This window comes from Mytilus galloprovincialis, chromosome 12 (genome assembly GCF_965363235.1).
Source record: "Mytilus galloprovincialis chromosome 12, xbMytGall1.hap1.1, whole genome shotgun sequence".
Lineage (NCBI taxonomy): Eukaryota > Metazoa > Mollusca > Bivalvia > Mytilida > Mytilidae > Mytilus > Mytilus galloprovincialis.
Window position 1 is genome coordinate 33,994,511 of NC_134849.1, and position 144,179 is coordinate 34,138,689.

Here is a 144,179-nt window from a genome sequence, read left to right on the forward strand (position 1 = left end):
CAACAAGTGATTTAATAAAAAAAAAGTTAGAGTGTGTGTTTCATTGCAGTAAGTTAACAATGATATAAAATAAGAAAAAAGTTCTTCTTTCGTGCAAAAAAAATAAATGTAAATACTTAAAAGCAGCAGTGTATTCTAAAGAGCATTGAAGACTCGTGATAATCGTGTAAACCTTGGCTGTATGTGCACTCGTAAGTGTCCTTTAAGTGGTCACATTGTAATGTTTAAGCTGTATACCGAATAAAGCTTAAGGATAGTTTAACGAAATGTAATTGCTAAAATGGGAATTTCTGCTGAGAACGGTATAATTGAGAATCAAAGTTTATGACATGATGATTTATTTTCCGGTATTAACTGTTTTACTTGTGGTGTAGACAAATAAATACATACGGAAACAAATAATATCTTGAATTTGTCACAAGAGCTATACCCGTTTAACCATCCGTCTATCTTACAACCATCCTGTGAAAGCTGACCATTGTAATCAACACTGTGTTTCCCTTCGTTTCGCTTACTGAACTGAATTTCTCTGATAGAAACGTCCCATGCACCATTGATAGTAAATTGACCATGCTTATCGATTCCTTCACCTGTTACATTTCTTTTTGAAAAATCCATGTAGAGGTCAAATTTATGTGGGATGCTGAACTGACTATTAACATCCCATCCAGCGACCATTTCTTGCATTACATTTCGATTTTAAACTAAGACGAACATAGTATTTTTCCCAATTTGTTGTTGACACACGAATATTACCAATCGATTTAACAGCAGTGATAATTTGAGATACCGTTTCATTTGGTTCAAATGTTAACATTATTGAAGTTATCTTACTGTTCATTTCTGTTTCGAATTTGTGGGTGCTAACGTCTAAAACTTTAATTGTTTGAGCATATTGTATTTGATTTGTACATACTTGTAATGCTTTTAAATCGTCTTCTCTACCAATAATCTCTCCTCCTGTTTCTTTAAGATGTCTTTCTGTTTAATCAAAAGCTGTCGGCATGCATTGTATTGTTTCTGTATTTTATCTGTCATATCTTTCTCCAGTTCGTTAAGACGTTTTTCAATATCTAGTCTAAAAGACGATACGATTTGCAGAATATCATTCTTCTCCTTAGTGAGTGAGTTAAGATTTATTTCAACTTCTTTAAGCGATGTCATCAAAAATGGTCTGAGGTCTTTTAAACGGTTTTGCAAAACGTCTGCTGCCATAGTTCCTTTCCACACTATCGTGGCTAGCTCATTCGGCACAACGGTTAACAGTTCGGTAAATATTTCGAAAGACACTGGTTAAGTATAGATTGATTTGCGTTCAATAAGACGGCACAGTTTGTTTTATCACGTATAGAGTCTGCAATATCTGAAATTTCGATAAGAGAAATATTGCTCTCACTTAAATATGTTCAATCATTTAAGAACTATTTCATGCGAAGGATCACATCGCCTGTTTTTCTTAAGCATATTCCTCACACTCTATATATGAACCAGCACTACATTACGTTTTGCGATATTTTAATCCTCCTCTCATAAACGTCCAGTCATAACTTTACATCAGACACACTGAAATATTGTTGTTGTTATTGGTTTTGGTAGGCGGCTTACTTCAAACTGAAATGTAAAAAGTAAGAAACTTATCTATTTTTTAATTTTTTTTCTTAATATATCCCAATATCAGTTGTTTTCATTTATTGTTTAATTGATAAATGATTGTGAACAGCTTAGACAACTTGGCCATCGAGACCTCTCGACTACTTTGTGTAATGCAGCTATCAAACCATTTTTGCAAACCTTTTCTTCCGTCTTAGATTAGATCTCAGTGTTGTGTTCCTTGTTGTTACAGATCACATATCTTTTCAGGAACATAAATGAAGGCAACAGTAGTATACCGGTGTTCAAAATTTAGAAATAAATTGAGAAAAAAACAACGATGGGTTATAAACCAAAACTGAGAGAAGCTCATAAAATATAAAAGGAAAGAAAAGGAACAACATGTACACTAAAGTGCAACAAAATCAAACACAAACACACATAGAAACGAATTATTTGATAGCAACTGCATATTATTCCTGCCTTGGTACAGAACATTTATAAAAATAACATGTTCCTGTCAAAAATACCTATTTTGACAATTAAATCTCTTTAGTGTTATTAAATTTTAAAAAATTTACCTGTAAATGTCTCAACAAAAATGTCCTGCTGCATTTTTAAATATACATATGTCGCACACTTATACTATTTTTATCCATAATAGGAAAATTTATCGTTATCCAACAATCTATACTCCGAAAAGAACAATCCTCTATTTTTGTTATTCAACAAGGCAAACTATTATAAAGTAAGACTTAAAATAAGATTTACGATTAGGTAATACATACTATGCGATATGAATATTTTTGATAACACGAGATATTACACAAATATGATAAATAATGTGTATCGTATGATGAGGGGAGCATTACAGAAAAAAAGCACATTTTTCTCATATTGAATTTAATATTTCCTGACCATGTACTTTCGTTTGAACTCACTTGTGCAATTGTAAATGTTACGGTTGTCTCCATCGTGTTCTCCTGTATCAGAAAATTATAATAATGAGACATAAGGCCAAAGTCATCAGCAGCAGTCTAGATGAGATTTATGTTGTTTTTTTTTTTAGAGTTTTGTGTGTCTTTTATGTCGTGCAGACGCTGGATGTAAAGTTTTATTCATTATTCCAGGAAGCAATTCCCCGCATATTTTCCATATGAAAAGTGACCTAAGTGTGACCCATCTTGTAAAAATCTGTTGATTGCAATACGCATTGGTGCCCTTAAAATAAACTATTATCTGATTGTTCATGTTAAACACGTGCTCAATATCCATGCTTTTTTTTTTATTGATGACATACAGGTGACAATCGTTAAACTTCGGCTTCAAAACACGAACTTTAATTACCTGCCGTATTTTCACAACAACACTGACCGATTGAAAAAACTAGAGGCTCTAAAGAGCCTGTGTCGCTCACCTTGGTATATGTGAATATTAAACAAAAGAAGCAGATAGATTCATGACAAAATTGTGTTTTGGTGATGGTGATGTGTTTGTACATCTTACTTTACTGAACATTCTTGCTGCTTACAATTATCTCTATCTATAATGAACTCGGCCCAGTAGTTTCAGTGGAAAATGTTAGTAAAAATTTACAAATTTTATGAAAATTGTTAAAAATTGACTATAAAGGACAATAACTCCTTAGGGGGTCAATTGACCATTTCAGTCATGTTGACTTATTTGTAAATCTTACTTTTCTGAACATTATTGCTGTTTACAGGTTATCTCTATCTGTAATATTTTTCAAGATAATAACCAAAACAGCAAAATATCCTTAAACTTACCAATTTAGGGGCAGCAACCCAACAACGGGTTGCCCGATTCATCTGAAAATTTAAGGGCAGATAGATCTTGACCTGATATCAATTTTACCCCGTAAGATTTGCTCTAAATGCTTTGGTTTTTGAGTTATAAGCCAAAAACTGCATTTTATCCCTATGTTCTATTTGTAGCCATGGCGGCCATCTTGGTTGGTTGACCGGGTCAGAGACACATTTTTTAAACTAGATACCCCAATGATGATTGTGGCCAAGTTTGGATTAATTTGGCCCAGTAGTTTCAGAGGAGAAGATTTTTGTAAAAGATTACTAAGATTTACGAACTAGAGGCTCTAAAGAGCTTGTGTCGCTCACCTTGGTATATGTGAATATCAAACAAAAGAAGCAGATAGATTCATGACAAAATTGTGTTTTGGTGATGGTGATGTGTTTGTACATCTTACTTTACTGAACATCCTTGCTGCTTACAATTATCTCTATCTATAATGAACTTGGCCCAGTAGTTTCAGTGGAAAATGTTAGTAAAAATTTACAAATTTTATGAAAATTGTTAAAAATTGACTATAAAGGACAATAACTCCTTAGGGGGTCAATTGACCATTTCAGTCATGTTGACTTATTTGTAAATCTTACTTTTCTGAACATTACTGCTGTTTCATCTGAAAATTGAAGGGCAGATAGATCTTGACCTGATAAACAATTTTACCCTCAGTCAGATTTGCTCTAAATGCTTTGGTTTTTGAGTTATAAGCCAAAAACTGCATTTTACTCCTATGTTCTATTTTTAGCAGTGGCGGCCATCTTGGTTGGATGGCTGGGTCACCGGACACATTTTTAAAACTAAATACCCCAAAAATGATTGTGGCTAAGTTTGGATTAATTTAACCCAGTAGTTTCAGAGGAGAAGATTTTTTGTAAAAGATTACTAAGATTTACGAACTAGAGGCTCTAAAGAGCCTGTGTCGCTCACCTTGGTCTAAGTGAATATTAAACAATGGACACAGATGGATTCATGACAAAATTGTGTTTTGGTGATGGTGATGTGTTTGTAGATCTTACTTTACTACACATTCTTGCTGCTTACAATTATCTCTATCTATAACTGTTACAGTACTTTCTGTGGAAAATGTTATTGAAAATCTACAAATTTTAAGAAAATTGTTAAAAATTGACTATGAAGGGCAATAACTCCTTAGGGGGTCAACTGACCATTTTGGTCATGTTAACTTATTTTTAGATCTTACTTTGCTGAACATTATTGCTGTTTACAGTTTATCTCTATCTATAATAATATTCAAGATAATAACCAAAAACAGCAAAATTTCCTTAAAATTACCATTTCAGGGGCAGCAACCCAACAACCGATTATCCGATTCATCTGAAAATTCCAGGGCAGATAGATCGTGACCTGATCAACAATTTTACTTCCTGTTAGATTTGCTCTAAATGCTTTGGTTTTTGAGTTATAAGCCAAAAACTGCATTTTACCCCTATGTTCTATTTTTAGCCATGGCGGCCATCTTGAATGGTTGGCCGGGTCACCGGACACAGTTTTTAAACTAGATACCCCAATGATGATTATGGCCAGTTTGGTTAAATTTTGCCCAGTAGTTTCAGAGGAGAAGATTTTTCTAAAAGATTACTAAGATTTACGAAAAATGGTTAAAAATTGACTATAAAGGGCAATAACTCCTAAAGTGGTCAACTGACCATTTTTGTCATGTTGACTTATTTGTAGATCTTACTTTGCTGAACATTATTGCTGTTGACAGTTTATCTCTATCTATAACAATATTCAAGATAATAACCAAAAACAGCAAAATTTCCTTAAAATTACCATTTCAGGGGCAGCAACCCAACAACGAAATGTCCGATTCATCTGAAAATTTCAGGGCACATAGATCTGGACCTGATGAACAATATTACCTCGTGTCAGATTTGCTCTAAATGCTTTGGTTTTTGAGTTATAAGCCAAAAACTGCATTTACCCCTATGTTCTATTTTTAGCCATGGCGGCCATCTTGGTTAGTTGGGCGGGGCACCGGACACATTTTTTAAACTAGATACCCCAATGATGATTGTGGCTAAGTTTGGTTAAAATTGGCCAAGTAGTTTCAGAGGAGAAGATTTTTGTAAAAGTTAACGCAGGACGACGACGGACGACGGACGACGACGGACGCCGGACGCCAAGTGATGAGAAAAGCTCACTTGGCCTTTCGGCCAGGTGAGCTAAAAATGGTTAAAAATTTACTATATAGGGCAATAACTCCTAAAGGGGTCAACTGACCATTTTGGTCATGTTGACTTATTTGTAAATCTTACTTTGCTGAACATTAATTTATTGCTGTTTACAGTTTATCTCTATCTATAATAATATTCAAGATAATAACCATATAACGGCAAAATTTCCTTAAAAATTGCCAATTCAGGGGCAGCAACCCAACAACCGGTTGTCCGATTCGTCTGAAAATTTCAGGGCAGATAGATCTTGACTTAATAAACAATTTAACTCCCGTCAGATTTGCTCTAAATGCTTCGGTTTCAGAGTTATAAGCCAAAAACTGCATTTGACCCCTATTTTCTATTTTTAGCCATGGCGGCCATCTTGGTTGGTTGGCTGGGTAACCGAACACATTTTTTTAAACTAGATACCCCAATGATGATTGTGACCAAGTTTGGTTAAATTTGGCTCAGTAGTTTCAGAGGAGAAGATTTTTGTAAAAGTTAACGACGACGGACGACGCCGGACGCCGGACGCCAATTGATGAGAAAAGCTCACTTGGCCCTTTGGGCCAGGTGAGCTAAAAATTAACGATTATACGAAATTTATGCTAAAAAAATGATACAATCGTGAACAGAAGAGTAAGTTTATGATGTATAAAATTGAGAATGGAAATGGGGAATGTGCCAAAGAGACAACAACCCGACCATAGAAAAAAACAACAGCAGAAGGTCACCAACAGGTCTTCAATGTAGCGAGAAATTCCCGCACCCGGAGGCGTTCTTCAACTGGCCCCTAAACAAATATATACTAGTTCAGTGATATGTATGCATTGGTTCAAGAATTGGAATAACTTTATTTTTCACCGGTCACTCGTTTTATATGACATTGAAGAAACAATTCAATTAGGCAAATTTTACTCTTATAATTATAGTTATATCTTAAAATCTTAATCCAAATGATACAATAGTAAATTATGACAACAGGATTACGTAAAAATAAAAATGTTGTCAGATTTTTAGTGTACTCTGTGGAATAACCCCGTACTAAAGGGATTGTACAAAAAAAAAATAAACAAGTGATAAATAAAGGCATGTTTGATAATAATTAGGGTACTCCTCAACCTAAGGTCTCAAAATTAAACATAAGGGGAAAATAGTCATGAATTTTATAAAACTTCGATACATACCCGTACGTGTGATCTTTTATTATGTCGTTGCTTTATTTATTATACAATCTTCTTTTTATTTTCTACGTCAAAGCTGCAATAATTCTTTTATTTTATATTCTGATTACATAACTGATACCTCGAATATTGTTTAAATTTAACTGTACTTAAAAATATATCTTAAGGGTTATGGAATTTACTTGATAGTTCATTGTCAAACAGCGATTGATTAACCAAAAGGCACATCAGGATGAAAGCTTTAAGTCACCAGTGACTTGAAATTATATAATTATACGTATAACAACAGTTCAACTTATATATGCTCCTAAACACAAAGACGTAAATACAATGTAAGTTTAAATAGAAGCAAGTGCAGACACGTGCTTAGTTGAATCTTACAACATCAGTGTTAACGGGCTATTCATATATTCATACTGAAGTTTGATTACAATGTTCTTAGACCGACCAGTCATCGCTATACCGAATTTCCAAAAAATGTATTACTCCTAGTAGTAGTATCACCAGTCTTTGTTCATTTATAAAAAATCAAATCAAAATAATACATTCTATGCGATCAAAGTTTTAGTCTGGATTAACCTTTACAAGGAACTTTCAAATCCGGCTTTTAATTGAAAGCCAGTGATTTAAGAGTACCTAAACATTTAAAGATTTATAAGACCAAAATTGTCAAACAATAATTGCAAATCCATATATAGTCAGGTATGCCGAAGGTGCACCTATTCTAATTTCTTAGTGATTCATATATAATTGAAATAAAAGTTTAAGAATTGTTGGTCATTAATTAATGTCAGTTCCGAAGTACTAAAGAAATGAAGATATCCATGGAAACTGACATTCCACCAATAGCGATATGGACTCAGTGCTATATAAAACACTAAATAGAATATAAAACTAGCTCTGACACCATTGTACAAAATCATTTGATATATAACAATAACAAATACATTGTGTATGTATCACAATACATAATTATCATGCTCAAGATTTCTTCAGATGTACATGTAATTTTTAATTCTTTCTTTTTAATCACGCTCTTTCGTTTTTATTTTTTTCCTAAGGTTTATTCAACGATATAACAATAAGTCATGTTATTATACTTCAAGTTAAAATGCCATATTTTGATTGGTTAATACGAGGGTGTTAATTTACTCTATCACATGGCTGAGCGGATTACAATTTTTTTAAATGTCACCCTCTCGTCCAGACCAATCAAAATTCGATATTTTAAAGGACAATGAATTGAATTACATCAAACTATTAACGAAATGCTTGAGTTCTACGTTTTGGCTCAGATAAAAATATAAAACATCTTATTTCGATTCTGTTGATTTTTGACGTCATAGAAAATACTTTTTAATTAAATTCATCTATAGAATACAATACTGATAGGACATTCTGTGTAATAAATTAAATAACACTTAGGTGAGTGGGTGATAGAGCAGATTGGTACCCCTCGAAAAAGCATTGTCAACCTTGGCTTCGCCGCAGTCAACAATGTTTTCTCGGGGTAACAATCTGCTCTATCATCCTCTGAGCTATGTGTTACTTATAAAATAAAAGCCTGACGTCATAAAGGTTATAGTGCAAGCAGAACATCTAACCAAATGTTAAGCAAAAGCAAAACATGCTAAAAGTAAAAGCTTATATAACTTTAGGGTACTTTTGGACACGGGGTTCTTACAATCTAATATCAAAGAATAAACGTAATTGATTTTGTAGAAATTAATCTATATTTGTTTGCTCAGGATTGCCAAAAATGTGATACTCGCAATCGATTTTTCATCGTTGATTTTATTTCTTTTATAACTGCTTATAATTCGTGTTCATTGACGTCGGTAGTAAATAATTTTGTTATATCATTATTACATAACTTCTGTTGGGAATATTTATTGAATTTCGTTGATCTCCATGTAAATAAAGGATTAGGATGTAATTAACTAAATTGTATCTCTATTATAAAACATGATTGGTTAACCAACAACCTTACATAAATTACAGCAACTTTGATCTATTAAAACACAAGCATTTTGAAATTATGCAAATCTACGTGTAACAATACAGTTTAAATATAATTCAGTACGAAAACAATTTAAACAGTGTAATAAGCTTCGTAAAATGCAGGCAAACTATATTGACCGAACAATAGCACAAACCATGATTCGACGAAAAACACAAACAACACAATGTAAAAAAAGACACAGAAACATAGCAGTCTACAAAACACTACACATACACTTAAAATCAGGCAACATGGTTACATTAGGAAAAAAAACATGAATTACATCGTGTGTGCTAGACAGCAAAGTAGACCCTCTTCTGCTGGTTGCTTATTGAACCTATGATCAGGGTTTGTATAAGTTAATTATATTAGATGAAATCAAAAGGAAAACAATCTTGAAATGTAGATTTCAAAAATTAAAAGTAAACAAATCAATGTAGATTTGTGTTAGGCTGATTGCTTTTTTCAATATTCAACACTCAAGATGCAATCTATAACATTATTGTCAGTCATGGTCATTTCAAGTATAATTATGGTTCCATTTCTAAAAAGTGTAATTAGTTTTTTTTATATGAATTTGTTAAAAAAAAATGAAGATCTGGTCTATCAATCATCAGCAAAATGTATCCCTTTCAAGCAATTTACTCTTATCATTTTTTTTCATCGCGTTCTTTTAACAAATATTTCAAATACTTGCTGCGTCAAGGGAGATAATATTGCATGACTTTCTTTCATTTTCTTTATTTTCTATCGTATCACAGTAATGCCCAAAACAAGATATTTTACAAACATAGTACATATTACAGACATATATATCGAACTGTTGCTGAAGCAACTACTTTGTTTCTCTTGAGACTGTTGATGATATTAACAGAAAATCTAATACCTCTTACGTACGTAGTGGGCTAGTTGATATAGCTCATGGGTGTCTTCTTGTGTAGTGTAATCTGACACTAGACTTTTTTAAGGATAAAATCATCTATTAACAATTGTCAAGACTCTTATTTCGACTTAAAAGAGGGACGAAAGATACCAAAGGGTCAATCAAACTCTTAAATCAAACATAAACTGACAACTCCATGGTCAAAAACGAAAAAGACAAACAGACAAACAATAGTACACACGACACAACACAGAAAACTAGAAAAATAAGCAACAAGAACCCAACCAAAAACTAGGGGTAATCTCAGGTTCTCCGAAAGGAAAAAGCTGTCGCGGCCATAATAACAAACAATTGGTGTACACAATTATGACTATATGTTTTTGTTTTTTTTAATTTAAAAAAGAAATAACTCCCGAATACATATGAAAATAGAATTTTATAATGACTTTCGGATAAGAAATCCAAGTACGAGTAAGAATACACATAATACAGATAATATACAGGGCTGATGTCAGAATAAGCTGCTCGCGTATTAGTTGTTGCGTACTCAATACTTCTCCATTTCTCGAACAAAATAAAATTTGATTAATTCATCAATCGTACATATGACGACAGATAAACGAAAAAAAAAGACAAACCGAGAAAGCGGTATCATTACAAAATACACTGTTCTTTGAACATATAATTGGCGAGTCGAAGAGGGGTGTATTGTAAAAACTGTTTTTTTGTTGTTCAATGAATACTTTTTTATTTTTTTTAAAATTACAATGTTTTCAATATTCATAATTTTGAGATCGTCTCGTCATAAAACATGTCTTATTCAGACTCTTATTCAGAATCGAGTCGGGGACATTCACTTTTGTAAACATGTATTAGTCAACGTCTACGGCGGCAAGACAACCTTCTTCGTTGACCTTAGAAATATATATATAATACATAATACATCTCATATATATATACTACTGATACGATCAAAATCTGTCATTGCCCTACTGTATTCCCAAAATCGTGTGTGTATTCAACTTTCTTAAGGATAAAATAATTTATAACATTGGTTGCAATGAATTGCATCGATTTGACAGTTAAATAAAAACCGATAATTTCACATGTGAAATAAACGTGGTTATTCCACTCTCTGACGTCATACAACAATAGGCGATGTCAAGACGTCGATAACGGCGGATCAAAACAAATTACGAATGCTTAGAATAAAGATATAGTTCCTTACATGTTTTACATTAATCTCTTTTAAAAAAGCCATTTGCCAATGTAATAAAAAGAAAACTAACAAGATAATTTAAATATCGAAAAATATTCAACGCGTGACCGTGAACTTATGTGTTGTTCGGTCACTCGTTGAATATTTTTCTCTATTTGAATTCTTCGATTAGTTATTCTATAAATACTAGCAATTGTCAAGACACTTATTTCGATTTAAAATTTACAGAATACAAAATTCTTTGAAGTTTGGAGATGTTTGTCAAACATTTGTTTATTTCGATGAATACTATTATTATGATTAAAATACAATATTTCGTGAATCGGAGTTATACACTTATTATATGTATTTATCAAAGTTGTACAAAATGTTGTTTGTTTATAATTGACACGTGTTTGGTTATTTATAGTAAGGTCGGTTCGATTCATGCACGGGTGAACTCAGGTGGTTTAAAGTCATCCGAGCCATTGCAGTCAAAGTATACAGTAAAATTTTGCAAAATAAATAATATTATTATTTATATTATTTATTTTCAGATTTGTGGACCACAAGTATGGGGAAAACAGTACAAGCTGCTTAATACCTGTGTATTTATACGAACTTTCCACAATATTACCCTCATATTTATGATAAAATGTGCACTTGTCTCTGCAAGTGGCGTCTCCTACGTAAGAGTTTGTGGTTATTTGATAAATATCTTATGTTCATTTGAGTGTACGAATTATAATTTAAAATCATTTATTCGTCAAATACCACGACGGCACGACTACATTTTCTGTTTGACCTTAGATAAAATGTAGATATTACATCTCATGTGAGTACTAATGATAATATCGAAGTCCATAATTGTCCTTGTTTATCCCCAAGATTTTGTTGATAACAAATCAACGAGGATAAGTATGTAATGCAATAATTTAGACCTGTATTTTGTCTATATTGTTTTCCACGTTCTTCATTCCAGAGATCCAGTTTGTTCTACATATCCTGACATGATAATACTTAATTCGCATTGTAATTTATTCTGATAAGTTTATATAACATACAGATTACTTGCATTTTTTGTTTTTGTTTTCATTTTCATCCTCATTTTATTTCTAACAATTTGTGAAACTTATGTTTATACCATTCACATCGTTGACAGATAAAGGCAACAACTGATATACGGATATCAGCAACCCACAATGCATATTAAATATGTTGAATATAAGAACCAAAAACCAAAAGCTAAATAATCGTAAATAAAGACCGAGCTAGACAGTGAAGATGCAATTAGTTTCAGCTAAGTATTACCAACACTTTCAACAATGACTCGTACGAGAATGCTTCATTTAACACTCACTATACATGTTATAGATAGCAATTGTTGATCTGCTTGTAATGATGTATTATATTTCCTCTAACGAATGTTACGGATGTTGATTCTTTATCAAAGCAACCAAGAACATTTTTTTTTTCAAAACACGAACATTACAGCAATTGAGTATAGAACATATTTAACTATCAATTTATACAATTTGATATTGCACAGCCATTTACATAACGAATTAAATACAACATGTCTTCTCCATTTAAAACTATGATAAACTGACAATTAGTTTGACATGTTGATTACAATAGGAAATGACATTAATGCTTTGCCGACATGCAATCCCTACAAATATCATGTTGTTTCGTTAAAAGTTTAACATAAATTGCTTCCTCAATAAGTAATGTGTTGTGCAAAATTATCTTATATTGCTACATGCAACGATTCATTTAAATCAGTTTGCAATCTTGAAACGTGACGTTTTAAAAAAACAAATCAGAATAAGATACCCATAAATATAATAATATATTTCTTTGACACTCAGGTTAATTATGTCTTTTGTTCGTTGTATGAAAATAAGAGGTGGAAAATAAAAAGAAATATCTAAACTCATAAGTCATAGATAAAGAAAAATGTCATGACAGTAGACAACAGTCTAAGCAAGAAGAAATGAAACATAGTGCGTTACACAAAACCATGTAAAACCTTGCGCGGGGGTAGTTAGAGCTGACAGTGATCTACATTCTCTGCGTTTTCACCTCTACGACTTTTAACAATGGACGGTATAAATATCTCATTATTACTACGAGATTTTTAAAGAGATTATTCTCATTTGGTATGTGTTTTGAATAAATCAGCTACCTTGAATGTCAGATCTTTTATTTTTAAACCACGAAGATTATTAGTCATTCTCTTTTAAAACTTTTCCTTTTTAACTTAGATAAAGATTGATGTCATGTTTCAAAAATTAGTTACCGCAAAGCAGTTAAACGTACGTACACACTCCGTTACAACCCATGTGTGTATGTTATGAGACCTGCAAAATATCTATTAAAATTTTGTTTTAACTGAACTGCAATTTGTTTCCAATACCCTTCTAGAAAGATTAATAAACTTATGATTCTGACTCAGAATTGAAATCATGTGAAAAAGATTATAATTCGTTTCTGATTACCATTTGAAAATTTTGATTAATTGACCTATAATATAGACATGCAAGGAATTGTATTGTTTACACTTTTTTTCATCATTTTGATAAAAATACTTCGATAAGTAGTTAAAACGACTGATGTTTGTCGTCAGTAGAGTGAATATTTTCAGAACTTTTCCAAATAACAAACATTGACCTATAAAGACGAGATCAGACTAAACATGTGATATAGACAAATGGCTGTTGATGAACACTGCATCTTTCCCTCTAGCATATCTCGATGTAGTTCGTCTCATTTTGATGCAATCTCATTTGCGAGTACTACACAGTTTATTGTCTTCCTTACTATTTGACTGTGAAATAATGGTATATAATTCATCCAATGCAAAATTGAAATTTATTCAATTGTGTCAACATAGTATGTTTGACTGTAATTTCAGTATTTAAACAATGACGCAGTAGATGTGATTTTTTTTAAAACCAATATGTAAAAAAAACAGGCAATATTATGATTAAAAAAAAGAGAAAAACGACAAAATTACAACAAATAGTTTATAAAACACGACATTTAATTTGTTATACGAAAGACTGAGCAAAACGAACCCAAGTATTTTACATTGCAATATATTTTCATTATTATTCTACACAATCTGTCCAGTTTCACGTTATAGATTACTATATAATTTTCGCTGGTATAGCTTTCCATGATCATGATTTCTTAGTTTTGAATATCTCGGTATATGAAGCGTAACAAAAAAGGTTAAAAAGAAATAGACAAACATTATTTAAAACATTTACAATGTTACAAAAATAACTTAATAGTTACCATTTCATTAAATATAATACTTTGAATAGAAATTAAATGAAGGATATGTAAATAAAAAAAGAATCAATAGGAAACTTAGTTAAACGGAATCCATTTTATATTACAATAAACGAATGAAGGATTAATCGGGTTGTTGTCTCTTTGACACATTCCCCATTTCCATTCTCAATTTTATTTAATTCATAATAAACCATCTAAGTTAAGATTATACCGCAGGTCATGACGTTCATTTTTTGTCAAGCTTTGTACAAATACTCAAACAACATTGATTATATTTGAGTGAAATAATTCAGAAGAATAAATGGCTTAAATAGAGTTAAACAAACTATAAATTTAAAGCTGTGCATGCAAGGGCTGGTCTAGTTCTTTAGAAAGATGTCAGTTCAAAGAACATTGGGAATACAGTTTCACTTGTATATAAGCATTGTACAATAATTTTGTCACCATTTTTACGTCTACATCACCAGTACGTGAAAAGGTACATTACAAAACTGACTTTTACCCCTCCAAATGACTGTAAACCAAACAAATGTTCACGGCTTCCGTGATAAAATAAAAGAAAGATATTAATAGTCATGAAACCAAAATAAATGTTTAACAAATCGTGACAGTAAATCGCCTCCAAGTTTTAAAAAAAAAGTATAAGTGTCCCTATAAAGAATTCCTGAAATACTACAGTATTATAGAAACAAAGATTAATAACAGAAAACTTCTACGGATGCCGTTTACTTTTTAAAGAAATATTCTGTATAACCTTTTAGTTGTTACTGACAAATTAATTATGTTTGGAACAAATAGATACCTTACAAGTTTTTAATTATCTGTAATTGATCACGTTCATTTCTTCTTTATATGTGATGTTCCAATTACACACAGTGATGTAAATGAAACCAACTAATCGTTACAATTCGGTTAAAAGTTGTGATAACAAGTTTATATCCACGAAAATTCAATGCTAACTTAATCCACGAATATCGATACCCACGAAAATAAATAAATCAGCAATACAGTTTGTTTTTGGTTTGATAAGATTTTCAATGTTTGAGTTAGTTATGGATTTTCGAAGGATATGTACCAAGTCGCATGTTCTCGTTAGATACTTATTCAATTGCACCAATCTCTACTTTATCCTTCATTTTCTTTGGAGGATAAAAAAAATTAAATGTAATACAAAAATGTTTCAGTATTTTTTTCGCTGTTTTTAATGCAAAAAAAAAAAAAAAAACAGCAAATATTTTGTTAATTGAATTTGTACTATCCAAAATTAAGTAAATTACACTTGAAATTATTTTTCAAGCAAAAATATTTTTGAATTTAGCTTAGCTTTATCAAGAGTGGTCCAAAAAGCATTTACATTGGGAATGCTATAGTTTCATTGGCAATATGTGTACAAAAGAAATGTGGAATGATCAAGTCTTGATCAAAGAAAAGCAACTGCAATTCAGTTTTTGTCATCTGTGAGTTGTATAGAATTATTTTTACTGACTTTAAAATACACCTGTTGAATTGAATTATATATATACATGTATGTTAAATGGTTTTTCTAACGATAACCAACCGTTACAGTCTAATGTTGCACAATGAATATATATAAGTTTTACACAAACGTCACTACAATAATCAGAAACAGTTTCTATATTTTAACAAATTGCATCCTTTAATTTTCTGAGTGCCCATATGACTGAAAGAACTGTATTATCACATAAATCATATAGCGCTGGCACATTTGATATGTATTCTAATATGACGTGTTTTGTTCGCTTTGTGAATTAACTAACCCATGCTCAAAATGCAATAAAATGTGTTTGCACATGCGTATATTGACTACTACAGAATAATGAATTTTATTGAATTGGCATGCATTTAATATATTTGATTAACTTAAAACTTCCAACCTCTTAAATGATGCACATGTTGTTACTAATTCATTTATTATGACTGTAACATGTAGCAATTCGAAATTGACATATTTGACTTAGATACAACAACCGTTCATGCTGGCTGTTCAAAACTCCTACCTCTGAAAAATCACATTGCCAGTCATTTGCTTATTTACAAAAAAAAAAAGGGGGGGTTCATAGAAGAGCCTACACAAACGCTTAACACTTATACACATCGGACATAGAAATTAACATCATTGTCCTAATTAGAATCGAAATAATTGATGACAGCTATACTTTATTGTAGTTTTTACATGCATGGTAGTCATTGTATTCTTGTTTTTTTTTAGCCCTCACTATCGCTCTGCCAAATTTAATCCTGAATATAATGCCTACCCATGTTAAAACTACAATAAAGTATAGCTTGCATCAAGTATTTCTCAATCAAATTTAGCGAATTAATGTCACTCTTTATTTTTATTTTTCTACTTTACATCATGCGGCAAAAAGTTCATGCATATTTAAGCCGTTATGTCAGAACATCAAATCGTAAAGCCCTTGATATGTGTTAAGCCTACTTAAACACCAAGTCTTGCCGGTTTTGGTATTTTCTTATAATAAATAGCGAAAAGAAAAGAATGCACCTGAAACGGACACACGCACGTATACTTGCTTCATTTCTGGAACACATCTACTAATTCATAGCCCCGTTGATTTCTATGTTAATAATGCACTTTTAAGATTTTATATCTTTTCTTTTTTTAGTTCAAATAAAGTGGCAATCATTTCATAATAACACCACATGTTATCCTGACTTGTGCCGACACATTTAACATAGTTATTTGCGTATGAGAGCACATTGGTTCCCTGAAGTGTGGTAATATAAACAAGAGTGCACATGCTAGAATGTCTCGTCTCCTTTACTAACTATTGATATTATGTTGATAGTCCTAAATATAAAGCTTTACTAAAACTATCATAAACTTATCATGATCCAAGAAAATTAGGTTAAGATCATATAAATCAAACCAGAAATACATGTACTCCCTACAATCATTCAATACACTAAATATGGTTGCCCTATTGCTAATAGTTTTTAAGTAACAGACTAAACCAAGAAAACTAAACATTGACTAATGAACCATGAAAATGAGGTCAAGGTCAGATGAACCATGCCAGACATACATGTACAGCTTACAATTCTTCCATTCAACAAATATATGTGACCTATTGTTATATGGTTATTAGGTTAAGAAAAATAGACCAAAACACAAAAACTTAACTTTGACCACTGAACCGAGAGAATGAGGTCAAGGTAAGATGGCACCTGCCAGTTGGAAATGAACATCTTGCCATCATCAATACACCAAATATAGTTGACCTATTGCATACAGTATAAGAATAACAGACAAAAACACAAAAAATGACTATAACCACTGAACCATGAAAATGAGGTCACAGTCAGATGACACGTGCCAGTATGACATGTACACCTTACAATCCTTATATACACTAAGTATACTAGACCTATTGCTTTTAGTATCTGAGATATGGACTCTACCACCAAAACTTAACCTTGTTCACTGATCAATGATATGAGGTCGAGGTCAAATGAAAACTATCTGAGGGGGATGAGGACCTTGCATGGTACGCACATACCAAATAAAGTTATACTAATACTCATAATAAAAGAGAAATTAATATTTCCAAAAATCTTAATTTTTTTTTCAAGTAGTTGCTGAACAATGAAAATTTGGTCAAGGACATTGACCATGTGACACACGGACACTTCGTAACATAAGGCATCTGTATACAATGTATAAAGCATCCAGGTCTTCCACCTTCTAAAATATAAAGCTTTTAAGAAGTAAGAAAACGCTGCCGCCGCCTGATCACTATCCCTATGTCGAGCTTTCTGCGACTTGACAAAAGCAAATCTACTGATCTGAGCAACAGGGCAAATGTGCCCACTATTATAATTTCATATATGTATTTTGTTATTCATAGGAAACAAATATCAAGCATTCTACATTAATCCCAATATCTTGACCTTTCATTTGATACCAAAATAACCATTTTGTTGTACTTTTTGAAAAAATATAGCAGTTATGCATAGGAAATATTTTGTTTAACATATGTACATGTAGTACTAGTTCATTAAAATAAAATCTGATTTGTCAGTCTATTACAAAATTGGGTAGGTATTCATATATCATGTATATTATTCATATGTTCTTGTCCTGAATATAAATATTACTGTTATGACATTGATCACAGAATTTCTATACATAATCAGATATTCTGATATGAAACCTAATGCATTATGACTTTCATTGACTTTAATTCTTTCCAAATACACTACAGCTTGGGTGGATTTTGCTTTTTCCACCGGCCCACCATGGGAGTGAGCACCGGGTGGGCAAAATTTCTACCTTGTCCACTCTGCCCACCTGTAGGAGTGGGCATTCAATTTCTTTTGTACCATCTAAAGACTTGCAAGTACAATCACTTGAAAAAAGCAGATAAGCATTTTTAATAAATATTTTTACAAAAAAGAGATTATAGCTAGAGTGGGCACGGGTGGACTGCCCACGGTGGGCAGGTGGAAAAAGCAAAATCCACACGGGCTGTTGTGTAAGCTTTTTATTTTGCATAAAATCCACAATTTTGGTAATTTTCATCTTGTTTTCAGATAAACTATGCTTCTGTACCATTACATTTGTGTACTTCTAATCAACTTAATTTGAAACCAAAATGATAACATGCATTGATCCCATCTTTGGGCTGCAAACAAAAGTTGTTCTCAAACAGTAAAGTAGAAATGTATCGACAGAAAAACAGTTATGTTGTTATAATGTAATTCACCTCCATGAAACCTTAACTGCTCTGGTTCCCATTGTTTCTATTTTAATTGCAGAACAATCTCATGTCTCAACAGTGTTTGTCATTCTGACTAATGCCTCAAGCAACAAATCTCGATCTTTTTTTTTTAAAATGTCCATTGGTTCTGAGTAGTATATAAAACTTCTTTCTCCTTCAACACTTCCAGATTTTATTTCCTTGTGATGATCATAACTGTATTCCAACAGAGTGAATGTAACCTACAAATAAATAACATACAGTAAAATGAACATTTATATACATTTTATAGATACATGTAAGACTTTTGGTTTTCCTATTTGCAATATATACACTACCATACAGAATTCTATGACATCGGTGTCCATTTAAAAAAATTCATGTTTACCAGTAGACTTCCTGTTTGCCGATTTAAGAACTGTAACTTTTCCGAAAATGTCAATGAGTATTATAAGAACAATAAACTTTTTCTCTCTCGTTTCTTTGGCCACAAAAGGGGAGCGCACTATACACCCAAAAAGACGGAAGTCATTTTCGGCCCTTTATCCCTTTTAAGCTTGCTGTTCAGTGTGAGCCAACGCTCCATGTTGAAGACTGCATTTGACCTTTAATGGTTTACTTCTACAAAAAAATTCTTGGATGGAAAGTTGTCTCATTGGCACTCATATCACGTCTTCTTATATTTATTTTTTTGGGGGGTTGTAGCCATCTGATTAGCTAAGGCCTGATTATTATAGTTTTCTTATGTTGTGTTGTTACATTTATGTACATCGAGTCAGAAGCTTGTAATTCAGTGGTTGTTATTTGCTGCTGTTTAGTATGTTTGTTTTTCGGTAATTGTTTTCTTTTCTACATAAATCAGGCTATTTTCTACACTTGTGATTTTGTGGCCTTGTATGCACAGCTTGCTTTGTGATTTTGCTCTTTGTTTAAGGTTGTACATTGACAGAAAGTTGCTAACTTCTACCTTATGTGTTCTCTGGTAGAGAGTTATTTCATTGGCAATGATACCACATCTTTTATATAATCATGATAACTGTGTATAACCATGTTTTAATGAATGACGAAAAGTCTAGAAAGGCCACACGGAAGATTTAACTGATTTCCCTATACCATGTATTAAGTGCCAGTACAAAGTTATGGAAAATTATCTAGTCCAGCCCTGGCCTCAGTGACTCTTTTTGTCACTGACAACATAACAAAACCAGATGCTCCCCAGGGTGCAGCTTTATACGACCGCAGAGGTTGAACCCTGAACGGTTGGGGCAACTATGGACACAACATTCAAGCTGGATTCAGCTGTGATTAAATAGTTGACACAGCATAGGTTTCGGACACAGAATGAATGTGGTCTAATACTTTTTTTGCCTTTGAGCAATTCACTATGCTGTTGAATATTAATCCTCTCAAAAAAATGTTTGAAGAAATTTTCTTTTTATTTATGAAATCTGAAATGAGAAAAATTTAACCCCCCCCTATTTTTTTTCACATCCCCCTTTCCCTTTTTCCAAAACTGATCTCAATTCAAATTTCTAATGGAGTTTGCAACAATAACTACTCATTTAAATACATCATAAAATATTAAAATGTAACAAAAGGTGCTTGTTATCACTGAATGGTAAAGATTGTTTTAATTTATCAGTTGGTAGTAAAAGTGAATATACATTGTATATTGTATAAAACAATGATTTAAGTTGATTCAACTACTATTCTGGACAAAGAAAGATAACTCCAATCAATTGCAAATTTCTTGCTATTGCACAATATTGTGCAATTAGATATTTCTTGCTATTGCGCAATACTGTGCAATTGAAAATATTTGCTATTGCACAATATTGTGCAATTGAAGATTTCTTGCTATTGCGCAATACTGTGCAATTGAAAATATTTGCTATTACACAATACTGTGCAATTGAAGATTTCTTGCTATTGCGCAATACTGTGCAATTGAAGATTTCTTGCTATTGCTGAATACTGTGCAATTGAAAATTTCTTGCTATTGCACAATACTTAACATAATAATTTTGGATCCTGATTTGAACCAACTTGAAAACTGGGCCCATAATAAAAAATCTAAGTACATGTTTAGATTCAGCATATCAAAAAAGCCAAAGAATTCAATTTTTGTTAAAATCAAACTTAGTTTAATTTTGGACCCTTTGGACTTTAATGTAGACCAATTTGAAAACGGGACTAAAAATTAAGAATCTACATACAGTACACACAGAGAGGATGTAATCTCATACTCCCAACACTGATTCTGGTGTAACACAGTGTCACACTGTGAAATACAGATTTCTCTCCCAAAAAACACCAAGTAATTACTCCCATCTGGGAGGGTTTTATGACCTGCTGATTGCAGGTAAAAGTAATAAAAATCAACAAAGCATGACAGCATGATCTGACAGCACTTGACATATAATTACAGGTCAACTATTTTCTCACTTCTTCCTATTTCAATCATTTCCTGTTTAGTTTTATTTTCTGAAAGCTATAAAAAAGGTTAATGAAATGATTTTTAAAATTATTATACAAACAAGAGGCTCTCAAGAGCCTGAATCGCTCACCTTAATTCTTTTGGTTAAATCTCTCATCAATGATTATTTTGGCTTTTCAATTTATTTAAATGTTTTTTGGATCGTCCTATTTTCTTCAAAAGCCAAAAAAAATAATCATTTTCTCCTATGTTCTATTTTAGCCATAGGAGCTATGTTTCTTGACATACAAGGAAATAAAATATAAAATTTATACAAGATACTCTGAAACTCATTTAGCCTAAGTTTGGCTGAAATTGATACAGCAGTTTCAAAGGAGAAGATTTTTTAAAGTAAGTCAACATGATGAACAAATTGTGAAAAAAAAGTCTTTAAAGGGCAATAACTCCTTAAGTGGTCAATTGACAATTTTGGTCAATTTGACTTAATTGAAGATCTTACTTTGCTGAACATTATTGCTGTTTACAGTTTATTTCTATCTATAATTATATTCAAGATAATAAACAAAAACAGCAAAATTTCCTTAAAATTATCAATTCAGGGGCATCAACCCAACAACAGGTTGTCTGATTCATCTGAAAATTTCAGGGCAGATAGATCTTGACCTGATAAACAATATTACCAAACGTCAGATTTGCTCTAAATGCTTTGGTTTTTGAGTTATAAGCCAAAAACTGCATTTGACCCCTATGTTCTATTTTTAGCAATGGCGACCATGTTTGTTGATAGATCATAACTTCGGATACAATTTACTAACTAGATACCCTAAGGAACATTCAGTTAAAGTTTGAAAGTATTTGGCCCAGTAGTTTCAGAGGAGAAGATTTTTGTAAAAGATTACAAAGATTTACGAAAAATGGTTAAAAATTGACTATAAAGGGCAATAACTCCTAAAGGGGTCAACTGACCATTTCCGTCATGTTGACTTATTTGTAAATCTTACTTTGCTGAACATTATTCCTGTTTACAGTTTATCTCTATCTATAATAATATTCAAGATAATAACCAAAAACAGCAAAATTTCTTTAAAATTACCAATTCAGGGGCAGTAACCCAACAACAGGTTGTCTGATTCATCTGAAAATTTCAGGGCAGATAGATCTTGACCTGATAAACAATATTATCCCATGTCAGATTTGCTCTAAATGCTTTGGTTTTTGAGTTATAAGCCAACCAGATGCTCCGCAGGGCGTAGCTTTATACGACCGCAGAGGTTGAACCCTGAACGGTTAGGGCAAGTATGGACACAACATTCAAGCTGGATTCAGCTCTAAATTTGGATTGTGATTAAATAGTTGACACAGCATAGGTTTCTGACACAGAATGAATGTGTTCTAATGAACTTAAAATTTTTGTTTCTCTTAGAGCAATTCACTATGCTGTTGAATATTAATCCTCTCAAAAAAATGTTTGAAGATATTTTCTTTTTTATTTATGAAATTTCAAATGAGAAAAATTGAACCCAATTTTTTTAATCACATCCCCCTTTCCCTTATTCCAAAACTAATCTCAATTAAAATTTCTAATGGAGTTTGCAACAATAACTACTCATTTAAATACATCATAAAATATTAAGATGTAAAAAAACTGCTTGTTATCACTGAATGGTAAAGATTATTTTAATTTATCAGTTGGTAGTAAAAAGTGAATATACATTGTATATTGTATATAACAAAGATTTAAGTTGATTCTGGACAAAGAAAGATAACTCTAATTAAAATTTTTTTTGATATTTCACAATATTGTGCAATTAGATATTTCTTGCCATTGCGCAATACTGTGCAATTGAAAAGACTTGCTATTGCACAATACTTAATATAATAATTTTAGATCCTGATTTGGACCAACTTGAAAACTGGGCCCATAATAAAAAATCTAAGTACATTTTTGGATTCAGCATATCAAAGAACTTCAAGATTTCAATTTTTGTTAAAATCAGACTAAGTTTAATTTTGGACCCTTTGGACTTTAGTGTAGACCAATTTGAAAACAGGACCAAAAATGAAGAATCTACATACACAGTTAGATTTGGTATATCAAAGAACCCCATTTATTCAATTTTTGATGAAATCAAACAAAGTTTAATTTTGGACCCCGATTTGGACCAAATTGAAAACTGGGCCAATAATCAAGAATCTAAGTACATTTTTAGATTCAGCATATCAAAGAACCTAACTGATTCATTTTTTGTCAAAATCAAACTAAGTTTAATTTTGGACACTTTGGACCTTAATGTAGACCAATTTGAAAACGGGACCAAAAGTTAAGAATCTACATACACAGTCATGACAGTTAGATTCAGCATATCAAAGAACCCCAATTATTCAATTTTGATGAAATCAAATAAAAGTTTAATTTTGGACCCTTTGGGCCCCTTATTATGTTGGGACCAAAACTCCCAAAATCAAACCCAACCTTTCTTTTATGGTCATAAACCTTGTGTTTAAATTTCATAGATTTCTATTTACTTATACTAACGTTATGGTGCGAAAACCAAGAAAAATGCTTATTTGGGTCCCTTTTTGGCCCCTAATTCCTAAACTGTTGGGACCTAAACTCCCAAAATCAATACCAACCTTCCTTTTGTAGTCATTAACATTGTGTTTAAATTTCATTGATTTCTATTTACTTAAACTAATGTTATTGTGCGAAAACCAAGAATAATGCTTATTTGGGCCCTTTTTTGGCCCCTAATTCCTAAACTGTTGAGACCAAAACTCCCAAAATCAATCCCAACCGTTCTTTTGTGGTCATAAACCTTGTGTCAAAATTTCATAGATTTCTATTAACTTAAACTAAAGTTATAGTGCGAAAACCAAGAAAATGCTTATTTGGGCCCTTTTTGGCCCCTAATTCCTAAAATGTTGGGACCAAAAATCCCAAAATCAATACCAACCTTCCTTTTGTGGTCATAAACCTTGTGTTAAAATTTCATAGATTTCCATTCACTTTTACTAAAGTTAGAGTGCGAAAACTAAAAGTATTCGGACGCCGGACGACGACGACGACGCCGACGACGACGACGACGACGACGACGACGACGACGACGACGACGACGCCAACGTGATAGCAATATACAACGAAAATTTTTTCAAAATTTGCGGTCGTATAAAAACTGCATTTGACCCCTATGTTCTATTTTTAGCAATGGCGACCATGTTTGTTGATAGATCACAACTTCGGATACAATTTACAAACTAGATACCCTAAGGAACACTCAGTTAAAGTTTGGAAGTATTTGGCCCAGTAGTTTCAGAGGAGAAGATTTTTGTAAAAGATTACTAAGATTTACGAAAAATGGTTAAAAATTGACTATAAAGGGCAATAACTCCTAAAGGGGTCAACTGACCATTTCCGTCATGTTGACTTATTTGTAAATCTTACTTTGCTGAACATTATTCCTGTTTACAGTTTATCTCTATCTATAATAATATTCAAGATAATAACCAAAAACAGCAAAATTTCCTTAAAATTATCAATTCAGGGGCATCAACCCAACAACGGGTTGTCTGATTCATCTGAAAATTTCAGGGCAGATAGATCTTGACCTGATAAACAATATTACCCCCATGTCAGATTTGCTCTAAATGCTTTGGTTTTTGAGTTATAAGCCAAAAACTGCATTTGACCCCTATGTTCTATTTTTAGCAATGGCGACCATGTTTGTTGATAGATCAAAACTTCAGATACAATTTATAAATTAGATACCCTAAGGAACATTCAGTTAAAGTTTGAAAGTATTTGGCCCAGTAGTTTCAGAGGAGAAGATTCTTGAAATAGTTTACGACGACAGACGACGACGACAGACGACGGACGACGACGGACGCGAAGTGATGGCATAAGCTCACTTGTCCCTTCGGGACAGGTGAGCTAAAAATGTATTTTGAGATGGGGAAATTATTTACATTCTTTCATAATCTCATTATCAAGAATGGCAACTTGATATTTACTATAAGTTGTATTTATAGTTTAAAAAATAATAGTAATGATATAAAAAAAAAAATGAATAAAACAATAGTAATGATACAAAAAGAAATAGTGAATAAAGTAATAGTAATGATACAAAAAAATAATAATGAATGAAATAAAAGTAATGATACAAAAGAATAATAATGAATGAAATAATAGTAATGATACCAAAAAAAATAATAATGAATAAAATAAAATAATGTAGATAAATTACATATATTATATTTACATAACCTTCCTTTATCTCTTATTATTTAATTTAAATTTAGAAGAAAAATATTGAATAAATTTAATTAAAATATATATGTCTTTATTTTCTATTAATTATACTCTACTTACAGGTGATGTTTTATTTGTTTTAATTATGTTTCTTAGGTATCAAAAACCAACACTGTCAGAACAAATGCTGAATAGAATTTTAAGAAATAAAGTTGTGCAGGATTCTTTAATAAAATCACATTATATTTAACAAATCTCACACTTTTCATCATTATTGTGACTGTCATTTAATGACAGGAAACACAAGAAATGTTTATTGTAGTCATCAACTACTGGCACACTTCAAAGGTAAACATAGCAATAAAAATCATGGTGTTGGGAGAAACCACACCAAGGTAATAAACAATTAAGGAGTTTTAGGGAGGAATTACTCCTAGTTGCTCCCAATTTCCTCCCAAAATTTGGAGAGAGTTGCTGGAGTTTCTTGGTGTAACACCAAGTTTTTACACAGTGTAGGGAGTATGAGATTACATCCTCTCTGTGTGTACTGTACACAGTAAGATTTGGCATATCAAAGAACACCAATTATTCAATTTTTTATGAAATCAAACAAAGTTTAATTTTGGGCCCCGATTTGGACCAACTTGAAAACTGGGCCAATAATCAAAAATCTAAGTACATTTTTAGATTCAGCATATCAAAGAACCCCAAGGATACAATTTTTGTTAAAATCAAACTAAGTTTAATTTTGGACCCTTTGGACCTTAATGTAGACCAATTTGAAAACGGGACCAAAATTTAAGAATCTACATACACAGTTAGATTCGGCATATCAAAGAACCCCAATTATTCAATTTTTGATGAAATCAAACAAAGTTCAATTTTGGACCCTTTGGGCCCCTTATTCCTAAACTGTTGGGACCAAAACTCCCAAAATCAAACCCAACCTTCCTTTAGTGGTCATAAAACTTTTGTTTCAATTTCATAGATTTCTATTTACTTATACTTAAGTTATGGTGTGAAAACCAAGAATAATGCTTACTTGGGCCCCTTTTTGGCCCCTAATTTCTAAACTGTTCAGACTTCAACTCCCAAAATCAATCCCAGCCTTCCTTTTGAGGTCATAAACCTTGTGTTTAAATTTCATTGATTTCTATTTACTTATACTAAAGTTATTGTGCAATAACCAAGAATAATGCTTATTTGGGCCCTTTTTTGGCCCCTAATTCCTTAACTGTTTGAACTAGAACGCCCAAAATCAATCCCAACCTTCCTTTTGTGGTCATAAGCCTTGTGTCAAAATTTCATAGATTAAAGTTATAGTGCAAAAACAAAGAAAATGCTTATTTGGGCCCTTTTTGGCCCTTAAATCTTAAATGTTGGGACCAAAACTCCCAAAATCAATCCCAACCTTCCTTTTGTGGTCATAAACCTTGTGTTTAAATTTCATTGATTTCTTTTCACTTATACTAAAGTTATTGTGCAATAACCAAGAATAATGCTGATTTCAGCCCTTTTTTGGCCCCTAATTCCTAAACTGTTTGAACTAAAACGCCCAAAATCAATCCCAACCTTCCTTTTGTGGTCATAAGCCTTGTGTCAAAATTTCATAGATTTCTATTAACTTAAACTAAAGTTATAGTGCAAAAACAAAGAAAATGCTTATTTGGGCCCTTTTTGGCCCTTAAATCTTAAATGTTAGGACCAAAACTCCCAAAATCAATCCCAACCTTCCTTTTGTGGTCATAAACCTTGTGTTTAAATTTCATTGATTTCTTTTCACTTATACTAAAGTTATTGTGCAATAACCAAGAATAATGCTGATTTCGGCCCTTTTTTGGCCCCTAATTCCTAAACTGTTTGAACTAAAACGCCCAAAATCAATCCCAACCTTCCTTTTGTGGTCATAAACTTTGTGTCAAAATTTCATAGATTTCTATTTACTTAAAATAAAGTTATAGTGCGAAAACCAAGAAAATGCTTATTTGGGCCCTTTTTGGCCCCTAAATCTTAAATGTTGGGACCAAAACTCCCAAAATCAATCCCAACCTTCCTTTTGTGGTCATGAACCTTGTGTTAAAATTTCATAGATTTCTATTCACTTTTACTAAAGTTAGAGTGCGAAAACTGAAAGTATTCGGACGACGACGACGCCAACGTGATACCAATATACAACCAAAAAAATTTTAATTTTTGCGGTCGTATAAAAATGAGTTACTGAGGCCAGGGCTGGATTAGAAAATTATCATGTGTTGCTTTGTTTCTATTTGTCTTTTTATCTGCATCTGTTTTCTGACAAGTGCAGAATGTGTCTCACGAAAAATCTTACAACTAAAATTTATCAAAAGTTATGTAAGTATACTGAATTGTGTAGGACTTGTGCATTGTTATGATCAACTTTAGTCTTAAGTTTTTTTGTGAAACTGACTCCTTTGTGTTGATGGACAGTACAGTTTGTTGACAAAATAATGCACAGTGCAATTTTTTTCTGCAAATCCTGTTTTCCTTTTTGTGTGTTACATTGTCATGATTGTATTATAATTATATTTAGGAGTTTATACCTGTGTTCCTACAACAATAATTCCAGGTCGGAACTTTGACTTTTTTGTTTTACAGTCAAATTTATTTCTCCATTTGCTATGTTCGAGTGTATACATCAGCAGATCCCCAGCGTGCTGACATAGCACTTTCTCTCTTATTCTTCCATATATAACAGGTTCTTCGTCGGATTCGTCACTGGACATGGAGCACGAAGATATACTTCTTCTTGACCTTGATCTCTCTGGGTATTTATAGTTCACATCATTTCCATTTGATTGTACAGACATGCTTTCATTCTGAAAAAAAACCAACATAAAATGATCAAATCCTTAAAATACCTGTAATCATATTACTTTAAAAATGTCCATGGTTAAATTTGAGTTGTGAAACTGGGCTGCCTTTAGTGGGCAAGCTGAAATAACAAAATCCAAATCAGCTATAATGCAGATATTGTGATCTAATTCTGGTTGAATTGACATTCTGTGCTTTAAGATTGAAAGAAAATTATACATGTTATAAGATATAAGATTGAGAAAGGAAATGGGCAATGTGTCAAAGCGACAACAACTTGACAATAGAGCAGACAACAGCTGAAGGCCACCAATGGGTCTTCAATGTAGCAAGAAACTCCCGCACCCGTAGGCGTCCTTCAGCTGGCCCCTTAAAAAATATGTATACTGGTACAGTGATAATAGACGTCATTCTAAACTCTGAATTATACACAAGAAACCAAAATTTAAAATCATACAAGACTAACAAAGGCCACAGGCTCCTGACTTGGGACAGGCGCAAAATTATGTTTGTTATCAATATTGAGAGTCTGATTTATCATTTATTAGTACATTGTCAAATACATATAACATCTATTTCAACAAGAATGTATCAATCACATTCACCATCACTCATTGTGAAATTCAATCACCACTACTGTGCTAAGAAAGACAACTTTATGGAATATAAATTTTTTAACATAAAAATAACAACTATTCTGTTAAATAATCATGAAATTCAAAATGATTTTCTATTAAATTTATCTGGAATTATAAGATTATTTCATTGTGCACACCATTCACTTCTGTAATCAGTTTTATATAATTTACAGGTTCCTTTATTGAGGGCAGTCGGAGGGGTCCTGATCCACAAATCCCAGGCTTAAAAACATGAAATCCAGAGGTCACAAATTTAAAAAAAAAAAAATCCCAACATCCCGAAATTTAAAAAATAAATCCTGAATCCAGAAAGGGTCAATCCCTAAATCCTGATCTTAGAAAACCTGATCCTGACGTCCCAAAAAAGGTCCTGCCCCCCTTTTTATTTCCCCAAATTATTCATTATACTCTTGCACCCAATTATCATCTATTCTAAAAAAAAAAATGGCTAATTTTTTCTTCAGTACTGAATATTCATATTTGTTTTTGCCTTATCATTATATTATTCTCTATTCTGTAAACTCTGTCGAGAATCTAATATTATTGTCAGGGTACTACTTGGAGAAGTAAATAATAATATTTTAAGTTACTTATATAAGTAAATTTGTAAGATAGATACTTATACCTGTCATTTGCCTGTGTATTTTAGTTACTTAAATAAATAAATGATTTGAATGGCTTAGTTATGTCCCTTAGACCATTTTGTAGATATTCCATTGTTTTTACTAAAACTAGTAAAAAGGTCATACTACCATGACTACATTGTACTATCTTCTTTTCTTGAATTTCTCTAGACTTCTTTGGTCTAATAGAATTTTTAACTGTCTGTCCTTTGCAGATGTCTTTACTAGTCATTTAAGTGTAATGTCAAATTGTCATGGACAATGAAAATCTAAAAAAAAAAAAAACTGCTGATACCATGTATTTTTTATCCAATTAACAGAGACATATTTTAGAGTCTTTCCTTCAAAATCACCTAGTGAGTACATTTTTGTACTACATGCATGCATGTATGTCAACACCTATTTACTGTAGATGAATTCATATGTTGGTTTTTTTTCATGAAATTGACATTCATACCGCATCTTCTTTTTTATAATTCCTTCTTTGATTGATTCATTTTATCATAGTTTTTATATATTGAATAATAACATATTATACGTCTAATATGTCCCATAATAGATATTAACAACTACATGTATCATAACATATATTACCTCTATAATGTCTACAATAGATACTACAGACACATCATTTAATGGAGAGGTGATAGATTCTAATGAGTCTGCAGAAGTCAGTATAATATCTGGTTCTGATGATACCTCACATTGGAGAATGTCTTGTTTTGAACTCCATTCGGAACCACTCCTGCAAATAACAAATGTTTTAGACACAAGAATTCAATTTTAAATAACATACATTGTAGTATATTTCTATATATCATTCTTTTTTAATCTTTGCATACAAATGATCTAGAAATCTAAGATGTTTTAAAAAGGTTTTTTTTACAAATTCACACATGCAGGCCTAGGTCATTAGTTTTGAACAGAGCTTTATACCTCTACATGTATATGCATCAATTTTGCTGAAATCCAAGCACATAAAAGGATGTTTATCAAAATTGTATATTTTTCAAAAAAAAAAGTAAAATTTCCCTCACTATATTTACATCTTCTCTTATATAAAGGACAACAAATGCAACTTAGGAATAAAAGATTTCCCAATATATTAACTTTCTTTGATTTCTAAGGTTAATATTGAACAAAAGGATATAAATCATTCTCAAATTTTGTGATTTTTTAACAAAATAATCATGTTAAAAAACTTTTACTGCAAATTCATTTTTAAATATTCATAACAATTCTGTATACATGTATGGTATATTATATACAAATTCATAAAATTCTGACTTCGACATGTATAGAAGTCTTGACAGATGGACCGTTTGTAATATATAGGCACTGCCAATTAGTTAGCCCCTATATATACCTATAGTAAAAAAAATATTTTGTCTTTATCATCATTGCTTTTCTAATATGATACAGACATACATTTTGTACATGAAATCAGGAGGGACCTAATTTTTTACTTCCAGAACATATATAGAAATTGTCTCATTTCATTTACACAAATTTTATTTACCAGTACTGATTATTATTCACTGAACATTGTGAAAATTCCCAATATTTTAAAGGTTCTGTCTTACACTATCAACCATGTAAATTGCATGTACATTGTTTTGAAAATTTTGTGGAGTTTGTGTGTTATTTTCCTTTAAACATTGTAGACATGCATGGTAGATGTTCAAGTATTCATTGACCTATAATGGTTTACTTTTATCAATGTTTATAATTGTTATTTGGATGGAGCGATGACATCATGTCTCATTGGCACTCATACCACATCTTATATATCTATATCTATTGAATTGTGAAATACAATACCTTAAGGTGGTACATGTACATACATGTAACACTAGTACTACAGGGAGATAACTCTTAAAATTAGCTGAATGTTTTAATCTCCTTCTATTGCATTGATAAGGAATTATTAAGCTTCTCAATGATCAAAATTAGTGTTCGTCAAACTGCTTTAGCATGCATACAATGTATACCCAATGAAATTTTTCTAACAAAGTGTGCGATTCAATTTTTTGGAATATATTTTGAAAATAAATTTGTTATATCCTCATTTTTGGTGGGTTGATGCTACTCATGCTTCAGTTTTCTAAATTATGTTCAAGGTTCTGTTGTTAGTCTTTTCCTGATTTTTAGATTTTCCAATCCTCTTATGAGTTAGAATATTGCTATGATATTTATTAGACTTTCTTTCATTATATAATCAGATAATAGCTATAGATGTAGGATGATTGCCGAAGAGACTTGAATCTTTTTACTGCCATCTACAATGAGCAAAACCAATAATGTATAGTAACCTAGAACATGAAGAAAATGCCCTGGTATGAGTTTGATTGCGACTGTTCATAAACTTACATAGGAATTAAGCCACACATCTTTACAAACGAGTTAAACAAATCCATAAACACTCCTTTGGATACTTTGTCTGGTTGAGATCGCCTCATTGCAGAATGTACCATCAGCACTGTATTTCTAAGAAAGTCTTCAGCAAGCCTGCAATTTAAGAATGTCAGACATTATATGGACATTACACAAACATTGATCATGTTGATTGATAAATTAGAGTCAAACGCCACTTTCAAGATTATTGTGCTACATGTGTGTCCTGGTGATCAGTTTTGATTATAAGGAGATTCAAAGTAGGAGTGCCCTAAGAGCAACCATCCTTCAGTCAGATTTGCTCTAAATGCTTTGGTTTCAGAGATTTTTATATAAGCCAAAAACTGCATTTTACCCCTATGTTCTATTTTTAGCCGTGTCAGCCATCTTGTTTGAATGGCCGGGTCACCAGACACATTTTTAAAACTAGATACATTGTACCCCAAAGATGATTGTGGCCAAGTTTGGATTAATTTGGCCCAGTAGTTTTAGAAGAGAAGATTTTTATAAAAGATTATTAAGATTTACGAAATATGGTTAAAAAATGACTATAAAGGGCAATAACTCCTAAAGGGGTCAAATTATTTGTAAATCTTACTTTGCTGAACATGATTGCAGTTTACAGTTTATCTCTATCTACATGATCTATAATAATATTCAAGATATTAACCAAAAACAGCAAAATTTCCTTAAAATTACCAATTCAGGGGAAGCAACCCAACAACAGGTTGTCTGATCCAACTGAAAATTTCAAGGCAGATAGATCTCGACCCGATAAACAATTTAACCCCATGTCAGATTTGCTCTAAATGCTTTAAATTTGGTTTCAGAGTTATAAGCCAAAAACTGCATTTTACTCCTATGTTCTATTTTTAGCCGTGGCAGCCATCTTGTTTGAATGGCCGGGTCACCAGACACATTTTTAAAACTAGATACCCCAAAGATGATTGTGGTCAAGTTCGGATTAATTTGGCCCAGTAGTTTTAGAGGAGAAGATTTTTATAAAAGATAACTAAGATTTATGAAAAATGGTTAAAAATTTACTATAAATTTAAAGGGCAATAACTCCTAAAGGGGTCAATTGACCATTTCGGTCATGTTGACTTATTTGTAAATCTTACTTTGCTGAACATTATTGCAGTTTACAGTTTATCTCTATCTATAATAATATTCAAGATAATAACCAACTAGAGGCTCTAAAGAGCCTGTGTCGCTCACCTTGGTCTATGTGAATATTAAACAAATTTAAAGGAAGCAGATGGATTCATGACAAAATTGTGTTTTGGTGATGGTGATGTGTGTGTACATCTTACTTTACTGAACATTCTTGCTGCTTACAATTATCTCTATCTATAATGAACTTGGCCCAGTAGTTTCAGTGGAAAATGTTAGTAAAAATTTACAAATTTTATGAAAATTGTTAAAAATTGACTATAAAGGACAATAACTCCTTAGGGGGTCAATTGACCATTTCAGTCAAGTTGACTTATTTGTAAATCCTACTTTGCTGTACATTATTGCTGTTTACAGTTTATCTCTATCTATAATACATGTAATATTCAAGATTATAACCCAAAACAGTAAAGTTTCCTTAAAATTACCAATTAAGGGGCAGCAACCCAACGACCCGTTGTCTGATTCATCTGAAAATTTCAGGGCAGATAGATCTTGACCTGATAAACAATATTACCCTCGTCAGATTTGCTCTTAATGCTTTGGTTTTTGAGTTATAAACCAAAAACTGCATTTTACCCCTATGTTCTATTTTTAGCCATGGCGGCCATCTTGCTTGGATGGCCGGGTCACCGGACACATTTTTTAAACTAGATACCTCAAAGATGATTGTGGCCAAGTTTGGATTAATTTGGCACAGTAGTTTCAGAGGAGAGGATTTTTGTAAAAGATTACTAAGATTTATGAAAAATAGTTAAAAATTGACTATAAAGAGCAATAACTCCTAAAGGGGTCAACTGACCATTTCGGTCGGTTGACTTTTTTGTAAATCTTACTTTGCTGAACATTATTGCTGTTTACAGTTTATCTCTATCTACATTGTACATGTATAATAATATTCAAGATAATAACCAAAAACAGTAAAATTTCCTTTAAATTACCAATTTAGGGGCAGCAATCCAACAACTGGTTGTCTGATTCATCTGAAAATTTCAGGGCAGATAGATATTGACCTGATAAACAATTTTACTTTGTCAGATTTGCTCTAAATGCTTTGGTTTTTGAGTTATAAGGCAAAAACTGCATTTTACCCCTATGTTCTATTTTTAGCCATGGCGGCCATCTTGGTTGGTAGGGGGGGTCACCGGACACATTTTTTAAACTAAATACCCCAATGATGATTGTGGCCAAGTTTGGATTACTTTGGCTAAGTAGTTTCAGAGGAAAAGATTTTTGTAAAAGTTAACGCCGGACGCAGGACGACGACGGACGCAAAATGATGGGAAAAGCTCACTTGGCCCTTCGTGCCAGGTGAGCTAAAAACAGCAAAATTTCCTTAAAATTACCAATTCTGGGGCAGCAACCCAGCAACCAGTTGTCCGATTCATCTGAAAATTTCAGGGCAGATAGATCTTGACCTGATAAACAATTTTTACCCATGTCAGATTTGCTCTAAATGCTTTGGTTTTTGAGTTAAATAAGGCAAAAACTGCATTTTACCCCTATGTTCTATTTTTAACTATGACGGCCATCTTGATTGGTTGGCCTGGTCATGCCACACATTTTTAAAACAAGATACCCCGTTAATGATTGTGGCCAAGTTTGGTTTTATTTGGCCCAGTAGTTTCAGAGGAGATTTTTGTAAAAGTTAACAGATGACTCAGGATGACTCAGGACGACGACGACGGACAACGGAAGCAGTGATGAGAAAAGCCAGGGGTTAAGAAATTTTGTTATACATGTAGCTCACTAGCCCAGGGCTAATTGGTTGCAAGGTTTTACTAGCCCTGTTGGAAGAACTACTTGCCCAACAAAACTGACCTGCTAGCTATAGCCCTAGTATGCCTTACAATTTCATAGTTTGCTGCAATAACAATGAATTCTATTTATATATAAACTTAACAATTTTTATCTATTCACGGCATTGTACAGTAGATCTTTGCAAATTGGATATTCAAAACTTATATCAGCAAAAAATATTCCATTAGCATATATATTCAATAAATAGATACATGTACAGTCAGGGGACTTACTTAAATGAGTGATTTTCTAAATCACTGATTCAAGTAACATTATTTCCATAAAGGTTGGAAGTAAGAGTTGTCCTTCTTTAATAATCACCTATTTAAGTAGTACAAAATAATCACTAGAAGAAGTGATTTAATTTTACTGTAGCTTTAAATATAGAATACTAATGATCCAGGGACTAATTATGTTTCTAAACTTATCAGAACCAACATCTGTGTTGTCTAGGATGACCAGGTCATTTCAGGTGATGACCTTGTACTGAATCTACATGATCTAGGATAATGACATAAAAATCACTTGTTTAAGTATCATACCTCAATTTCCTTCTCAAAAATCACTTCTTTAAATATCATTATTTTAATAACCCCCACTAATTTCAACACCCCCGAACAGTGAAATTTTTATCGCGAACAGTAGAATTTTATTACATAATCTGAAAAATGAAACTTGAACTTTACAGGAAAAATACTCCCACTGCTGGGAAAAATCTGTCAAGAAAGTATTAGTTCATTATGTAAAGCCATTATTCATGTTATTACAGCATTTTTTCAACTAAAATAGAATTTGCAGCTAAATGATAGCATCAAAGGCATAAACCTTGCTACTTAAAAGAAGCAAAAATTACATTTTTTTTCAATTTTACTCATGAAAAGATATTATTTAAACCTATGTGGTTTAAATTTTGGTAAAACTACAAAATCACAATTTGTGAAAAAACTTTGAATTTGCTACTCAAATAAGTGATTTAAAAATCACTTATTTCAGTAAGTCCCCTGACTGGGATGTAATTGAATATTCACTGAAAATTCTAATATACATGATATAATGAGTTGACCAAATCCGAGGATGATACAAGTCTTGACCACTGCTATACGTGGGTATGTAAAAGGATTGGAGTGGGTTTTATCAGATACAACAGCATCATCATGGTTGTGTAAAAGAATTATCAGCACATGTTTCAAATTTATATCTGACAAAAGTCAGGTTTCTGCTGTCATGGCTGTCAAAAGGGATTCACATTTATATTGAAATAAATTAATCAGAAGGAGAAAAAATCAGGTTGCATAAGCAATGTACAATACCACCCCTGTACTGACACATTGATATTGAAAGTACAAGATCCACCCGGAGTTATTTGTTCTATTTTAAATTAAAACTTGTACAAAATCAGTTCAAATTCTAGGAATCCCAGATGACGTAGTTGAATCTGATTGGATAAGATAGAAAAGTGTTGAGGGCATTTTCCCCTTTCAATTTTAGAAATGCCAAGATTTTTTTGTTACTATAGTCCGTCTGGCATTTTGGGTTACAAGTTTTGGTTGCAAGCCCGAGGTCTGAATGTTGTAGTCCAGGGCGTCGGGCTAGTGGATTTCATAACCCCTGAAAGCTCACTTGGCCCTTCGGGCCAGGTGAGCTAAAAATGAACAAATTGGTACCTGATTTATATAATTCCAAGGCCGTTAGTTGGCACCAGAAGCGACGAATCAGCGCATCTATTTTGGGTGGGCAAATATCCACTTTTTGATATGGGACAAGCTCTGACGTCCTACGGCCCCAGCTTATCTGGCAAAACAGCCGTTGGACATCAGAGTAATCTCCAACTATTAATATTCATTCATATGTTTTACTCATACCAAGCTAAATACATGTACGTCACAGCAATTTAAAACAATTAACAATCATGATTTTCTAACTATTCAACTAGAATTTGATTTAAAATTGGGTGCAAACGTTCCATGTGCAAATGTGTAGGGTGCGAAAGTGTATTTGGCGCGTACTGACCTGACTGGCTTGCAGGGTTGCACAGAAACTTCTGAAAAGTTACAGGCTTTAGACTCCAGACATGCCAGACAGGCACATACGGATTGTCTGTTGAAAAACTCAATGGGAAATTATGAACTTGATTTCATTATGATTTGACTTAATAAAATCTTTTTTTTATATACACGATACACCTTATCCCTATTTGGAAATCTGTCCTGCTTAAACTATTGACGTCATACAAAAACTTTTCCATTGTCATGATTGTGGCGTCAAAATTGTACAGGAACTTTTGTGATGTCCTGTAATGTTGGACAAATAGTGATTACGTGAAATGAAGGTGAGTCTGACTTACACAACATCCTCCTGTTTGATCATGTTCAAATTTTCTTGGGTTACACTCAAACAGTCATCACCAAAAGTTATGTCATCCATAGAGTAATTAAAAGTTATATTTCTCTGAAGACTTTGAACTACTTGGTTTTGTTCAAAAGATAACTCTTTAAACATCCCTGTTTGAATGGTAATCAAGTCTAATGAGTTTAAGACAGATGTAGATTCATTGAAGTAGAAAAGCCCAACTGTTCGTAGGTCGAAACTGGTCCATTTGGACGTCCTATTCTGAGGCTGCTCATTATCCCTCGAGGTACCATCGCACGTACTCTGAAACCAGTTGTCTTGGTCACTCTCTTCTGTCATGTCTAGTAACCGTTTACTGTCGCTAGTTGAACATTTTTCAACTGTATTTGTTGTCCTTTTAATTTCTGTAAATCAAAATACGGCGGGTTGAAAAGGGGAGATAATTCATGAAGGTTTCTCTAAATACCTAAAAGTTTACCTTAAATCGACCCATAACGGACTCGGACTAAAATTAACTCGACCCGTGACCATGGGAATACAATTGCCCTTTTGTTCCAATGAACCCATTTATGATCTTAATGAAAAGCTTTAGAGATCGGATCGTGAAAGATCTGGTATCGGATCAGATCATGAATAAAGTTAATTGAAACTCTACTTAAAAATCTGGGAAAAAACTGTTGTATTTTCAATACGCGGATCAAATCCTTTTTTTTTTTTATCTTTGTCAAGATTCAACTCTCTCAGTAATACGGTGTAATAAAATACTTAAGGTGGTTTGGCAAACTCCATACAGCGTCATCGTTCGAGTCATACTTCCCTTTCTCTACAAAGAAGCGTAGCTAGATGTCACCACTGTTTAGGAGTTTGGTGGTATGAGTGTCTTTCGCCATCTTGGATTGTAAAAAAACCTAAGAGATTTTCTATCAAGTTAGCAAAGTTTGATGCAGGAATGCACCCATTTAATGTGAATATTCATTTAAAAGAACAAATTTATGAAAATATAACTTAAAATATTAGTATTTTTACAATTGTAGATTATTTTTTGTTGTTTTCAAATGTTTTCAAATTGGCATGTTACTCAGGTACAGTATTCGACAATCGATTGAATAGACAGTTTACAAAAATTACTATCTATTGTATAGTCAATTCAAATCAATTGACTATTGCTGTAGGATCAATCAATTGTTGTCGGTTTATTACTATCATTTGTAGTCAATTCAGTGATCTATTCAATCAACCCTTTATTTTTAAAGTTAATTGTATTCAATCGATTAAGAGTTGATGAACTCAATCGACTCTATCATTTGTATTTCAAGGGTCAAGATCGTATCAATCGTGTTCAATCGTTACGATATATTAAGAGTTGATCAACTCAATCAACTCTATCTTGTGTATTTCAAGTGTCACGATCGTATCAATCGTGTACAATCGTTACAATCGATTAAGAGTTGATCAACTCAATCAACTCTATCATTTGTATTTCAAGGGTCACTATCGTATCAATCGTGTTCAATCGTTACGATCGATTAAGAGTTGATCAACTCAATCAACTCTATTTTTTTTTTTATTTCAAGGGTCACAATCGTAACGATCGTATTCAATCGTTACAATTGATTAAGAGTTGATCAACTCAATCAACTCTATCTTTTGTATTTCAAGGGTCACAATCGTATCGATCGTGTACAATCGTTACGATCGATTAAGAGTTGATCAACTCAATCAACTCTATCTTTTATATTTCAAGGGTCACAATCGTATCGATCGTGTTCAATCGTTACGATTAATTAAGAGTTGATCAACTCAATCAACTCTATCTTTTTTTATATCAATGGTCACGATTATATCAATCGTATTCAATCGTTACGATCAATTAAGAGTTGATCAACTCAATCAACTCTATCATTTGTATTCAAGGGTCACGATCGTATCAATCGTGTTCAAACGTTACGATCGATTAAGATTTGATCAACTCAATAAACTCTATCTTTTTTTTCATTTCAAGGGTCACAATCGTATCGATCGTATTCAATCTTTACGATCGATTAAGAGTTGATCAACTCAATCAACTCGATCTTTTGTATTTCAAGGGTCACGATCGTATAGATCGTGTTCAATCGTTACGATCGATTAAGAGTTGATCAACTCAATCAACTCTATCTTTCATCTTTCAAGGGTCACGATCGTATCAGTCGTGTTCAATAATAATGATCGATTAAGAATTGATCAACTCAATCAACTCTATCTTGTGTATTTCAAGTGTCACAATCGTATCGATCGTGTCCAATCGTTACGATCGATTAAGATTGATCAACTCAATCAACCCTATCCTTTGTATTTCAAGTGTCACGATCGTGTTCAATCGTTACGATCGATTAAGAGTTAATCAGCTCAATCAACTCTATCATTTGTATTTCAAGGGTCACGATCGTGTCAATCGTGTTCAATCGTTGCAATCGATTAAGAGTTGATCAACTCAATCAACTCTATCTTTTGTTTTACAAGGGTCACGTTTACGTCGTTATGGGAATAATCTACGTCACCGTTAAAAAATTGCAAAAGCTATATCAGCATTTCGCAGACTTAGCAAAACTCTATATTTTCAACAGTATTAGTTTATAAATTATGTATTATAAATATATACGAAAACTTTTTATAACCTCGCATTTTCCCGTTTCTAAGCCTCATACAAATAAATTTCATATTTCAAGACACTATACGTATATTGTTTTTATACTGAAATCGATAAAAAAATAAAAAAAAAATAATAAAAATATGAAACAAATATTATTAAAAAAAAGTGTTTGGAATTTCCCCCTTGGGGTACCATTTTGGGGTATTTCCCTATGAGCGTAGTCTTGGCGGTAAGCATTGACAATTTAAGGAATTAGAAAGGGAAAATGAATTAAATCAATTAATTAAATTCATAAAAGTTTGACCATTGTTACTACACGTTGTCATGGTTGTGACGTGACGTTGTAAGTAGGCGGGGCTTATAGGTGAGTTGAGGTCATTGGCGTATAAAGCTAACGTTTATACGTATAGCTTTATCTGTATAGTAAAATAGCGGATTGCAGTATAATTAGACAATAAACGTATAGTGTCTTGAAATATGAAATTTATTTGTTGAGGCTTAGACACGGGAGAAATGCGAGGTTCTACCGAGCATTTCCCCTGTTTCGTGCCGAATACAAATAAATGTTATGTGACCTCTTCATATAATATTGTGACCACTGCATCTAACGGTTGAACCACTGCGTATAATGTTGTGAGCACTTAATATAATTTTGTGAGCCCTTAATACTACGTTGTGAGCACTTTATATAATGTTGTGAGCACTGCATATAATGTTGTGAGCACTGCATATAATGCTGACCATTAACATTAGGCAGTCATGGCGTTCCATACTTGATAGATTGCAGTTCGGTGTGAGCCAATGCGTGTTGAAGTCCGTACTTTAACCTGTAATTGTTAACTTTATATATATACATTGATATTTCGATGGAGAGTTGTCTCATCTTCTTATTTCTATGTATATATAAAAACTAAAAATCCTTGCAAAAAATACATACTCAGTATACTATTTGCAGTTATAATTATATGAAAACCGTTTTATAATATTTATTTCCACCAATGTTGTCGAATGCACAAGTCTTTTTGGATTACGCTTCACCAAAGCCTTCCATTGGTAACGATCAAAATGTTGCATTTATTATTAAGTTGATTGAGTTAAAATTTGGTAATCAATTGTGATCAATAGTATCGATCGCTACGATCGAGTCGTTGTAATTTCGTATTGAGTTGATTGAGTTGATTTTTGGTAATCAATCGTGATCAATCGTATCGATCGTTACGATCGAGTCGTTGTATTTCGTATTGAGTTGATTGAGTTGATTTTTGGTAATCAATCGTGATCAATCGTATCGATCGTTACGATCGAGTCGTTGTATTTCGTATTGAGTTGATTGAGTTGATTTTTGGTAATCAATCGTGATCAATCGTATCGATCGTGACGATCGAGTCTTTGTATTTCGTATTGAGTTGATTGAGTTGATTTTTGGTAATCAATCGTGATCAATTGTATCGATCGTTACGATCGAGTGTTTGTATTTAGTATTGAGTTGATTTTTGGTAATAAATCGTGATCAATTGTATCAATCGTTACGATCAAGTGTTTGTATTTCTTATTAAGTTGATTGAGTTGATATTTGGTAATCAATCGTGATCAATCATATTGATCATTACTATCGAGTGTTTGTATTTCGTATAGAGTTGATTGAGTTGATATTATATAATCAATCGTATCTATCGTAACGATCTATGGTTTGTACTTTGGTTTGATCAACTCAATCAACTCTATCATTTGTATTCAAGGGTCACGATCGTATCAATGGTGTTCAAACGTTACGATCGATTAAGATTTGATCAACTCAATCAACTCTATCTTTTTTTCATTTCAAGGGTCACAATCGTATCGATCGTATTCAATCTTTACGATCGATTAAGAGTTGATCAACTCAATCAACTCGATCTTTTGTATTTCAAGGGTCACGATCGTATAGATCGTGTTCAATCGTTACGATCGATTAAGAGTTGATCAACTCAATCAACTCTATCTTTCATCTTTCAAGGGTCACGATCGTATCAGTCGTGTTCAATAATAATGATCGATTAAGAATTGATCAACTCAATCAACTCTATCTTGTGTATTTCAAGTGTCACAATCGTATCGATCGTGTCCAATCGTTACGATCGATTAAGATTGATCAACTCAATCAACCCTATCCTTTGTATTTCAAGTGATCTCAAGTGTCACGATCGTGTTCAATCGTTACGATCGATTAAGAGTTAATCAGCTCAATCAACTCTATCATTTGTATTTCAAGGGTCACGATCGTGTCAATCGTGTTCAATCGTTACAATCGATTAAGAGTTGATCAACTCAATCAACTCTATCTTTTGTTTTACAAGGGTCACGTTTACGTCGTTATGGGAATAATCTACGTCACCGTTAAAAAATTGCAAAAGCTATATCAGCATTTCGCAGACTTAGCAAAAATCTATATTTTCAACAGTATTGGTTTATAAATTATGTATTATAAATATATACGAAAACTTTTTATAACCTCGCATTTTCCCGTTTCTAAGCCTCATACAAATAAATTTCATATTTCAAGACACTATACGTATATTGTTTTTATACTGAAATCGATAAAAAAATAAAAAAAAATAATAAAAATATGAAACAAATATTATTAAAAAAAAGTGTTTGGAATTTCCCCCTTGGGGTACCATTTTGGGGTATTTCCCTATGAGCGTAGTCTTGGCGGTAAGCATTGACAATTTAAGGAATTAGAAAGGGAAAATGAATTAAATTAATTAATTAAATTCATAAAATTTTGACCATTGTTACTACACGTTGTCATGGTTGTGACGTGACGTTGTAAGTAGGCGGGGCTTATAGGTGAGTTGAGGTCATTGGCGTATAAAGCTAACGTTTATACGTATAGCTTTATCTGTATAGTAAAATAGCGGATTGCAGTATAATGAGACAATAAACGTATAGTGTCTTGAAATATGAAATTTATTTGTTGAGGCTTAGACACGGGAGAAATGCGAGGTTCTACCGAGCATTTCCCCTGTTTCGTGCCGAATACAAATAAATGTTATGTGACCTCTTCATATAATATTGTGACCACTGCATCTAACGGTTGAACCACTGCGTATAATGTTGTGAGCACTTAATATAATTTTGTGAGCCCTTAATACTACGTTGTGAGCACTTTATATAATGTTGTGAGCACTGCATATAATGTTGTGAGCACTGCATATAATGCTGACCATTAACATTAGGCAGTCATGGCGTTCCATACTTGATAGCTTGCAGTTCGGTGTGAGCCAATGCGTGTTGAAGTCCGTACTTTAACCTGTAATTGTTAACTTTATATATATACATTGATATTTCGATGGAGAGTTGTCTCATCTTCTTATTTCTATGTATATATAAAAACTAAAAATCCTTGCAAAAAATACATACTCAGTATACTATTTGCAGTTATAATTATATGAAAACCGTTTTATAATATTTATTTCCACCAATGTTGTCGAATGCACAAGTCTTTTTGGATTACGCTTCACCAAAGCCTTCCATTGGTAACGATCAAAATGTTGCATTTATTATTAAGTTGATTGAGTTAAAATTTGGTAATCAATTGTGATCAATAGTATTGATCGCTACAATCAAGTGTTTGTAATTTCGTATTGAGTTGATTAAGTTGATTTTTGGTAATCAATCGTGATCAATCGTATCGATCGTTACGATCGAGTCGTTGTATTTCGTATTGAGTTGATTGAGTTGATTTTTGGTAATCAATCGTGATCAATCGTATCGATCGTTACGATCGAGTCGTTGTATTTCGTATTGAGTTGATTGAGTTGATTTTTGGTAATCAATCGTGATCAATCGTATCGATCGTGACGAGCGAGTCTTTGTATTCCGTATTCAGTTGATTGAGTTGATTTTTGGTAATCAATCGTGATCAATTGTATCGATCGTTACGATCGAGTGTTTGTATTTAGTATTGAGTTGATTTTTGGTAATCAATCGTGATCAATTGTATCAATCGTTACGATCAAGTGTTTGTATTTCTTATTAAGTTGATTGAGTTGATATTTGGTAATCAATCGTGATCAATCATATTGATCATTACTATCGAGTGTTTGTATTTCGTATAGAGTTGATTGAGTTGATATTATATAATCAATCGTATATATCGTAACGATCTATGGTTTGTACTTTTTATATATATAGTTAGTTGATAGAATTGAAAACTGGTTATCAATCGTGATCAATCGTATCAATCGATGTTTAAAGGTCAATTGTTATTGTATCAATCGATTGTCGAATACTGTACCTTAATGAAGTAACTCTTTAAAAGTGCATTTTCTGAAGGAATCTACATGATATGCAATTAGAGTTATTTGATACAATGGTTGTACCTATTTTGTTATATGGTGCAGAAGTATGGGGTTTTAAAAATTGTAATATTATAGAAAACTTGCATATGCAATTTTGTAAAATAATTTTGAAGGTTAAAAAAAGTACTGCCCATTGTATGATTTATGGAGAATTGGGTAGAATACCATTACATATTCTTATTAAAGCTAGAATGGTTGGTTTCTGGCAACGTATCATGTGTGGTAAAAGAGAAAAAAATTCATATACACTGTATTCTATATTGTACCAGCTTAGTAAAAGGGGTATCTACCACTCTAAATGGTTGTTAGAAATTAAAAATACTTTATATGAATGTGGATTTAATTTGATGTGGGATGATCAAATAATTGCTAAATCTGATAATATTAGTAAGAATGTCAAGAAATGTTTAAGTGATAAATTTATGTTGAACTGGAGTAATAATGTTATGAATTCTGCAAAATGTCTTAATTACAGAATATACAAGTCTGATTTTTGTTTTGAGAAATATTTATCGGTGTTACCATCTGATCTAAGAATGTATTTATGTAAATTCCGTTGCCTTAGTAATAAATTGCTCATTGAAACGGGCAGATTTTTTAATATTGATAGATCTGAAAGACATTGTAATCTTTGTAATGCTAATGAACTTGGTGATGAGTTTCATTACTTATTCAAATGTACCTTTTTCAACAATGTAAGAGCTAAATTTTTACCTTTAAATATATGTAAAAACCCAAATGTTTTAAACTTTAAAGAATTGATGAATACATCAGATTTATTTACACTTACTGGAATAGCAAAATTTTGCGAAAGTGTTATTAAAACCTTTTAATACATGTGCTTAAGGGGTAAATTCAGTAAATAAATATACGTCATCAGCGACCGCCCATTTAGGGGAGAGCTTTCTGTCTAAAAGTGAAGTCATGTGCTCTTCTGATTGGTAGATAATGTTTGTAATAAATATTTTTTGGTAGTTGGATCAAAATTAGAGTTGAAAAAAAAAAAATAAATGCTGAATGTACTAATTTTTTTCCCTACAGAGTTGAAAAGTTATGGGGGTCAATATAGGAATTCAGTGCGAATCTACTTTGTTTGTAAACAAATGTGAATGTCCAAAAATGCCGCATGACCCTATGTTTTTATTGTTACAAAGGATAGGGCTACATTTGTACTTTCATGAATGATATATGAAAGTTTTTAATTTCTAAAAGGTAAATCAGGTATAAATTTATTCCCACACATAGATTAGCATTAAAGTCAATGGGAGATTTTTTACTGAATTTACCCCTTAATCATGTTACTATAATGTGTACTTCCTGTCAAATATTTGTATTAATTATATATATACTATTATTGCACCTTTGTTAACCATGTTGTTCTAATGTAAATATGTTCACACTTTTATTGTTTGTTAAAAAATGTTGTACTAACATACCCCATGTGGGGGCTTTAGTGAAATAAAATGTCTTATGTCTTATGTCTTACATGGAATTTTCCTGTTATGTTTTTTGGCGGAAAAAACGTACGGTGAACCTACCTTTTCTTTCGATATTCTCAAAGCATAATTGGCTGAAAGCTATATTTGCCTAATTTATTTTACAATTCTATCATTATGTTTAGTTTTTAATCACAAAATGGTGTTTTTTCCATAAACAATGTGTCATTTTGTCACAACCTGTAGCTTAAGAAAATGCGCGGTGACCTATCATTTTTATAATATTTTTTAACATATATATCAAAAGATACTACGTTTTGGCAAAGTATGAAGTTAAACAAATTCTATCATTTTTTTAGACTCTCATACCACCTTAATGAGTAACCATGTCTATGGGATTTATAAAGAAAAAAACGTTTTGTACCTAGGCTATAATGACTACTAAGAGAATATCACATTTTGTCAATAGAGTACATAATACACCTATTTCCAGAAAGAGAAATAAACTCCAAGAACTTTCAAAGCGGTTTATGTTTGTACCTGCCGACAAAGCAGCCAACAATGTGGTGGTGGTATGCCGTAAATACTACACGGACGTTCTTAAGTATGACATTTTAAATTCATCTACATTCAAGTCCCTCCGCTCCACAGAGAGTCATATATAGTAATCAAAAAATTGCACAACCACATCAAAGCTTAAGGCTTCTTTTGAACATTTGAAGGTCCCTACTATGTATTGGCTACCTAAACTATAAAAAAAAACATTTAAATATCGTTTCATCTCGGCCTCTAGTAAGTGTTCTACAACTAATCTTTCAGTGCTTTTAACGAGTTCATTAACTACTATTAAATAGCTTATTATAAATAAACTATTATAATAAAATATATGAACATAGTGGTATAAACTATTTTTGAAGTGGATGTTTTAGATAAATTACGTGCTTTTAATGGTCCTTTTCATTCTGTTGACAGTTTTGATTTTTCTACACTTTACACTACACTTCCATCCTATCTTAGCAAAGAAAAGTTTTCCTTTTTAAATGAATGGTCGTTTGGTAGTCTAAGAGCTGAATGCAAATACATGTGCTGCATGCAACTCATTTAAAGCCTTCTTCTTTAAAGAGATAGGTAAATATGCTAGATATGCATACTGGAGGTGTGATTAGATGATTGAAGCTGTTAATTTTCTCCTTGGTAATATTTATGTACGTTTCGGCAACAAAGTTTATCGACAGGTTGTAGGTATCGCTATGGGCACGTATTGTGCCCTTTTAAAAGCAGACTTGTTTTTGTACTATTACGAATCACAGTTTATGACTAAACTCAGTAAAACCCGTCCAAATTGCATTTATTTTATAAATTCAACAACACTTACCGTTTACTTATCTTGATGATATTTTTTCGTTAAATAATCAAGAATTTTCTCAATATACTTCTGAAATTTTCCCCAAGGAACTTACTTTAAATAAATCAAATTTAAACGGTAATAACGGTACTTTCCTAGATTTAGATATTTCGGTTTTAAACGGGAAACTCCACACTACAATTTACGACAAAAGGGACGATTTTTCGTTCCCTATTGTTAATTTTCCATTTTTAGATGGTGATGTTCCTTTGGCACTAACTTACGGTGTTTATATTTCACAGCTCGTTCGCTATGCCTGTGTCTGTTGTGACGTTTTTTATTTTAACGAACGTAATCTATGTATTATATTGTTAACCGTGCCCGGAAATTTAGAAATGATACTTGTAAACTTATCGCTCCTTTGAATAAACTTATTCAAAAAGGTTACCAATTCAACACTGTAATAAGATCATTGAGTATTGTTTTTATTGGTATAGATATTAATTTTGTTATCAGTAAATTAAAAGCAAAGTAAATATAACTAGTATGTTATATACATATACACATACATGGATCTACAATCTGTCGATACCTGTATCGTGGCATTGCACAAGGTCATGTTTTTTTCTCCGACTGTTTATGACGTTTTTACACTAAATCCATTGGATGTTGGATGTGTACGGATTGATAATTTAGTCTTAGATGAATGATTTTTTTGTTTGTTGTTTTGTGGCTTTGAACTAGCTGTCAGGTAACTGCGAGTACTCTCAGATAAGTTTCTAGTGTCTTTTTGTTGTTGGGATGTACAAGTTTAATAAAGAAGATGTGGTATGATTGTCAATGAGACAACTATCCACAAAAGACCAAAATGACACAGACATTAACAACTATAGGTCACGTACCGGCCACGTCCACTTGTATTTTTGTCCATCTTGAGCCTTTTCAACATATTTTTATAGTTCGTTCTTATGTTGTACTGTTGAACCACTGTCCTAGGTTAGGGGGGTTGGTATCCCGCTAACATGTTAAACCCCGCCACAGTATGTACGTATGTGCCTGTCCCAAGTTTGTTTATGTGTGTACATATTTGTTTTTCGTTCATTTTTTTATGTAAATCAGGCCGCCGGTTTGTTTTCTCGTTTGAATTGTTTACATTGTCATTTCGGGGTTTTTAATAGCTGACTATGCGGTATGGGCTTTGCTCATTGTTGAAGGCCGTACGGTGACCTATAGTTGTTAATTTCTGTGTCGTTTTTGGTATCTTGTTGACAGTTGGCTCATTGGCAATCATACCACATCTTCTTTTTTAAATACACATAATGGCAACCAAATTGAATCCCCTATGTATGAGAGGTTTTTATAGAACGGACTGAAAAGAGTTGCATGTAAATATAATTTGCTTTGAAAATGCATATGACGATAATGTTTTGTTTATCCTGTAAAATATTACTACAAATAAATATACTTCACTTATCTATATTAGAATGTCTATAAATATATAATCTTAAGTGAACTCTGTAAGTACCGGGGAAAAAAACGTCCTGTTAAAAGGAAGTTTGAAAATTTACTTAAATGATCTCTTTGTTTAAAATGAAACTGAGAGTTGGGAAGTTTCTTAAATAAAGTGCAAACCACTTGCTTACAATGTACACAAGTAGACAACACCCTACAAACTTCACATTGACGCCAGATCTATCATTTGTTCATTTTGAATATCTCATTGTAAATTCAATTCTAAATTCAAGTTCATTTTAACATATGTTGAGCGTGTGTGAACACTTTTTCATGGTATTATGTTATTCCTAGCAAAATTGTTATTCTTTTCATAACATATATTAAATGTAGTCATTAGAATTTTCCATTCCATAAGTAAATTCAACAAACATTATTTCCAGCATGTAAAGCTTTACAAAGAAAACAAAATTGGGAATCAGTTTCATTGAGTGTTTGAAAAGATAAAAATTGTGTTCTTTAAACAACCAGGCAAAACAGAAAAAAAACGTCAAAAATATTTTTATAATTCAAACTTTTCTTTAGTGATCTTTAGTCGTGGATAATTTCATTTTTAATGCGTCGCCAGTAAACTTAATTTTCGACCATCAAGTCACCAATTGATGCCGACGGAGCTTAACATACAATACCGTTATCTCCTTAATGTCATGTATTCATACACTGTACAGTCAATAGACAGTACACATCTACAGTTAAAACTCGACTAAGGAGCTTAACATACAATACCGTTATCTCCTTAATGTCATGTATTCATACACTGTACAGTCAATAGACAGTACACATCTACAGTTAAAACTCGACTAAGGAGCTTAACATACAATACCGTTATCTCCATAATGTCATGTATTCATACACTGTACAGTCAATAGACAGTACACATCTACAGTTAAAACTCGACTAAGGAGCTTAACATACCATACCGTTATCTCCTTAATGTCATGTATTCATACACTGTACAGTCAATAGACAGTACACATCTACAGTTAAAACTCGACTAAGGAGCTTAACATACAATACCGTTATCTCCTTAATGTCATGTATTCATACACTGTACAGTCAATAGACAGTACATATCTACAGTTAAAACTCGACTAAGGAGCTTAACATACCATACCGTTATCTCCTTAATGTCATGTATTCATACACTGTACAGTCAATAGACAGTACACATCTACAGTTAAAACTCGACTAAGGAGCTTAACATACAATACCGTTATCTCCATAATGTCATGTATTCATACACTGTACAGTCAATAGACAGTACACATCTACAGTTAAAACTCGACTAAGGAGCTTAACATACCATACCGTTATCTCCTTAATGTCATGTATTCATACACTGTACAGTCAATAGACAGTACACATCTACAGTTAAAACTCGACTAAGGAGCTTAACATACAATACCGTTATCTCCTTAATGTCATGTATTCATACACTGTACAGTCAATAGACAGTACATATCTACAGTTAAAACTCGACTAAGGAGCTTAACATACCATACCGTTATCTCCTTAATGTCATGTATTCATACACTGTACAGTCAATAGACAGTACACATCTACAGTTAAAACTCGACTAAGGAGCTTAACATACAATACCGTTATCTCTTTAATGTCATGTATTCATACACTTTACAGTCAATAGACAGTACACATCTACAGTTAAAACTCGACTAAGGATTCGAGCTTGCATGAGGGAAGTTACCTTACATTGTAACTCCAAATGTTTAGTTAACAACCTCCGTATTATCCTATTATCACAAAAACTAGTGGAGCCATATATATAAGGACAACAGTTAAGTATTCAAGTAAACAAGCATAAGCAACAATACCAATAATGACATAAAATGCCATACAGTAATAAACATGGAGCACTTCGGAAAATGTCGGTTTTTTCAGGGATGTTCGAAGAAAACATATATATTTAAAAATTGATTTTTCAAAAGAAATATTTTTAAACATTTTAATCGAGATACATGTCAGCATAATCATGTTAAATGATAACAAATTTCAAACACAATTAATTTTTTTTTTTCATTGAGGATATAATTGCGCCCATATAGACAAAGAGCTGTTTAAATTGCATGATCGAAACTTAACACTCAATTTTCAGATATATCAGACGAAATGTACTATTACGTAACGGAATTATATATATATACTATATCTACATAATAATTCTTCCGTAAAGTATTAAGCGCATCCACATGTGTAGTTGTGTTGCTTTAGTATTGACATAATTATATGAAAGTTGAGGGTAAGAATACATATATATTTATATTTATCCATAGTAAACTATGTACTATTACATTTGTATTTGTGTCTTTGGTTGTTGTATTTTTTTTTAGCTATGGCGTTGTCAGTTTATGTTCGATCTATGAGTTTGGCTGTCCCTCTGGTATCTAGATCTTTCGCCCCTCTTTTAAAATAGTATGATTTTTTTTGTGTGCGGATTTTGTAAGCTTCTTTTAAAAAATTCAGTTGAAATGGAGATGAAAGTGTGTACAAGAGAAAAAAGTTATACCATTTGATAAGTTTATATTTATAAAGAAAACTTAACTTCTTATAATATGTAACGGACAAATGTTTCACAAAGAATAGGAACATTGTGAAGAATTTTAATTACTAGTTTACATATATGGAGAAATGCAGGCGCATAACACGTACCTAATAAGTGCTTCTAGCCTTTTATTAGCTAAAAGTTTATGACATGCCTTGTTCAATATACAGTTAAAATAAGCTATATCGCAATCACCAGGTACAAGTAATCAACGATAAATGACAGTGTAAACAAGTTCTCCAAATAAGCTACGAAATGAAAATTTGAAAAGCCTAGTTTTAGGTGGGGATGTTACCCAGTCAGTGTTCGATGTTGTGTTTTGCATACTGTTGTTTGTCTTTTGGTCTTAATCGTTTAATGACATGGCGTTGTCAGTTAATAGACAACTTTCGAGTTAATCCATTCCGTCAATGTTTCTTTGGTTATTTTATTGATTGAATGTTCCCTTGGTATCTTTCACTTCTCTTCAATTTGACATACTGTTATTGTAAAAGAGGGACGAAAGATACCAAAGGGACAGTCAAACTCATAAATCTAAAACAAACTGACAACGCCATGGCTAAAAATGAAAAAGACAAACAGAAAAACAATAGTACACATGACACAACATAGAAAACTAAAGAATAAACAACACGAACCCCACCAAAAACTAGGGTAGATCTCAGGTGCTCCGGAAGGGTAAGCAGATCCTGCTCCACATGTGGCACCCGTCGTGTTGCTTATGTGATTACAAATCCGGTAAATAGTCTAATTCGGTAGGTCACATTCATGAAAGGGAAGGGGATTGTAGTTACGACGTAAGGAACATATCCGATATCATTTGTGAAACGGTTATTCCATAACGGTCAGCCAACTCGTGATGGCGTCCGTAAAATTTACGAAGGGATGATTTCAACTTCACCATTTGGAACTCTTGGTTTTATAGCTTCCTTGTGAGCAGTAACCCTCTATCAAGAAAATCATGATAGGAAATGCAAGCACGGGAATATCGTATCAGTTGGGATATCTATACCTCGTATGCAGGTGCTGCTGGAATGTTGCTACTTACAAATGGAAAGTTCACAATTGGAAAGCGGAAATCATCTCTTTTGTCGTAAAGTTTTGTTTTCAACCGACCCTCATTGTCAATTTCTAGATGTAAGTCAAGATATGAGGCCGACTTAACTGTATCTGTAGTATCCTTTATCTCCAATTCGATGGGATAGATGAGTTCCACATAGTCACCAAATTTTGAATTGTTTAGTGAAAGAACGTCATCTATATAGCGGAAAGTAGAGTTAAAGGATATTGCTAACTTCTTATCTTTCTTCCTAAGAAGTTCCTGCATGAAGTCAGCCTCATAATAATAAAGAAACAAGTCGGCAAGTAGAGGGGCACAGTTTGTACCCATTGGGATGCCGACAGTCTGTTGAAAAACACGTCCTTCGAACGTTACAAATATGTTGTCAATCAAGAAATCAAGCATCTTGATAATATCGGTTTCAGAGAATTTTTTGTTTGAATCAGAGTGATTCTTTACAAAGTATGATTTATCCCTCCCTAAGACAAGATGTAAGGCTTGTCAGTAAAAAAAATGGAAGACGCACACAAAAGTCAAAGGGTATATAAGTTAAGATTGAAACCGTGAAAAAAATGTTTCGGGGTATCCTGTGCGAAAACAAATTGTCGTTTTACTTTTGATGACTTTCATACATGTTTATGTCTACAGTAGTTACACTTACTTCTAGTAACGACGTTATAATACCAGACTGATTTCTTCTTAAAGATATATCATGAGACTGTATTGCTTCATTTATGCTACAAAATGTTAATTCTTTGACCAATCAAACATATACCAAATACGTTCGTTCTATTACAGGCATATAATTTATCATGAATACAAATAGTGAAAGAACGAGCAACCAAGGTGTAGTAGAAAATGGAAACATTCATGGAATGAGAAAAGGAACGTATTGGGAAAAATATGGAGTTAAACATTTTCCATACCGTGGGAGACGCAGATTCATTCCAAATCTACATCAATATTGTGACGGTCAAATTAGTATAACAAACGATGTATTTGGCCTCACAATTCAGCAATTTGAACGGACATTTAGAGCCTGTTTGGGAAGAAGAAAACAAAATTCTCAATGGATACTTAATTTAAGATATCCTGTGAAATCTTCCAACAAATATCTTGAATATTTGGAAAATTGTACAGGTCATATTGAAGGTAAATTGATATAATTTATTGGAAAGTAAGTAATGCTACAAATATCAAGCAGTAACGTAAAGGAATGATATCTATATATATAAAAAACACAAACATTGAATATGCTTGTACTACTTTCACACCAATTGCAACATTCATCATGTGCAGCATCAACCACAGAGTATTATGATAAAAACGGATCTGTAATACAGTACTGATCCGTCTGGGTATAGACTCGATGAATCGACATATATACCTGTTCAGCTCACCCGGCACAAATAGGTCAAATTGAATTTTCTCATCACTCGGCGTCCGTTATCGTCCGTTATCATTTACAAAAAGCTTCTCTGAAACTACTAGGCAAATTTAAACAAACTTGGTCATAATCATTATTGGGGTCTCTAGCATTAGTTGATTGTTCGTTGTGGAATATCTAGACTAGTTCACAGATAAAGATGAAACGTTTACAATTTAACGTCGTACCGACAATCCCGTCATTGTTTCCTCAAACATCACATCACTTAATGGAGCTGATGACTTATATGTAGGGACATACGCAACATCGGACGAGTGCCATATGTTGGGCAGGATCTGCTCACACTTCAGGAATACCTGAGATCACCCCGATTTTAAATAGGGGTTCGTGCTGCTCGGTCTTAGTTTTGATGTTGAAACTTGTCTTTTTGTCGTGTTTCGTTTTTATCAACATTTGGCGTGATAAGTTTACCTTCAATTGTTTGGATATACCTTTAGTATACTCTCTCTTATTTTCTATAGCTATACACTAAATGTATTTTGGGTATAGCAATATTTTCAATGGTAGTCGTCTTTTGGCCAGAAGTAAAACCCTTATCAAAGTGGATGTGCATGTCTTTTTGACAGTGCGGGATGATTTCGCATTCACATTTGATCAGAATGGAGATGTCACATCCGTTGTCTTCTGTTGAAAGAGTGCTACGCTTTTCCAAAAAACCACGAAACAACTCTTTGCGTGTATCAAACAAACCCTAGTTGAACAGTTGCAGTTTAAAAGTCCCGCACTTCAACTGTCTCAAAAATGTCCATATATTCATTTTTATCTTTTAGGTTATGTGCTCTGGCCCGGATTAAATGTTAATAATGTATACCTGTATGAACAGCTTGTTCAAATAGTCGGAAAAGAAAGAGACATACATCATAGACAACGGTTATTTCTGCTTAAAGATATAATAGAAAGTATATTGGACATTTCTAATTTACAATATATTACAAGTGGAAGCATATCTGAAGGACTTGATTTACCCGGCAGTGACCTTGATACAATGTTAGTAATTGGTAATGTAGAAGTGGTAAATAGGGCAGAAAACATAAAAGTTTCACGAAAATATACAAAACTGATGATGGAAACAGACCCCTTGTATCCAGGGTTCACAAGACTGAAGTTAGCTGCAGTCGACTATCATTCTTCTTATCGTTTGATCAAAGATTCTCTAGTACAACGTTTGCAAACCAACAGAAATGGTTTTTATGTATCAACCTATAAATTCGTTCAAAATATTCAACAAATATCGGAATCAGTTGAAACGGTATTACACGGTCCATGCTTATCGGATTTATATGAGACAATGGACGTTGCTTATTGTTTCCGTTGTAAATCGTTCCCATACAATGCAAGCAATTGGGTTAATCGTCATAGGAAACATTGGCCACCTAATGAAGTAATCGATACAATTGTGAAGAACGGCTGTTTGTTGGTACCTGTTGGACCTAAAGCAATAACGAACGATCAATTGTTGTGGAGGTTATCTTTTTCTGTGGCAGAAAAACAACTGGTTCATTCGTTTAATTATACGCAATTATTATGTTACGGCCTTCTTAAATTAACATTGAAACACATCATTAACAAACAACATGGTGTTAAGGATTTGTTATGCTCCTACTTTCTAAAAACAACGCTATTCTGGGTATCAGAGAAAGTGTCTATCGAGACATTTCAGCTAGCTAACATATTTAACTGCTTTTTCTTGTGTTTAGATACATTAAGATCGTTTGTTAACAATTGCTACTGTCCTAACTACTTTATTCCAGAACAAAATATGTTTCAAGGAAAGGTCAATATGAGAAATAATAAGAGATTGCTAAGTATCATTCACAGTATTGAACGTGCCGGAACAGCTGGACTGATATCTAATTTTTCTTCCGAAAGTGCTACTTTAGATTGCCTAGCACCATCTTTTAAATGCAAATCTTCCGCGCAGTTAGATTTTTTCTTTTATAAATATATCTCCATATTTAAGTCTCAAACGCATATAGATAACTGTTACCGAGGAATGATTATTGCTAAATCTTTCCTTCAGAGTGAATCGTCTATCTTTGTACGGGATGTATGTAAATGGTGGATCGACAGTCTCAATCATTTGGTGGTGCAACTACTTCCTCGTCCATTTTTGGGACAGAATATCACAAATAAACAAAATCGTTATCATAAACATTTACTGCAAAGTTTACAAACAGATGCTGTGAATGGTTGGCTGTTGTACGCTTCGCTTTTTTACGTAATTGGACAGTACAAAGTTACACTCCGAATTACAGATTATGTTTTATCAAAGTGTACACATGATAAGTTACATATAGGCTTTTTGACTTTTCCCCAAGATATAATAAATAACTATGCGAAAAATATCTATACAAAAAACGTAACACTTAATGAAAAGGCGAAATTAGCGACTATAACTCATTTTAGATACTTGAAACGGTCTTCTTTAATTCCTGCGGAGCTAAGTCTGGAGGTGGAAAATAATGATTTTATTGTACCTCCTATTGTTTTAACTCATTGTCTTAGAGTTCTTTGTTTCCATCATCTCGATGAAACATTCAATACACTACAAGCACGACGGGATTTGAACTTAACTGTTAGAGAAATGTATTTCATCACAAGCAGTCTAAAATCTGAAACATTAACAATTATCGGTGTGTGCTGTGAGGTATCTGGTGATATTGATTCAGCTTGTATGTTTTACGATGCAGTTTTACAAATTCATAAAGGGACTAACTGTACAGCAGGCATTAGGAAAAAAGAACTCTTGAAAAAACGAAATGTTAGACTATAAAAATAGTCGTTAATTATATTTGTTTTCTGTAAATCTAAAACAATTTATATATACTTTTTTCATTCTATATTTGATAAATCAGTATTGAATTTAACTGCATTTGTTTTCTGGAAATCTAAAACAATTTTCTATTTGTTTTTTATTCAATGTTTGATAAATCATTACTAAATTGTTACCTAGTATGTATACTTAACTGATCATTTTGACTTGTAGCGAAGTGTCCTAATTCTTTTAAATTTTATCTTAGCTCACCTTTCATGGACGACTAATATGAGGATGTGATATACAATGCAAACTTAAACATAGACGTTTATATATGATTCTCATTTCGATGTTTTTATAATGGACTGAGAACAAAACATTTCCCAAGAAAAAAACAAAAATATCGATCTCCTCCATCGAAAACAAAATGAAAAATATGTCGTCAGGTCATAACAAAGATCACTAGATTCAATTTTATTTAAATGCAGAGTTTTAGTAGATATATGCAGATCAGATTTTGAAAAAGTTAAGAAATTAGTGAGGGATCGAATAAGGTTCAACAGACCATCAATGAACAACGGGGAATATTTAACTATATTGGAGGAACTAAATAATTAAATCTTAAATGTAAAATAATATTTCAGAAAGTTGAAAACTTCAGTATTGTTAGTTCCCATATTAGATGCCAAAAATAAACTAAGTTCGGAAAATATTTGAGATTTCCTTCTCTGTAATAAATGAAGTGGACTAACTGTATTGATTGCCATGGACAATAGAGAATTAATAGACATTCTAATATGACGTGCTTCTTTCGCTTTGTAAACAACACCGTGATAATATACTCGATATATGTATACTAAGCACAGATTCAGATATACACATAATAATGGATGTTACAAAATACCTCCTACGTAAATCCACATGTATCAGAACCCGTTTGCAAACGCTATGCCAATCTTTTTGTTTTATAAATTGTAATTGAAAACACAATACATTGCCACATAGCAGATTATATGTATAAACTATGTCAGGTCTTCAATTATGATCTTTACAGTTACATATTTGATCTCAACTAACGTTGTTCTTGTATGAAATTGGTGAATTATAGACTCTTTTTTTTAATGTATTTTACATAATTATGTAACTATCTATAGAATTTTTCCAATTACTGTTTATATACTTAGATGTTGTTAGAATATGTTAATATGTCAGTGTAGTGTTTTTAATTCTGTTCTTATAATATAAAATGTAACATCTTCATAGATATGGAGGAAATAAACATAATCAATCAATCAATTAGAAGAAATATAAAAATATCGTTCTCAGCGAAAATGTTCAGATTTGAAATATATGAAGATTGCAAGATTACATTATTCTAAAACATATAAATATTCATGATATACTATTCGTATAGTATAGAAAACCTGAAATAAAGTAGTTTTATACTAATTGTGTTTATAGACATACCATCTTAAATAATTTGATTGACTCATATGTTAACAATAACTACGTCCAAAATACATCTACTTAATGTGCTTAGTTTTGTTCTTTAAACGTTACGAACAGCCGTTTTATATAAACAATTCACTTAACGAACGGATACCTTCAAAGTTACGTACAGCTTTTTGTTATTTTTAACGTCGTATAAACCATTTTTTCGACATTCTATCTTTAGAAGGCTTGATATTTGTGTTGACCTACATATTTCACAGACAAATACCAAATTTGCTCTACCAGTAATGCTTTTATTCGAAAGTATTTAGGAAATATAATATATAATCGGTACGGTCATCTGCCATATTGGGTAGTCCATAATGGAAGTTACGAACAGCCGCTTTTCCCAAGAGTACGTCGACAGAAATGTATTAACGAAAGTTTTTCAATATTGGAGGATTTATACAACAATAAAATAAAATAAATGAATAGAGTTGTATAATGTTATATTTCAGAGTATATGTTATAGAGTCTATAAATCACTTTGACATTTTGAGACAAACTAATGTGTTCCCATTGTAGACAGACCAAATTACTACTTTATATTAACAAAATTAAACATGCAATTTTCGCCACCTACTTTATTTTTCAAGCAGAAAAATTACTGTAAACATTCGTAACCATATTTGCTTTCAAATCAAAGGACGATAACAATGTCTTCGAATCAAGTACTCCACATGATTCAACTGCATCTACGACAATCATTTATCTACTTATTATAATATAAAAAAAAAGATGTGGTATGATTGCCAATGTGACAACTGTCCACAAGAGACCAAAATGACACAGACATTAACAACTATAGGTCACCGTACGGCCTTCGACAATTAGCAAAGCCCATACCGCATAGTCAGCTATAAAAGGCCACGATGTGACAATATAAAACAATTCAAACGAGAAAACTAACGGCCTTATTTATATATAAAAAAAACGGAAAACAAATATGTAACACATAAACAAACGACAACCATTGAATAACAGGCTCCTGACTTGGGACTGGTACATACATAAATAATTTGGCGGGGTTAAACAGGTTAGTGGGATCCCAACCCTCCCCTAACCTGGGACAGTGGTATAACAGTACAACATAAGAACGAACTATAAAAATCAGTTGAAAAAGCTCATCAGATGGACAAAAATACAAATGGAAAAATGATTTTGAAAAATGATAATTGAACAAATACTAAAAAGGGAAAATAATTGTATTATTACCCCAGATGTGCATCTGTACATTTCCCCTTGTAAGAGTCTGTATTTTTGTAGATTGATTTTCAAAATGACTTTTAAGAGTTACCTTTTGATCTTGTAGTGGAGCCTTCATTTTCTGTCAAGAATGATTCTCAAAATCACATTTAAGAGGAAACATATAATCTTGTAAGAGCATACATTTTTTTAGAAGATTGATTCTCAAAATCACATTTAAGAGGTAACATTTAATCTTGACAAGATTGATTCTCAAAATCACATTTAAGAGATGCCTTATCATCAATAATCTATCATATGTGTAGGCATAGTTAAGCATATTCAGTTTCTGGGCAGATTATGTACTCTACTTTCCTACTAATTATTTATATATTTAGTTATAACAAAACCTTACAAAATGTATAATGTACTGTTATAAATAAAGCACTTGCATCATATTATAAACAAAAAAGAAACCTATCTTCACCACGAATATGACCTACTGAATTAAACTATTTATCGGGTTTGTAATAAACTGCGCAACATGAGGGTGCAACATGTGAAGCAGGTTCTGAATACCATTCCCGAGCACCTGAGATCGGCTGAGATCAAACCCAGTTTCAGGCGGGGTTTGTGTTTGTTAGGTAGCAATAAACAGTTAGGAAAAAATATTAAAATTTGCCCTTATAAATTTTACCATCCCCTTTTCATTGCTTTCTTGCAATATCAAACTTACTGTTTGTATCATATATGGGCATATGTATGTAATCAGAATATCCCATAGATTTTATATCCAGTATATAAAATGGTAAAATATAATTTCTTTTGGGTGTATCCATGGCAACAATCTGCATTTATTTGTTATAAAATATTGCAAAAAGGGGGGAAAAGATGTCACATATTTCCCCAAAATTTGGCTAAAAGTAGAATTTCAATCGCTTGAAGTAATACCTTTTCTGAAACTGTGTACATATATCATTCAGCAAATCCAATGAAAATCATATGTCTTTCATCTCATTTTTTTGTAAAATTGCCTCAAAAACTTTGTGTAGAAAAAAGTGTTTGTAAACATTACATTAATTTCTGGACCGATGGCCGGTCTAGCTATGAAAATACGGATTGTCAAACAGAAAACAGCCCATAAAACATGTAAAAAATAATATTGATGCTCATATAAACCATCTTTGAAGGCTAAATTAGCACTCAGCTGTCTAAAAATGAATTTTATTACACAATAACTTTCCTATTTGAAAAATCCACAGGGGCCAAAATGCGAAACTAAACTCCTAACTGTGTATTGCTACCTTAGTCTTAAGTTTTCTATGTTGTGTCTTGTTTACTATTATTTGTCTTTTTATTCTTTAGCCATGTCGTTGTCAGCTTATTTTCGATCAATGAGTTTGACTGTCCCTCTGGTATCTTTTGTCCTTTCTCCTTAATATACATCTCTCTGTCATTTGATTTTGCCATGAAATTATGAACTTTCCGATTAGAGTTCAGTTTTTTTGTGATTTTACTTTTTTCTAAGTTTAAATTTAAAGTAAAGAAATATTTAACATGGACCAAACAGCAAATATTAAGGAACACAGCAGAATCAGAATGGTCTGGACTATTCCGGTGTCTGGGAATCGGGACCAATGTCGACTCCGGAATAGGCCAGAGTGGTCGGATTATTCCGGAGTGAGAGAATCGGGATCCAAAACTTAAAATCATGTTTCGTATCGTATTCATTGTTGTAAACAAGGTAAATATTTGATTATTCATTGGTCTACACTATGTTGTATAATGATAGTGATTGATTTGTTTGTATTGGTGAAATTTACTTAAATTGCTGTCTGATGTCGTCTCATCATATATGACTGAATTATTCATCGTTTTTTTGGAAAACAGTAATGATTGATGAAATAATCAGTTTTAAAGGAAACAAATCACTTAGCGTTTGTTAAATATAAATATATTTATTAAAGTTATGTACAACGGTATGTAAACATTACCACGTGTATTTGTTTATAAATTTACACGTGTTTGAGAGTATATAATAGGTTAAATGTTTTTCATTGGTCGAGTTAGAACTGACCATAATATTTGAATAAGATCATTTCAAATATTCCGTGCTATACTTTTGGCGGTTTTGTAAATTAAAGATATTGTCATTCGAGGTTCGCTTTTGGTGCAGTAAAGTTTCCCACCCTCCCACCCGACTTAATGTATTTTATTTGTGTTATTTTTCATGAATGTGAATAATAATGTGTGTAAGAACAGAATTTTTATTTGATTCATAATATGTATTTGCGTACATAATGAAAATTGTTTTTATTTTTGTAGATTTGTTTTGTGTTTATTACCTGCAGCGGCCTATGCAGACAGTAATTAACACTGATGAACATTATTACATTGCATTTGTCTTTAATAAAATTAAAGCTTTGCTGCACACTGTCAGGCGAGCTGATCCCATACAAAGGTGTTGAGTTTATTTTTGTAAATAATTTATGTTCGCTTGAAGTTATGAATTAGAACATAATGATCTTTTTATATATTCCTCTCGATTATTAAGAAAATTTTAAATCCTGTCTTTTTAAGAGCCTTGTTTTTCTGATTTTTGCTGTGATACAAATATTATTGTCGCAACGAAAAGCTTTGTCGTAGCACTGACAAGCAGTTTCTATATCACCAGATAATTCTGAGCACACACCACAAATTGTTAAAGACAATGATAGTTCTTCTGGTGAAATAAAGAACTTTTCCTCCACAGCCAAACACAGCCAAACACAAATCTCTCAACGCTTGGTGTCTGTTAAACGAATCACCGAGATGATAATAGCATAAAAAATTCAGAAAATGAGACAACACAACAGGAGGTACACTGATTGAGTCTTTTTGGATCTCAAGTTGTAACTCATTGGGTATTAAAGACGAATGCTGTAAGTAAGTTATAGGAGAAATAGTTGCTAATCTTAACTTTTCATTCAATGTTATGGATTGTATATATAGAAACTTAGCATAGTAATTGATCTGTCTTTGGAATACCAAGCCTTGATATACCTTATCCGGTGTACATTTTGATAGAACGTGATCTACTATTCGGATTGTAACATTGTACTGTCCGATAACATAATAAAACGATGCATACAACAGCCACCCAGTCACAGCATCTTGCTTTAGTGCATCTTGTAAATGTTTATGATAGCGGCTTCGTATATTTTCGATATTCTTTCGTCTGGCCCGAGAAGGAAGTTCTTGTGGTATATACTTGTTAATATTTGATATCCCTCTTCTGCAAACATCACGTATGTATACAGATGATTCTGATTGGAGCAGATATTGAACGGCGATTAATCCACGAAAACAGAGATCAAGATTCTTGGGATTTTCAAGCTGAGCGAAAATCTTAAAAAACAAAAAGTCTAGCTGAATTGAGGAGTTGTTTTTCATAGTTGATGCTAGGACTTTAGAAAATACATTCGTTGCCAGTCCTACAGTTTTATCACAAATCATGCTATCGAGAATTCTGAGCAACATTTGATTATTGGTCGTATCTATTTTTCCTTCAAACATATTTTGTTTAGGTATAAAGTAATTAGGACAGTAGCAGTTTTCTACCCACGACCTTAATTTACCTAAACACAATTTAAAACAGTAAAACAAGTTCTCTAATTGAAATGTCTCGATGGATACTTCCTCTGATAACCAAAATAACGTTGTTTTTAGAAAATGGGAACATAACAAATCCTCTACACCTGGATTTTTGTTTATGATGTGTTTCAATGTTAATTTAAGTAGACCGTAGCATAATAATTGGGTATAGTTAAATGATTGTTAAAGTTGTTTTTCTGCAACCTAAAATGATAACCTACAATGGAACTGATTATTTGTGAATGTTTTAAATCCAATTGATACCCGCAAACATCCAAATCTCATTATGGTATCAATAACTGCATTCGGCGGCCATTGTTTTCTTTGTCGATAAACCCATTATTTTGCATTGTATGGAAGTGTTTTATTACGGAAACAAACCGCTATATCCAACGTCATACATTTATCTGAAAAAACATGGACCATGTGAAGACAAAGGTATTGTACTTATGGTTGCTTATTCAAAATTTTGTCAGATTCCTATTGTTTATATTTGTCTAGCATAGATTACCTTAGCCGTATTTGGCACAATTTTATGAAATTTTGGATCCTCAATGCTCTTTAACTTTGTACTTGTGTTGCTTTATAAATATTTTGATATGAGCGTCACTGATGAGTCTTTATGTAGACGAAACGCGCGTCTGGCGTACTAAATTAGAATCCTGGTACCTTTGATAACTATAGGCATATAAGGTCCAAAACGTATACTCCTTTTAAAAAATCTGTCATCGTTTAAAGATGAATACCAAAACTGATTATACCGTAGTTTTAGTTCGTTCAAAATTATTCTTTTCAAATTGGATTTCATTTTAAAAACATTATAAATTTATCACCAGCACAGGCTCTTAACTTTTTTTCAGGGACAAATGCCTGTGAAAAAACATGAACTAGTAAATATTTTATTCAGATATTTGTCAAAAGGTCATTAAGTACAACATTTCCAAATATTCCACTCTCAGTAAACATGGTATAAAGAAGGAATTGAATTATGCGTCATAGTGTGTTCTCATTGTGCTATTTTGTAAAAATATATCTTGAATTAAAAATGGCGAAATCAAACTTGATGGCAGTATAATCTGCTCGGCTATACACGATAGCAAAATCTCCTACACAGTATAAGAAATGTCTGTCAAATGGTCTCAAATTAGTTGAGTTCACAAGATAAAACCAGTACTCGTAAAATAAGAAAAGTCCCGTAACCCCCTTAAAAATGGTCGAAGCAAAATGATGGTATTATATAGTGAAGTACTCATAATGGCAAACAATAATATAAGTATAAGAGCTTTATGTAAAACGGTCTCAGAAGAGTTGCTTTCAAAACGTCAAATCAACAAATGGTAAAAGTCCAATAACTTCCTTAACAAAAGTCAAATAAAAATGGCGATAAGTGGTGGCAAATTATAGTACCTATTGTAAGAGCTTTCTTATAAATAATCTCAGAGGAGTTGCAATCACAAGGTGTAACTGTCAACATATTTTCCCATAAAAAGTCAAAGTATCACAATTCCAGTCAAGAATGGTTAAATCAAAAAGGCAATATAAATTGACAAGCTACACATGATGGCAACCATACTACTATATAAGAGAGATTTTTATAAAACGGACTGAACATATGCTGTATAGGCTTTGCTCATTGTTGAAGGCCGTACGGTGACCTATAGTTGTTAATTCCTTTGTCATGTTGGTCTCTCGTGGACAGTTGTCTCATTGGCAATCATACCAAATTTTCTTTTTATATGAAAAGAGTTGCATATCATAATTTGCTTTTGAAAACGCACATGACAATAATGTTTTGTTAATCTTGTAAAATATTACTACAAATAAATACACTTTATATATCTATATTAGAATGTCTATAAATATATAATCTTAAGTGAACTTTGTAAGTACCGGAGAAAAAAACGTCCTGTTTAAAGGAAGTTTGAAAATTTACTTAAATGATCTCTTTGTTTAAAATGAAACTGAGAGTTGGAAAGTTTCTTACATACATGTAAAGTGCAAACCACTTGCCTACAATGTAGACAACACCCTACAAACTTCACTATAATGCCAGATCTATCATTTGTTTATTTTGAACATATGCAATATCGCATGGTCAATTAAATGTTTATGTCAAGTTCATTTTAAAATATGTTGAGCGTGTGTGATAATATCTTCATGGTATTATGTTATTCATAGCAAAATTGTTATTCTTTTCATAAAAGATATTAAATGTAGTCATTAGAATTTTCCACTCAATAAGTAAATTCAACAAACATTATTTCCAGCATGAAAATCTTTATAAAGAAAACAGAAATGGGAACTAGTTTCATTGAGTATTTAAAAATATGAAAATTGTGTTCTTTAAACAACCAGGCAAAATAGAAATAAACCCTCGTCAAAATGTTTTATAATTTAAAATTTTCTTCAGTGATCTTCAGTCGTCGATGCTTCCAAATTGTATTATATGTTTTCATCCACTGTACAGACGATAGATTGTCAAAATCTACTGTAACATGTGTTAAGACTCGACTAAGGATTCGAAATTTGCATGAGGAAATTTAAGTTAACTAACATTATTGTAACTGCAAATGTTTTTGTTAACGGACCCCGTATTTGTATATCATCACAAATTATTCAGTTGTTCGAGCCATTATGGTGGTACCTGACACTACAGGGAGATAACTCTGTAAAATCAGCTAAACGTTTTAATAACGTTGTGTTGTTCAGGGAGTATTAAGCTTCTCATTAATCAAAATTAGTGTTTGTCAAACTGCTATATAACCAGTGTAAATTTTTTGATAAATTGGTTGGTTCAAATGTTTTAAAATTTTTACATTTTTGTCAAAGGGTCAAAGTAAATATTTTGTCAGATTTTTATGAAAATTAAACGAGCCAAATAAATTTTAGTCAAGATGTTAGGTACCACCTTAAGTATCCCAATAAACAAGCACACGAAGCAACAATAACAACATAAAACATGCAATACAGTAATAAACATGGAGCATTCGGAAAATGTCGTTTTTTTCAGGGATGCTCGAAGAAAACATATATTAAGAAATTGATTTTCAAAAAATATTTTTTTTACATTTATAATTGAGATACATGTAAGCATAATCATGTTAAAATTATTACAAATTTCAAACACAATTTAAACATTGTTTTTGACGTTGAGAATACGTCTGCATCCATATATAGACACAGAGCTGTTTTAATTGCATAACCGAAACTATGCAGTTCATTTTCTAATATATCAAATAAAAATGTATTATTACGTAACGGAATTATATATTGTGCGAAAACAAATCGTCGTTTTATTTTTTATGACTTTTATACAAAAGTCATGTTTATGTCTACAGTAGTTACACTTACTTCTATTTACGATTTCCGCAACGACGTTATAATACCAGACTGATTTCTTCTAAAAGATATATCATGAGACTGTATTGCTTCATTTATTCTACAAAATGTTAATTCGTATGACCAATCAAACATATACTAAATAGGTCCGTTCTATTACAGGCATATAATTTAGTATGAATACAAATAGTGAAAGAACGAGCAACCAAGGTTTAGCAGAAAATGGAAACATTCATGAAATGAGAAAAAGAACGTATTGGGAAAAATATGGAGTTAAACGTTTTCCATACCGTGGGAGACGACGATTCACTCCAAATCTTGATCAACATTTTGACGGTCAGATTAGTATAACAAACGATGTATTTGGCCTCACAATTCAGCAATTTGAACGGACATTTAGAGCCTGTTTGGGAAGAAGAAAACAAAATTCTCAACGGATACTTAATTTAAGATATCCTGTGAAATCTTCCAACAAATACCTTGAATATTTGGAAAATTGTACAGGTCATATTGAAGGTAAATTGACATAATTTATTGGAAAGTAAGCAATGCTACAAATATTAAACAGTAACGTAAAGGAATGATATCTATATATAAAAAAAAACACACTCATTGAATATGCTTGTACTACTTTCACACCAATTGCAACATTTATCATGTGAAGTATCAATAATATGATAAACACGGATCTGTAATACAATACAGGGGACAGACTCGATTTATCGACATATATACCTGTTCAGCTCACCCGGCACAAATAGGTCAAATTGAATTTTCCCATCACTCGGCGTCCGTTATCGTCCGTTAACTTTTACAAAAAGCTTCTCTGAAACTACTAGGTCAAATTTAAACAAACTTGGTCATAATCATTATTGGGGTCTCTAACATTAGTTGATTGTTCGTTATGGAATATCTAGACTAGTTCACAGATAACGATGAAACGTTTACAATTTAATGTCGTACCGACAATCCCATCATTGTTTCCTCAAACATCACACCACTTAATGGGACTGATAACTTATATGTAGGGACATATTGGGCAGGATCTGCTCACACTTCAGGAATACCTGAGATCACCCCGGTCTTAAATTGGGGTTCATGCTGCTCGGTCTTAGTTTTTATGTTGAAACTTGCCTTTTTGTCGTGTTTCGTTTTTATCAACATTTGGCGTGATCAGTTTACCTTCGATTTTTTGGATATTCCTTTAGTATATTCTCTCTTTTTTTCTGTAGCTATACGCTAAGGGTATATTTAAATATAGCATAATTTTCAGTGGTAGTCGTCTTTTGGTCAGCAGTAAAACCCTCATCAAAGTGGATATGCATGTCTTTTTGACAGTGCGGGATGATTTCGCATTCACATTTAATCAGAATGGAGATGTCACATCCGTTGTCTTCTGTTGAGAGAGTGCTACGCTTTTCCAACGTTAAAAACCACGAAACAACTCTTCCGTAGGGGAGGGGACCCATAGGGAGCTTGTTGCAATGCAACATGTCTGCGTGTATCAGACAAACCCTAGTTGCACAGTTGCAGTTTAAAAGTCCCGCACTTCAACTGTCTCAAAAATGAATGTAACCATTTATCTTTGAAACATAGCAGTTTACCATTATATTTTAAAATTCATTAAAAAAATTTCCATATATTCATTTTTATCTTTTAGGTTATGTGCTCTGGCCCGGATTAAATGTTAATAATGTATACCTGTATGAACAGCTTGTTCAAATAGTCGGAAAAGAAAGAGACATACATCATAGACAACGGTTATTTCTGCTTAAAGATATAATAGAAAGTATATTGGACATTTCTAATTTACAATATATTACAAGTGGAAGCATATCTGAAGGACTTGATTTACCCGGCAGTGACCTTGATATAATGTTAGTAATTGGTGATGTAGAAGTGGTAAATAGGGCAGAAAACATAAAATTTTCACGAAAATATACAAAGCTGATAATGGAAACAGACCCCTTGTATCCAGGGTTCACAAGACTAAAGTTAGCTGCAAACGATTATCATTATTCTTATCGTTTGATCAAAGATTCTCTAGTACAACGTTTGCAAACCAACAAAAGTAGTTTTTATGTATCCACCTATAAATTCGTTCAAAATATTCAACAAATAACGGAGTCAGTTGAAACGTTATTACACGGTCCATGCTTATCGGATTTGTATGAGAAAATGGACGTTGCTTATTGTCTCCGTTGTAAATCGTTCCCATACAATGCAAGCAATTGGATAAATCGTCATAGGAAACATTGGCCACCTAATGAAGTAATCGATACAATTGTGAAGAACGGCTGTTTGTTGGTACCTGTTGGACCTAAAGCAATGACGAACGATCAATTGTTGTGGAGGTTATCTTTTTCTGTGGCAGAAAAACAACTGGTTCATTCGTTTAATTATACGCAATTATTATGTTACGGCCTTCTTAAATTAACATTGAAACACATCATTAACAAACAACATGGTGTAAAGGATTTGTTATGCTCCTACTTTCTAAAAACAACGCTTTTCTGGGTATCAGAGAAAGTATCTATCGAGACATTTCAGTTAGCTAACATTTTTATCTGCTTTTTCTTGTGTTTAGATACATTAAGCTCGTTTGTTAACAATTGCTACTGTCCTAACTACTTTATACCAGAACAAAATATGTTTCAAGGAAAGGTCAATATGAGAAATAATAAGAGATTGCTAAGTATCATTCACGGTATTGAACGTGGCGGAACAGCTGGACTGATATCTATTTTTTTCCCTGAAGGTGCTATTTTAGATTGCCCAGCACCAACTTTCAAATGTAAATCTTCTACGCAGTTAGATTTTTTCTTTTATAAATATATCTCCGAATTAAAGCCTAGAACGCATATAAATAACTGTTACCGAGGAATGATTATTGCTAAATCTTTCCTTCAGAGCGAATCGTCTATCTTTGTACAGGATATATGTAAATGGTGGATCGACAGTCTCAATCATTTTGTGGTGCAACTACTTCCTCGTCCATATTTGGGACAGAATGTCAAAAATAAACAAAATCGTTATCATAAACATTTACTCCAGTGTTTACAAACAGATGCTGTGAATGGTTGGCTGTTATACGCTTCGTTTTATTACGTAATTGGACAATACAAAGTTACACTCCGAATTACAGATTATGTTTTATCAAAGTGTACACATGATAAGTTATATAAAGGCTTTTCAACTTTTCCCCAAGATATGATAAATAAATATGCCAAAAATGTCTGTACAAAAAATGTAACTCTTAATGAAAAGGCGAAATTGGCGACTATAAATTATTTTACATACATGAAACGTTCTTCTTTAATACCTGCGGAGCTAAGCCTGGAGGCGGAAAATAATGAATTGTTTGTACCTCCTGTTGTTTTAACTCATTGTCTTAGAGTTCTTTGTTTCAATCATCTCGGTGAAACCTTCAATACACTACACGCGGTGCAGGATTTAAACTTAACTGTTATAGAAAAATATTTCATTACAACCTGTCATGTATCTGAAACATTAACAATTCTCGGTGTGTGCTATGAGGTATCAGGTGATATTGATTCAGCTTATAAGTGCTACGATAAAGTTACACATATTCGTGTTGGGACTAATAATACAGCAGAAATTAGAAAAAAAGAACTCTTGAAAAGACGAAATGTTAGACTCTAGAAATAGTCGTTAATGGAAGTTTGCTTTAATGCACATTTTGAATGTATTTGTTTTCTGTCCATCTAAAACAATTTTATCTATTCATATATTATCGTTGGTTATTTCAACGAGATTTTTTTTTTCACGCTTCAGCTGGTACAACGAAAGTGAGAAAAGCAATCGAGACGAGAGGACCAATGATAATCTGTGTATCGCTATATTACTTATGAAGACGTTGTTAATGTCCTTGACAACAGCACGTGTGTCCTTAGTTTCTACAGGAATATTCCTATATATATAATTTTTATTTTAGCCTGAATAAAACGTAACCTTTTTTTTCTTTTGATATTTTCAAAGCATTTTCAAACAGCTACATTCTCGTATTTTATTTTACAATTCTTCATTTAGTTCAGATTTTAATCACATAATGATGTTTTTTTTCTGTATTATTCAGTATTATTCAAACAAAATGTGTCCTGTCGTTTTAACTCATTGTCTTAGAGTTCTTTGTTTCCATCATCTCGATGAAACATTCAATACACTACAAGCAAGGCAGGATTTGAAGTTAACTGCTAGAGAAATGTATTTCATCACAAGCTGTCTAAAATCTGAAACATTAACAATTCTCGGTGTATGCTGTGAGGTATCTGGTGATATTGATTCAGCTTGTGTGTGCTACGATGGAGTTTTACAAATTCATAAAGGGACTAATTGTACAGCAGGCATTAGGAAAAAAGAACTCTTGAAAAGACGAAATGTTAGACTCTAAAAATAGTCGTTCTGTAAATGGATGTGATGTTTACTTTGCTGCCTATCTTAACTATAATTGTTTTCTGTAAATCTAAAACAACTTCTATATACTTTTTTTCATTCTATGTTTGATAAATCAGTATTGAATTGTAACTGTATTTGTTTTCTGTAAATCTAAAACAATTTTTTATCTTTTTTTTGTATTCAATGTTTGATAAATCATTACTAAATTGTTACATATGTATACTTAACTGATCATTTTGACTTGTAGCGAAGTGTCCTAATTTTTTTTAATTTTATCTTAGCTCACCTTTCATGGACGACTAATATGAGAATGTGAAATACAATGCAAACTTAAACATAGACGTTTATATATGATCCTTATTTCGATGTTTTTATAAAGGACTGAGAAAAAAACGTTTCCCAAGAAAAAAAACAAAAAAATCGATCTCCTCCATCGAAAACAAAATGAGAAATATGTCGTCAGGTCATAACAAAGATCACTAGATTCATTTTTGTTTAAATGCAGAGTTTTAGAAGATATATGCAGATCAGATTTTGAAAAAAGTTAAGGAATTAGTGAGGGAACGAATAAGGTTCAACAGATTATCAGTGAACAACGGGGAATATTTAACTATATTGGAGGAACTAAATAATTAAATCTTAAATGTAAAATAATATTTTAGAAGGCTGAAAACTTCAGTATTGTTAGTTCCCATATAAGATGCCAAAAATAAACTAAGGTCGGAAAATATTTGAGATTTCCTTCTCTGTAATAAATGAAGTGGACTAACTGTATTGATTGCCATGGACAATAGAGAATTGATAGACATTCTAATATGACGTGCTCCTTTCGCTTTGTAAACAACACCGGGATAATATACTCGATATATCTATACTAAGCACAGATTCAGATATACACATAATAATGGATGTTACAAAATACCTCCTACGTAAATCCACATGTATCAGAACCCGTTTGCAAACGCTATGCCAATCTTTTTGTTTTATAAATTGTAATTGAAAACAGAATACATTGCCACATAGCAGATTATATGTATAAACTATGTCAGGTCTTCAATTATGATCTTTACAGTTACATATTTGATCTCAACTAACGTTGTTCTTGTATGAAATTGGTGAATTATAGACTCTTTTTTTTCGAATGTATTTTATATAATTATGTAACTATCTATAGAATTTTTCCAATTACTGTTTATATACTTAGATGTTGTTAGAATAGGTTAATATGTCAGTGTAATGTTTTTAATTCTGTTCTTATAATATAAAATGTAACATCTTCATAGATATGGAGGAAATAAACATAATCAATCAATCAATTAGAAGAAATATAAAAATATCGTTCTCAGCGAAAATGTTCAGATTTGAAATATATGAAGATTGCAAGATTACATTATTCTAAAACATATAAATATTCATGATATACTATTCGTATAGTATAGAAAAACTGAAATGTGTTTTCAGGTATAAGTAGTTATATACTAATTGTGTTTATAGAAATACCATCTTAAATAATTTGATTGACTCATATGTTAACAATAACTACGTCCAAATTACATCTACTTAATGTTCTTAGTTTTGTTTTTAAACGTTACGAACAGCCGTTCTATATAAACAATTCACTTTACGAACGGATACCTTCAAAGTTACGTACAGCTTTTTGTTATTTTTAACGTCGTATAAAACCATTTTTTCGCCATTCTATTTTTAGAAGGCTTGATATTTGTGTTGACCTACATATTTCACAGACAAATACCAAATTTTCTCTACCAGTAATGCTTTTATTCGAAAGTATTTAGGAAATATAATATATAATCGGTACGGTCATCTGCCATATTGGGCCGTCCATAACGGAAGTTACGAACAGCCGCTTTCCACAAGTGTACGTCGACAGAAATGTATTAACGAAAGTTTTTCAACATTGGAGGATTTATACAACAATAAAATAAAATAAATGGATAGAGTTGTATAATGTTATATTTCAGAGTATATGTTAGGGAATCTATAAATCACTTTGACATTTTGAGACAAACTAATGTTTTCCCATTATAGACCGACCAAATCAGTACTTTATATTAACAAAATTAAACATGCAATATTCGCCACCTACTTGATATCTCATGCAGAAAAATTACTGTAAACATTCGTAACCATATTTACTTTCAAATCAAAGGACGATAACAAAGTCTTCAAATCAAGTACTCCACATGATTCAACTGCATCTACGACAATCATTTATCTACTTATTATAATATAAAAAAAAAGATGTGGTATGATTGCCAATGAGACAACTGTCCACAAGAGACCAAAGTGACACAGACATTAATAACTATAGGTCACCGTACGGCCTTCAACAATGAGCAAAGCCCATACAGCATAATCAGTTATGAAAGGCCCCGATATGACAATATTAAACAATTCAAACGAGAAAACTAATGGCCTTATTTATATATAAAAAAATGATAGAAATACAAATATGTAACACATAAACAAACGACAACCACTGAATAACAGGATCCTGACTTGGGACTGGCACATACATAAATAATGTGGCGGGTTTAACATGTTAGTGGGATCCCAACCCTCCCCCTAACCTGGGACAGTTGTATAACAGTACAACAAAAGAACGAACTATAAAAATCAGTTGAAAAAGGCTTAACTCATCAGATGGATAAAAATACAAATGGAAAAACTTCAATGATTTTGAAAAATGATAATGGAACAAATACTTAAAAGGGAAAAGAATGATATTATTACCCCAAATGTGCATGTGTACATTTCCCCTTGTAAGAGCCGGCATTTTTGTAGAAGATTGATTTTCAAAATCACATTTAAGAGTTACCTTTTGATCTTGTAGCGGAGCCTCCATTTTCTGTCAAGATTGATTCTCAAAATCACATCTATGAGGTAACATATAATCTTGTAAGAGCATACTTTTTTAAGAAGATTGATTCTCAAAATCACATTTAAGAGGTAACATTTAATCTTGACAAGATTGATTCTCAAAATTACATTTAAGAGATGCCTTATCATCAATAATCTATCATATGTGTAGGCAGAGTTAAGCATATTCAGTTTCTGGGCAGATTATGTACTCTACTTTCCTACTAATTGATTATATATTTAGTTATAACAAAACCTTACAAAATGTATAATGTACTGTTATAAATAAATCATGATTTGTAAAGCACTAGCATCAAATTATCAACAAAAAACAAAACCTATCTTCACCACGAATATGACCTACTGAATTAGACTATTTATCGGGTTTGTAAAAAACTGCGCAACACGAGGGTGCAACATGGGAAGCAGGTTCTGAATACCCTTCTGGAGCACCTGAGATCGGCTGAGATCAAACCCAGTTTTAGGCGGGGTTCGTGTTGCTTAGTCTTAAGTTTTCTATATTGTGTCTTGTGTACTATTATTTGTGTTTTTATTTTTTAACCATGTCGTTGTCAGTTTTTTTTCGATCTATGAGTTTGACTGTCCCTCTGGTATCTTTTGCCACTTCTCCTTAATATGCATCTCGCTGCATGGTTACCTCTATGCCTGTACCAAGTCAGGAATATGACAGTTCTTGTCCATTTGTTTTTGATGTGTTTTGTCATTTGATGTTGCCATGACATTATGGACTTTCCGATTAGATTTTCCTCCGAGTTCAATATTTTTGTGATTTTACTTTTTTCTAAGTTTAGATTTAAAGTAAAGAAATGGTTAACATGGATCAAACAGCAAATATGAAGGAACACAGCAGAATCAAAATGGTCCGAACTATTCCGGTGTGGGGATCGGGATCGATGTCGACTCCAGGATAGGCCGGAGTGTTCGGAATATTCCGAAGTGAGGGAATCGGGATCCAAAACTTAAAATCATATTTCGTATCGTATTCATTGTTGTAAACAAGGTAAATATTTGACTATTCATTGGTCTACACTATGTTGTTTAATGATGGTGATTGATTTGATTGTATTGGTGAAATTTACTCAAATTGCTGTCTTATGTCGTCTTATCATATATGACTGAATTATTCATCGTTTTTTTCGAAAACAGTAATGATTGATGAAATAAAAAGTTTTCAAAGGACACACATCGCTTAGCGTTTGTTAAATATAATGATCTTTTTATATATTCCTCTCGATTCTTAAGAAAATTTCAAATCCTGTCTTTTTAAGAGCCTTGTTTTCCTGATTTTTGCTGTGATACAAATATTATTGTCGCAACGTAAAGCTTTGTCGTAGCACTGACAAGCAGTTTCTATACCACCAGATAATTCTGAGCACACACCACAAATTGTTAAAGACAATGATAGTTGTTCTGGTGAAATAAAGAACTTTTCCTCCACAGCCAAACACAACTCTCTCAACGATTGTTGTCTGTTAAACGAATCACCGATATGATAATAGCATAAAAATTTCAGACAATGAGACAACACAACAGGAGGTACGGTGATTGAGCATTTTTGGATCTCAAGTTGTAACTCATTGGGTATTAAAGACGAATGCTGTAAGTATCTAATGGGAGAAATAGTTGCTAATCTTAACTTTTCATTCAATGTTATGGATTTTATATGGACAAACTTAGCATAGTAATTGATCTGTCTTTGGAGATAGAATATCAAGCCTTGATATACCTTATCCGGTGTACACTTTGATAGAACATGATCTACTATTCGGATTGTAACATTGTACTGTCCGATAACATAGTAAAACGATGCATACAACAGCCACCCAGTCACAGCATCTTGCTGTAGGGCATCTTGTAAATGTTTATGATAGCGGCTTCGTATATTTTCGATATTCTTTGTTCTGGCCTGAGAAGGAATTTGTTGTGGTATATACTGGTTAATATTTGATATCCATCTTCTGCAAACATCACGTATATATACAGATGATTCTGATTGGAGCAGATATTGAACGGCGACTAATCCACGGAAACAGAGATCAAGATTCTTGGGATTTCCAAACTGAGCGAAAATCTTATAAAACAAAAAGTCTAGCTGAATTGAGGAGTTGTTTTTCATGGTTGATGCTAGGACTTTAGAAAATACATTCGTTGCCAGTCCTACAGTTTTATCACAAATCATGCTATCGAGAATTCTGAGCAATATTTGATTATTGGTCGAATCTATTTTTCCTTCAAACATATTTTGTTCAGGTATAAAGTAGTTAGGACAGTAGCTGTTTTCTACCCACGACCTTAATTTACCTAAACACAATTTAAAACAGTGAAACAAGTTTTCTAATTGAAATGTCTCGATGGATACTTCCTCTGACAACCAAAACAATGTTGTTTTTAGAAAATAGGAACATAACAAATCCTCTACACCTGGATTTTTGTTTATGATGTGTTTCAATGTTAATTTAAGTAGACCATAGCATAATAATTGGGTATAGTTAAATGAGTGTAAAAGTTGTTTTTCTGCAACTGAAAATGACAATCTCCAAAGGAACTGATTATTTGTGATTGTTTTAGGTCCGATTGGTACCAGCAAACATCCAAATCTCATTATGGTATCAATAACTGCATTCGGTGGCCATTGTTTTCTTTGTCGATAAACCCATTGTTTTGCATTGTATGGAAGTAATTTATTACGGAAACAAACCGCTATATCCAAAGCCATACATTTATCTGAAACACATGGGCCATGTAAAGACAAAGGTATTGTATGTTGCTGTTGAAAAATTGAAATGAATTCATGGGGTGCAAGGTATAAACCTTCGTCGGTTTCTGTGACCATTTTTTTCAGAAGTGGACTTGATGTCTCGAAACCGCCAGCTAATTTCAGTCTGCTAAATCCTGGATATTTAGGGTCTATCTCCATCACCAGTGTTGCAAATTCATTAGGGATTGGTATATCTTGTTCCCTATTGACGACTTTAATACCATGTAAAACGTACATGATATCAAGATCACTGCCAGGTAAACTCATACCTTCAGCTAAACTTCCACTTGATATGTGGGTAAATCCGGTTCCAGGATGCATACTATTTGTAATTACATCTTGTACCAAAAATAACCGCTGTCTAAGACGTATATCTGTTTCCTTTCCAACTATATTTACAAGTTGTTCATATATGTATTGCTGGTGAGAAGTATCTTCAGACCAATATGTATAACCTGAATGATAAATATATATATTATGTATTTTATGCACCACCAATACATTTTCTTGCTGTATTTGGGAAAGATTTGTTTTTAATTGTGAGTTCTCAATGATCGTCATCAAGGTTTTGTGATTTCAGCGTCTCTGATGAGTCTTTTGAAGGCTGTATCGCTGATTATGTATTTCAACTTTAATGTTATAAAAATTTGGCTAGTGGTACCTGATGATATTGTACGCTAAGTTGTCAGTGTGTAGGTGCTGATAAGATTTGTAACATTTTTTTTATTGTTCTTTGAACAGATTCAGAAATTTTTCATAAAGGAAGTTTTCTAATGTCGCTTGCAATGTTGATCTTATATATTATTGATTAATTTCGATGGCTTATGGTCAAATAACTCTCGTCACGTGATAGTATAATCATTGACTTTCACACTTTTGAGTTGATGATAACCTTAAAGCTAGAAAAGTGATTCGAACGGTTGAAATTTATTAAGTCTAATTTGTATTCATTTAAAATCTTTTATTCGTCGCATTGTTAGACAAGTGTGATATACGTTTGTATGATGTGAACGCCTCTTTCAACTTTTACGGCCGTGTTTAATATTGTATGAATAATGCATCTGGGCATAAACAGTCAGAACAATTAGTGTAACAGTTACTGTTCTTTTTGCCAACATAAAATCAGTGTTTTGTGGTGTCTTTGGCATATGTAGAAAGCCGCGATCCCTTGTAGAGTTGTCCCAAATGATAACAGAATAATAAACAGATAGATATTCTAAATGTTTATATGTATATATATATAAATTATTGCTTTTGCTTAAAATTTAATCAATGGTCAAAATTGTTGCGAGGAACGTGAAATTTTCACTTTTCTAGTTACTGATTATTTTTGTTTCTCGACGTAGTCAATTTGGGATTTCCAATTGTTTTATAAGGTGCTACTGGGAAGCCTAATATAGACGAAATATAATTCAACCTGCTTACCCTTCCGGAGCACCTGAGATCATCAGGGGTTCGTGTTGCTTATTCTTTGGTTTTCTATCTTAAGTCATGTGTACTATTATGTGTCTGTTTTTTTTTATTCATTTTTGGCCATGGCGTTGTCAGTTTGTTTTCGATCTATGAGTTTGACTGTCCCTCTGGTATCTTTTGCTCTCTTTTAGCGTACTAAATAATATGCACGATGTACATGTATACGTGTAGTATGATATTTTAGGGTTACCTTCATCATGATCTTCACATTTCTCTAAATATTCAAGGTACTCGTTCGAAGATTTAACAGGAAATCTTACATTCAGGATCCACTGTGAATTTTGTTTCCTTCTTTTCAGACAGGCTTTGAATTCCTTTTCAAACTGGTGAATAGTGAGACCAAATACGTCGTTTGAGATACTTATTCGACCATCAAAATGTTGTTGGAGAATAGGTGTGCGTGTTCGTCGTCCGCGGTACGGAAAGCGTTTAACACCATATTTTTCCCAATACGTTATTTTTCTCATTCCATACACATGTTCATTGTCATCTTCACTTTGATTACTGGATTTATTGGTATACTTATTCATTATGACAGACCTTTTATATAATTGGAGAACAGGTAGACTTGCATGGTTGAATTAAAATTCCCAATCGGTTGACTAGGTCTACAATAGAAAATTAACGGGTGCTTCAAACTTTCACAGGACATAATCCTAATAATGCATGGGCATGATATAATATGCATCTTTAATAAATGATATGAAAGTTAGTCTAACTATTTTAGTACATAATATAAACCAACTTATTTTCGCGAATATTTATTTCGCGTTTATCTTATTCTAGTCAACTACGCAACGATTTTATTTCGCGATTTTCAAACTACTAATGTTCGCGTTATCTTTTCACTCTCGAAAGTCGCGAAAATAAATCGCTCGCGAAAATTAGTGGGGTAATAGTATTCAAATGGTGATTTTATCTGACAGAGAATCAATATCAGCAATATCAATTTTATCCTGGTTCTCGGTACTACGTTCCAGGTATTAGCTAATAGCCATAGTTTTTTTACCCTCTCACGTTATATTGGTGTATGTGTAACATACTGAATATTGCGATCGGAAACCAGTCTATATCAATCTTAACCCGGGCTCTCATTTCGGAGTAAGCTTTCTAAAGATGATAATGTTGTCCATTGATATATTTCAAAGTGTCTTGTGTATGCAGACTGTATGTTGCATATACATTATTGTTGAAAAGTAGATATTTTATAGACAAATAGATTGTCCTCTACACGGAATAACTACTAATTATTATGAACGATGGTCAGGGAAAATCCCAAACAAATCAGACATGAAAATACCCCACAGTGCACTTTGGTCATACGTATTAAAAAACTGTATTGCACAATACGGTAGTGTGATCCTTTATTTCTACATTACGCTAAATATACTATATAATGTCCTGTAACTAAATAATTCAACGTTTTGAGACAATTTTGAACGCCTCGAACAACCTATAACAAATTAACACCAAATATAGGATATCTTAGAAACATACATATACATACATTTATACATACATATACATACATTTATACATACATTTATACATACATTTAGATGTGACACTGAAGGTCAGGAAACTAAACTTTTTCACATCAGCTTTCTTCTATTGAATGTTTTATTTCTGAAATAAATTCTTACGTACTTTTTCCCCCTATATGCTAACATTGCCCATGTGAAATTTTAAAATAGTTTGTATATACCTTGAACGACAAATATATGTGACGTATACAATTTTCTGACGTCAGACACGCGAATCACTGAATGTGTTTGTAGATAGATGTTTTTGTGTTCTGTTAAATTGTTCCTTTTAAAATTGTTACACGATGATGACTGCTGTACCCATATTTTGACTATATTATTTATTATGTCTGTTTAGTTCACGCATCATTGTCAATATAACGGAATTGATGAGACTGTCATGAGACCGTCATCAAAGTGAGAGGTTTAGCGCTTTAAACTCAGGTTTAATCCACAATTTTCTACATTTGAAGTCAGGAATATGACAGTTCTTGCCATTGGTTTTTTATGTGTTTTGTCATTTGATTTTACCATGTGATTATAGACTTTCCGATCGGATTTTCCTCTGAGTTCAGTATTTTTGTGATTTTACTTTTTTTTCAACATGTGCCACCATCAAGCAGCAATTGCCTTCACAATATTTATTATTGTATGTTGAGGTATCTGATGAATTGGTGTCTCATTGGCTATCATACCACATCTCCATATTCTAATATGATGGAAATATTAACAATTGCGTATTTTGTCCATAACTGTTAATGTCAGCAAAATGTCACATAATACCATAGAAAAAGCATTAGCTGGTTAACTTCTGTAATTAAATTATATAAATAATTGAAATGTTATGTATATTTTATTCTATTTCATGATACTTTTCAGAAGAAAAATCGTTCAACTCTGGTTGGTTTCTGTAGCTTAACTGAAAAGATAATTTTGTGCGAGGTGCTCCTTTGAAGTAGGGATTTTCTTAACCAGAACAGATAGCTTGAAGACTAATCAACAACGAACACTATATTTTTGTGTTTTTTTTGGAGGGGGGGAGGGGGGGCAGGGGGCGGGATTCAAGTTTTAAATGATTATTTAGTTTCATTAACTATGATTCAGATATCTATCAAAAGTTAAACGCAGTATTGACATTAATTAGTAGTAAAATCTTGTAAATAAGAATATATGTTGAAATTCATATAGCATGTATAGACATATGCTAACAAAGAAAATCACTCTGCAGCAATTCTTTGGATTTTAGTAAATGTTGTTGTATTTTTGTCATTGAAAGATCAGACCAATGTTTGTGTTAAAGGAGTAGGTTCAGTAAGACCCCTTTTTGGCCCCAAAATAGATCAGTTTTACAAAATTGCTATAATGTAAACTTTTAGCTTTATACTGGAAAGTAGAATACTTTTGCGTCATAAATATGGGCTGTTTTGGACAATATAATGCACATATATCGGATACTAGCATCATTATGTGATGTTAAATTACTGATAATCTTCCCAATTTTAACATTTTAGTTAACTTGAATTTTAGACAAAATAAATGGAAGTGGCCGCATTCGTGTTCATTCTTAATATTTAAGTTTAAGTTGTATTTGATGATAATACATAACATATATAAAGGTTGAGGGTGAACACGGATGCGGCCACTTTCATTTTTGACAAAAACTATCTGAAAAGTGACATATTATGGCATAATTGATAGATTTTTCATATTTAAGCTTGATATGAGTGTCTGAAATTACTAAATCAGTCCAAATTTTCACACAAACTAATTGAATCGACTGAAGTAGACACTTACATGACTTAAGTGTACACAATCTTTCTTCAGATGAACCTAAAATTTTAGGCCAACATGGGCGCTTACTCCTTTGTTCCGTCTTTAGTATGAGAATAAAATAGGGTTTTGTGTTTATGTGCTTCCACAAATCGTGACCGTTTGATGTCTTGTATTGCGAGCAAGATTTATGGAAACACATAATTTATCATTCTACTGTCTACCTAACACAAAATTAGAGGCATAAGAACATCACACTTCTAATCATGATAATAGTTTAACGTGTTATTGATTGATTGATTGATTGTTGGTTGCTTAACGTCCAGTGGCAAATATTTCATGCATATTCAGGACGAGAACAAGTTCACAATAAATACAATAGGTAGGTTGGTCCAATAGAGGCCATCTGGGCTGATGGTCGGGGAAATTTGGACTGCCACTGGAAAATGAGGGTATATTGGATAGGGACAGAAATTTTGCCTTGCAACAGGCCACCTACGGACCCCTCAAAAAGTTGTTGCAAGGGTTCTTAACGTGCAAAGAGCGTGGCACTCTCCTTACACGAGGCATCGGATTTAACGTTCCTCTTCTGAACGGACGTGACTGCGAACTTGATACATCCCGCACAGCCAAACGGACGCCCCACTTCGGCAAGCGTTTTACTGCCGGTCGGGAGAAGACCAAGTGACCATATTTCTATACCCCAGTCACCCTTTGGGTTACGTGTTATTGAAAGAATCATTCAAATCAATATGGAACATGTAGCTAAGCAATTTTTATAGAAATAAAACAATTCTAAGTTTTAATCAGCTATCAAAATTAAACATACTATGCTTACAACTTACATACACATACACCCATATTGATACATCTAATCTTCACGTGATGATTTACTGATTACACTGATTTACTTCATGATAATACTTAGTTGTAAACCGTGTTAGTAATCTCATTATAGTAGATTTTCAATTTGAAACACTAATTCCCGCTTTTGTTAAGTGCACGGCAACAAATTTTTGAATCTGCAAATGTAAACACAAGAATGTGATAAGTTCTCAAAACCTTTTTCTGACAGATTGTTATATATTGCTCTTATTATTATACATAATGCTATTCAACTTCGTACTTTATTTGGCCTTTTTAACATTTTTTTATTTGAGCGTCACTGATGAGTCTTTTGTATACGAAACGCGCGTCTGGCTTAAATATGAAATTTCAATTCTAGTTTCCATGATGAGTGTATTTATATCCACTGGTGGAATTTATATTCACCGAGGGTATCACCAGCCCAGTAGTCAGTACTTCGGTGTTGACCTGCGTTATCATTTATATGTTCATAAGTAAAAATTATCTGTTATCAAAACTCTGAATTTTTGAAATACTAAGGCCTTTCTACCTAAGGAATTACTTACTTAAGCTGTATTTGGCAAAACTTATAGGAAATTTGGTCATCAATGCTCTTAAACTTCGTACTTTATTTGGCCTTTTTAACATTTTTCATTCGAGCGTCGCTGATGAAACGCGCGTCTAGTGTTAATATAAAATTTCAATCCTGGTATCTATGATGAGTTTATTGATTCACACTTGATAAACACATCAACATCCACAACACATCATTTGCTGCTGAAGAAGTAGTAATTCAATGTCCGTGCAAAACTAGATCTTTCTTAAAGACAAATAAAGTATTCAGGATCAATTAAGAAAATGGTAATGATAACACCATTGCAAAAACATTGAAGTTAAAGTACCGTTGCAACAAAGAAAAAGAAGTCCGTCATATAACATTGGATATATCACAGTTGTTTGTATCACATTGCTATGATGGTATACTTTCTAGAAAAAAATCCAAAATAACAAGATACAGAATAGAAACAAACAGAAATAGAAATTTTTAAGACTGAACAACACGTTTGATGACGAAATCAGATGTGACCTCATTTGAGCTTGAAATATAATCAAAAAGAGTTCCACATGTAGCATCCGTCGTATTGCATTAAAAGAAAAAAATAGTGTTTCATATTTTGCTGATATACAATGGAACACAACGATGCGTTCTTGATGTTTGATACATACATGTATCAATCGGCACTTACCAAGAAGGAAATTCTTATTAATTAAAGCTCGGTTCTTTGTTTCTATGTTCATTTGCATCTTCTACCAAAGATCAAGAACTAGATCTTCCTTCACTGTATTTGATATCTAAATTACATACAACGTTATATTCCTGGGTCTTCAAAGTGTTTCACTAAAACAAATGAAATCAATTTTATCTGTTATCGAAAGTTAATGTGAAGCTATCTCTTCTTGAGGTGACGTTAATCAGATGTGGAAACAAAACAAATCAAAAGATCTAAAACTCTGTCATCTTGAAACAGTATTAGAACATTTGACTTTTCTACACTTTACACAAGTATTCCAATTCCAAACTAAAAGACAGATTAAAATAGTTAATCCTGCTTTGTTTGATAAAACGAATGCCTACCAAAAAGACAAGTTTCTTGTCTTAAGGAGGGATACATGGTTCTTTGTAAACATTCACAATGATTCGGGTAATCTGCCGTACACTTCCGGAGCACCTATGATTACCCCAAATTTATATTGTGTATTGTTGCTCAATTGTTGGTTTTCCAAGTGTTGTGCACTATTGTTTGTCTGTTCGTTTTGTTTATCCATTGCGATGTCCATTTATTTTAAACTTTCGATTTTGTCTGCATTTATCTGAAAACGTCATTTTTACATGTTATCTACATGTTACCATTTATCTCCATCAAAAAGAGGCATCTTAGTTTTCAGTGTCCCTGTTTTACATCCTGAAGATCAATCAAAACAATGATGTTATTATAACATGTATAGGAATTGAATATCACTAAGTTTTTTAGGTAATCGAGAGGAATGTACAGAGATGTTTCTATAACAAGTGCTGATGAGTGTCATAGGCAACACGACAGTTGCCACATGTGGAGCAGGATCTGCTTTCCTTTCCAGAGCACCTGAGATCACTCCTAGTTTTTGGTGAGGTTCGTGTTGCTTATTCTTTAGATTTCTATGTTGTGTCATGTGTTCTATTGTTTGTCTGTTTGTCTTTTTCATTTTTAGCCAGGCGTTGTCAGTTTATTTTCGATGTATAAGTTGTACTGTCCCTCTGGTATCTTTCGTTCCTCTTTTAAACATTACTACATATTGCAGCAAACTTAATTCCAATGTAAACAAAACTATACTTTTCAGCAGATACATTTGGATACTAAGGAAAGTTAGCTTCAGCACGATAAAATATGAAATATTTCAAGAGAAAAATTCAACGGCCTGAACTATGCTGAATCAATAAATGAAACACATATGAACATTACAGCAGACAGCAACAACAACAACCACTGAAACAGAAATTCCGAACTTGAAACAGTCATACAAATACAAATATTTTATTAGCACAAACTCATCAAAATAAATGGTTAAGGCTCATGGTATATGAATTACATAGTTGGTCAAACATAATAAGTATTGCAAATAATGACTATATTAATATGTAATATTATAATTATAAACAATGATTATGAATTAGACATATTGACAATTTTATAGAGTTTGTTCTGCTTTACGCAGGTTCAAACTGTCTGAGATGAAAGAGGAAGTCAATTTTAGGATTGTGTATGAATTATTATTTAATAAAAAGATTATATTATTTTCATGTTTTTGAAATTTTGTAGGATCAACGATTATATTTGAAACTTCATGGTAAAATATGGCCCTTTTAGTTGAGTATTTTTCACAATGTAAAAGAAAATGTTTTTCATTTCCAATTTTAACCAGAATTACATACAGAGCAGTATCTCTCATTTCTGGGAATATTTAGATGTCTCCCTCTTTCAATCATCAGTATATGAGCGCTTATACGGATCTTACATATTGCAGCTCTGTCACTTCTGTTTTTCAATATATCAACATAGGGTGGTCTTCTGCCCATTATGTAGACACTCTTGAAAAAGTCTAACATTTTGGAGTCAAATATATTTGCATTTTGGACTTGCAAGCATTGGTCATTAATTCTTTTTTTAATAGAATTTAAATTACCTTTAACATAATTAAAGTTATTGATGATATAAGACATTCCAAGTTCATTCAAAAGACTCTTGACCTTTATGACCCAAAGAATTTTCCGAAGAAACTATATGGTTCAGGTAGTTGAATATTGAATATAATATTTTATTTTTCAAAGGAATTCTATTAAGTTCGGCTCGACATCCATCATTAGATGCCTTACGGTGAACCCCTAATATGTCTTTGATAAATTTAACATGAAGTTTTTCAAATGGATCAGAGTCTTTAAAATGTGAATCCACCCCCCAAATTTCACTACAATATGTAAGAATGGGAGTAACTAAACAATCAAACAATTTTTCAAGAAGTCTACATGGGTTGTTGGGACCTATAGTTTTCTATATCTTATAATATGCCTTCCTGGCTTTTTCCATTAGAGTATTCACAGCAAGGCAAATATTGCCATTATACTTTAAAACAATACCCAAATAACAATAATTTGTTACCGTTTCAAGATATGCATTATCATAAGTAAAATGGTTTAACAATGTCGTGCCATTAGAATTAAATATCATAATTTTTGATTTATCAGTATTAACTTGTAGTTTCCATGTTGAACAATATTCATGTAAAATATCAAGAGATTTTTGTAGACCCTATTTGCTTTCAGATAGTAAAGCAATATCATCTGCATATAAAAGAATGTTCAAAGAGGTATCCCCAATGGCAACTGGATTTGTATGTTTGTTATCAAGATTATCTACTAGTTCATTTATAAAATAGTTAAAAAGAAGGAGACTCAATACGTCACCTTGTTTAACACCCCTTTCTGATAGGAATGGAGGACTCAACCCATTAGAGAATTTTATTCTACATACTGTATCAGTATACATTGAATAAATAACATTAAACATTTTTTGGGGGATATTATGTTTTATGAGTTTAGAAAATAAACCTAGTCGCCATACAGTATCAAATGCCTTTTTTAAGTCTATGAAGGCAGCAAAAACTTTTTTTCTTTTTTTGTCTATATTGATCAGTTATGGTCTTAAGAGTGAATATGTGGTCAGCTGTACGACTTTTCTCTTTAAAACCTATTTGATTTTTACTTATTAATTTTTTGATATCCATAAATTTTACTAAACGTTTATATAAAACTTTATTAAAAAGTTTACCAAGCTTAGAACTTATAGATATACCTCTATAGTTCCCTGGATCAAATTTGTCCCCTTTCTTACAGACTTGAGGTAATTGTAATTGTTATCGTTAATCAGCTGTAATTGATTACAATTTTTCAAGTAATCAGTGTAATCATTAATCAGCCAAAAATCTGATTACATGTAATTTAATTTAATCAATTACTTTTCAAAATACCCTGTAATCCTGATTACTTTTTGATTACATTCTGATTACTTTGAAATCTTAAACTATGTTTATGGTCAATAAATTAACCTTTTTGATATTCTTATTCAATAAATATTTAACATGATAAGATAGTTTGGTTTACTTTATAAACAATGATAAAACATATTAATTGATTTGTATACTTAGTAAAAAAATAATCTGTTACAGTATTGAAAAGATCATCAGCCTAATGAAGAGACATATAATACAATTAATATGTCTCTGACCTTAGTAAAATATATTGTACAGATATTCACAATGTAAAGATGAACATATATGTTTGATAATAAATGATATATTCAAGTAATTTTTTTTTTTTAAACCTAACTTATAATCTTTTGTTCATATTGAGATTTTTGTCAGTTTTGAATTGACAGGTAGGAAACCAATTAAGGTTTGTTTTTCTTGCAATTACCAATTGAGTATAGCTCTAGGACAATATATATGATAAAAGATGAATCAGACATGTGAAAATTTAACTAATTAGTACAAACTTAATTAAAAATTCTTGTTTAGAATATGCAAATTTTGTATGTATTTTGACTGTAAACTGCAATGATTTTTATGCCCCACCTACGATAGTAGAGGGGCATTATGTTTTCTGGTCTGTGCGTCCGTCCGTCTGTCCGTTCGTTCGTCCGTCCGTCTGTCCCGCTTCAGGTTAAAGTTGTTGGTCAAGGTAGTTTTTGATGGTTTAAGTCCAATCGACTTCAAACTTAGTACACATGTCCCCTATGATATGATCTTTCTAATTTTAATGCCAAATTAGAGTTTTTACCCCAATTTCACGGTCCACTGAACATGGAAAATGATAGTGCGAGTGGGGCATTCGTGTACTGAGGACACATTCTTGTTATAAGTAATTTTATTTTGTTTACAAACTATTCTATTGAAATTTTACATAGTTTTTAACTGGTAACTTTATTTCATCCGTATTTTAACTTCCATGAACTGCACCTTGAAACACATTAAGTCTGGAATAGGTCAGGGGCCTAGTTTTCGAAAGTATCTTATGACTAAGACATGTCTTATGATGGTCTTAGGACATGTCATAGTCGTAAGATATGTTTTCGAAAGTGTCCCAAGTTACGATTTGTCATAACTTTTGTCGTAAACTTAAGACCCTTCCCGACATGACTTATGATGGTCTTATGATTGTCAACTAAAATTTTAATTAATTTTCATGTATAATTTCATGTTAATTGCAATAAAAATATTTGTTGTGTTTCTCAGTAAGCTAAATAGTAAAGATTTTATTTTTCTCAAGTACGTGAATTAAAATTTTAATCTCCTGCGACATACAATTTAGATTCTTTTCTAACTCATGGTTTTGTATAATAAATATACATATTATTTCGTTTCTAGTATATTTAATCGTACTATATCAACGTATTGCACGGGCAGCCGCATTTCGTTAAGCGGGTACTCGATGTACCGAATCTAAAAAGTATTCACAGGTAAATAACAATGATTGCATGTATGATAATACACGAAAGTGGAGTTCAAGATTTAGTATATTATATTACAAACTAAATTTAAACAAATTATCAACTCATATTTCAATTCCTTTTTGTATAAAATTTTATATTCATTATAATGGAAAAAAAAATATTCGTAAATATTAAGAATAGTAATAACTAATATGTTCATACTTTTCATTTTCATTCTTGTATTTTATACTTTTTAAACATTATTTAAAATAATAGAAAATAATGTTCCCTTATGACAGTCAAAAGAGCATCATAGCTATGACTCTCTTAAGACAGCTTTGATTTACATCCCATGACATATCATATGATAGTCATAAGATCATCATAAAATATGTCCTAAGATATATCTTATGACATATCTTATGATACTTTCGAAAACCAGGCCCCAGAAGACAAACAACAAACTCTTTATAAAGCATTATTCAATTAAAGTCAAAATAATTTAGAGATCGATGATAATAAAGTGTAAGGGGTTAAAACCAGTGACACAATGTTCATGTATGTAGTGAACTTTTGTGGTTTATTAAATAGATGAAATTTAAAGTTATCATTTTGTAATATATAAAAAAAAAAACATCCTTTCTAAAATATGCTATAGTTATATTAAATGTTTATTCATTCACATCATTCAAAATGTTTTTTTTTTAAATTCATTGTAATCAGATGTAATCATGATTACTTTGTCAATGTAATCATTAATTAAATCAGACACTTTCAGAAATGATGTTATCATTAATTTAATTTAATCGTACAAATGACAAAGTAATTGTAATTTAATCAATTACATTGAAAGTAATCGGACCCATCTCTGCTTTCTTATGCAGGAGAACAAGTAAGCTTTCATTCCATAATCTCGGAAATTGACCAGATTCGAATATGCTATTAAAGAGTTTATGAAGTGGTTTTATTAAAATAGGGATTGCATTTTTCAACATTTCATTTGAAATCATGTCGGCTGATGTGCTTTTGCCATTTTTAATTAAACGGATAGCTGTTACTATCTCTTCAATTGTTATCTCTGAACTCAAGTGAGTTAAGTCATCTGTAACATGTGATAAATTAAACTTTTCTTTTAGAGAGTCAACATCTTTAATAATTTTAGAGTGAAAACTATTGTGATTTATGTCACAGCTATTCATTTTTTTTATAAAACTGGATGAAATCTTCTTGTGATAAAGATTCATTTTCTTTGTTATTACTTTTTTGTCTACTTAATTTATTCTAAATGTTCCAAAACATCTTTGGGTCTTTCTCACATGTATAAAGTTCTGAAAATATATCTTTTTTTGTATTTATTTTCTTCATATTTACATAGACGTCTAAGTCTGGATCCGAAAGAATAAAATTTCTGTCTGTATTCAGAATTATAGGGATGTTTATTAACTAACTTTGCATAATTGTTTACTGTAACGCCAAGTTCACGGCAAGATTCAGAGTACCAAGGTCGTCTTTTTAACCTATTTTGATTTTTATTTCTGACTGGGACTTTCTTTACTAGTTTAGCAGACTTCAAAGCATTTTCATATAGTATAGTATTAAATGAATTTACTGCTGATTCAGAGTCTTTAAAAGTTGATTTCAACAACTGTTCAAAATTGTGTTTACTCTCTATACTGTTACTATTTAATGTGTAGAGATTTATTGCTTCAGGTGTCCATATAAACTTATTTGGGGTAGGATCCAACTGATATTGGGGTGTATTTTGAGGCATTAATAAAGAACAACTTATTATACAATGATTTGACAAAGAAGTAAAGTCATGTACTTCAAAATAACCAACTATATGTAATAATTCTTTAGACACAAGCATATAATCTACAACACTACATCCATTGTATGTAATACAAGTGTGTTTATTGTTTTGCGTTTACTTTTCTACATTGGTTAGAGGTATAGGGGGAGGGTTGAGATCTCACAAACATGTTTAACCCCGCCGCATTTTTGCGCCTGTCCCAAGTCAGGAGCCTCTGGCCTTTGTTAGTCTTGTATTATTTTAATTTTAGTTTCTTGTGTACAATTTGGAAATTAGTATGGCGTTCATTATCACTGGACTAGTATATATTTGTTTAGGGGCCAGCAGAAGGACGCCTCCGGGTGCGGGAATTTCTCGCTACATTGAAGACCTGTTGGTGACCCTCTGCTGTTGTTTTTTATTTGGTCGGGTTGTTCTCTCTTTGACACATTCCCCATTTCCATTCTCAATTGTATTACCATGTAAATCACCTATGGTTCTACCATTTAGTATTCTAAGGCCTGATTCCTTACATAAATTCAGTAGATACTTTCCACTATTGTTGACAAGTTTGGTGTCAAGGTTTTTCCTTGGTATATTTTGATCAGAAATATATTGCAAATCATCTTGATTTGAAGTACAAGAATTATCAAAGGCAACAAAATCTGGTTTTGAATTAGTATAGGCATTGTAATCGCCTTGGACTATAATGTGCCCTTTAGAGTATTTAACAACATCAGCTAGTAGCTTGTCATAAATGGGTTCTAACCCGGTAATGTTCGTGCTAGAATTTTCTGGAGACATATATACTGTAGCAATATATACATGTATGTCCTTATTTAATTAAAAAAAATTATGGTCAATTTTAATCCAAAGAATATCAGTGTGATATTTTGGTAATTTTTTTTATTCCTTTTGAAATGGAATTTTTAGCAAAAATATTTATTCCACCAGAATTGCGTCTGGCTTTATGATGTTTTTTTTTCTATTATTACTGTCAACAACGCAGAAACCTGGGATACTTATTTCATTAACATCAACATCATTTGTCCAAGTTTCAATAAAGCTTATAATCTGAAACTGTGAAATAATTTTGTTGAAATGGGGGTCATTTATCTTGTCAGTGGTGAGACCCTCAATATTCCAAACCGCAGTTGTTTGTAAATTTGTACACATTTTACAATATTGATTTGATAAAACCCATTAATTTAAGATGATGGAACAACACAAACAAAATCATTATACTAAGTAGCATATATGCAAATATGCTTTAAACATTTTTATAGTGATCTGATACATGATATTTCTTAATTCTACATGTATGTATAACTTATATATATTTGTTTATATGTATTGGTTGTATGTAATATTATGACATACTTTATGATACATCTATAGTGATGTAAGATATAAAAGAGATTATCTATACTATTAAACGAGAAGACCTCATTTTTGGTGTCGCTTCTCTTCTTTCCACAATAAATTAATCAACACGCCTCTGTGTCCTATAGGTACAGTGCATAGTCGCATTTGTCATCCATTCATATGATTATTCAGATTGAGTTATTTTAGGAGAAAAACGAGAAAAAAGGCATCCGGGTATTGTCCCGTCATTGTACGAAATTTTAAGTCAGATTAGACTTCCGGTTTGCGTTTTTCTGTATGCTTTGAACATACATATACTACGAATAAAGTGTATTTTCAGAATTTTATCTGCTATCATTTTCAAGTTTACTATCCACGGCAGTCACAGAGTTTATTAAATAGAGAGGGTCTGTATACTATATCAATGATCACCATGGATCGATTAGTAAACTTAGAATTGAAAGTAAATACGCTTTATTTATATAGTAATGAATGTTCATAATATACAGATAAGCGCTAAAATTATTCATGTGAACTTTTGATACTTTTTCTGAAATTCTCCAGTCATTAAATCTTTTACAAAATTCATTGATTACAAAAAAAAAGAAGATGTGGTATGATTGCCATGTTGAGACAACTCTCCACAAGAGACCAAAATGACACAGAAATTAACAATTATAGGTTACCGTACGGCCTTCAACAAAGAGCAAAGCCCATACCGCATACTCAGCTTCAAAAGGCCCCGAAATGACAATGTAAAACAATGCAAACGAGAAAAGAGGGCCCTCATGGGGTTTTTGATTATGTGATTACTTGGCCGTTTTTTTAATGATTATTTGATTATTAAGCCAAATATTTCATGATTATTTGATTACCTAGGACTGTATTTTTAGTTTATGATTATTTGATTACTAAAGATAAGCAAATATTTAATGATTATGTGATTATATTGGCAAAAAAATGGTGATTATGTGATTACTAGGACCCCCCCATGAGGGGCCTCAGAAAACTAACGGCCTTATTTATGTACAAAAAATGAACGAAAAACAAATATGTAACACATAAACAAACGACAACCACTGAATTACAGGCTCCTTACTTAAATAAATGTTCATAACATACTAAATGTATGTTCATATTGAAATTGATAGAAAACCATAAATTGGGAACTTTGGAAATAAAGGTGGAAGGGTAAAAAAACCATTTTCCTGTCCCCAATAACCTATGACTTATGATACTTTTGATGAAATTCTCCAGTCATTCTGTATTTAACAAAATTCTTCCAACAACACTTTACATACTGATACTTTAAACTACGTTCTGAATGCCCGCGATTTCGCGGGTGTGTTCTAGTGTACAATAAAAGAAGGAAAACATATATGAACCTTTTGGTATTGTTGTGATCCCGAGTATACCTCAAGACCGATATATACCTTGGATGGTCGTTCCTGCAGTCAGGAACGGCCGATTGCTCTTCTAGTCAGAATAGTCGTCTGTATTAGCCATTGTATTCAACCGGAAGAGGATGGTTTCTGGGTAGTGCTTCGGACATCTCTAGATGGTCTGTCTGATGACCTAAAACTAACCCTCCGGATACTACACTCCCCCCAGTTTTATTAATAAGGCCCCCTCTACTGAGGGGGGCCTTGTGATTGTCGCCCAAAATCAATAAAATACGGAAATAATACCAAATTTAGAGAAAATATGCATAAATTTAAAAAAGTATATACCCTATCCCCCTAATAATTTTTAAAAAGTGTAAAACCTATCCCCCCAAAACGGACCCTCTGTATCCATGAGTCTACTGATTAACTAAAAGATACTACAATGGGTTTCCAACAAATTGGGAACCCAGACAACTGTGAATTGTTCTTGTCTGGATCGTATGCCAACTCTTCCTCGTCTTTATACAAACTAGAACCGGTCCATTTAGTGGTTGCATGTCCACTATATAGTTGGACCCAGGAGGTTGTGCTGATCCATTCTCTGTCGTGAAGAGTCTGTTCTCATTTTTCCTCACTTGTACTGTATTTATACCTTTGTTTAGATAAGGAATTCTAGGGTCCCACTGTTTTCTGTTGGGACCCGATCTAACTGTGCTCACACACAAGACTGACGTTCCACTGTCTACTGGTGGCGGCTGCTGCTGATTGAAATTCCTAGTGCCAACATTATCTGTTTTGAAAAGTAGCCCCAATCCCAAATCGGGGCTTTCTGGATTAATGTATACAGATTCCTTGTTAACAGCAGATTTGAAAGTTATAACTTTTTCATTGTTGAGCGGACTGTTGCTTTCTGTTGCGGCTTTTCTGTCAGTTTCTCCCGTTGAGGAAGGGTCCTCAAAAGTGAGTGATGTATGACTGTTTTCAGTATTGTCAGTCATTCCTCCGTCAACAACAGGAGTAGGAAACACTGTGACTATTTTCTCATCACTGGCCCCTTCTACCGAAGTGGTATGTGCCTCACTGTCTGAGGTGGAGTCCCAAATTTCTTGAGCCTCCTCGTCACTTGCCAAAGTTGTCTCTGTGGTGGCAGCAACCTTTTGAATGCTACTGTGATTCTCAACTGCCAAAATAGCTCCTATGGGTTTCCTCATAATATTGGCTACTGAACCCTCCTTGTCGCCTGTGAGCAATGCTGCAGTAACTAAGTTGCATTGGGGCACCTCACATTTCTCTACTAACGGTATGGCTGGTGTATCCACCATCAAGGAATACCCCTGGTTGGCCCTTATTTTCCAACAACCACTGTCAGAGTCCTTTATTAAAGTGAACCTCCTATCCACATCAACCTTGATCAGTTTATGAAAATCAGGTAAGGAGTACCCGGCAAACCTGGGTCCCTTTTAAGGATTTCCTCAATCAATAAATACCCACCTGGGAGAAGGCTGTGGTCCAACTCCCGTGCACTATGCCACAATATGTTCCAGAGACATTTTAATAGGTAGCAGTCCAGTCCATCTGAAGGATTTGCCTCTTTGTCAGAATTGGAGCACTGCTCTGAATCAATCTCTGCTCTAACCTTCACCGACACTCTGGGTTCTCTGTTCCCCTCTCTGTCCCTGGCACTTACCTCTGGGCCCACTATAGGTACCTGCGCTACTCTGCCTTGGGATACAGACTCAACTACTGAGAGGCCTAACTTCAGTTGCGGGGACTCATTCCGGCCTCCTGAGTAGTCCCGTTTAAGTTTAATGGTCCTGTTGCAGTTCTGCTTGACTGATTCATGAAGGGAACAGTTTTATCCCTCCCCTGTAAATCAAGACAGTCCTTCCTAACATGTCCAGGCTTTAAACAGTGGTAGCACACTCCCTCCCATTGAGGTCCTCTATCAGTGGAGGGACTCCCTGAGACGGACTTACCTCTTAAGTTTTGGCATTCCATTTTGGAATGGCCCCTCTCCCCACAGTGGTGGCAACTTTCTGTCCCTGTCTGTCTGCCAGGTGAGCGACTTCCTGAAAAGGGGCTTGTGAGGAGTTGCTTGAATTGGTCCATCATGTTGTCGAATTTTTCATGGACTTGACCAAGTTTGTTTTCAAACTTCTTATTAGACTTTTCTAACTCCACTTTCCATGTACTGACTGGGGCCCCCTCGAGGGCCATTGTATCCCTTACATTGGGCCCCTGATACTCACGGAAGGCCTCATGGTGGGCTTCATACTGCCCATCAGTCACTTGCCTAACCTCACGCCTATTTGGCTTGCCATATATTGCCTGTGTGTTGTGTTGGAATAGCTGTATTTTATCTATGGCCTCCTCAATACTTTGGGGCTGAAGGTTAGAGATTTGCACCCCAACTCCTTGTTTTCAATACCCTGGCACAGCCGCATTACGGCTTGCTCATACATATAGTCGTCAGGGAGGGTTCTAAATGCCCTGGTGGCCAAGGACAACACCCGATCAGCCCGGTCCTCGAGAGACTCCTCAGGGGCTTGCCGGGCATTGTTAAACTGGACCCGGGCGGTCTCAGGTAGTGCCTTGAAACCAAAACGCTTGTGAAGCTTCTCCACAAGCTGCCTATAACTCACCTCCCTGTCTCTTTCTGTTACGAGGGCATAATATTCGCTGGCCTTTCCCTCAAGGCACCAGCAAAGTTGGTCCTTGCATTCCTGGGGACCCCATTCACAAACCTCTGCGTACCTTGCAAATTTTGTGAAAAAGGCCTGCCAGTTGCCCTTCCCGTCATACTTAATATTTTTTGGGGCATTGCTAACCTTAGAGACTCTACCGAATGTTCCTTGTGCCCCACCTCTGTTGTCAGGTCCCCTTGTGTTTTCCATAGGCCTATCCTCATTATATGGTACTGGGTAGGCCTGTTGTCCATAGCTCACCCCTGCGGTGACCCCTTGTGGGGGCACCGCTGTATACCCTTGATTATACTGGTTCTTGGGTTGCCTATCCCCATAGTCATGAGATGGGGTCTGCCTTGTGTCCGCACCCCTATTGTCTTGCCTCTTGCCATACTTACTACAGGCCATCTCATACTGTCCCCCACCAGTATAAGCTGGTTGGGTACAGGGTGCTGACCCCTGACCTGCATAGTTGCTTGCGTGACCCATGGGGTGTGAAGGTGTGTCCCAATAGTTCGGGGTAAGTTTGTCCTACGCACTGTCTTTACCTGGACAATACGGCTTGTTCCCAATACTACCCCTGTACATGTGGTGAGGGGGACTACTTTGGTTTGGGTCACCAATATCATGGTGACTCCACTCTTTTTTCTGTAACTGTTCCCTGTAGGCCCCATCCCAATTCCCTGTGGGTTCAGGTCTAGCATTTGCATCACCGGGATATGAACTATATTCAAGGAAGGCAGAGTCCATCTGGCTGGGCCCTTCCAAGGGCCCGGGACTTTGTCCCTGGTTCCATGCTTCTTGCCTAAATGCAGATTGGCCTTGTACTTGGGAGGGTGTGCCCTGTGGGGCAATGTGTCCCCTGTCTAACATCTCACCATGCCTGCCTTGGGCCTGAGGTGGTGGCCCAATATTTTGGCCACCTCCATTTGGGCTGAAGTCCAGCCTGGATAAGAGGCCCCTTGTTACTCGTAGGTGGGAAATAGTGGACAAGTCTGACTCGGTCACAAAGCCCTTGCCCTCCCTAATGTCCATTATTTGCTCCCCAGTTTTTATGCCTATACCTGGGAGCTGGAGTAACTCTTGAAAGCTACAAGTGTTTAGGTTTACAACCGACATTTGTAACTGTAAATCACTGAACAACAATTTATAACAAAGTTTATTTATTTAAAGAATAAACAACAACAAACAACACACTCAATACCCCAATTTATTTATTAAATAACACAAATACGTACTACTGCTTCGGGTAACCTGTCTTTCTAGTCTGCGGTTAACAAAAGTAAACAAAACAATAACACAAAGACTGGTAACCCGTCCTTCTGGTCTGCGGTTAACAGAAGTAAACAAAACAATAACAATAACAATACGACTGGTAACCCGTCCTTCTGGTCTGCGGTTATCAGAAGTAAACAAAACAATAACTTGTCGACTGGTAACCCGTCCTTCTGGTCTGCAGTTACCGATGACTGGTACCCAGCTGTCCCTTCAGACCTGACGTCTACGTATACTTGCACAATCCTTTCTCCTAAAACAACCGTGAAGTATTCCTCCAAAATACTCCACGAGTGCCTGAAATGACTTATTCCCGCGCTGGAATAAACCAAATCACCTTTCCCCTCCTGTCTTACTATTTTTTGCCGTACACTACCTGCACGGCAAAAACATAAAAAATACTCAATAATACGCAAAAATCAGGGGTTCTACCGCGCTGCAAAACCCCTGAAATGTTATGTAATATTTTCTACCAGAGTATTACACAACAAAAAACGATCGGCAAAGGTTTCCCCCGAATCCTTTTCCGCTGGAAACACTGTCGAAGCGAACGTCGCCTCAAATCACAAAATGAGCCCTTAATTGCAATGCTCCACGCAAATAAGTGCTCGCAGCGCCAATGTTGTGATCCCGAGTATATCTCAAGACCGATATATACCTTGGATGGTCGTTCCTGCAGGCAGGAACGGCCGATTGCTCTTCTAGTCAGAATAGTCGTCTGTATTAGCCATTGTATTCAACCGGAAGAGGATGGTTTCTGGGTAGTGCTTCGGACATCTCTAGATGGTCTGTCTGATGACCTAAAACTAACCCTCCGGATACTACAGTATTTAAAACATATACCGGTTCTTTGGATACTTTCCAATTAAAAAGTAAACAAAAATTTAACATCAAGTGTTTTAGTTAAACAACTGGAGTATTGGCTATTGATGTTTATCTGTATTTTGTTTTATCTTTAACAAGTTTAAATGATTTTTAAATTTAATAAAATGTAATTCAAAGAATTAAAGATATTTTTTTTTATTTTTTTTTTTATTATCAGAAAGAAAATTATATGAATATTAAAACTTGCAAAAAGGGTGAATTAATCTGTGGGGAAAAAAAATTATGTTTTGAAAAATCAAAAGTAAAAATGAAAATTATATAACCTATAGCTGTATATTTTTAACTTCATAATTTGTAAAATGATCTATTGTTTACATGTACTTATGAATAAATCATGGTAATAGACAGTTAATGTTGTACTTGATTGAACTGACGATAAAGTTGCCACATCCAAGGGACTTGCCACGGCAATATGTTGGGCGGCGGTTGACCCCATGGGGGACACATAGCTTTATCATATAGCATCGGACCCCACGGTGGACTTGGGGGTTTTCTGGTGGCATCGGACCCCACGATGGACATTGGGGATTTTCTGGTATCATCTGACCCCACGGCGAATACATCGTGTTTTTGTGTAGAATTGGAGGCGGTCTATCCATAGATTTGTCAAATGCACTGAATCTTTGACTAGTGTTTGGTTGCCGGTGAGAAAAGAGTATACCTCCTGTAGCGATTGGTTGTTGGTTAGCATGATTAGAACGTGAAGGTCTGTTCCCATACATGTTCATTGCTGTTTTAAGGTGTTTTACGATTTCAGGGAGACCTTGTTTACTGTTTAAATGAACCTGGTCGTAGAACATTTCATCTGTTGGTTCAAACTTTTTTATTAATGTTATCTTTTGAAATTTCAAGCATTCTGTGGATAGGATTTCGTTGGCATCGCGTTAAGAAGAATGAGAAGGATTTGCTTCAGCTCCAACCTTTCCTTAGCTGAAATAGTGTTTCAACAGTCAAACATAAGAACAACTTTTGAGAATCAGTAGGAAATGGATTGAGTCGTAAAATCGATATCGAAACGAAAAAAAGACATACTATATAAAATGCCAATTTAAAGTTCTAGTAATACAATCAGAAAAACCAAGGCAAAAATGACACCCTGTTTAGAGAAGACGTATTCTAGCGTTATAATTAAACACAGATTATGACAAATTCAATTCAAGTGATAAATATTCAACAACAATTTCCGTTATCTTGATGTTACCTTTGCTTTACAGACTAGAATGAACGAATTCTATTATTAATAAAAATAAATTTTACCCAGTAGGACTTATTTAAAACATAAAAACAGTATTCATGTGTGCAACAGGAAAATGTTAACATGCAATAATATAAAAAACGACAATGTTTTGCTCCCTAATGTTAATTTCCATTATTGTTGGTGATGGTGTTCGTTTGACCCCTTCTTCACGTGTTCATATATCCCTACACGCTAAAAATATATTACTGGTGTGAAAGCCTGTTTTGTTGATTGTTTAACAAACAGAAAATCAAATCCCTATTCATACACCCAAATGTCCTTTTGGTGGATTTCAACTCCATTCTACGACAATGTTGTTAATAGAGCGAGTAAATCTAAACACGAACCATATAATTTTATCAAGTTTATGAATAACCTTATTCTTTAAGATTGTCAGTTAAACACAATATTGTTTTCATTGGTGCCAGCATTGGCTGTTTTATAAATGATTTTGAAAATAGCCAACTATGTATTACTTTAAAGATACGCACAACTATTATCTTACATTATGTCGATAATTATACTTTTAGAATGAGCAGGTTAATGCTTAGTTTCCTCAGACTGTTGACATACATGTATCTTCACACTTAATACGTTGAATTTGGAATAGTTGCTTTTTAATGTGGGAAATCATATAGTATTCATTAGTTATATTTGCCTTTTTTAAAATAGCTTTCAGTGACTATTTTTTTTTTCTAACAAAGTACGATACCAGACTTACAGTTTCTGCCTGGCATTTATTTCTTTATCTTTAGAAATATAATGCACACCTATTGAGGAAATTGTTCCATAAGGAATAAGTCAGCGTAACAAAATGTGTCAATCGAAGAAAGTGTAGCTTAATGGACAATAACTCCAACCATATGACTTGTCTTCTTCTTATCGCGAGAATGTAACATATCCTTTCACAATATAAAAACAGGTTATTTCCCTTTTGCTACAAAACTTTAAACTTATCAATTTATTTTAACATTATCCTAAGTTTTCCAGAGTTTCGAATCGCAAAACGTATTATTTTATCGTGTTTGTTTATCCTTTTCTTTTCTTTTTTTTCAAAGGGGAGGGAGGTTGGATCAGACAACAATATCAATACGAACAGAGTTCGTGATTCCCAAGCTATTGTTTCTCTTTAATGTTGACTGTATTTTGGTCTAATCAGTTTCTATATCTTCTATCGTTTGTTATATAAAAAGCTCAAAAAGAATGTACCTAAAACCTATGTTGTATCTACCATTTCGTAAAGTGCTTTGTTTTTAGGAATGTTGTATTGCAATCAGATTGTTGCAAGTCTCTATAAAATACATTCTTAACTTAATAAGAGAGGGACACTATACAAACTCTCTATTTTTAAAGTCCTATGCTGATCATTTGTGTCATTGGGTTGCTGTCTCATTGACGTATATCTATATCCTCTTGTTTTCCCTCTGCCAATTTGGATTTCCCCTTCGCGCTTGCGTATTGCGATCACCGAAAATTAACGATAAAGATCACGCTGAGGTAAACGCATACGGAAAACATGTCTGCGAATTGTTGTCTGGAAGCCCAATTAAAAAAGGAAATTTCATTTAAATTCGGACAAATGAAAGAATGTTATTCAGAAAAGTATATGAAAATAAGCTTTATAATTAAAACTAGCTATATAGTTATAAAAAAAACATAGGCATCTTTTTTTCGAAGTTTCATAAACGGGTATCGCACACTTTAAATAAGCTTACATATTCAGAAAATCCTAACCAACTATACCTCACCTTCAAAAGTTCAAGATCTACTAAAATGACCGGTTACACGTATTTAACGGTGTTTATTTCTTAAATAATTTGTATTATTATCTATATTATCTATATAAATCACGGTAAACTACATTATCGGCACGCGTTTCTATTCATCTGCATAACTTTTATCTTGGTATGGTGAAGCTGACTCACTTTACGCCCACTTGTAAAAGTTAACTTGCCGGTAATCAAGACACGTACATGTAAACTTTCAAAACCTCGTGGTCTACATATATTGGAATTAAAAACAAACTAAATGAGACTTTATTTCAAGTAAATTTTACCGTAATTAGAACAGGTACATGTAAAAGTGTAAATTATGAAGTGTTATGAATATGTAAATAAATGTTTAATAGTTATGACTCTTTAAATTTTTGTGTCGTAAATCGGTTCTACCGGAGCATGTGTCGTGTTTATGCGTTTAATGTGAAGGTGAATCAAAACAATTTTTATATGCTTCGGAGGCAAGAACATGCCTTTCTATAACTGATGCCAACACTGGGCCGATACCACTGCGCATGCTGTTGGCGGGCAAGTCTTCGATGGTATCTTCAGCTCTGTAATCAGTGCTTCAATACTGACACGATTTCTATAAAAACATTTTTCTCAATTCTCCGTTTTTACATAAGAAGTTTAGAAACTATGTTCACAACTAACTCAGGTAACGTTGAACTAAGATGAGTTTTAAAAGAACACAACTGAAAAAATTCAACTGAGATATAAAACACAATTATGTTCTCATGTACTGTAGAAATGAAAAAAAGTGTTTTTTTGTGGGTTATCCTTATTAAAGAAGACGAGAGAAAAATGTGTCCCCCGAAATAAAACATACCAATTACCCCCCCCCCCCCCCCCGCCCCCCTTCGCGCGACAAAAATGAAATTTGAAAGAAACAACAAGGATACTTAATCTAAAAGTATCAAAATAAATACAACGCCGTGGGAATAAAATACCAAAAGACAAACAAACAACACTGAACAGATATATCATGTTAAGGAGAGGTATTTGCGAAAAATACCAGTCGAGAGAATGTTAAATTTCACGAGCCGTAAGGCGAGGGAAATTCATTCTCAAGACTGGTATTTTTCGCAAATACCCCTCAATAACATGATATATCTGTTTAATTACACCGAATGTTAATGTACTAAAACGCATTGATGATCGTGACGTTACAAGCGTCCAGTCGGATAGAGTATTTTTTGGCAAATACCACGGCAGAGAGGGTAAAAATGGCATATCCTTTTAGCAAATACCCCGGTGGCGTTAAAAATGAACGATATTCATTTGATAACGGTAAATTGGTGAAAAATACACTGGCTATTAACCAATCAAAACCCCGGATTCTTACATAAGGTGTTATTAACAACATAATTATTTCACTCGGACGTCTTGGTTATAAATCCTAGTCTTTCATTCTTTTTGATTGATTGATTGATTGATTTGTACATTCAACCAATGTATTCTGCATTAATTAGTCTACCGAGCTAAAGGCGAGATCAATAGACTGACACTGGTCAATTAGGGTATTTTGGAAATTAAAGAGCTTTAATTTGTACGGACCATTCAACAAATTTGGCCAATGGTTTTTACACTTCATATTTACCCCCGTTTGAACAGGACTTGGTTTCATATAGCTACATTAGAGCCAGACAAGTGCCCTGTTTCATTGGGTGATTAGGTTTCATACGAACAAGGAATTATCTTGATCGTACCATATAAAATATTTGTATAGGAACAGTATTTCGGCTTAAAGACCGTTATTTATGTTACTTGGAGTCGTAGCATAACTTTTTTGTTTGAAAGCACACTTGCTAAAATAATCATTAACACAAACAAATTGATTGATATAATCATGATAATCTAAGTTGTCTCTCTTTAGCCAGAAAACTACATTTTCGCTTAATTTTAATTTATAATAAAAGATCTATGTGTACCGTTTTACTTCTTTCAACAGCAAGGGCTATTAAAATATTACAGTCAAAGTATCCAGCTTCAGGAAGTATGCTATACTTCCCGACTAATAAAAGAGCACCAATTGGTCCCGCATTCATATTTAGCAGCGCCTTACAAATTTGAACATTATCTACACTTTGTTCTAATTTATATTGATTCGATGGGTAAAAGGGAGACAACCCATGTGTGTTCCTGTAAAGCCAGCGGCTAGACTTGTACAACAAGCTAGAAAAGCTATGTTCTATGTTTTATGTAAAGCGAGAAAGCTTAGTTTGCCAATAGATATTTTGTTACAATTATTTGATGCAATGGTGTCACCTATTTTGTTATATGGTGCAGAAGTATGGGGTTATGAAAATAATGACAATAAAAAGAATTTGTGATCTTTGTAATAAGCAAGAACTGGGTGATGAATTTCATTATATATTTAATTGTAACTTTTTTACTCAAGAAAGACTAAAGTTTATACCTGATCATATATATAAAAACAAAAATACTGTAATTATATATATATATATATAAGCTTGTCAAATTTAATGAGTAGTCAAGATAAGTATGTACTTGTTGGGTTGGCAAAATTTTGCAAAATTTTTATGTCGATAATATATGGATATTACTGTTTCATCTGCATACACCTACCTCATATGTATATATGTTAGTTCATGCATTACTATTGTTTGTTAAATTTATTGTTTGTTAAATTTATTGTACTATTATGCCTCGTGTGAGGCCTTTAGTGAAATAAAAAGTTTCAAAGTTTCAAAGCGAGGTCCAATTGTTAGTATATCTTGTGACATAATTTTCATGAAAGACATTCCGGGTGGCTAAATGAAAGTTTCAATGATGTACAACAACCGATATTAGAGTGTCAAACAACACACTATTATATCATCAGGTAAAGAACAAATAATGTAGTTTGTATTGTTTGTCATATTGGTATAAAGCTACATATTCAATGTATTATGCCTTTTAATTCATTAAACAGCATCGTCTACTAAATTTAACGGTAAAATGATCTAACGTCGGATAATATAAAAAAGTTACCTTTTTTCCCCAAAAAAGATCAATGTAGGAGAAAAAAAACTTATCACAAATGGTTTGGGGTGGGGGTAAAAATTGCTGAAAGTTTTGTTTATCAAAAATCGATTTTACATATATATCAATATTGGTAAACCAATTTTTCCCAAATTAAGTTGAGAGGGGGGTGGGGATGAAAAAACTATGTGAATTAAGTTTTTTTTACCCTACATTGAACGTCGTCCCTGAATAGCACAAAATGGTCCAACTTTTATAAAATAGTGCCGTCGTATATATTGTTCATCTTGTATACCTCTCATTGTTTGTTCCGTATTATCTTGTTTTGATAGGTAAAGCACGTACAACCGATTTTGGTTCCAGTTCAACGCCCAGAAGGTCATATTGTCCGGCATAACTTTCTTCTTAGTGGAATCTTGAAGGATGTACAGCAACTGATATTAGAGTGCAGGACGGCACGGTATCATATCAGCAGATTAAGAACAATAAACGTATTTTGATATATCATATATAGTATTTTGTCATATATTCCTGTTAAACAATTCTTGTAATAATGAAACAATCTGGTAATAATGACAGATCCTTGATATGTTTCATACATTAAAAAGTTTTGTAGTGTCTGTATGATCTAGACTGAAAGCATGACCTATTACATGTACATGTATTTTGACACATACATGTATAGAAATAAGGAGATATGTGGTATGATTGCAAATAAGACAACTTTCCAGCAAAGTTCAATTGAAGTAGATATAAGCAATTACAGGCAATCGAGCGGCCTTTAACAATGAGACAAATATAGTAGGCTATAAAAGGCCCTGGCATGAAAAATATGAAGCAATTATATTGAGAAAATTAACGGCCTTATTCATAACAAAACAATTTACTATACGGGATGGATATCCATTTTTCGTTATTTTTCTATTTTATTAAAATAGATATAAATATACATTTTGAATATGCCTCGGCAGGAAAATATGAAAAAAACATCATTTCAAGAATGTTTGCTTATGTTATATGTACAACACAGTTTGTTACTCAAATGCCGTAAATATATCCTAAAATATTTCTGTCTGTAGATGTGCTACCGCACACGGTAATCTGTTAAAGTTTTTGACACTTCCACTTAACTTTTAATAAAATAAACATTGAAGGGAGACTTGACTTATTGAATATTACTGTAAAACATCAATGTAAACAGTCATTTCAATATTAAGATATGAAATACCTTTAATATCGAGTGTTCTTAATGGAGGATTTCTAGATTAACAAATCACTATAGTAAACAATTATAGACCGTTTTCTTTTCCCGCGTTTCTATATGTAGTTCGGCGTTTCAGATTTAGTGTCGCCTAAAGGTGCCATTCATTTTTTACAATGATTTTTCAAACATATATTTACATTGTCTATTTAAGAAATAATTCATGGAAGCCATAGATTGTTGGAAATTTACACATGGCCTGGGCCGTGATATTCGAATTTTATCCTGAGCGTTAGCGAGGGATAAAATTAACGAGATTGTTGGAAATTTACACATGGCCTGGGCCGTGATATTCGAATTTTATCCTGAGCGTTAGCGAGGGATAAAATTAACGAATATCACGGCCCAGGCCATGTGTAAATTTCCAACAATCTATGGCTTCCATGAATTATTTCGATTCTAATAGGACAAATACGGTCATTAAAAACTGAAGCGAGGGTGGGTATGCTGTGTGTGTGGCTGGTTTTTTTTTACTCCCTGTTAGATAAAGCTCAGTCAAACATCTTAACAAATCTGTAGCTTTCGTGAATAACCGCTAGAAAACATCTGTTCAATTCTTTTAATTCTCAAACCCAACATTTCGCATTTTTAATTTAAATGCTTTTCTCGTAAGCTTCCGTCAAATCCAAAGTTGACATTTTGTAACTAAGGAGCCGCCATGTTGACTTGCTGAAATCAGTAAATTGCGAATAATGCAATAGAATAAAAAATAAAACAAAACCTACCTCAAAAATCAGTTTTAATACGTCAATATCATACGAATTTCGATGGTTCACGTAACAGAAAACTTTTAACTTTAGCGGTTTCATTTGTATGATGTCATGGTTTGAAATGACTTAAATGCGCCAAAACATTAATTTAGACTTTCGCGGAATTTAATTTAATTTTTATTTTGTTGATTTCTCCGAGATTTTGTGCATTACTTCTTTGTATTAAGCATCCGAATAAGAATAAAAGTTGTTTTGTCTTTTTTTAATTGCACTTTTTAAAACAATAAAATCGGCAAAGGGTCTGCGAATAAGTTCCAATACATGTAGATTTACGTGGGAAGTATATTGTAACAGCCATTATTATGTATATCTCTGAGTCTGCGCTAAGTATAGATATATCGAGAATTTTATCACAGTGATATTTACAAAGCGAAAGAAGCACGTCATATTAGAATTGTCTTTTTCATTTTTAGCCATGGCTTTATTATAGTTTATTATCTATGAGTTTGACTGTCCCTCTGGTATTTTTCTCCCCTCTTTTACTCTTAAAAACGAAAAAGACGCACAATTTGAGTGTTTGAAAGAACACTTATTACCTTTAGAATTACTGTATTATAATTCATGACTTTTCCGAAAACTACGGTTGCAAAGAAAAGTTTTAACTTCAACAAATTATTTCCAGCGGACCGAGGTATCTATCCACGTGTCCGTATAATTTAACGACATGCAATTCTAGAGGTAGACGAAGTAGAAAGTTTGCCGGATATTTCATGTATTATCACAGAGCATTTCTTTGTAATAACCCCGGATGAGAAACATGACCTGTTTCCCAAAAAGTTCAAACCCTTGTCAAGGAGTATTTAGATTCGATTCGATATGATGTAAAAGTTATTTAACGGGTCAGTTGTCCGGTTCAGTATAAGTCACGAAAATGTTTAGGAATGTTAACCGACATTTGTTCCAATCAGGGATATGAACTTTTTATTCGAAATTATTTCGAAACTTCTCACACAAAGAGACCTCAGGACGCAGCTGGAGACTTTTTAAAGAATCAAGAAGACATGGGTTTTTTCGCGGGAACGAAATACTACAATCTGCGGCAGATTTTTTTTAAATATTGCGGGAAACGTTTGAAGGACACTAAGTCACTGTATTGTAACTAAGCGCAAATATTTAGATATGTCGGGGGTATAGATCGTGACACAATATCTTTTAAAACGTTCCTGGTATTAGAAGTCTCCCGAAACTCTTAAAAAAAAGACACCACAGATGATTGGGGCGTAACGTACGTAAAGGGATCCAAAGTTGTTCGTGGTTTATACTTTGACCAAACAAAAAATACTTTTGTCGTATAAACTATGGATGAGAAACATCCTATCATTTCCATTGCATCTGTTATTTACGTTTCACCAACTCTTTAATGTTCGACGCGTGGAACTCTTAGTCTTCTAGAAACTATACATCTTGACATTTTACCAGTATTGGATGAAATGGAAGGAGCACAATAATGTTATTGTTTAAAAACATCTTTTTTCGTTTTATCTGTATCAGAATTAGATTGAAATGAATCATTTTAAAAGATGTCAAATGGTTTGCAAAAAGTGATCATATGTATTGTATTGGGAATACATATCATTATAGTACAATTGGTATTTTAAAATATATATAAAAAAAGATATGTGGTATGATTGCCAATGAGACAACTCTCCACAAGAGACCAACATGACACAAAAAAAAAACTATAGGTCACCGTACGGCCTTCAACTATGAGCAAAGCCCATACCGCATAGTCAGCTATAAAAGGCCCCGAAATGACAATGTAAACAATGTAAAACAATTCAAACTAACAACCGTATTTATGTAAAATTGAACGAAAATCAAATATGTAACACATAAACAAACGACAACCATTGGATTGCAGAGTCATATCCATATTTAATCTTTGTCAATATAAAAAAGCAGATGTGGTATAATTGCCAATGAGACTACTTTCCACAAGAGACCAAATGACATAGAAATTAACAATTATAGGTCACCGCACGGCCTTTAACATTAACAATGAGCAAAGCCCATACCGCAAATACAGATATAAAAGGCCCCGACATAAGAATGTAAAACAATAACAAAATCAAACGAAAAAACTTATGGCCTAATTTAAGTACAAAAAATTAACAAACTTGTTTTAAAGGAAAAAGGAAGATTGGAGATTGTTTACTGGAGTTTTCATTAGGATGAAAGAACATAATTGTAAAGTTGACTTTGCTCAAATCTATTAAATCATCAATTGACCACTAAAGTTAAGCCAATAACATTGTTTCGGTATTTTACTTTTCAGAGTTCATGATCTACTTTAATGACTAGTTATAAGTATTTAAAATCGTTTATTTCTACAATCATCCATATAATTATTTGGTATAAATCACACCACACTATATTGTCGGCACGCGTTTCTTTTCATCTGAATGCCTTTTATTTCGGTATAGTGAGGCTGAGTCAATTTACGCCTACTTGTTATACTAATACATACCACTAGATCATTTATTAACAAGTAGAGAAAATCAAAAGAAAAGACAAACACTGTACAAAAAGGAAATTTGAGTTTGATGAAATTATTAGTCATACTTCAATCAGCACATGAGTACAAAAAGAAATACGGCAATGCATGCGTACCATTTTTATTTCCATTCCATTATCATTCTACTTGAGGTTCCGTTTATTACATATAGATAAATGCAATGCAATATATGTAGCAAAAGATGGATGTTACAGAAAGTGCTATTATAAAAACACATGTTGCACATTTATCATGGCCAAAGACTCAGCCGGTAAGAAGCGTATTCACCCGTTGATTGTCGATTTGACTCAATCTGTCTTTATTCGTCTCTGCTATCAATTCAAAATGTGATTCGTCTCTTACTTTCATATCGTATAAATTGAGACAAAAGCAGTATTACATTTGTACAATAAAGAGCAATATATTAACTTATTCACACATACTCTGAGAATGAAACAAAGTAAAATCACAAAAATACTGATCTCCGAGGAAAATTCAAAACGGAAAGTCCCAAATCATATGGCAAAATCAAATGATAAAACACACCGGCCGAATGGATAACAACTGTAACATTCCTGTCTTGGTACAGGCATTTTCTGATTAAGAAAAAAATGGATTGAACCTGGTTTTATAGCTAGCTAAACCTCTCACTTGTATCAATCCATCATTTTCTACATTTGAAAACGCCTGTACCAAGTCAGGAATATGACAGTTGTTGTCCATTCGTTTGATGTGTTTTGTCATTTGATTTTGCCATTTGACTGATTTCCGATTGAATTTTCCTCGGAGTTCAGTATTTTTGTGATTTTACTTTTTTTGTGACAGTCACATCAGATTCCATTATATTGACAACGATGCGTGAACAAAACAAACAGACATAACAGGTAAAAATGTCAAAAATAATGTGCGCAATTCATTTACGTTATGATTTTTTTCTTAGATATGATTGAACTTTAAAAAATATAATAATTAAACGCTGCGTTACTTTGAAAAATACAGTAATTAAATTATACCAAAAACAGTTTACATATTTAGTGTAATTTCTAACATTTATTAAAATATTTTAAGAATTTAGATACTGTAATTGATGTTATGAAAGGTTGGACGGAGTTATAAATAACCACTGTTCAATGGGAAAAAAAACAAAAATCCGACATTGTATGTTTTAAAAAAAAATCAAAATTCCCTTTCCAACTTTCACACGCATATTTAGAAAGACCATTTTCAAATAAACTGCATACTAAATACACATTAATTTCCCTTTTTTCGTTCAGTCCAATATTATGATAATTAAATTATTGATCAAAGTGTTTAATTTCTTTAAATTTATCTAATAGTTCTCCATTATTAGTAAAGTAAATAAGCTAATCCGTGAAGTAGAATTATTTTAGTAAGACTCCGCCTGTAGTACTTGACGTCTGTTGACTTAGGTGACTACCGAATATCCCGCCACTGACACTCAGAACTGGTGCCACATTGGTTCGTCCCGATGATGAGTCAACAGTCAGCGTGTTTGCAGAGATAACTGTTCCCTTTTCTTGATTGTGTAAAGGTATTCGTAATTGCAGAAATATTTGTAAAATGTTTACGACACTTTAAATTTAAAATGAAAATCCATTAAACCAAAATAAACGTGTTCATATTTGTCTGGAAGAGGTCATTTACAATTCAGCAACACTGTTTTAAATCTTCAACTAGGATATCTCCAACGAAGGGTGAAAACTTTCATTCCTACTTCCTGTCGACTGAAAGGGTCAAACTAGGTTTAAGAAATATTGTGACAGGCATTTTTTACATCCGGCAGCAAAACACATGCTGACGTGGTGTCTGTTTGGGATGTGTAAGTACGCTACCACGTCCGGTCTGAATTGGGAGGTTTGATTTAATGTACGAGTGGCTGTCTCTCTGTCCCTTAGTCTGGTCGAACCACTTAACAGATGCTACCTATAAAAGAAACTGATTCCCTGAACTTGCATTATATTTGCCACTGGACGTTTGGAAATCAGCAAACAATCAATCAATCATTTCTTTCGGCTTTTTTTTTATGCTAATTGTGAATATTCAAAACCGAATTTTTTGGTCAATATTAAAATCGAAAATTAGAATTTTGGCTTGCTTTTCGAGATTTTCTATTATAAATAGACTAAACAATTCCATATGCACGGTCAGACATTAAAATTATAAATCAGAGGGTTGATTCGTTTTTGGGACCACATTAAATACCATAAGCCCAGTCAGTCATGATAGTTATCAAAGGTACCAGGATTATAATTTAATACGTCAGACGCGCGTTCCGTCTATATAAGACTCATCAGTGACGCTCAGTTCAAAATAGTTATAAAGCCAAACAAGTACAAAGTTGAAGAGCATTGAGGACCCAAAATTCAAAAAAAAGTTGTGCCAAATTCGGCTAAGGCAATTTATTCCGGGGATAAGAAATCTTCCCCAATAGAATTAGTGATGTTGAATTCTTGTATATCCTAGCATTCGTTTGACTCTTTTTTTTCATCTGATTAACGTCCAAATGGCACCTTATGTTAAAATACTGGTCCAGATTAAAAATGGGAGGGACGAGATGAAACAAAAAAAAATTGTCTCGCCTGCAGTTTCTTTTTGTAGTTTTTCATTTGTTTTCCATGACTTAGTCAGTTTTCCGTCGACCTTTGAGTTTTGAATGGTTGTTCAATTGGTACCTACAGCCTTTTTACGAATTATTTAATTTGTAGATTTCGGAAAGTTGACGAATTGTAGACATTTTTTTTATCTGGATAGTGGGTTAAGCTAGGTTCACACTGCCGATCAGACCAACTTGATCAATCTCGATCAAGACAAATACAGTGATCGGGAGACTGGTCTGACTCAATCGACAATAATGTTCAGGGTGATATACCTTGGTCGTCATCGATCGGACTTTCTACCCGAGAGTTTTTGACATGTCAAAAACATACGAGTAAGGATCGAGAAGCCAGTCACTCGAGAAGAGATCGAAAATTCGTCGAGTAGCAGTCGAATTGATCGGGGAAGGATCGTGATGAGATCGAGTTTGGTCTGAATACAAATACTTTACCGATCATTACTCAATCATTTCGATCTCTGCTCTACTAACATCCGATCATTTCCCGATCAACGCCAACCTGTTCAATATGTGGTCTAGATTAACTCGATAAATGCCCGATCGCTTTATGATGACTGAGACTTCCATATTTGTTCATCCCAGACCAACTCGCCCAATACCCGATCTCTATGCGACTACACTCGACCACTCTCCGATTTCTACTAGGCCATACACGAGTATGTATGACTGCTACACGATTCTCTAAAAATGCGTGCAGCTCTGATTTACTCTCATAATTTTGCTTCTGCAAAAAGATATTGTCACTATTTATTTTTAATTATACACAAATTCCTCCATATACAGCACGAATCTGTATTTTTGCAAGGAGGTGAACATTTTTAAAAGAGAGACAAAAGATACATAAAGGAACAATCAAACTCAAATGTAGAAAACAAACCGACACAGCCATGGCGAAAAACAAACCGACACAGCCATGGCGAAAAACAAACCGACACAGCCATGGCAAAAAACAAACCGACACAGCCATAGCGAAAAACAAACCGACACAGCCATGGCGAAAAACAAACTGACACAGCCATGGCGAAAAACGAAAGCAGACAAGAAGACATAGAAAACTAAAAACTTAGCAACACGAGACGACATGGGACGTTCCTGAAGGGAAGAAGATTATGCATGTTGGCCCCAGGTGATTTTTCAAATATGAAAGTAATTGTGGATTAAAATTCATTATTAGACAGCTGTTGACTAATCTAGCCTTCAAAGGTTTTAAGAACATTAATATTATATTTTACCTGTTTAATGGGCTACTTTTATTTGACTGTCTGGATTTTTTTGTAGTATAAAAATTCGAGAATGCGGTATACTTGCCAATGAGACAACAAATGACACAGAAATTAACAACTATGTCACCGTACGGTCGCGTGTTTACAAACATTTTTTTCGTACGTTATTTGACGCAATTGTTCAAAACAAAGAGACGAAAGACATTTTTTTTTTATTTTAATTCGTGATAGATTTATGTAAACTATGGAACTCCACAGCTGTCTAATGTGTCGGGATAGGTATCCTGCAGGGGATTGAAATTCTATCTTTGGCCAATTTTGGGAAGATATGTGACATCTTTACCCCTTTTTGCAATATTATAAGTAAAAACAAGCAGGTCGTTGCCATGGATACACAAAAAAGAAATATCTTGAACCATTCAACTACTGAGTAACAGATCTATGGAAAATACTGATTAAATACACATGCACATATATATATATATATATATATATATATATATATATATATATATATATATATGACACAAATAGTAAGCTTAATTTGTAAGAAAGCAAGGAAAAGGGGATGGTAAAATTTATGGATTTGCTATCGAACATTAGTACTAATCCAGTGACAAATATCGTTCTGTGGTGTCTTTTTCAAGAAGAGTGCAGTAAAACTCCTATAACAAATTAGCGTCCTACTTTACTCACCGGAAGTTTTTATAACCATTGGGGTTCTCTTTGTTGAGCTCCTGCAAGTCTCTCATACTTTTGATTTTGCCATTTGATTAGGGACTTTCCGTTTTGAATTTTCTTCGGAGTTCAGTATTTTTGTGATTACAATTTATACTGGAAACCAAGTGGTCTCCTTGTCAGCCACTGCATCACCTAGATGTTATACTTTCGAGGGCAAAATTAATCCTTCTTAATCATTCAAACGAACTGATCAGGAAACAAAATATGTCCATTTAAAGCAAAATATTCGCTTCAAATAAGCTTCTAACAGTCTAAAATTAACTTCATACGAATGTTTTACATACTTAAATTCAGATTTCAACAAGAAGATAAACAATTGTTTAAATTTAATGTGTCTGAATATTAAAATGGATTTGGTGCCATTAAAGTATATTTACTTATCAGATGTGTCTAAATTCCTCAGTAACAATTAGATGGATCACATACACAGATTTTAAATTACATTCAGTAAACAAACACATTTACAAATGACATAAGTATCAGTTAAACGACTACAGTGAATCCAATTTAGACATTGGCGTCTTGTGAAGAGTTGTCTCATTGGCAATCATACCACATCTTCTTTTTGTATATACATGTAACTAAAAATTATGTGTATGTTGTGTTTTTTATGGTTATTATGTTTCACTTTAACATTTATTTGTTTGAAATAAAAATGTTTTTTTATTTATGTACTTGATTTTTTTCTTTTATTTTTTTAGGACGAAAAGGGGGGTTTTCATACGAGAAACATTTGGTGTTTTAGAAATAAGAAGATGTGGTATACGTGCCAATGAGAAAACTTTTTTGGTTTGTTTTCAAGCTTTAAGGTTCATTTGTAAGTAACAAAGCGAGACTTAGTATACAAATGTGATGGGTATATACGGAGTTATATGACAAAACTGGTGTATTTCATACTTACGTGACCAAAACATTGAAACGGATCCTTAAGTCAACCAGCTGACATACCTCATGCCAACATAATTATATGACAAATCGTTTGCAAGTTCCCTTAAAAAATTACCCCATATTGCATTTTTTTTAAATATTGAACTCAACCGTGGTTTTTATGAGATGAAACCCTCATCGAAAATTTTCCCTAAACAGATGAATGCGAAAACGAAGAAATGGTGCAAGGCACGGAAGTGTTATAAACTCACTAATTTTGTGGAGTCGGATATTATCAGCAAACAACATGCATTAAACCCGTTTTTTAAAAAAAGCTTTAAAAGTGATGAAAGAACGGTTTGCGAAAAAAAACCAAACGTATTCTAAACGTATTCATAAAAATTAGTCGAAAGTAACGTGCATAAAAGTATATGGTAATCAGATATATATTGCGCTCAAAAGCTGGAGTTTCTGTCCGAACGGAAACAAATCTCCCACAAAGTATGTTGCCTAACACAGTGTCCTCGTTCTGAAATTAGAAAGGATAAGATAAGATAAGATGATTTAAATCCAAATTGACAGGACTGAAAAAAAAGAAAGGCGAATTCCAAAATGAGAAGTACCCCGACTACATGATCATCCGATTCGCTTCGTTCACACGAATATTAATAATTATTCATGGGCTAATAGAGTCAAGTTGTAGTAAAAGTTCCTTTGTAAACATACTAATCCCTATCACTTATTAAATATGTTTACCAAAGTTGACTACCGAATTCTATACCGATGACGCTTTCGTTTTGGTGCCAGCCATACTCGTCTCAATTGTGTGTCATTAACCAGTTTGTTTGCAGAGAAGCGCGATCTGTTTTAGGTTCGTTGCTGCGTATAAAATTGTGTGTAATGGTGAAAATATTTGTCGAAATATGCACGACCCTTTTGAACAAACGAAGATCAATTGTTGATCAAACTTAATATAAAAATCAACATTACATTTTTTGCAATTAAACACTTATAGTTTCGGATTGAAATTGCATAGAATCTCTTTTAATGCCTCAATCATAAGAGATGAAAGTTCAGCAATGTGAACCGATACAGAGAAGACATACTATATTTTGTTTTGCCTTAGGGGTCATCTATAATTGTCAACCATTTTCCAAAGTGTACAAAACGTACACTTGGGGGAGGGGGTTAAAAATCAACATTTTTACCGTACGCTTTTTTTTTAAAGTAAAAATAAAACAGTCATATATGTTTCAGTTTATTGTCAATGCAAATTTCTATATTAAGGACAGGATCGGGTTTTTTTTTATTAAGAAAGATTGATCTTAAATTTAGATAATGCATTCATTTTTTTTCTTCAGAAAACCAGTTGCAGTCTGTACACAATAAGAAGAGTATATTTTTAACTGATATGGTTTCTGGAATATATTTTTCTCTTCTTTCAAACTTTTGTCTTTAAACAGAAGCATTAAATGGCTGACATAGCATATAATACCATGTTTGTATAATGTGCATAGCTCGATATCCATTTGTAAAAGAGAAAGTACTATTTGGCCACTTTTTTTATCCCTTACCTTCATAAATATAAGTTTCATACATCTACTTAATGTTATTCTGAAGAGGATAATAAGACTCAAGTCTGTCAGAAACCTGAAACTATTTTGAACTCTATTTATATCTTATATTTCCGTTTAGGTAAGGCTTCATATATTTGCATTGCATGCACAACTACAATAACTTCATTAAAGTAGTGCCTATTTTATGTACATATATAAAAATGAGGTCTTTATCCCAAATGAAATCTTGCTCGGCAATGCATTTTGCAAACATGTTAATACGCGTAAAATTTTATTTTTGTTCAAAAAATGCACTATGTGTTGATACAGATTGCTGTTGTGCCCAATAATCCTTATTCTTATCTTTTATATTGTAAACCTATTCAACTTCAAAATGTATATTTCAGTGTCTGATTTGGTAACATACAACATGTTAGACTGATGGTACTACGCCCTTATATGAAGTATAGCAGTCTAGTCGGTAAATCTGTATTTCGTGTAAGCAAAGTGGCTTCAGTATACAATAATATATACATTTTTTGTATATATATATACTGTTACTGATGTTCGTCAACAGAAATTAGATAGATAATCTGTATAGGGATTAGAACTGACACAAATTTAATATGTAAATATTAAGCTTAATGTATATAAACGATTCCAAAAAGATGGACATGCGTCTCAATATGTTTATATTATTTTTTTTTATTTATGAATGCATAATCAATAAAATATTATTTTGCTTAACACATGCAAGTTTTATATATTGGTTGTTTATTGTTTAACGTCTAGTGGCAAATATTTCCTGCATATTCGGGACGAGTCTAAAAATTGTCGCTTTCAGATCTATTTATTGTAGGTACACAAAAGATATTAGACAGCAACCGTAGAAAAAATTTCCAACATAAATCTATGTAATGTAAGAACAAGTATCCGTTTAAGTCCAGTGACAAATATTTTTAATGCATATTCAGGACGAAAATAGATTTAACAATTAATTCAACATTAGCCTTTCCAAGATGAAGAGCAGAATTGTTTGATTGCAACTAAAAGACGGAAATATTGCAATGTCCACTAGACGACGGAAAAGGGCTTGCCTCCACAGGCGGAATATTTTGTTTGTCACTACATGACAGATATTTTGACTCCCACTCTGGAAAGAATCAGGAGTTGTAAGAAAACTTAATCGAAACACTATTGCAAAAGATGGATCATCGGATTTAGCGTCCTCCTTCTGATCGAACAGTTCTTAATAACATTAAGAGAGCGTCACATTCTTCCAACTTTGTCTATATATAGAAAAATTCCAAGAATCGTTTTCAAAAACCTATGTTGTCAATGACCTAATAACTAAAACATTTCCCTGTACCAAATTGGCATTTTTTCTCTTTAAGTTTGCTACTTTGTAAAATTAACTTCTTTAGAGTGTTTAATATTACCTATAAATACAGATTATAATAGAAGAACAAACATTTGTCAAAAAATTAATGTGTCTGGGTATTTAAATGGCTTTGGTGCCATAACAGTATATTGTACAGTTGAGCGGTGCTCCGATTGTTCGGAGGAAATTAGATGGATCACCACTTCAGATTATCCGTAACATCCATTTAGCATGTAAATATTTAGTAGAGTTGATACACTATTAGCAATAATAGTAACAGAGTTTATATAACAGCAATAACACACTGTTGCTTGGCTTTTGTTTCTGTCATCTGCGTGTACATATTTTGAGTCATGAAGTCAAACGTGTACATGTATATCTCTACTATGAATATCCAAAATGTCAAGCCAAGGAATAGAATCTTTTGTCTGCATATGTTTTTGGCAAAACCTTTCAGAAATTCAGTCTTGAATTATACTCTTAACTGTGTACTTTATTAGTCATTTAGATTTTTTTCAAGTGTATCAACCTCACTGTTGAGTCTTTTGCTAAAAAAAAATGTAAGCTTTGTTTCTGTGATGAGTTCATTATTAATCTTTGCGCCAAGGTAAATACAATGTACAGAAACTAACATATGTAAATTATGATTACGATATTACGGCATAAAAACTAATAATAATCTTGTTTCTATTTTTGCATGTCTAACCTTATTAGTTAATGAAACCAGACATCATTTTGGTTTTTATTTTAATTTCAATCTATTTTAGGGTAACTATAATAAGATATGGTAGCTCCCTTACATACAACCCAAATAAAGATTAAAAACTTGAAATAAATGTATTCTCGATGCAGCCAATAGAATTACTCTGGGTGCGGTATATTCTTGCTGTGTTGATGACCCATTGCATGGTGACTTTGGGTTATATTTGGCTCTTTGGTTGGGTTGTTGTCTCTTTGACATATTCCCCATTTACATTCTTAATCATATTTGAAATTTTAATGGTGGTCTCAGTCTGTTGTTACAATCGTCACAACTCGGCAGATTCCGTATCTCATCTAAGAGAGAAACGGAGTCACCCGAGGATTGCCGAATGCTGTTGTTACAATAAAGAGGCGGAAGATACCAAAGGGACATAACTCATAACTCAAAAACAACACATGGTAACCCCTATACACATATAAAAAATAAATGGTTGTCTTATTTTCTAAGTATATTAAGTATATAAATGGTTAAATCACATGAATCATTCTTATATAGTACATGTACATGTATATCAGTGATGATCTTTTCTGAAATTGGATAGACACGTGTGGCGAACATTTATTGTCAATTTTGGGGTTTGGATCCCAGGATGAGAGAGAGTTTGGACAGCCGATAACATATTAAACTCCAACACATTCTGCATGTGTCTATTCTTAATGAGGAGTCTGTCATTCAGTATTTTTCGTTTGTTGCTCTATCTCATATTTGTTTCTCGTATATTGGTTTAAAAAACACATTGCCATACGTTTTCTAATTTAAATTGTTTCACATTTGAAATTAATTTAAGGTCTTTTTTACCATGAGCAAAATCCTTACTGCAAAGCAATCTATAAAATATCCCGAAATTACAAATGTAAAACGATTTAAATTCGAAACTTATGCTGTACGGATTTTGCTCATTGTAACAAGTCTTACAGTCCAGTGGTACATGTAGCTGTTGGTCTCTGGTGGAGAGTTGGCTCATTGGCAGCCATTCCACATCTTCTTATATCTATATTGAAATTCAGCTCAAAAAATTAATGTTTATTTTTATAATTCAGAAAGGATGTATTTACTAATTATTATCCACATGTAAAATGTTCCCCTTACTATTTTTACTATAATCGTACGTAGTTGTTTTTCTTAACATATTTTACAATTACACTTATCGTTTTAATGTTCTATAATAAGACCTGATATCTATAGAATGCATTTATATACTGGAATCAGTAGCATTTGATTTTAAAGGCGTGTGAATTGGTGCATAATTAGAATAAATGTAGATATAACTTCAGTGGTAGGCGACGATAGGGGCGAGAAGTAACAGTCTCGCGATAAAATGAGAGATTTCATAAATTGATCGGAGATACATTTATAAAATTTGATAGAGCGCCTCATTAAATTGGAAGGAAATAATTCTTTCCGATATTATAAATTATAAATGCATAACTGTGATAGGGAAATTGGCAATTAGTAAACAATATGTTTCTTCAAAGACATTGATCATTGCAAAACGATAAATCTACACCGAAACTTAAGATAAGGGCAGTAGTCTGACCACTTTAACTGGTCAATTGTTAGTTGTTTGGAGTCCTAAATTCAAATGGTAAAGGGATATGTAGAGTATATGTCATTGAGACAACAAATCAAAGTTTTAAAATAACAAAAAAGACAGAGAGAGTACAACTTGCTGTGAGCATCAATTGGTAGATGTCTTTGTCCGGTCTATTAAATTGTGATTAAATTATTAATCATAAATATAACGTATATTTCGTCGTTGAAAAATTCTGGATAGAAAGACCAAACCATGAACCTTGTAATGAAGTGATATTTCTGATTTTAAAAGGCCAATCAAATTCGAACTATATTACTTGTATTGAATTCATTTCACAATTATCTTGATAACTTATTGACGGATTTTGCTATTATTTCTTGGTCACTTTTGATCAGACAGTTTTTCGGTTGTTTTTTGTTCTGATACATCCTTAGTATGTGGTTTTGAACGTACATAATGAAGGCACGATCAAGAGAAGGCTTTCGACACATAGAATTTATTAATTTTAATTTCTTCCGTGTTTTGTTCGACTTGGTTGTCATTATCTTTTTATAAAATTAAAAACATTTACATTTTCAAACTGCTCTTTTCTGTCATTTTACAAATGCTTAGACTTAAATTTTTTTCTTTTGCGTTTTTGGCCACTGGTTCCTTTTTTATTTTTTTATTTCTTCCATTGTTAAACAAATCTATTAGTTACATATAAGATCTTGTTATGTCTCATTTGCTGTATATGTTTAGCCCAATTACGATCAATATAAAATTAAAAAAAATATATATATTTACATGTGTATATATCTTGATATTATTTTTGAACTGTTACAGTATATGAGGCCAGTTCTCTCGAATTCCCTTTGGTCGTAGTTACAAGTACAATCGCATCACCTACAGTATAAAAATTGACCATTTAAGAGAGTTCAGGCTTCGTAGGTGTCCTTTTGCCTCCGGCCAAAGTATCCATGTCCATATACAGTGTTGGTCAGTTTTATAATGTTTACCTACAAAACTTGAACGTATTTAAAATACAATAAAATTAGTCAAATAATTATTACTTGTCAATTTATGTAAATGCTACAAGTATTGGATTATCGATTTATAGCAATAAAATTGAGGAGTATTTTTAAAAGTATTTCCGACTAAAATGTCTTATCAAGATGATGCGCAAAAGATAATTTTAAAACTCTTAGCGATAAATTAAATTTGAGACTTATTATTTATGTCTAATTTTAAAAAACAAACAAATTATATCATTTTATTTTGAACTATTTGATTGCAATATTTTAATTATGAATTATTATTCATGATAATCAAAATATTTATAATAAAATCTTTAGATCTGTCGCAAACTATGGAATAAAATAGGAGGTCTATAAAAATTTGGGCAAGATGTATAGTCTTTGAAAATCTGAAAATATTTTATTTGTTAAGAAGAATGTAAAATTACCAGTTTTTTTTTAGTTATAATGATAAGTGGAAATTTAACGTTTGAGATAATTTGGCTATCTTGTAAATATTTGTTTGAAAATAGAGTTGAAAATAAAGCATTTCTGCAGACGGTAACAATATTTTTTTTCAGGAATTAAATGTGAAAACTAGAGGCTATATGAGTCTTTTTATATTTTAATTAAGCGATTACTTTTGCATAATTATGCTGGCACGATCCGATCCGTTTCAATTGAGAAATCTATGCAGTAAACTATCATGATCTTGGATAGAACTTTTTTTTAATAAATAAACTTTTTTATTCTTATTTTTTTTATAACATAAAAAAAAAGTGTTTCGGAAGTGTAGTAAAAAAAAAAAAATCAGTAAGTTATAGTTAAAATTTTGAATTCAGAAAGTCGTTGAAGTTTTCAATATTCAAATTTTAGCGCAATACGCAAATGTGCAAATATTGTTTCTTGAAAGAGCGTATTAATCTTTGCTTGAAATTAAGGTCGCACTTTTTTGCATCATACTATGATTCCAATGCTTTGAAATACTTATAGTGTACACCTTACTGAAGTACTGGTAAGTAAAATTGCAATTTGTTTACATCTAATAATCTAACAAGATAACTTTTAATTCAAATTCAAATAAAAAACAATTAAATCTTATCAAATATTACATGTGGTAAAGGTTTGACATTTATAGCACAGCTCTATTTTCTTCATCACATAAATATATAGAAAAACGGAAATCGGACTGAGAAGTCGTAAACTATACAGTAAATGGGGCCTAGGTGGGTGGGTAATATATTATACTTGTGACATATGAAAGTATCGGGGTAAAGTATTACCTGGGGAATTTAAAGATTGACTCATCTCCAATTTAATTCGATTGTAAAGTCACTTGGAACGGTAAATACATTAAACGCGTGTCGAGGATTACAAATTCGTGTAAATAAGGCGTTCTTTACCCCTGCTAATTATGCTCTATTAAAACGTCGCCCAGCCTCTCTTCGGTGAAATAGGTGATGTCAACTTTGTTTATAAAGCCCTTGTTGATATCGGAGAGTGACAGAGTTTGTTTAAAAGTTTCCGAAGTAGGATTAGAAGTAAAATAGCTAGAACTATGCCAAAATCTTTCCTAGTTAGAACCGGTAGAGAGTTTTCCGAAGAAGTGGAAAAAGACTCTAGTAAGAATATTTATTTATTTATTTACTATCTACATTTTTATTTATCTGTTTTGTTTGTTACTTATCTTATCTTTCAAATAGTTAGCCAAGTAGCTTTCTCTTGTTATAATTTGAGTTTTTGTAAAATATTTACTTTAATCTGGTATTTTAAGAAATAGTCAGATTTTAAGTAAAAACATTTCTTAAATTCGAATTGAAAATCGCCCAAAATCTTTTGTTGTTTAAATTCATTGCATTGATAAAGGATATTCGTCTTTATATATATTTTTTTCAAAATGATGTGATTTACGTGAACTTTTATGAAAATTTTGAATATTTATGGTATATTTCTGATTTCTTGATTTATTCTTGTTATAGATTGTTAAAGCTTTGCTAAGTCTTCAGTTTTCTGTTATGTTTGTAAACTTGTGAATGTCTATTCGTTTTTCGTCTTTTGCCGTCTATAGCGTAGTTAGTTTTTCTCCGACTTATGAGTTTGAAAATCACTTTTGAATCTTATATCTCCCTTTTACAATCAATAACTATAGTTCTACTTGTATTATTTATTTCGAAGTTTAGTTTGGTAGAAAAAAAATATTTCATTTTTTTCCCGGTTATAATTCTGAAGGGAACAAAGTCGGAAATAATTAATTTGATAATATAATTATGATAATGCCAATTGGTTTTATTCGGTTCTCTTGAATTATCGATGAACAGTTCCTTCTACAAATCAGTAAATGCAACTTAATGTTCGAAATTCCATATAAAAAATACTGATTCTGAGATTGGCGGATACTTATTTTTTTATTCTCGCCACATTTAACCATCGGTTGATTGGTGGCGAAGGAATTACAAAACTCCGAAGGGAAATAGCTTTCTGTAAGGTTGATTGGTGGCGAAGGAATTACAAAACTCCGAAGGGAAATAGCTTTCTGTAAGGTTGATTGGTGGCGAAGGAATTACCAAACTCCGAAGGGAAATAGCTTTCTGTAAGGTTGATTGGTGGCGAAGGAATTACCAAACTCCGAAGGGAAATAGCTTTCTGTAAAGCCTTACAAAAACAACATATTGCCTTGTGTCGAACATGAGATAGTGAAAGGTTGATTGATTGTTTGCAGCTTAATGTCCAGTGGCAAATAATTCATGAATGTTCAGGATGAGCTAGATAGTAAAAGATCTTTGCTCATTTTTGAAGGCCGTACAATGACCTATAGTTTTTAATTTCTGTGTCATTTGGTCTCTTGTGTAGTGTTGTCCCATTGACAATCCTACCACATTTTTTTTATATTACATATTTAAAGTGTATTCTTTATGAAAAAAAGCATTAATATAATTATACTCGAATAATTTTTGAATTTGAAATCATTTCTTTCTTATATTCTACATATATTTTGTTCATTGTTTCCTAATTTAAACTTTTAATTATACTGAATTTGTTATTCAATATATTTTTGCGTATTTTGTTTGACGAATTTATTCAAGATGCCTTTCTTTTTAATAAATTATGTTATATCTATTGTCATTTAATATTTGTTTTAAATTAACACAAAGCGTCCGTATCGGATGGGTTTTGGGAATGTTCTATAATATAAAATCTTTTGAAATATTTAAAAATATATATTTAGTAGAAAAATTAGAAGATTGGACAACTATCAACAACAGTTCAAATTTAGTAGATGTAAGCAACTATAGACTTATTATAACAATTTATCAAAAAAACAAGGACACGAATCATGGTATATGTCAAAAAGATACAACAAGAATTTAAAAAGTAAAAGTGATGCATTTAAATGCGACTCCCTTACTCATCAAATTTTTGAAAATATTTGTAAGCCGTTCCTCATATTAACCAGAAACTGAATCATAGAGTTAAATATGTTATCACCAGTCTCCAAAGTCAAAAGGTCAACTACTGTGCATGAAAAATAATTTTTGATAAAAACAATAGGATGAGGCCGGAAATAGGGATTCGGAATTCAAAATTAATTTCCGTTTCAATTATTCAAATTATGTAAATTTAAATTGTTTATATTTGAATTCTTATTGCATTTTTAATGCCCGATATTCTACATAAAATTACGTATTAGTATATAAAACAAGCAGACGACATTCAATATTACGAAATCCCTAAAATAGGTACCTCAGTTCCGATAACAAGCCACAGAAACTGACATTTATTGTACGTTTAAGGAAAACAGGTAATGCCGAAAAGTGAAATGAATTTGTCGCCTGATTAAGATTGTCACAGTTAATTTTCATTTCAATTTGAAGCTCTACTGGTAAAACAATACATCATTATAATTTTGTTAGTGTGCCAAGATAAAGTTCGGGAGTGCATTCAGTAACCATTCTGAAAATCAATTTCATTGACATATTTCAAGAATAGATAATTTTCACATTATATTAGATTTTCAAGTTTAAAGCGTCTAAAAAATTCTTTCCAGACAACCGTCTTTAAAGTATTCTCTGGCTTAAAAAAAAATGCAATATCGCCTTATAGCCAAATAATTTTAAAAAAACAAATTGAAGATTTTTTGTAAACCGAGGAAATCATATTCAAAAGGAATTAAGTGTGATTTTTTTCTCTTATTTTTTACTAGTTAGAAACAAGTCAAACTTACAAGGACTAGACAGCGATAAATACTCATCTTTTTAACATCTAAAATGTCTGCATTAATTACAACAGACACAATGTCAGTAAAATTAAATGATAATGCTTTATATGATAATATCTATTAAGTTACATATTTTATTTTTTTTAAATTTGTACGGTGTTATATAGATGTTTTGCTTAATCGGTCTTGTTATCTTCCAATTTGTATTAGTATCACGTATTCTTATATCTAATTAAATTGAAATATTTGCCACTGGTCGTTTCGCAGAAATTACAATCGTATTGCACTGATTGATTTTAATAATTGAAGTTCGACTATCAGAGACCAAACAAAAATAAAAATAGCACTATATTTTTCAAGCGCATTTCTGGATTTTCCTACATTGGGAACACTCTTAAAATTTGAAAGACAGCTAAAGAAACAAGCAGATTTCTATGTGGTACCGGGTATGAGTTTTGCTCATTGTTGAAGGCTTTTCTGCATCCAATTTTCTCTGGGCAAAATATACTAACTAAAATCTCAATTATATATTTACAACTTTGGACATGGATTATATCACCAACCATAAAACATGAAAATTAACTTTAGGATTTTGTATAGTAATGAAAGATTTCATGGTCCGTTCTGACATTTACATTATTAAGTAAAGCCTTCTACTAACAATACGTTTATTGGTCTACCAGCCATGACTTCACAGTTTTATTAACTTCTACATATTAAGTGTGTTTGTATAGCCAATGTGTTAATCTTGTTTTTATTTGGTGCGAATTATAACATATATTTGTTCCGGTATAATAAAACTTTATTTGAATATTATCATTGGAGTACAATATCAGTACGAATTTTGTCTGATAAGTGAGGTCTATTTAATTATGCCATGGCGGTCGAGTTACATCAAACTTTCTGGTCAGGCCGGGTATTATGAAATCACAGAAAATTCAAGAACTAAATAATCCAATAATCTGTAGTATTGTTGTCAAGAAATACACAAGTAAATTCACTAATCTATTTATTAAAACTCCATTCCAGACACTATTTACATAACATACAGTTTACAAAAACGTATAATTGAAATATTCATTGGCACATTACTTTCACACATCACAAATGGATTTCATTACAATTCCGCATCAAAATCGGCAACAGTGTCCAATACTGTGCACCCCAAAGAAAAACGCCACAGGCATAGTGTTCTAAACCACGCAACAGTCTGAGCGGACAAAATATCAAAAATGCATACAGTTGAATAGTAATGACACAACTTTCTAAGAATCTATAAATTCTCCCAAAATTGGCTAAAAACTGACCACAATAATAAAATCTTTTTAACGTTTCATAATGTATAGTTCCTTTCTCAGCTTCAATTTCATCCCCACTAAAACTTCTAAGGGCTCTTATATACCTATGATCTCCAAATATTCTCCAAATATTCTCCAATTGACCTAAATTATCTCCAAATATTCTCCAACTGACCTAAATAATCTCCAAATATTCTCCAACTCTTTGTTTACAAAAATAAAACATATAAATCATATAAAAGTATTTACTACGTGACCTTGGAGAACATGCTATGTTAATCTCTTATAACAGGATAGCCATTTGACTTGATGACTTTAACAGACGATAATCAAAACTTCCATATGACAAAATTAATTACAGTGGACATAAAATTACACTTGTACATTCCTTCCCCTCTAAATGATGACTGACCTCAGTCATCGAACTCTTACTTCTATATTAAAACTTAATAAATAAAACAGATTAATTGTTCAAATAAAATCCAGCATAAACACGGCATTATAAATTGTCTGCACTTGTAAATCTTTTGTCTTAATTTTTTGAATGTTCATTGACTTCACTAACGGTACAAGCTGCCAAGGCAGAAAAGTCTATTTCCTCTGGATTCAATCTGTTTGAATATTGGATACGGCTTCTACTTAATGTTTCTTTTACACCATTGAAATAAGAAAAGTCTCTTTGTGTTAATCGATGATAATAGTTATAATTGTTTCATCTATAATAAAATGAGAAGAGCTATTCATATCACCAAATGTCAAAGTATCTGATATGGAAATAATGTCATCACCAAGCTGGAAGTCATTTGAGATATCACAAAAAGTTTGTCCAAATTATCTAAATGTTCCTCTTCATCTATTAAAATGTTATTTTCCGGAACATCACTATACAAAATAGGAGATAATGTTGTATAAGGGTCTTCTGGTAGTGGTTCCTCATCAGAAAGCTCATCCATTTCCTCAAATGTACCAATGTTTGTATTCTTGAATAGTTTAGTAACTGGTTTTGAAGTTTAATTCAACACTTAAAACACAACATCTTTGTCACAAACCAAACTTTTGCCGGTAAAACTCTCTATTTAGAAGTTAATTAACACTTGGTTCAACAATTCCAATCATTCCATTTACATCTATTTTTCGAATTAAATTCATCCTGAACAAAGCACTTGATGGGACACTATTTTGATCACCACTTCCTGTAAACTCTACATACATATTATTCCAGTTAACAACTTCATCTTTCATATCAATCACTATTCGAATTTATTCCGTAATATGAGTTCCAATGATAGCATCATGAAGCAAATCCATGACTACATATATATATATATTGTGCACAGACACTAAACACTAATTTCACATTCAATAATTCCAGTAATATATAGAGGCTGTCCGGTTGCCGAAACAATGAATTCTTGCTCAAAGCTCTGTGGGTCGCTCATCATAACAAATCGTCATAAACTAGGATGAAGTTCTTGCAAAAAGTGTTCCATAGCTAACCTATCATGCTCGTCAAAACACACGCCACTATGTGTCCGTCTTGCCAGTTTTAAGATTGCATTTCCGTAGTCTTCAACACTTTCACCAGAAATCTGCTTCTTCTGAAATAACTCACTATAGTACATACGCTCAGGTTCTTTTGGGCAAAATCTTTGCTTTAACTTTTGCACAGCTGTATCAAAATCATTTTGAATTTCACTATCCAAATCCCCGAAATAGTCAGCAGCTCTGCCCCTCAGGTATGCCGGCAACATTTCTCCCTTCCTGCCATCACTCCAACGATTGGCTCGGCTGATCCTATCAAATATTTTAATCCAGCTTTCAAAATCTTCCCCAACGTCTCCAAACAATTTCGACGGTGTTACTTGTGATTTCACTTCAGGCAAATCTCTGCGCTCATGAGGTGTAGATGAAATTGGTGTTCACACTACAGACACAGATGGAGCAGGTGAAAGACTTCTATTTCTGGTTTTCCTTGTACGGCCCATAATTACGTATTTAAAATAATCACAAAAATAAAAATAACATGATGAAACACTTACAGTTCAGAAATATATTAAAGTACATCCAAAAGTTATATCTGGTAGTCCATATGTTGAATATTAAAACCCACTAGTTGTTCTCAATGGATCCCACTTCTGACACCAAAAATGCCATGGCGGTCGAGTTACATCAAACTTTCTGGTCAGGCCGGGTATTATGAAATCACAGAAAATTCAAGAACTAAATAATCCAATAATCTGTAGTATTGTTGTCAAGAAATACACAAGTAAATTCACTAATCTATTTATTAAAACTCCATTCCAGACACTATTTACATAACATACAGTTTACAAAAACGTATAATTGAAATATTCATTGGCACATTACTTTCACACATCACAAATGGATTTCATTACAATTCCGCATCAAAATCGGCAACAGTGTCCAATACTGTGCACCCCAAAGAAAAACGCCACAGGCATAGTGTTCTAAACCACGCAACAGTCTGAGCGGACAAAATATCAAAAATGCATACAGTTGAATAGTAATGACACAACTTTCTAAGAATCTATAAATTCTCCCAAAATTGGCTAAAAACTGACCACAATAATAAAATCTTTTTAACGTTTCATAATGTATAGTTCCTTTCTCAGCTTCAATTTCATCCCCACTAAAACTTCTAAGGGCTCTTATATACCTATGATCTCCAAATATTCTCCAAATATTCTCCAATTGACCTAAATTATCTCCAAATATTCTCCAACTGACCTAAATAATCTCCAAATATTCTCCAACTCTTTGTTTACAAAAATAAAACATATAAATCATATAAAAGTATTTACTACGTGACCTTGGAGAACATGCTATGTTAATCTCTTATAACAGGATAGCCATTTGACTTGATGACTTTAACAGACGATAATCAAAACTTCCATATGACAAAATTAATTACAGTGGACATAAAATTACACTTGTACAATTATTTAATTTCCTAATCATAATGGGAAATTATTTGAACTTAAAAAAGAAGATGTGGTATAATTGCCAATGAGACAACTCTCCACAAGAGAACAAATGATACAGAAATTAACACCGTACGGCCTTCATCAAAATTTGTTTTAATTGTTTAGTACAAACAATTATTTGTGTAGACTTTTTGTATAAGTTTTCATTATTTTGACAACCGCCTTGTTTTACAAGATTATTCAAGTTGTTTCTTCCATAATAAATAATTGGTGTTTTACCCATAAATATATATATGCTTCAATCTAAAATTTAGTACTGTCCAAAATGACATAAAGCTGCAAATGAGGAAATTGTAATAAGCCTATAAAAACCTTTGTACTCATGCAGTATTATGTATCATCGAGCATTTATAGTTATACAAATACTAAAACACACCCGCTAAATCGCGGGCATATACAGCTTGTGGACTGTTGTAGGATGATGTTTGTAAAAGATAATTATGTATCATGGAGAATTTCAGAAAAGGTATCAAAAGCCCTCTTCCTTTTTCAGAAGTTCGATATTTGTTTTCTTTCAGTTAAATTCAACTATTTTCGTGTTTCTGGCCTCAGACCACAATTATTCTTCTCCTTTGCTACATTGCATCTTTTGGTAAAAGTTAAATTAAATTAAATTAAAAATTTGCACCGCTTCAAACATGAAATAAATGTAACTACTTATATATAGACCATTATAAGTCTAATAAACTATGCTTCTAGGTAAATCGGATCCATCAGTGTTTTTTTCTTTTGGGAGCCTTATTAACATGTCAATGGTAGGATATGAATCTTGTATAAATGACTAAGACCGACTAAGGCTAATTTGAGGGGTGGTCGGAGGGGTCCTGATCCCGAAATCCCGGTCTTGAAAACATGAAATCCCGAGATGGAGAATTTAAAGAAATTAAAATCCCGAAATACCCAAATCGAAAAATATATTCCCGGATCCCGTATTGATCAATCCCCAGATCCCGAGCTTAAAAACGCCCGATCCCAAAATCCAGAAAAAGGTCCTGCCTCCCTCTAATCTCTACCCTACTTTCATTTTTGCCAAATCACTACTTTCACTTTCAACAATAATTTTGTATGCCCCATTTATGTGCATTATGTTTTCTAGTCTGTACATCCGTGCGTTCGACAACGTTCGTTCGTTCGTGAAGCCGTCCGTCTGTCCCGCTTCAGGTTAAAGTTTTTTTGTTGAGGTAGTTTTTGATGAAGTTGAAGTCTAATCAACTCGAAACTTAGTAAACATAGTGCCGAGGTGGCATCTGTGAACTATTGACACATTCTTGTTTCCACATGTTTTACTTATTTTAATATATATGCAACTGGTATGATCCTTAAAAAGTAAATATTTCAAAGAAAACAGTAGACAGGATACAGAGAGGATCTATATATTAAAGTAGCATAATCGTAGTTTACATGTAGATAAAACGCGTAAAATAATTGTCCTCTCTAAAGAGGTATAATAGTTGTGGTTCTTGCGATCTAAACACCATGATATGGAGAACGCTCTGATTGGCTTATTTATTTTTCGATTTTTGTTATCTATCACACGATTGGTTGTTTTAAACCGGAAGTCTTATCTATGACTAAAAGTCAGTCTGGTGACGGAATCAATATCTGGACTCCTCTTTTGTCGTTTTTTTCCAAAAATAACTCAATCTGAATAATCATAAGAATGGATGACAAATGCAACTATGCATGTTACATATAGAACACAGAGGCATGGTGACTAAATAATCGTGGAAGGAAGAGAAGCGACACACAAAATGAGGTCTTCTCGTTTAATAGTATAGATGATTTGGTCACGTAATAGATATGCATGCAATATTCGCCACTGGACGATAGGCAAACACCAATCAGTACTTTCATCTAAATATGACAATGACAAGCTCTGCGAAACTTCGATCTTTTAAAAAGTTTGCAAGATAGCCATTAGTTTTGTAGATTTTTCGTTTTACAGTTAGATTTCAATCTTTCCATTTGTCCGAATCTAATCACTCGAAATAAAACTATAACTTTGTATATTTTTAGGCACAGATATTGCTCTACCACAGTTCGATAAACCAAGCCCGCAACAAATACTGGACTTCACTCGTTCCTATCTGATGCCATGCCCATACACAACATATGCCTCGTCACTGTTAACGGGAGACAACTCTTTAATAAACTCAGAGAGAATGTCAGCGAGTCCGCTTCATGCATTTCCGTTTCCGGCTTACATGGCTTTCAACTCGTACACCATGAACCAGTTCAGTTATTCCCCTTTGTTGTCTTTGATTAACACTAGTGAAAATGTGGAAAAAATGTATAAAGACACAATTAGTGAATACCGAGAAAAACAAGGAATATGCAGTGGTAAGTTTGACTTTATAGAATAATTCATTTCACCCGATCTTATCTTTTACCCAAATAACGGCAATTTATATTACCGATTAATCTAGTTTAATGGTTGGGATGTTGCTTTATCTAATCTTAATATTTGTTTATACGTTTCTCTGAGATGAGTGTTATTGCTTGTGTTTGTGCTGTATTTCTGTCACGTAGTGTTGCCAGTTTAACGCACACAAAATATTTTTTAACATTGTCATATAAGCGGGAGGTCTGGCTAGTCATGAAACCAGGTTCAACCCACTATTGTTTCTTAAACTGTCTTGTACCAAGTCAGGAGTATGGCAGTCGTTATCAAATAGTTAATTTCTATTTATGTTGACATTTGTTTTGTTGCACTTCAGTGTTCCTATTGCTTCTTTGTTTTCCTTTAATTATAGAGGCCTCTATCGAATGTTAACGTTTGTGATTATTCCTGGTATTTCTTTTTGTGAATTAGTTGGTAATTGTATTAACTATTCAGCAGCTCATGAATGCATCAGAAAATACCAAATTACGACTTTGTTGATATATACTTACGATTTTGAGTAAATAGCTATAACCTTTAGCATATTTTGTTCAGAGTTTTTTTTTTGTCCTGATTGTGACAGTGTTGTACAACTCCATATTTGTGGAGCACATGGCGGCCTCAATCGATATGTAATGTAAACTTTTGGAACTATGTTGTAAACACACATACAAATAGAAATCTACAACCATGCTAACAACGTGTCGAAACGTATGTTTGCTTAGGGTTTCCTCGTACCTTAGCACGAGATTGGATATATTACTAGGCTTGCCGAAAATGACGTTCTGAAAAAAGCCATGCATACTCATGTTTCATACTTATCCTGACCGCAATGACTCGTTTACTTCTATTTAAAACTTGAATGAATCATTTCTTGCTGACTACTCTGCGTTGAAAAATAACGTTGAAAGTTAATTGTCGCAGATCAGTTTGAGACAACGAACATTTCGTCATATCAATCCCTAAATATGTTTTATCCCAAAACATTCACGGAAAAAAGAAGCTGGTTGAAGTCAATAAAAAAAGTATACGTTTGTTTAGTAGGTCGTCCTTCAAAGATATGTTTTTCACATTTTGCTTAATTAATAACTTTGATTTATAAGGAGACGGTCAATTTTGTCAAGATATACTATCAAAAAGTGATGATAAAACATAAGCGTAGACATTTTGAGCATAAAGATTGTAGCAGGCTGGACGCACTCAATTTTTTTTTTTTTTTTTTTTAATCTTTAATTTTTACCTAATCACGACAGTTACTGGTGTGTCTTGAATCTGTCCATAAAATTGAGAAAGGAAATGGGGAATGTTGCAAAGCGACAGCAACTCTGGTATATTTATACTATTTGTAATTTCTCAGCGATACAAGGAATATGACTGGATTACATTCCGATTGTATATAACCCACTTGACCCGGAGTACACTTTATCAATTATAATATATTAACTTCTGTTTCGATCAGTAGAAATACTATATATGATAACACCCCAATAAAAACCTCGTTTTGGTATTGATATATAACATATCAAACGTGTTTAATACCAATAAAACTTCATTGAATCATAGTGAAAAGGATGATCAAAAGAAATAGTTGTTGACCACTTCAACTTATTTTCAATTTTACTTCTTATGTTAAATAAATAATCACAGTATTTCTGGTAGCATATCTTAAGGGGCTTTTAGTAACACCCATATTTCATGTTAACATGTTGTTTGTTTGATCTTTGCTTCAAGTTGGGAATCCTTCTTTTATTCATAAGCATCGCTTACTTCAAACATTGTCTTATCAATGTCGTAAATATTTTTGACGAAATTGAATATTTTGAAGTTTATTTTTATATACTTCTAGTAAATAAAATATCGTCCACTGCGCAACACTTAAACGGGCAGACAAATGTTTGTTTACGTTTTACTTTTTCAATTGATATGCAATTTAATGGTTGGCGAGAAAACCAATTTGGAAATATATGACACGGAAGCAATGGTAGTAGTATTGAAATTTGGTTAAGGGCAAAATAAATTGTGATGCAAGAAATTCTTAGCGAGCTCCAAAAAGTTTAGGAAACGCAACGTTGTATCGTTTTCTTGTCACCTTCTTAAGTTACCAAAAACCCAATAACATATTATATTTTAAATTATATTCTCTTGTTTTTTTTGCTTATATTAAGCCTTAAGTAGCATGTACATACAAGTTGAGGGAATTTCCATCGATTACTGTTCCATCGATAGTAATTTCCTCTCGACAATGTAAAACTAATTAATTGATGCATCTATCTTGCACTTGCGTAAGAAAAAGAAATATTCTATTTCATCTTTTTTAATATAAATATAACTTTTTTTTACAGTAAAATCTGAAGATGTTGTAAAACCAAAACCTAAATTTGATTTTGCTAACTTGGCAAGGTCTGCAACCCAAGATTCCGAATGTCTTGACTGCCATCGGAACCAAGACGCACAGATCATAAGTCACGTGATGATGAATATAGGAAATTTAAGGTAAAGATATTTATAGTTAATATCCAAATATTAAACCATGTGGTGTTTATAGTTAGTCCACATCTTCTTACAAATCATTTAATTTACATTATTGTTTAATAAACAATCATATGCACATTACTGAAATATTAATTATAGGATTTTTGATAGAATTTAATTAAGTTTGTTTCATATCCTCTCATTTCTTCATATTTTTTATACATGTATCTAATTTACATTTGTACGTGTAATTCATTTTCAGATATAACCCGTTAACAAGTAGTTTTACACCAGTATCAAATCTACGATCAAACGTTCCACAACCTGTGAAGAGACCAAGAGGCAGAGGTCCAGCTAGGTAAGTTCATAGAAATACAATATGACGTAGAGAAAATGTAAAGGTGCTCCTTTGCACGAAATGCAAAATTGAAAAGCGCAAATATTGAAATTGAAAATAGCAATTTTAAAAATACAAAATACAAAATGCTAAAATAAAGTAAAAAGACAATAACAGAAAGCGTATTGTAGTAGCAAATATCGCTCGAGTTCATCTGTCATACTAAGACTACGTCCCAAGTTCTCTGATAACATTGCAGCTTTTTGTTGTAAATTCTTAGGTATAGTTTTTAGTGTCTGAATCACGGGAATATATGGATAAAGTTGGTACAAAACGACATGATATCATATATTTTTTTAGTTTTTGTTATCTAAATAAATGTACTAATAGTACGTGAACAATTATCATTGAAAAAGGGGGTTTCTTTGCTCATCAATAATTTTAAGCATTATTTCTAAATAAACATTTTCTTTCAGAACGAAGAAAGAATTTATTTGTAAATACTGTGGGCGTCATTTTACAAAATCCTACAACTTGTTGATTCACGAGAGGACACATACTGACGAACGTCCATATCCATGTGAGATTTGTGGTAAAGCGTTCAGACGACAGGATCATCTTCGAGATCATAGGTATGTTTTTTTTTTCATCCTTTAGAAAATCGAAAAGTTTGAGGGAAATGATGGCCTTATCCCAAAATATAACACTTATTTAAAACGGTAAAAAGTCAAAGAAGAGAATTGAAAATAATGCATGAGTGAAATCTTGGATGTTAATTCTTTATTTTACATTTACAATTTTAAATCTGATGTGTAATGCATGTTATCACAGGAAACCAAACATAGACTTGCAGATACATTGTACATGTACAGGTATCAAGTCTATTGATAATTTCATAAGATATGAGAAAACTCAAGCTGCAATATCATCAACAACCTGCATTGTTTATTTAACCCTTTAACATGTTTACGATGAAATAATGTAACATTTGTGTTTTTACTATTATAGGTATATCCATTCCAAAGAGAAACCATTTAAATGTACAGAGTGTGGTAAGGGGTTCTGTCAATCACGGACCTTAGCTGTTCATAAAACCTTACATATGCAGGTATGTACAATGTAATGAAAAGGGGCTCTGAAAATCACTAGGTTTGGGATGCTTGATCTTAACGATTTGAAATATGCATATATAATACACAAAAGGATAAGTGGGATAATGGACAAAGGACAATAAGACATTCACCAACGATTTTCAAAGGACACTGCTATAGTGTCTATACGCACTCTTTATCGTAAGAAAGAATAAAGCAATGAAATTAACAGAAACTTTCTAATGTCTGTTATTAACACCAAATTCTTAAGATAACAGATAAAGCATCACGATGAAATGAGTAGAGTATAGAATCGGAGAATTTCTACCCCTCCCGTATGAAGAAATTTAAAAATCACATGACATTACCCATAATTCACCAAATCTATATACCATGAACTTAATCCAACATTTGTATTTACGTTATTGTTTGATGATTAGTCGGTTTGATTGTATAATGATGAATCGTGGATTATATAAAAAAAAGGTCAAATTTTCATACATTTGTCGTTTCTCGTTTCAGCAGAATTCCTTGCCGAGACCTACAAAAACATCTCCAGCAACGATCACATCTTCAGTATGAACAGACTTTGATGGTGTTGTATTGTTTTCTGTGCAATATTGTGACTTCTTTACATTTTCGATTTGAAGTAGGGGAGATAACTCGGAATGCAAAGGAACTGATAAAAATAGTTATTTCCCTTTATCGTTTTGATATATGCAACAACTACTACCTCAACTTGGTCACATGATCTTTGAATTCCAGGAAAAGAATTCAACGAGAGAAATAAGATAATACTTTTATAAAGTGATATAATGCATAATAATCTAAACTATTACCGCAACTTTGTGAAATTGCGATATATATGTTTTATGTGAAACAACTTGTTTTGAAAAACTGAACCTTTCTTGAGTACTAATAATATGAACTTGAGTGCTAAATTATTTTAATTATTTGTAAATACTATATTTATTTGCATGAACAATCTAGTCGTTTAGAATTTATAGTGAATTTATGATATAATGAGCCACATTGTGCAATATTTGTATATAAAATTATCACAAAATGCAATAAAACTTGAAATGCTATTTGTATGTGTGTCTAAAAAGATTTGGATTATCTTTCCTGAAGCTCATTTCCCATATAAAGAATATGACTAAAATTGTAAACTCAATGCAATAATGGTAAGATTTAAAGTTTTGTGATATCATTTCGCCTGCAACATACACGTATTCAGCTTGACATAATGTCGCTGAATGTTTTGACCGTCATCTTTGTTCTGTAGAAATTCAATTGGCACAAACCAGTACTTTTTCCTGGCACGGGAAGAGAGTCTAGATTGGGTTAACTGAATAGATATTTAATGGATAAAAAGTTCATATTCAGAAAGAATAGAGAAAAATAGACCATAAAAATAAAGAATAGAAAATAATGACGTGCTGAAATACAAATGTATAAATTAAGGAAGCTGGCTTGTCATGTTTTGGATTTTTTGTCAGATTTTCGGAATCCTCTGGTTTTATCCATTTGTATGCCTTGAACAAATTTGCCCGGTGATCCCCATTTTTCTTTTTGTAAATCTTTTACATGTATAATGATAAGCCATCTGTTAAAGTCTGATAAAATTTTAATTACTTTTTAACAGTTTTTGAGAGCTTCAACTTGTCAATGATAAAGCTATGAAAAGTCAAGAGAGAATATTTCCCCGCCAAAATTTCAATGGCTAATATCTCGAAAATAAGCACGGTGACCTATATATTTTTTTGGCTCTTTGGACTCCTTTATTAATCCCCTTTCAATATAAACTAGTGTTTTGAAAAGTTAATTACTTTGAAACTGAGAAGCCAACTCCCTTAAGATAATAACAAGCAAAATTTATAAAGAATAGAGAAACATTACCTTTAAACTATTTTAGATGTACTTATATTTGTATCCATCTGATGAGTTTAGCGTTTTTGAACTGATCTTTATAGTTCGTTCTTATGTTCTACTGTTACATCACTGTTCCAGGTTAGGGGAGGGTTGCGATCCCGATAACATGTTTAACCCCTCCACATTCTGTATGTTAGTGCCTTATTCCCCCAAGTCAGGAGCCTTTAATTCAGTGGTTGCCATTTGTTGATGTGTTACATATTTGTTTTTTTGATAATTTTTTGAACATTAATTAGGCCGTTATTTTTCTCGTTTTATTTGTTTAACATTTGTCATTTCGGAGCCTTTCAGAGGAAAATATTTCGTAAAAATGTACAAAAATTTACGAAAATTATACGACTATAAAGGACAATAACTCCTTTAGGGTTCAATTGACCATTTTAGTCATGCTGAATTATTTGTAGATCTTATTTAGGGACAGCAACTCAACAACAGGTTGTCTAATTCATCTGAAAATTCCAGGGCAGATCGATCTTGACTTGATTAACATATTAACTCCATGTAAAATTTGTTTTAAATACTTTGGTTTCATAGATATAAGCCAAAAAACTGCATTTTACCCCTATGTTCTATTTTAAGCCATGTCGGCCATCTTGGTTGGTGGGTGGGGTCAGCGGACACATTTTTTAAAACTAAATTACCTAGTGATGATTTTTCCCAAGTTTGGTCAAATTTGGCCCCGTTGTTTCAGAGGAGAAGATTTTCGTAAAAGTTAAGGGACGACGGACGACGGACGACAAGTGATGAGAAAGCTCACTTGGCCCTTTGGACCAGGTGATTAAAACACAAAAATGCTCTACTAAACTTTATGGTATATATAAATAAAAGTGATATGAAGTTCATTGAAATCCATTTACCGAAATCTGGGGAGACGTCATTATTTGGCGTCAGACATTTACAAACATTTATTACGTTTTTTTTTTCTTAAAATTCGTTTAAGTAGAGAAACAGAATTCACAACCACACTGAGCAAAAGAAAGGATCATGTTTGTTTATATCTACTCATTGGAGGAAATAAAAATTAAAGATGAACTTATGTAAGAAAAAGTTAAATAGGTAGCTGTTTCAAAATGTCCTATACTAGTATGAGCATCAATGATGTAAATGAACCTTGCAAACAGTATTGATTGATTGTTGGTTGCTTAACGTCCAGATTATTTCACGGATTTTCAGGAAAAAAAATAAATCATAAAACATAGAATAAGAAGGAACTGTAATAGAGGCGTCCGGGATTAAGGGCTCAACAGTCTAGACTGCCACGGGAAATGAGAGTATTTTGGATAGGAACTACTGACCCCTCCACGAAATATTGCAAGGGTAATTAACCTGAAATAGCGTGACACTCTCTTGACACGAGGCATCAGATTTAACATTCCCTTTCTGCCAATTTGTACATCCCGCACAACCAAACAGACGCACCACTTTAGTCAGGGTCGGAGGAAGACAAATGGTGACCTTACTTCTCTTCCCAAGTCACACTCAGAGGGATGTCTTTTACAGGTCCGAAATTGGAAAGTTACCATGTCAAATATTGGTGACTATTCATCTTCAATAGCTAGTGTCTGTTGTGATTGCAGTCTATGTTTTTGATTTCGATATAAAAAGTAAAATCACAAAAATACTGAACTCCGAGGAAAATCAATTCGGAAAGTCCATAATCACATGGCAAAATCAAATAACAAAACGCATCAAAAACGAATGGACAAGAACTGTCATATTCCTGACTTGGTAAAAGCATTTTCAAATGTAGAAAATGGTAGATTTAACCTGGTTTTATAGCTAGCTAAACCTGTCACTTGTATGACAGTCGCATCAAATTCCATTATATTGTCACTGAAGCGTGAACAAAACAAACACAATAGGTAAAAATGTCAAAAATAGGGTACATAACAAAACGCACCAAAAAACGAATGGACAAATACCAAATCTAATTAGCGAATATATAGCGAACTCTAAAGTCCTTTATCAAATGGCCAAATCAAAAGCTCAAACACATCAAACGAATAGAAAACAAGATTCATAATCCTGACTAGGTACACGCATTTCTTTATGTTGAAATGGTGGGTAAAACTTGGTTTTATAGCAAGCTTAACATTGCACTTGAATGATCGTCGCATGAAATTCCATAATATTGACAGTTATGTGTGAGCGAAACAAACAGACATGATCAGTAAAATTCTTAAAAATTGGGGTAATCAACCTTGTGGTATAATCACGAAAATCAAAGTGGTATATAGGCACTCTATACAATAGACAAAATACAAAGATAAACATGAAAGACAAGAAAATAAAAAATGATCAATGACGGGATGTTTAAGTACCGAGCAACGCCAAACGTAACTAAATTACTCTCAGTCCATTTATGACTTTTGAACATCGATACAGTGGCGGATCCAGGGGGGGGGGGGGGGTCCGGGGGTTGGACCCCCCTTTTTTTGGCCGATCAATGTATTTGAATGGGAGCATATAGTTGGAAACCCCCCCCCCCCCCCTTTACTCTGTGTTGGGAACCCCCCGCCCCTTTTAAAATGGCTGGATCCGCCACTGCGATATACTATTGTTGCCTTTATTTACCAAAAACAGGACTTAACAGTATACGTTAAAAATATATATAGACATATAAAAAGGTCAAAACAATATAACACGCAATTAAGATGGCTAACAACGTCAGTATCTATACTATGTACTGCAAGATCATCATGTAATATTTACGAAGTTGATACGGAATATTTATCAACAATTTTTTAGAATAAAATTATATAACTAACTGGGTTATCTCCGATGTTAATCTGTTGGCTGTTTGCTATAATGTAACTCATATTTGTGTTTTATCATCAAATATACATCGAAATGTAATGTAAAAAGCTGCAAGCTCTTGAATAACGGAGGAATTGGGAATAAGCGGCGATTTGTGCTTTTCGTGAATAACCATGAAGAATTTGGAAATGGACGTTCATGAAACAGCATATAATCAATCAGATATTGTATTAGACTTCATGTTTGAGTTTTAAAAAAATATATTAATTATTTTATGTTAACCCAAGTGTTCAAGGAGTATCCATTTTGCATTGCGGCATTTATAAACAACAAACCATGTACATTTTGGAAAATTTCTGGATCCGCCACTGCAGACTGCCCTTGCTCCATGACTCTTGAAAAACAAAATATCTAATCCTTAGTCTTTCTTACTAGTGGCAGTATAAATATTACGACATTTTTATGCAGAAACTACATAATCGATTGTTATGCTTAACTTGATTCAGTACTTCAAACCACATTAATGTTGGTCATTGAAAGACTTAAGCTGATAACGTTGGTATGTTGGAAGCGGGAGAGAACCAACCTAGGTCTGCTTGCGTTTTTCGGTTTTGTCAAACATCACTTACAGATATCAACATCTTCATTAGCAAAGGGCTATGATCCACTCCCTTCCTCTCAAAGGGGGGAAGATCATACTATTCTTTGATTACTTCTGCATTTTGCATACATGCAAAATGTGCAAACGGGGCTAAACATTTCAGCTTTCTGACTACATGCACATTCAAATATGGATCTGAGGATAGGACCACATAGTTTTGAAATAACTTTATTTATTAACTATTCTTTAAACTTTGGCTGAAGATAAACATATTATATAACTGTGCATTTGAATAACGAATGTTGTTTTTAAATTTCTTTTAAAATTAATGAAGGCGATATTTTGTCAAGCACGTGATATCAAAAGGACAACATTATTTTTTTTGGATTTTCCGGTCTTAGTTCTCTACAAATCTGATTCGGGTGTTAAATTCTCAATTACTTCTTTTAACTTTTAATTACAAGGTAAATCTTTACAGTTTTAAATATATTCCTTTAAGCTTTCACCAAACAAAGCAAATAGGTGTAATTTATAGCATGAACACAAACGGACGGTTTACTAATCATGAATTAATTATCGGAGATGAACCCGGGCTCTGTGTGATGCAGGTAGCTGACTCAGTGTATCAAGGTGATGAACATTTCATTTTATCTGAACATCAAAGCTAAAACATAGGCATGAAATTAACATGAAACGAACACCTGTTGGGTAATAGGTTCACTTAGTAAAACTAATGACAAAACATACACAAACTTTATTTACAAACAAAACTGCGACATAATTTTTGTACAATAAAACACAAATAAATACTTAAATTCTAATGTACCCTTTAACATGTGCCTTAAAAATATTGTATCAAGGTGCTCAAGTTTTTTTTTTCTATTCGTCAAAGATGCTTAAATAAATTTACGTGCTTGGTGTCCGTTGGTAAAAAAAATAAAATGCATATACTTTTACAAACAATACTTGTACAATATAAAACACAAATAAATACTAAAAATTCAAATGTACCCTTTAACATATGCGTTATAATAACGTAACAAGGTGCCCGAGTTTATTTATTTTCTTCTTCTTTCGTTTATCGCTACATTGACAACAACACTTAAGTAAACTGCATCTTTTATTGTCGACATTTTTTATCTGACAACCCTGCATATCATCTGGTATCAACTTAAGGGAACTCTACCAGCGCAAAACATAGGAGGCGTTGGTTCAGCAGCTCTTTATTTTTCTTTCGTTTATGTAAGGCAGCAACCATTTGATTTTCTGGGGGGGGGGGGGGGGCTATGGTTTTTTTTGGAAAAAAAAGTTTGTTTCCAGTTTTTGGAGAAAAAAATAATTTGTTTTTGATTCTGAGAAAAAAAAATTGTTTGTTTCCCCCTCAGCTGCCACTATATGTAATGCTAAAATTGAAAGAAAAAAATTGTTTTCAACTTGTCACGAAAAAAAAAGTTTGTACAGAAAAAAAAACCATAGCCCCCCCAGAAAATCAAATGGTTGCTGCCTAAGAGATGCTAAATTTACGTGCTTGTGGTCCGTTGGTGCAAAAATGAAATAACCTTAGGCCTATTCTAAATTATTCATGGGTAGTACTATATGCATGCACCAGTTAAAGAAAGAAATTACGAGAAGAGCTCTTAATTCATATTGTCTCTTTCATTCAGCGGTGGATGCAATATGTAACTATCAGTTGAATCTCTTACAATTATTTAACAATATTTACAAGTATTGAATGTAGAAATGATCTTCAACTTGTCAACTTTATATTTTTTTTCGAATAGCAAAAACTTACGATTCTTTTACGCGCATTATCATTTGCACGAGCATTGGAAAACTATCGTTACTTTATAGTTTAGGCGGAGAATTGTAATGCCATAGTCATGGGTTGCTTCCATACGAAATGATAGCATGTAATAGAACCAATTGATTCGTTTTTCAGTCCATAAAAGATCAGAATTTGTATGAATTGAACATCTACTGTATACGTAATTACAAAAATATAAATAGCTTTGAAAGTTGCAATTCCCTCAAGTAAAGTTGGCCTTCACATTCTGTTCAGGTCTTTTTTGTATGCTCTCAAATATTTTATAGTCCGCACCGTCATAGAAGAAGAGTAGCGGACTCACTCAAGGATTGCTGATTGTTACTTATTTTTGCATTTGTTTGTGGATCTTATTATTTATCAATAATTATATCAAATTAAGTTTATACAAAGCGTCCCGTTTCTTGTCACATGTATAGCTGCTCTCATCAACTCATACTAATATGTTGTCTTCTTCTCCTTCCTTTGTTCTTTCTATCTTTCAATTTCTTTCTTTCTATCTTTTTCCTTTAAATTTTCTATCCGTCGTTAACCCTTTTCTTTATCTTTATATTTAAAAAAACATGTAACAAAAACAGGAAGACAACAAAAATAAATCGAATGAAAAACAAACAAACGTTTTCATCAACATTTTTAAGATTTAGAGATCAAACGAAAACCAACACCGTATACAGTTAGGTTACGTTACAAATGACAAATAGGGGTTTAACAATGAAAATACAATTAAATATCTTATTTGTATTCTTTGGTGTGTATTCAAAACCACAAAAGAGATAAACTTCAATCAACTACCGAGATCAAAACCATATAATTATAACACTTTATATACTGAGGAAGATATACTGTTACAAGTGGGTGGTACATTAAACAGGAATAAATAGGCCTTCGTATTGTTAACAGCAGACCAATGTGTTAGGAAAGGTTACCGGCCACGGGTCTTACTTTAGCCATTTTAAATAACTATGGGTTAACAAATGATATGCGTCTTTTTATAGCGTTTCAGGGAAAACCACAAATGAGTCTATTTATTTACGTTAATGTTGGCAATCTATAGTTTATACTGTAGTAAAGACCATTAAATAAGAACTACTATTTTCTATTCAAGATGCTTACTTTTTTTCTCTAAATTACCAGAAGTTCCAAAAGTTCTTATCTACTAAACTACCGAACGTTGGATTACTGTAGATTTTGGAAATTATAATTTCAGCATTGTTTGTTTTAAAGTGGTATATCATAATACAGGGAGATAACGCTGTAAAAATCAGCTGAACGTTTTAATTGCGTTTTCTTGTTAAGGAAATATTAAGCTTCTCAACGTCAAAATTAGTGTTTGTCAAGCTGCTATATATGTAATGAACTTTTTTCCTGATAAAGTGTGTGGTTCAATTGTTTTTTTTTTGAATTTTTATATTCTTGTCAAAGGGCCAAAGTAAATATTTTGTCAACATTTTATGAAAACTAAACGAGCCAAATTAATTTTAGTAGAGGTGAATGTTACCACCTTAAACCACGCATTTTTTTTATAAAACCGTTTTCCCTATAATTGTCTTTTTATAAGACTGGAATGTGATTGTCAGCAACAGTTCCATTTATACAGTGTTTGAATGTTCCCTTGAAAGTGAAATACCTTCTTAAAGATCGATTGACATTGTAACCTCGTTTTCGAGACCGCGCTGAAGTACGTCCATTATTCACAGTTCATTATTCATTATTCAATAATGAATAATGAAATAGTTCACTATTCACTATTCAATATTGAAAAATGAATAATGAATAATGAAATGGTTTATTTTTCATTATTCAAATTGAAGCGGTGAATAGTGAAAAAAATATAAAAAAAATTGACTGTGAACCTACAGCTATATTTTGATTCGAAATTACCATAAGACGGTTTACGGAGGACCTAAATGCCACAATATGCATAAAAAGGACGAAATATAGAATAGAAGATGTGGTATGATTGCCAATGAGACAAATATCCAGAAAGACCACAATGACACAGACATCGAGAACTATAGCTCACCGTACAGCCTTCAACAATGAGCAAAACCCATAGCGCATAGTCAGCTATTAAAGATTCTGCAACGATTATTAGAAGACCTAAATGTCAAAATACACCCGAAAAAAAAAAGAAATAGCCAATTTTGAATAATGAAATGGATATTTTGAATAATGGAATGGAGTGCGGCGACCCTTTAGCCCCTATTATGGAAAAACCTTATACCTCATTCGAAAGCTGATTACAAGACGAACAAAATGTATATAGTCAATATGTTCCGCAACGAATATTAGAAGACCTAAATGCCAAAATACGCGTGAAAATTAAGAAATAGCCAAGTTTGAATAATAAAATGGATATTTTGAAAAATGAAATGGACTGCTGCGACCCTTTAGCCCCTAATTATAGATAAACCTTATACCTCATTCGAAAGCTGATTACAAGAGAAACAACATGTATATAGTCAATGTGTTCCACAACGAATATTAGAAGACCTATATGCCGAAATACGCGTGAAAATTAAGAAATAGCCAATTTTGAATAATGAAATGGATATTTTGAATAATGGAATGGACTGCTGCGACCCTTTAACCCCTAATTATAGATAAATCTTCTACCTCATTCGAAAGCTGATTACAAGAGGAACAAAATGTATATAGTCAATATGTTCCGCAACGAATATTAGAAGACCTGATTGCCAAAATACGCATAAAAATTAAGAAAAAGTCAATTTTGAATAATGAAATGGATATTTTGAATAATGGAATGGACTGCGGCGACCCTTCAGTCCTTATTATAGATAAACCTTATACCTCATTCGAAA

General features: G+C 32.8%; 4 protein-coding genes across 5 annotated transcripts; 2 read left to right on the plus strand and 2 right to left on the minus strand.

Annotated features, from left to right (window-relative positions):
* Positions 1-18,818: 18,818 nt before the first annotated feature.
* Positions 18,819-37,835, minus strand: LOC143055610 (uncharacterized). Its single transcript, XM_076228773.1, has 5 exons — positions 37,391-37,835; positions 32,050-32,187; positions 30,274-30,424; positions 28,148-28,423; positions 18,819-19,145 (listed from the first exon to the last, which is right to left on the minus strand). The coding sequence occupies exons 1-5, from the start codon at positions 37,732-37,734 to the stop codon at positions 18,969-18,971; spliced, it is 1,086 nt and encodes a 361-aa protein (XP_076084888.1). The 5' UTR covers positions 37,735-37,835; the 3' UTR covers positions 18,819-18,968.
* A 15,243-nt stretch (positions 37,836-53,078) lies between these two features.
* LOC143055611 (uncharacterized) lies at positions 53,079-72,507 on the plus strand. The gene is made up of 3 exons (XM_076228774.1): positions 53,079-53,435; positions 54,501-56,384; positions 69,678-72,507. Exons 1-3 carry the CDS (start codon positions 53,096-53,098, stop codon positions 69,794-69,796), a joined length of 2,343 nt encoding a protein of 780 aa, XP_076084889.1. The 5' UTR covers positions 53,079-53,095; the 3' UTR covers positions 69,797-72,507.
* A 1,913-nt stretch (positions 72,508-74,420) lies between these two features.
* On the minus strand, positions 74,421-79,307 carry LOC143055612 (uncharacterized). The gene is made up of 3 exons (XM_076228775.1): positions 79,235-79,307; positions 77,872-78,289; positions 74,421-76,663 (listed from the first exon to the last, which is right to left on the minus strand). The coding sequence occupies exons 2-3, from the start codon at positions 78,209-78,211 to the stop codon at positions 74,688-74,690; spliced, it is 2,316 nt and encodes a 771-aa protein (XP_076084890.1). The 5' UTR covers positions 78,212-78,289; positions 79,235-79,307; the 3' UTR covers positions 74,421-74,687.
* Positions 79,308-120,915: 41,608 nt separating this feature from the next.
* Positions 120,916-135,333, plus strand: LOC143055614 (uncharacterized). Of its 2 annotated transcripts, none has more exons than XM_076228777.1 (7): positions 120,916-121,068; positions 129,982-130,305; positions 132,688-132,838; positions 133,080-133,175; positions 133,631-133,786; positions 134,163-134,262; positions 134,768-135,333. In XM_076228777.1, the coding sequence occupies exons 1-7, from the start codon at positions 121,005-121,007 to the stop codon at positions 134,825-134,827; spliced, it is 951 nt and encodes a 316-aa protein (XP_076084892.1). In that variant the 5' UTR covers positions 120,916-121,004; the 3' UTR covers positions 134,828-135,333. The 2 variants fall into 2 exon arrangements, with proteins under 2 accessions (XP_076084892.1, XP_076084893.1); XM_076228778.1 differs by having other exon boundaries at positions 134,771-135,333.
* The last annotated feature ends 8,846 nt before the right edge of the window (positions 135,334-144,179 follow it).

Bases quoted from the DNA above. Each gene is read 5' to 3' on its own strand.
- LOC143055610 (XM_076228773.1), bottom strand. From the start codon at position 37,734: ATGACAGAAGAGAGTGACCAAGACAACTGGTTTCAGAGTACGTGCGAT. The intron at 32,188-37,390 runs GTAAGTCAGACT...CTTAAATTGCAG, and splicing joins ATCAAACAGGAGGATGTTGT to GCTTGCTGAAGACTTTCTTA. The intron at 28,424-30,273 runs GTAATATATGTT...GTTTTTTTTCAG, and splicing joins CTATTGTAGACATTATAGAG to AATGAAAGCATGTCTGTACA.
- LOC143055611 (XM_076228774.1), top strand. From the start codon at position 53,096: ATGAATACAAATAGTGAAAGAACGAGCAACCAAGGTGTAGTAGAAAAT. The intron at 53,436-54,500 runs GTAAATTGATAT...TTTATCTTTTAG, and splicing joins TTGTACAGGTCATATTGAAG to GTTATGTGCTCTGGCCCGGA. The intron at 56,385-69,677 runs GTGATATTGATT...ATGAGGTATCAG, and splicing joins TGTGTGCTGTGAGGTATCTG to GTGATATTGATTCAGCTTAT.
- LOC143055612 (XM_076228775.1), bottom strand. From the start codon at position 78,211: ATGAATAAGTATACCAATAAATCCAGTAATCAAAGTGAAGATGACAAT. The intron at 76,664-77,871 runs GTAACCCTAAAA...TTTATCATTCAG, and splicing joins ATGTGAAGATCATGATGAAG to GTTATACATATTGGTCTGAA.
- LOC143055614 (XM_076228777.1), top strand. From the start codon at position 121,005: ATGCCAAAATCTTTCCTAGTTAGAACCGGTAGAGAGTTTTCCGAAGAA. The intron at 133,176-133,630 runs GTAAGTTCATAG...ATTTTCTTTCAG, and splicing joins AGAGGCAGAGGTCCAGCTAG to AACGAAGAAAGAATTTATTT. The intron at 133,787-134,162 runs GTATGTTTTTTT...TTACTATTATAG, and splicing joins GATCATCTTCGAGATCATAG to GTATATCCATTCCAAAGAGA.